General features: G+C 41.6%; 1 protein-coding gene across 3 annotated transcripts; it reads right to left on the reverse strand.

The window, feature by feature from the left end:
• Positions 1-27,694: 27,694 nt before the first annotated feature.
• Positions 27,695-119,619, reverse strand: TET2 (tet methylcytosine dioxygenase 2). 3 transcript variants are annotated; one of them, XM_090036768.1, is made up of 10 exons: positions 119,188-119,616; positions 54,649-58,078; positions 51,882-51,972; positions 48,572-48,665; positions 46,827-47,035; positions 42,992-43,142; positions 40,237-40,326; positions 37,455-37,592; positions 35,381-35,741; positions 27,695-32,398 (listed from the first exon to the last, which is right to left on the reverse strand). In XM_090036768.1, the coding sequence occupies exons 2-10, from the start codon at positions 58,031-58,033 to the stop codon at positions 30,993-30,995; spliced, it is 5,925 nt and encodes a 1,974-aa protein (XP_089892894.1). In that variant the 5' UTR covers positions 58,034-58,078; positions 119,188-119,616; the 3' UTR covers positions 27,695-30,992. The 3 variants fall into 3 exon arrangements, with proteins under 3 accessions (XP_089892894.1, XP_089892895.1, XP_089892897.1); XM_090036769.1 differs by lacking the exon at positions 119,188-119,616 and adding an exon at positions 81,256-82,232; XM_090036771.1 differs by lacking the exon at positions 37,455-37,592 and having other exon boundaries at positions 119,188-119,619.
• Between the last annotated feature and the right edge of the window lie 24,560 nt (positions 119,620-144,179).

Raw genomic sequence — 144,179 nt, forward strand, 5'->3', positions numbered from 1 at the left:
GGGACTGCAAAACAATTTACTTAAATAATCAGCTTTTAACAGAAATCGCATAATGAAGAATAAAAACTTCTAAAAATAGTCTGGGAGCCTTTTTTCATTTGAAGTTTTTCAGCAGGCTTTCCCTGATACACTAATCAGGACAATGTGGCTAGGAAAGGGGAAGTTTATAAACGCATTAGGAGCTTTCATAGACCTCCGCATTGGCCTGTTCCCTCATGTATAGGAAACTGCAATCAAGATTGGCTAATTAACTATTGAAGTTGTTGGGGATGGGGAGAAAGCAATTATTCCCTGAAGCGGAGAGGGAGCATTTCCATTATTACATATGTAGATTATAGAAGTATCTGGGGACCCCAAACTGGGATGATGGTGACAGTGATGATGATGATAATGATGTTTTGTATTTTGGTAGTGTCTAAATGGATTATGAGTCTATTTTCGTATGGCCATTTTAGTACTCATGACACAGCACACTGATATATCCCCTGATTACTTTATCCACACCTTCTCCCCATCATTGTCACCCATTTCTTAGGTTCTAGTGGCTCCTGATGTATAGGCAGTAGTGATTGTCTTGTTCTAGTGCCACCTTCTTTAAGGTGGCTTTCTACCACCAAGGATTCTCACTTCAGAAGCCAGTGCAAAGCACAAGTGAATGTCACTGCATTAGGCTGACATGGCCATTAGGAGTCATGTAGCAGTTCAGCTACATGAAAAATTATATTCTACCTATCTAAATGAATCCCCCTCCTGTTTCAATTAGCAAATACACTTTCCATGCTAAACTATTTTGTTTCATCCCAAAAGTGGCTGCATTTTGTCAGTAAGGTATTGATATCTATTAATAATTTGGGATAGTTTATTTGCTTGAGAAGGCTGTACAGTAAAAGATGTTATAATTTAAATGAATAATTTATCATTCAGTAAAGTAGATTATCTTTTAATTATCATGAAGAAAAAATAGTTTTATAAATAAGCCACCTACTTTCACTTCAGCTTGGCTTCAGACAGCTGCTTGCTACAGATAACTTTGAAATCATATCTGTGGCAGGAAAGTGGTACAACCTCCCTCCTCAAACTCTCTCCTTCCCATCATTCTTATGGCAGAATCTTGCTAATATTTTTTAAGAAGAAAATTCATACCATAATGAACAGTAAGTCCCTGTTCCATTCTTTACTTCTGTGGTGGACTTAGAAACGCAGGACAGCTCAAATGGGCACGGAAAATCTTTTTGATTGGTGGAGCCCACCCACCAATTGGGTAAGGGCTGGGTGGGGCTGGCCCGCCCCTCACACAGCGGTGGGGCAAAGAGCATCCCGGACCTGATCGAAGCCTGCATTTTCTGGGCCCGGCAAGCCTTCAGAGGCAAAGACTCCAGAGTGAATAAAAGGAGCTGCATGCCTAGCAGGCAGCAGATGCATCAAGGGACAAAGAAGCAGGCAGGGCTAAGAAGAGCTAGGAAGCGCTGCCTAGCAGGCGGAAGTGGTAGCTCAGAAGAGCCCTGGAAGACCCACTTGGCAGGACCAGAGCAGCAACCTCTTTGACTACAGCCTCAGCAGTACACAAAGTAGTGCACAGGGCAGACCCTGGGAGCTGTGGGTTCCTGGACACCCGGTGCACATGGCAGTGCATGGAGCCACCAGACCCTGGGAGCTGCACATGGTGGCTCGGGTCTGCTACCCTCAGTGTGCAGCCGAGGACTCAGTGCATGTGACACTACACAGCGTCCCAAACCCTGGAACAGCACCAGGCCACTCAGGTTTGCAATTCCTCCCTGGCATGAGGCCAGGCACCCAGGAGGCACTAGCAGGGTGTGATGGAGATCTGGCAGTCTGGGTTTCAGGGCCCGCATGAGGCAGCCCAAGCCCCAACAGAAGGCAGAAGGTAAGGCCTGGGTGTTGGGACCTGCAAGAGGTGGCCCAAGCCCCAAAGGTGGACAGAAGGCAGGGTCCTGGGCAGCCCTGACAAGGCCCCCATGGCTCCAGAAGCCCTCCCAGCCTGCTCCCTGGATCCGTGAGTAGCCAGGGAATGGGTCCCCACAGGGGAGGAAGCCTTGAAAGGGGGTCCCAAGGGATCAGGGACCAGGTGGGTCCATCTGGGGCTAAGGAGGCACTGGGACCCTCCTCCCCCTTGGCGGGTGCCAGGGTTTGGCACCCAAGGGGAACGCCCAATAATCTTGGCCACATGGGTACCTGGAGAGGGGGAAAGACTTGCGCCTCCCATTTTGTAAATTGTTGTATGTACACATACACATACTGTTATCCTCCAATCTGGCCTGGGTTATGTCAGCAATTTGAGGTTTATTATTCTTGCCTGAATTTACCTGTTGATACCTGTGTTTATCTGCCTACGTATATTTACCTGTCTGTTGTTTCACATATTTACCAATACTTTCTTTTCAATTGGTAAATATCTATATCAGTTGTATATTAATAGCCATCCCCTGTAAACATTAATAAATTTGTATATAGGTAAGCTATTCCTGGTCCTGGCCTGACTCTATAGGGAGTAGGGAATTGGCCAGTATTTTACAGATCCCTCTCATAGCACTTCTGCCTACCTACCTATCTCTTTTATTTGGATGGGAGAGCACATAGTTGGGTGCACCCGGGTTACAGTTCTAACCTTCCACTCTTTCTTCTTCCACGCATCCTGGGCTCCAGAGAGATCCTACTACTTCTCTCTCTCAGAACATCTACGTGAAATTGCTTGCACCATGGATATGTATAATTCAGATTACAAGCACCTTAGGACTGGAAGTGGCCTTTCTTTTGTGTGGATCTGAATCCAGGCAAATAAAAAGGCAGGTAGATCTGTATTTTATAGACTAACTAACTTTGAGATAACAGAAGCTTTAGTGAGCATGAGCTCACTTTATCAGATGCTGTAAAAGGACATACACAAAGTACTGTATGGAGTAGAGAGAGTAATTTGAATACAAAAGGCAGAAAGGAAGGGGAAGAAGAGAGAGGAGGGCAGTGCTGGGCAAAGAACAGACAAAACACCCATAGGAACAAAGGGATCACACAAAAGGTAATCCAGATAATGGGATAGGAATCTGGAGTCCCTGTTTAAACCATACTTAACACAATGCAGTCTGTTGATGATTTCTTGTTCCATAATTTCCAGTTCAAGTTGATTCTTAAAGATTTGCTGCCTAAAGACAGCTATCCTCAGGTCAGCAATGAAATGTCCAGGGAGGTTAAAGTGTTATGCCACAGACCTTTGTGTCTTGTTGGAGCTGATGTAATAATAGAGTGTTCATTGTCTTGCTTTCTGCCTGCCTGCAGTATTGTCTCATACAATTTCCTAAACATTTCTAGTTACTTCATCTTGTTAGGTAGAATGGAAGATATGCCAGAATCCCATGTACTCTATGGACCAAAGCAAATGAGTTCTTAATGATCCTGAGTGTTAAGAATGGTCCTTTAGGTATAGTTTTATATCTGGAAGAACTGCTGTTGCCTCTTGCTGTGAAGGCTCACTGCATCTTGAGAAGTTGGTAAGTGACTATAATGCTATTTCACAATGGCAAGAAAACATTTTTACAAAATATTTACATGTTAGAGTCCAGCCTTACCTTTTTATAATAATCTACAAACTATGTTACCTCCCAGAATTTATCTTTTAGCTTTGACAGAGTTGGGGTTTTACTGTAGCCGTGATGGTCAAGTAAAAGTGTGAGGAGCAAGGATTTTTGTGGGTGATACCTTTTATTGGACCAACCCTAGTTGGTAGAAATACAGAAAAGTTTTCAAGTGTGAAGTACCCTTCCTCAGGTGTCTGAGAAAAAAAAGAAGACACCTCATGAACTATGTAGCAGATAGAACAAAGGCCTGTGGGAAACTCTAAGGTAAATAAAAACAGGATATAAGAGGCATTCTCAGGTTGCTAACAGACATGAAAAATACAGTGGAAAGGATAACCTGAAAAGTTGTGTTACAAGGGGCAAACTCAGGGCCTCAGCCTGCCCACCTGTCTATATGAGGCAGTCCATCCAGTCTTTCCTGCCATGACTTGCTGGTTTAAGAAACTGGTGTTCTAAATGGGAGGCTGCCCATTATAATGCCCTGATGCCAGGGGGTGCTCTCCATAGCTCTGTATCACCCCTACACCATGGCCCATGCCTTGCAGATGGCATCTGAACAAGTTCGTACACTTTGGCCCTAACTCTGCCTCTCAGCTCCTGAAGTCTTACTGGGGTCTCCCTCTCACCCAATCATGCAGCCTCAACATGTGTGAGGACTTATTGAGATCATGACTTGCCCTGGATCCTAGGCTGAGCGACACATTCAGCCTCCGGCCCAGCTGTGGCCTCAGGCATCTGTAGATTAACCTTGGCCTGTCCACCCCCTACCTGGGGCTTTAACTTGTGCCCTACAACTGGGGCTTTTCAACTATGTCTTCTCACTAGGGCCTTCACGGTACCACTGATGTTATTACTCAGGTGGGTTGGCCCGTGTGCTGCCCTTCAGGCCGTCCTTCAGACCTACTCAACACCCCCCTTGGTGCAGCCCTTCAGACTGGCCTTTAGTTCTACTCTACACTGTGTTTATGCACAGTCCTTCATGTCATAACGATGCCCCCTACTCTGTGTGGGCCCAACATGCCTTCCTGCCCCCAGTCTGGGGCCACTTTCCTGCCCTCTTACTCCAGGCCTTACTACTGCCCCCTCACACTGGGGCCTCCAGGGTCTTACACCCCTGTGGGGGCTCAGGTGTCCAAAGAGATGCCTGGCCCTGAGTCCAGGTAATCCATCAGGGGGCTGAGGTTTTAAGGGGCCCCTCCTTGCCTTTCACTGGGGATGTAACTGGCCTGGCATTTCTGGGGGACTGTCCCACCACAGACAGTCTCACCAGGCCACCCACCCCCAGCAGGGTGCAGTTTCAAGTCATACCCAGGACCAGGAGCATTCTGCCATCTCCATAGCTCCTGCGCTTGCCTCCAAGATGGTCTCTGAGCGGCAGTGTAGCCAGGTGTTGTTACTCCCTTGGCTGCTGACAGCAAACTGCTGCTTCTGCCCTGTGAGCCTAGACTTGAAAATGGCCACCTGATCTGGGCTGGCCTGCACATGCAGGCTGCCTGCTCCCAGCCTTAAAGTGGTAGGCGCTCAAAAGTGCCCCACCACAAGTTGAAAAAGCAAGCCCATTCAAGAGGGTCCTTAGCAGAGATCAAGAAGATTAGAATGGGCCATGTAGTTAATGTCTGTGTTAAGTTCCTGGTTCTTACTGTCCAGGAGGCTAATGCTTTATTCCCCCCAGGCCTGTCTTCTGAAGATATTTTGTAAATTTCCCTTGAACACAAGGACTCAAGAGCTTTAGCACTTTATTATAATACTGAATCATGCACTATTTTAGGAATGATCAAAAACCCTACAGCAAGTTTACTTCTCAGGTTCAACAAGATAAGAATAAAGATGAGGATTTAAAACCAGTGTTAAAATGAATTTTTTTACTCTGACCTTTTTTAGGCCATTGCATAAATACTTCTGATATTATATTTCTTTGAAAAAGGTGTTTAGTGACTTCCTAACACTATTTTTAACATACCTTACAGGGGCCTGAAATGGACTAAGTACCTATATTCTAAAAATTTGGTGCCTTTAGCATTTGTCAGGTTGATTATTCAGAGAAAATAAAACCAAATCACTTTGCTTTTGTTATGACCAGGCTCACTCGCTCTTTCTCAAATTCTAGACGTTATACAAAATTGCTTGACACTTTCCTCTGTTCCGAGAAAAATGATGGCTGCCTTCTGAATATTCAGTGTTATGTGACAGTGAAGAAAGTTTAATTCTTCAGTTTAAGATAGAGGCAAAAGCACTTTTAAGTCTACTATAAGAATGGAAAACATTTTTTCCGTTGACTACAGCATCCCCATCTAAAAAAAGCGTTCAAATAGTTCATAGATTCATAGATTCATAGATGCTAGGGTCAGAAGGGACCTCAATAGATCATCGAGTCCGACCCCCTGCATAAGCAGGAAAGAGTGCTGGGCCTACATTACCCCAGCTAGATACACATCCAACCTTCTCTTGAATACCCCCAGGGTAGGGGAGAGCACCACCTCCCTTGGGAGCCCGTTCCAGAGCTTGGCCACTCGAACTGTGAAGAAGTTCCTCCTAATATCTAATCTAAATCTGCTCTCCTCCAGCTTGTGGCCATTATTTCTTGTAACCCCCGGGGGCGCCTTGGTGAATAAATACTCACCAATTCCCTTCTGTGCCCCCCTGACGAACTTATAGGCAGCCACCAGGTCGCCTCTCAACCTTCTCTTGCGGAGGCTGAAAAGGTCCAGTTTCTCTAATCTCTCCTCATAGGGCTTGGCCTGCAGGCCCTTAACCATACGAGTGGCCCTTCTCTGGACCCTCTCCAGGTTATCCGCATCTTTCTTGAAGTGCGGCGCCCAGAATTGCACGCAGTACTCCAGCTGCGGTCTGACCAGCGCCCGATAGAGGGGAAGTATCACCTCCTTGGACTTATTTGTCATGCATCTGCTGATGCACGATAAAGTGCCATTGGCTTTTCTGATGGTTTCATCACACTGCCGACTCATGTTCATCTTGGAGTCTACTAGGACTCCAAGATCCCTTTCCACTTCCGTGCCACCCAGCAGGTCATTTCCTAGGCTGTAGGTGTGCTGGACATTTTTCCTCCCTAGATGCAGCACTTTGCATTTCTCCTTGTTGAACTGCATTCTGTTGTTTTCTGCCCACTTGTCTAACCTGTCCAGGTCTGCTTGCAGCTGTTCCCTGCCCTCCGGCGTGTCCACTTCGCCCCATAGCTTAGTGTCATCTGCAAACTTGGACAGAGTACATTTCACCCCCTCGTCCAAGTCGCTGATGAAGACATTAAAGAGTATCGGTCCAAGCACCGAGCCCTGCGGGACCCCACTGCCCACACTCTTCCAGGTCGAAACCGACCCATCCACCACAACTCTCTGGGTGCGACCCTCCAGCCAATTCTCCACCCACCGGACTGTGCAGTCATCCAAGTCACAGCCCCTTAACTTGTTCACCAGTATGGGGTGGGATACCGTGTCAAAGGCCTTCCTGAAGTCCAAGTATACGACATCCACCCCTCCTCCTGCGTCGAGGCGTTTTGTGACCTGGTCATAAAAAGAGACTAGATTGGTCAGGCACGATCTACCTGCCACGAACCCGTGCTGGTTTCCCCTCAGCATAATTTGTCCTGCCAGGCTCTCACAAATGTGAGCCTTGATGATTTTCTCAAAGATTTTGCCAAGGATGGAGGTGAGACTGACTGGCCTATAGTTACCCGGGTCCTCCTTCCTCCCCTTCTTGAAAATGGGAACCACATTGGCCCTTTTCCAGTCCTCCGGGACTTGACCCGTGCGCCACGAGCGTTCAAATATTCCCGCCAGTGGCTCTGCAATGATGTCGGCCAGTGCCTTCAGTACCCTCGGATGGAGCTCATCCGGGCCTGCCGACTTAAAGGCATCCAGTTCCTCCAAGTGACCCTGCACCACCTCAGGGTCCACGCATGGAAGTCTGGTGCCTTGCTGCTGCCTCCCTACACTCCCAGTGAGAGACTTGTCATGCCTCTCGCTTAGGAACACTGAGGCGAAGAACTCGTTGAGGAGTTCAGCCTTGTCCCCTCTGTCCATCACCAATTGTTTCTGCCCATTTAGCAGGGGTCCTATTCCTCCCTGGGCCTTCCTTTTACTCCCTATATATCTAAAAAACAATTTCTTATTGTCTTTTACTTGGGTTGCCATCCTCAGCTCCATGGTAGCTTTGGCCTGTCTAACTGCCTCCCTACAAGCACGAGCAGAAGAGGTATATTCCTCTTTGGTGATCTCTCCCTGTTTCCACTTTTTATGTGCTCCCCTTTTGGCCCTTAGTCTCCCCAGGATTTCTCTGGTCAGCCAGGGAAGCCTCCTGGCCCCTTTCCCTCTTTGTAGTTCAGCACCACTGGTTTGTAATGGTGATGCCTTAATGCATGTTGGGTTGGCAAAGAGATCTTAGATGCACCTCTGAGCTTTATAATCAAGAAAATGAGCTCATAAAGGAGGTTTGGAAGAGTTTAGCACAATTAGATATTTTGTTCAATATAATTTTACAACTCACTTCAAAAGAGACATACTTGTGCGCAATGCAAGTGTCTATTATTTTGCATTAAACTTTACTATCTCAGATAACAAACAAAACTGTTGTAGTACAGTGTGGCACTTTTCCAGTGAGAAGTTAATTCTGGTCAGTGCTTCTTTCAAGCTGTCCAGGAAGGGACTAGATATGGTATCATTAGAAGCCAGGAAAGAAATAATTTGCAATAGATTTTTATTGGCAACAAGTCAGCAGATCTACATTTATTCTTTTGCAGACAGATGACAGCATCTTTCCTTTTTCTCAGTGATGCACACTGGATTTTATGGACCATAATGAAATATTTTATTGATCACATTATGAGAAATCAATTCAAAAGTTGCCCAGGCCGTCAGTTCCATGCTACCTTCAGTATATGCAATGACAGGTTTGACTGCTCACCATTGTGGCTGAGAACAGAATACCTTGGGGTGCCCAATTATAGCTGCAGTGAGAGGAAATTCAGGAGAGTAATTTTGGCTTCCTTCATTGCCTTTATGTTGGCCTCCAAATGAGCAGCGGCTCCACTCCTTTCAGATTTCACAGCAGCAAGAGCACTAATGGCAACTCTGTGCAATTTTGACTTCTCATGTCCATGAGATTGAATCAATGCTTTTCCCTCCACATTTAGTAAAACAATTTTCCACACATGCTGAGCAGCTATTCTTGTCTGTACGTGCTTTGAGATAGGCTAGATGAACTGGAAGATTTTACAGACAGCTTTCTCCCTCTCTTTCTTTTCATAAGCTACAGATTGTCAACAGAATGGTTCTTTGAGAAGTTTGGAGCATCATGAGAAAGCAGCAGTGACTGAAAAAGCAGATCACTTTATCTTGAAGGAAAAGACATGGCTGACGATACCCATATTTTTTTCCAGCATATAAAACTCTGTTATAGTGATTTGCATTTTCCAAGTGTCCAGTGCTTTCAAACAAGAAAAAGAAAACAGTTAATATAAATGGTAAAGAAAATCAAACTCTTCCAAGACTAAGATAAATACTGTGGTAATTTGGATCCATAGATCTGAGAACCTTGCTCTTTTTAATCCATTTAACCTCACAACAATCCTCTCAGATCGGGAAATGCACTTATTGGCACTTTACAGGTGGATGATTGAGGCTTATAGATAAAGAGCTAGATGCAATGAATAACTTCATTGCCTAGAGCAGAATTTAGGTGGAAGGTAGATCTCCAACACTAACATTTTAACTTCCCCTACTTCTGCTGCCTGATTTCACTAAAGGCCGCTCTACACTTGCATGTAAAGGTGTAATGGGATCTAATGTATGATCCATACAATCATACCTCCTGCCACGCAACATATGCATGGCAAGAGGCATGACTGTGGGATCACATTAGATCCTACTGCACCTTATTGCTGGTGCAGACTCCCAACTGCTGTGATCTTCCAGCCCTGGGGGGTGCACGATACCCCCTTAGTTGCGGGACTCCAGCCTTGGGTGGGAATGGTGCACCCCGTCAGCTGGGAGTCCTCCCGGGAGTAGGGAGACCCCTACTACACATGCAAATTTAAGCTTAATAGCAACTAGCAATAAAGTTAGTACACATTTTCAGGGTCTAGCCTGATAGCTGGTTGGAGCTTTTTATGGCATAATAGCTACTTTGCACGTTTAGCTGGTCTCAAGATAATTGCTCAATTAACCAGTTAACTCTGTGATACCTGTAACCTAGAGAGGGCCGAAGGGCCTTGTTTCTTGACTTCAGAGCTCTTGATGTGCATGAAATCCTGTGCCTGCACACACCTAGTGTAGTAGTAAGGGTTATCTTCCTTCCTAAGGGCTGACAGGATGACATTAACAGGAAGTTGTCATCGATCTTTCTGCGTTTACTGTTGCAGTAAAGCCCTTCTGAGACCAGGAAGTCTGCCTGCCTTTTCCTGAGCTGAAATAGCACACCGTGTCAGAAGTAGATGCATCCTGCCACCAACAGGAACACAAATGCCAGTCAGCAATTAGGTAATGCCCAAATGACAGACCAAGTTCCTGCAGCAGCTGAGTCTTGCTCGGGGCAGAGGCTGGCTACAGAGACAATGCAGACAGTTAACATTATACCACCAGAAGAGTTTGATTTCCAGTCCCCTGGAATGTGGCCTAGATGGATCAGATGTTTTAACTATTTCAGGGAAGCATCAGGTCTGGACAAAATGTCTGAAGTCACAAAACCTGACTCAGGGGATTGCAAGACTGGACTATTATTAGAGGAACTTACAGAGGTCTTCATCAGACCCAGGAATCTAGATGACAGAAATAGAGCTCAATGAACACTCAATTGTATTTAAAATTGACACAGGAGCAACAGTTTCAGCTATACCTGATACTTACTACAGCCTACATAGGGTTAGGATCCTCCTTCCTCCTAATAAAAGGTTACAAGAACCAGGTGACATTACCCTCAAAGTACTGGGATCCAACACAAAAATGACATTGAAGCTGAGAACTATAGACCAGGAAGTCCATGTTATCTGTAATCTTGCTGTGCCTTTGCATGGTTTACTGGCCATACAGTCACTACAACTTGTCCATTGACTGGATGAAACAGCGGACCAAAAATTCTTGGAGCAGTACTGCAGAACCAAATACACATCCATCTTTTCAGGTTGTGGAAAAATGTCAGGTGACTATAAGACATGCCTAAAAGCTGATGCAGTTCCATATGCATTTAACTACACCAAGACAAGTACCCTTGCTGCTAATGGACAAAGTCAAAGAAGAACTAGCATGAATGGAAGAAATGGGAGTAATTGCAAAGACTGAGAACCTGCTTCTTATTTTCTGAGATGGTGGTTGTGCCAAAACCCAGTGATAAGATTAAGATATTGAATTCGCACAGTTGAAAAGAAAGACATATTCTTCCATGTGTTAAGAAAGACATAGTCTTCCTTCAGTGGAACACACCTTGGCTCAACTTGCAGGAGCCAAGATTGTCACAAAATTTGATGCTAGGGCTGTTGAATCATTCAAGCTAACAGCTTTTATTACTCCATGTGATTGATACAAATTTAAACAGTTACCTTCTGGGATCCCATCAGCTCCTGAATTCTTTCACCTTTGCTGTTACAGATACTGGATGGCATAGAAGGTGTTCTTTGTCATGCTGATGACATTTTGGCTTTTTGCCACCAAGGCACAACATGATACAAGATTTGATGCAACACTCAGAAAACTCCAAGAAGCTGGAGTTACACTTAATGAAAAGTGCACTTTTGCTACCTCTTAACTCATGTTTGTGGGACATTCGATCATACCATAAAGGATCCAACCAGATCCAGCAAAAGTTATAGCTATTAAGGAGTCACCAGAACCCAAAGATTTCTCAGAATTATATAGACTTTTAGGAATGGCTGCATATTTGGGCCATTTTATGCCAAACCTGGCAACAATAACAAAACCTCTAAGAGACCTGTTAAGTGACAAGAGCATATGTCTCTTGGATCTGCTGCAACAACTGGCCTTCAGTGAGATCAAGTTAAGACTCACCCTGATACTAGCCCAATACAATCTGGCATAAGAAACACGTATTGCAACAGACACTTCATCCTATTGACTTGGAGGAATGTTACAACAATGTTAAGAAGCTGGCCATTGGGCCCCTATTGCCTTTGTGTCAAGATCACTTGCTCTACCTGAAACTTGATGTGTATAATTAGAAAAAGAAGCACAAGCAGTTACATGGACATGTGAGCAACTTGTAAGGTAAAAGTCAGGTCAATGAGGAAAGTTCTAAGTGGATCATAAGCGACTCATGTCCCTGTTAGGAGACAAACCTCTCTATGGACTCCCACCAAGAATCCAGAGATTTTGCTTCAGGATGCTGAAGTTCACCTACAATATTGTACACATTCATGGAAAAGAGTTACAAACAGCCAATACTCTTTCTAGGGTATTGCTACAAGCACCACTATCTGTGGAAGAACTCTGCCAAGAGTGAGATGTCTGTTTTTGTGAACCTTATTGTGGAAGGGATACCCATATCTGCTTCATTACAGATGAGGATCCAGGAAGCTCAAGAAGCCAGTCCTTTCTGTTAAAAGATAAGATGTATTGCCTCGAAGGATGGCCTCAATTAAGATTCAAAGACTATGAGCTGGTGACATCCCAACAAGAGAATCTCAATCTCCATGTTGTCAGGGATTTAGCCACATTCCACAATGGAGTACTGATGCCTTCTGCTCTTCACCAGGGGACGTCAGAGAAGATTCATGAAGTTCATCAGGGTGCTACAAGATATCAAGCCAGGGCTGGCCAGGCAGCTTGTGTGACCCTCTGTCAGTGATGAAATACAGAACTAGGTGACTAGTTGTAAGGCTTGTACTCAACACCAACCAGTCCCTTTAGAGTCATGTCTTTTGATTGAATTATTGGATTATCCATGGCAGATGCTGGGAGCTGACTTACTGGAAGGCTTCTGTTTACATCATTTTTATAAACTATTGCTCCTGTTCCTTGGAGATGGCACAGCTACAGAACACCACAACTGAGAGAGTTATAATGGTGTTGAAAAGTATACACGTGTGCCGTGGCATACCTTCAGTTTTAAGAATAAATAATGGTCCACAGTTTTCTGGAGCTGCATTTAAATAGTTTTCAGCCCTGTATGACTTTCAGCATATCACCACCAGGCCACATTTCCCATGTAGTAACAGGGAAGCAGAACATGCAGTGCGGACTGTGAAGAATTTGTGTCAGAAGAACAAAGATCTCTGATATATGAAGGCTCTCCTGATATACCATTCAACACCATTAGAATGTGGACGGAGTCCAGCTGAGCTGCTTGTGAGGCACGGACTCCGTACAATGCTACCAACTATGATAGATGACTTGGTTCCAAAAACTTGTCAATGCACAGGAATTTCATGAGAAAGATAAACTGATAAAGGACCATCAGAGACAGAATTATAACACCAGGCATGCCTCCAGAAATGTGCCTGCTCTTTCCCCACAGCAGAAAGTTTGGATTCCAGAATCTAGGAGTACAAGGCACTGTCCAGGCAAAGGTGGATACCCCTTGTTCATAATTGCATGAAGACATCTAGAGATCGTCTCCATAGGAATCAAGAGACTCTCCGTCATATTCCACCTGCTTACTACACTAGGTTAGGACAGGTGTCAGTTCCACCAAATAGACCAGACTTGTGAATCTATCTGCTTTAAATGAAAAGGCTTACTGACATTTCTTTTTTTATTATTATTCTCTTTTTGTAGGGAAGTGAGTGGGAAGGACTCATAAGAGAATGGTGTGTTTGTAACCTCTCCACTAAGGATGATTTTGCAGTTCTTTGGAAATCTTTCAAATTTCTGCTGACAAAAGGGGATGTAGTAGTAAGGATTAACTCCGTTCCTGAGGGCTGACAGGAGGAGATCAACAGGAATTTGTCAACCATTTTTGTGTGTTAGCAGTTGCAATAAAGCCCTTCTGAGAGCAAGAAATCTCCTTGCCTTTTCCTGAGCTATGAGATAGCACACCTAGAATTGCCCTGTTGGAGCAACTCAGCATCTAGATCAGCGGTCTCCAACCTTTTTAAGTAGGAGATCACCTTTGGCATTTAAAAGCAACCCAAGATCTACCATGCACTGCCACCAGCTTCCCCCCAGTCCCCACCCAGCAGGTAAGTCTTTGGGGAGGGAAGGCAGGGGGAGGGGCCAGATCGAGGCAGAGGGAGAAAAAATTATTTGGTGGTGCACCTCCCCAGCAGGTAAGTCCCACCCAGCTGGGGCCCCACTCAACTTACCCCTGCTCCTGCCTGTGCAGCACTGTCCCTCAATCTAGCCCCCTTTCTTTCCCTCTCCCACAGACTGACCTGCTGGGCTGGGGTGCGTGCATGCATGTGGCACTCAGCCCCCCACCCCAGCCTTGGATCGACTCCAGGGGGCTCTGAGATCTACTGGTGGATTGAGATCCACTGGTTGGTGACCACTGATCTAGATCGTGCTTGTGCCTGATTGGGATCTAGAAACTAGATGTTCCCCCTCTTAAATGCTAACATAACAACAGGATCAGGCTTCTTACAAAATATAGGTATGGCAAATTGAGGAGGTAACCTAATGGCTGGGGTGGGAAAAGACCTAGGTTTTGGTCCCAACTCTGAGGAATGCATTTGACCGCATAAGCCCAAGAGAATCAGGATTTTAGAAACACCTAGGTGCCTGCCTATGGTTCTGGATTCAAGATGATAGAACTCAGCAGTGCAGAAGAATGGGAAGATCTTTGAGAAGTCACTGTTTCATGTCCAGGGCCTCTACAGCTTTTGCTTGAGCAAGTTGTCACTTCTGCGTCAAGAAAAGAGTGTATGTTAATTTTCTGATATTTATACCTTATAAAAGAAACTGATCACATTCAGCTGATCCAGCAAGGCTTTTACTATTTCTGGGGAGCTAAAATCAATACAGTCCTTGCAGCAGATATAACATCTACTGGCTTTGTTGAGTCATACATTCCAGAAGCACATGAGCAGATGTGATCATATAGACAGCAATTATACCTTTAGGGATCGTTGGTTTGTATTATTTTCAGTCATTTGTATTGATAAAAAATCTAAATGTGTTCAATGTTCTCTCTAGAGACAAAACCAATAGATTATACAGCGGGATTTATGTAAAAAGGCAATTAGTGCCACCCAGAAAGCACATGTATCAACTGTTCCAGTTGTTGGTCAAAGAGTTAGCAGGAGATTTCTTCAGGAAAAAAACCCAGCTAACATTCATATTTCAGATATCAGATAGTGATCATTTACTCTGATGTTTATCCTTATTCATGTGAGTAGTTCCCAGTAAAGCCAGTAGAGCTCTTCATGTGTATGAAGTTAAGCACACATGGTGTTAGACATTTATGCCCCCCGCCAGAGCGTACGTAAAAGTGCCCTAAAAGCCCATTGTTTAACAAGCTTCCTTCAGTTTTCTCTGCTTCCTCAGATTTCTTTGTGCAAAGTTTCTTAGCAGGCATTGTCACCAGAATTAATAGACTGTGTAATCTTTACATGAAAAGTATAAGGGACGTTCGGGGCACTGGCAAATGATGGATGTGCAGTGGGAACTGTGGAATTTTGTCATGGGATAAAAGCACTGAGCATTGTGCCAGCTGATCAGGGGCCTGCTTCCCCAGATGTATGAAAAGCAGTGTGGGAGCTTGTGTAGCTGGTGCCTGCCAGCTGGGGAAGCTAATGTCTCAATATGCCCTGTGATGCCCCTTGCCCCTGGGAGTTCCTGAGGACAGATGAGCACAAAGCACAGTACCAATTGGCTATTCAGCCAGAAACTCCCCCTCGCTGCTCCCCCCATCATGCTGGGACTGCAAACCCGCAACCTGCCTCCAGACCTGGAATGGATCTAGATTGGTCCCACACCCCACAACCCTCATTCCAGCAGAGGCTTTTATCCTCTAGGATGAGAGCTATGATGTACCACTGCCTCTATGGACTGCTCTTGGGGGAAGGAGAGCAGGACCTGGCCATGCCCTGTCATTCTCTCTGCTACTGGCCAAACTTTAAAATTATCATGGGATGCTTCATGCCACGAAGAAATTGCTGTTTCATCCAGAAACTTCCTTGTGGCAGAATTGCTATTTTTTTCTGATGGATTTACTGTTTTCATCTCAGGATAAATTCCTATAGCATCGAGCATGTTACTGTTTGTTGCACAAAACTCACATATAGCCCATGACAAATTAACATCTACCAGGGTCCTCTGGCGACTCCAAACCCTCCTCACTTTCATTAACAATGCAGCTAATTAAAAGTCTGACTTTTTTAAGAAAAGGAAGTGCACTCGAATTCCTAAAAAATGTATGTCAGACATTTCCACTCATTTACTGAGATGTGCAAAGACTGTTTATCTAGGACAGGACTGTTCAACTGGTGGCCGGTAGGTTGCACGTGGCCCATGATTCCCCAGATTCCCACCTTGCCTCTGCTTCTGCCATCATTTCAACTTCAGGAGAAGCCAGGGTCTCTGGGCTCCACCTCCCTGCTTCTACTTCCTATGCCTTCCCCAGAGGACCATGTGGTGCAGTGCAGCACGGCCCACCTTGCCAGAGGAGTCCACATCCCAGGGCACTTGCACAGCGTGGTGCAATGGGGAACACATGGCCAGATAGCTGAGGGTGAGGCTGGGACACCCAGCCCCTATCATGTGTACTGTAGCAGAGAGATGCCTTCATGGCATGTGGCTGGGGATGCCCAGGACTCATGCTGGGGCAGCTCATGAGGTGCATAACCCCTAAAGAGAAATCAAGCAATTCTTCCATTACAAAGAAGTCAGAAAGCCCACAATGAAAGTCAGAAAGTCACACTGATTTGTTTTTTTATCACTATGGATTCCTATTTGAAGTCCTTGGGTTTATTTTGTGAATCATGTTTAGAACACCTAACAGTGCTTCCATTGTATAGCACTAAGTAGCACCCTTGAAAGGATCTTGAGGCACCCCAGGGTGACAAGGTACCCTGTTTGAGTGATAGTGTCAGTATAGTGGCATTTTGTAAAGAGCAAAGATAAAGTGGCAGTGAATGCAGTCCATTTGCATGCACTGTAGGAAATTGCAGCTGACAGAGAAGAAGAGTACTAACCACTTTTGGCCAGTTTTGAAGAACTTCCCTTTCTTAAGCACGTTCAAATTTTCAGGCTTTGATTTGAATTTTATTTAGAATAGGAAATCGGCAACCATGACTGCTCTACCTGTAAATCATTTAGAAAGGCAGAACCTGGGGTGGATGCAGAAGGAGGGGTTCAGTGGTGTGGTTGTATCTCCCTCCCACAGTGTAAGTCTTATGCTAGTGGCTTAGTTTTCTGCACCCCAGATGCCTAGGTTGCCTGCAGAGTTCAAGACATCACTGGAGCCTTGGGCTGGTAGTGGGGAATACCTTGAGGGACCTAACAGGGAATAGCAGAGGAAGGGAGGACCTGGATCCCCTCTGACCCAGGGGCAGAGGGAACCCCAGAGCCGCTGCTGTCCCATTGCAGCTGGGGACTGTGGGAGTGGCTGCACAGGGTGACAGGCTCAGCAGGCAGGTCCCTGCTCTCTGCCCCTCCATTGCATTTCCCCTGCTGGGCCAGAGGCTGCATCTGCGAGGAGTGGTTATGTAGGTTGCCAAATTCAAAGCAAATGAGTCAAACAGGATTGAGGCAGGCCTAAATCCAAAATTGCAATCCAAAAACACCCTGCTCAGCAGTCAGCTGGAGGCACCTAAACTTTGTAGCCACTTCCTTTTCTGACTTGAAAGCTAAGTGCCTGGAGTTCTGCATTTTGCACATGGCAGACCTTTCCTGGTCTAAACAGCCATCAAACATAACTCCAGTTAGGATCCAGCATCTAGGCAGAGCAGCACCTGAGTCCCGTGAGTGGCCTGAACCTATAGATGTACTCTGAGCACATTTAATGCATACCTCAAGCACTGAGTTCAACACAAATCACAGCCACTTTCATTCAAAAGCAGAGCAACTGGAGGAAGTGGTGATGGTAGCAGTACCCAATATCTGTATGGTAGGTTGTATCCACAGCTTTCCTTTCTTCACTGTCTGCCCTTTTCAATTAATTTGCCATCAGACTGAAGCCACACAATAGAATTAAAGGTATTTATGCTCATCTTAAACAGTTTCACTGCTCTTTTCCCCTTTTACTAGTGAAACTGAAGCCTCAGTGAAATGGGGTCCCTCTCTCTAAGGGCTTTTGGCCAGGTCAGTTTTAGTTGCCTAAGGACCAGATCTCATTAAAGACTTAGGCACCTGAAGCAGGCTACTGGCTGATTTAGGAGGTGGAGGTGGTTCTGCTACCATGGTGTCTCCTGTCATACACTAGCCTACTGGCTGGAGCACTCTTCCCCTAGAAGTGGGGGGTTTGAGTTACAGGTCCTGCTTAACCTGAAGGGATTTAATCTCACATGTCCCAGGACATTGCCCAGTTACCGAAACATAGCAAGGCTGTTGGGGGCCACTCTTCAGCCTTTCTTTTGAAGTTCAGCTATTAAAATACTCTCCACTCAGTGGAGAGTCCTAACCACTTGGCTGTAGCATCAGACTCCATCTTGTTTGCTCTACTTTGGCCCCACAAATCTTGCACTTGAATCTGCACAGCAGCCCAGGTTCTGCATGGTTTTGGAAGAAAAATACTATTTAGCATCCTTTTCAGCACTCAGCAGTTCATGGTTATTGCCATAACAGCTGAGGAAACTGAGGCAGAGAAATTAAATGACTTCAGCTCTAGTCACCACTGTGTGGCAGCATAGGTAAAGACTAGAACTCAGAAACATCCCAAATCCCCACTAGTGCCTGCATCTGCTGATGGGGGTCTGTCTCTCAACGCAATTTCTTCATTACTGCAAACGGGAAAATTAACGGGAGAATAACAATACAGCTCTTTCAATTACTACAAAGTATACACATAAACGCACCACTAAAATTGACTCTCTCCTGGCATGGAGGGTGGTGATCAATCAGGATGCAGCACAACAGTGGGGAGATAACATCTGGCAGCAGATATAAGGACAAATCCTGGCTAATTACAAGGACTACACAATCATTAATTTCCAGAGCAGCTAGGACTTGAGCTCTGAAGCTCACGTGGGTTAGCCTCCCCGTGCCCCCTGTGAAATCAGTTCTCGTACCTGAGAAGGGAGTAAGGTTGACCTACCAGAGTAGGATTTGAAGTCACACTTGCAAGGAGTCTGAGTACTTTAAACCTGGGACACATTTAAAAATTCCAAGCTGAAAAAAATGCATATGGAAAAAAAGTAATGTCACCTCACCTAATGGGTACAATCCCTATGTGTGGCTACCAGTCACTTTTGTTGCCAGTAAGGAGCAAAACTAAGTTTCTACGTTGATAGGACTGAAGAGATACTAGAACTGAAAGGGATCAGCTGCTCGGTTTCATCCTTTGCAGCAACAGCACTGGTTAGTAAGTTGTAACCAGTTACACCTGAGCAAACCCACTGGGGGCCCTACGGGCTGCCTAGGTGCCCCAAAGGCCTAATTTAGCCAATGGACTCTATATATTAGAAGCCATGGGAGACTAGAGGGAAGGCACCTAGCCTGATTCAGGTAAGGAAGGAAAAATGGTTTCATTTGTAAATTAGAAATCTGTACAGTAGATACAGAAATCATTGAGAGGCAAGCTGGGAACTCTATGTTGCCAATTTTATAGCCATTTTTCAGAGTGGAGCTGCACTTTATATAATCCCCTCCAGCTAAATCTCTTTATTGAAACGAGTTGTACTGAAGCTTACAGAGAAGAAGATAGCAGTGTTGTCATTTTTACAAATAATCACAACAGGAGTACAAAAACAAAGGAGGGCAATTATTCAACTAGTGAGGGTTGAGTTACTGATAAGATGGCAACTTAAAGACTGCTATAATAAAATGCAAAACAGCTGTCAAACACTGGATCTGCCTGTCAAACACTGGATAACATTTTTAGAAGCTTTTAAGTGATTTAGAAGCTTAAGGCTATGGGAGCATGTTCACTGAGTGTTGCTTGGCTGTAAAGTTCTAGTATGAGCAAGACAGGTACTTTTTACCTTTTTGTCACGGTCAACCCTGAATAAGTAGTATTGGATTGACCTTGACTAGTTAGGCTGAGGTAAAAACTATTTGCACTTTGTCTGCACTAGGATGGCATACCATGGGTGCTCTCTTGAAGTATGAATATGCCTGGCCTGTTTTTGCTGTGAAGGTATGGCCTCAATCTCATTTTCAAAAAAGATTTAGGGTCAGATTTTCAGAAGTGTTTGGGGGCTTTGGTCTCATTAAAATTAATGGGTATGAGGTGCCTAAATATCTTTTTAAAATCTAGTGCTTGCAGCTTCACCTGCAAGTGCTACAGTGCTTTCTAAACTGTCCTTTGGGCACCTATAGGTGAAGAAGGAAGTCAGTGTGAGCAAAGCAAGGGTAGGAATTGGTAGCTTTGTGCAGGCACTCTTAGTGAATCTTCAAAGGGCAAGGTGGCTTATGCACTTCGAAAATGCTACCTTGTGCTCAGGGCACATAAAGTGTCTGTTTGAACAGGTAGTGTGGGTAGGTAATTTATTGAAAGCTTGCTTACCCTTCACTAATTTTCCCCATGTAGACAAGCCCGAAGTCCAAAATCTAGATGCTCAGAATTCTTGCCCTTGGCCAGCAAACGTGACTCCCCACTTATTTTGCTGGCACTTGTGAATTGGGATTTGCCATTCACACTTCACTTCACCCTGCCTGTGCATTGTACAGAGCCTAAGTACCTAACTCGGGGAGTGAATTCCACCAGGGGCAGGTACCAGGTGCCTCAAAATGTGGTATTTCAGTGCTCAGCAATATGGCACCAAAGTGTTTTGTTTTGTTTTTTTCTTCTAGATTTAGCCCTTTGCACCTAAGTTTCACTGACTTCTAAGAAGCCTTAGATTCCTAAATGCCTCAGCTACTTTTGGAAGAGCTAAGTTACTTGGGCATTTTTTTAGATGTTTACCCCATCTCCCTAGAAAGAAACTTATGCCCCATTGGTTAACGATCCGTGTCTGTTTTCATCATGCACAGAGCTGATATCTCCCAGTCTTTGCACAAAAGGCTGTTAACCTCTTGGACCTGCAGGTTACTATAGGAATCACAGAAGTTCTATGGGTATTTTTAAGTGGAGTTTATTGTTTTTGCATTAAGTGTAGGCACAAGGCATTTTTAATAGCATCTATTGCATCCCTTGGTGGGAGACTGAGTCTATTAGAAACTGGAGCCTTAAGGAAAACACTCTTGGTATTTTAAATTTAAAAGTTATAAAAGTGACAAAAAAAATAAACTCAAGCACTTTTGGTTTGCCTCTGATTCTGCTTAAATAGAAAAGAGGCATATTTTTCAAAGAAAGGTGTAAGGAGTTCAAGAAGTTTGTAAACCTTCCCCCCGCGCACGCACACACTTTGGTTCACTATGAGATATAAACAAGGCCTGAAGTGGTATTTTTTTCATGTACATATATTTCCTGCTTGCTTGTTACACTTTAATAGCAGCAGTGTCATGCCTGACGCTCCCTGGTTTTGCTGGAGGACTCTCATAATATGATCTGAGGACCAGATCCACAAAAGGGACTTAAACTGAAGTCCAAATCTGGATTTACAAAGCCTGCTCAGCTATCACTTAGCTCAGGATGTGCTGAAGGGCATGGACATGACCGGTCCCCCGGGGCCTACGAGTCCATCTATGGCCATGTGCAGAAGCACCTCCGTCCTGACAGCGCTGAGCAGCACAGCCCATTTTTCACATTTAAGCCTCCTTGGGATTCAATACATAAGTGTTCTTCCTCCCATCTTGTCTAAGTTGTTTGCTTCAGTAGGCTTTTTCAGAGCCTACCTAACAGATCAGACTCCACCTAAAACATGAACAAGTCTAAGTCTCTTCTAGAGGGCATGGGAAGAGTTTGGCATCTAAGAATGGGATCTGCAAAAGCCAGCTCCCTGAGTTGGCTCTACCCAACTGAACGTGGAGAGCTGAGGTTAGGGGCGGTCTGTAAATGTTGTGGTGCTAGGAAACGCAGGCATTTAACCTCCTTGCACTCAGGGCTGTGAATTCCATCACGGACCTAGGTCCCAAAGCCTTTTCTTTCAAAAATTGAGGAGCAGCTGGCTCTTTGCTTCAAAGTCAAGGACTCCACTAGGCTGCCAGGAACCTGAACAAAACACCCCAGTTCAGCATTAGAAAGCCTAGGTTCCTTTGCAGAGCTAATCCTGGGGTCTTCACCCTTCATAGATAGGTAATGTAAAATGGCAATGGTGAATCTTTAACAAAGCCACCTTTACCTCAAATATTTTTATAACAGGTATTTTTTAAAAAGGAAAGCCTAATCAAAAAAAAGGGGGGGGGAATTATCCTCAGAAGCAAAAACTTCCCAGGCTGCCTTCATAAAAAAACATTTCTATTTGGCTTTATTAGCCTACAAAGATAAACATACTATTTAATTAATTCTGTTGACATGGTCATAAAAAAAACTATTGCTTTTACAGTATTTACCTACCAACACATAGCTGGAGAAAAGACCAAAGCTGAAGGGCTTGTTCAATATATAGCAGTACAATATATTGTTCAGTGTGTAGGGCTTGTTCAATATATACTGTATAGTCCCAGACCAATATATAATATGTAGTCACAGAGCAAAGCTGAAGGGCCCGTTCAATATATAGTATCAGCTCAGCCAGAAAATAAAATATCTTCTGGCAAGCGATGGGGAAAACTCTCAGTTGTATTTCTTGGTAAAAAGATTGTCAGTCCCCTGCCTCTGAGACAAACTGTCAACTACAGCATGTCTCAAACAACAAACTTAGTAGTTGCATCTGTGGAAGATGAACATCACTGTGGGGCAGGCAAAAGTCGGCAAAAGTTCCATACCAAGTTGTTAGCCATGTCAGTTAAATAGCAGAGTATTAACTCCCCACCAGACTATGAAATTTGCCATTTTTATCTTCCTCACTGATTGAATTAAAGTGAACTTCAGCGTGATGTCAGAGCTGGCCTTGGGGAAAATGGTGCCCTGGGCAAACTTGTATTTTGGTTGCTTCCCTTTCCAGCTCCCCCTCTAAGTCAGCAGCACTGCTGAAAGCAGAGGCAGGTGGGCAGAGGTGTGGGGTGCAGTCTGGCAGGGACGTGGAGCTGCCCGTGCTGCCCAGCCTGTCTCCTCCTGAGCAGCAGCTAGATGTGGGAGTGCAGGCTGGGCAGTGCAGGGGCTCCACCTCCCTGCCAGACTGTGCCCTGCACCTCTGCCCACCTCCCTCTACCTTCAACAGTGCCGCTGACATGGAGGGGAATGTCTTTTACGGTAATAGTGCATGACTCTTTCTCTTAAGAAGACAAGGCTCCAGCTTCCACTTCTGAGTTCGTTTTCACTAGTCACAACTTTGATTGAAATTTGGGCCTCATCTTGGAGGTGTTTTTTCAAAAGTTGAGCAAAATCATGTTTGAATTCCATTTGTGTGCACGAAAATGCTCCAACCCCCAATTTTGTTCACTTTCTTAAGCCATCACCTCAGGCTTCCTGGCCTTCTCCAGAAGAACCAGTCCCAGTGTCTTTGCCAGAAACCATTTATGTTATGCCTATACAATGGCAAAGCTGTAGAAAATGAACCAATGCTCAGGAGATGGAGGAGATTTCACTTGTAATCTGGATTTTTTTGCTGGCTATATCAAGGTTAGGTAAACAGTGCAAGTGTGTACACACGTGTGCACGTGCATGATTCTACTGGAACACAAAGACCAGTTTGCCTCTTTGCACCACTTCTTCCACATGAGGATAGGACTCTCAGTGGTTATCATTTGACTTTCTGATGTGAGCTACTTTATACAGCTCTAGCAAAATCCAAGGGAAGGTTATCCTTGGTCACAGGGTCATCAAAGTATTTGAAGCAAAATCTACAGTGAGGAATAAGAGGTTTATGTGAAAAGAGAAGGTTGCTGGAGACATTAATTATTGGCAGTTTCCCTTGGAAGGCTAAGGGGGTGATAAACCTTTGTTAATGCTAGTGCAGCTGTCAGTTCCAGCTGTCTAATGCATTAAAGTGTGCCTAAAATCTTGAATGTTGCACAGCTTCACTACTTCAGCCTGTAAGCCTGTCTCATGTTGTTCTCATGCGGGAATGTGCTGAGGGCCAGCAGCAAATACTACAGATATTTTAGTGTTTTAAATCACTGATCCTTGAGCTGCTTAGCCGTATAAAACTGAAGAGTGAGAAAGTTTTCCCAAGGTGCACAGAACTGATGGGTGGAGTAACCAGCATTGAGAACAAACTTGTGATCTTAAAAAAAGCAAAAAACCTGCGAAGTAATGATTGTAGCAGCAGGGCTGGAATTTTATTGCAACTGTGATGGTCCAGGAAGTGTATGAGATATCTTTTATTGGATCAACTGTGTAACTGAGAAACCTGAAAATTTGTCCAACAGCTATCAAATGCCTTTCTTCAGGTCTAAGAAAGAGGCAGACAGGGTAAGTTAAATAGCAGGGAGAAAACCTGTTATTTAAATCAGCCTGTGTCTGCCTCTATATAGTTGGTTGCATTATAACAGCAACATTTTTTAATCATTGAAAGAAAAATATTGTACTGTACTACCCTGCTAGAGATACTATTTTGGGTCTCTGTCCTCCTTTGGGAAACGCTGAAAGTAAAAGGAGAGCTTTCCTTGTTTAATGGACTGGATTGTAAATTTTAGCCTTTGGCAGGTGTCTACAATTGCAAGGCTGTGCACTGATATGGTTAACTAGATTCAGTAAAGGACTTTGGTGTCTCCAAGAGTGAGGCTGCAGTCTAATGGGACTGAAAGCCCAGAAGGGCAATCCTACAGACTCACTTACTGAACAGGCAGCTGGCTAGAGCTAGTCAATATGAACTATCACCATAGGAGCGTATCCGCAGTTTGCCCCCTCCAGAGAAAATATGCACCTGAGTCTGAGGTACAGGCAGGTGCCTTTGTCCAGAGCCTGGAATCCTCTGTTGGTATCTACATGTACTATTCCAAGTAATTCAGCTTTTAAAGGTTATTTCTGGCTTTATTCAATAGCTAGTTAATGTAACATACATAAACAGTCCGAGCAGTGGGCAGCAGAAACCAGGGCTTCTTTCTGAGTCTGCCGAGTGCCCTAACCACTAGTTTATAGACTCAGGCCTCATCTTGTTCTCTCTCCTTGATGTAACATGTTCTTTTCTGTGCAGTGGAAGAAGGGGTGGTTGGTGGGGGGGTATCCCCTCCATCTTTGGCTATAATTTGGTGGGTATGGCACTCTTCTGAGAGGTGGGAAGATAAGGGTTTGAATCCTCTTAGCTAAAAAGGTCCTACAGCCCAGGTTTTCCACTTCCTGCATGCTCTAACCACTGTACATGAAAGATGCATACTACCACTGAATATGTGTGGCAGGACAGCAGGGAGCTTTCTAAGCCCCATGATGTGCCCTGCCGTGGTGGGTTCCAATGCTGCTTTGCAGAAGCGGTGAAAGCAGCACAGCGGGGAGCATTGTCAGTCTGTGCTGCCTCCCCAGAGCCTAGACCCAGGTCTGGGGCTGGGAGACAGCTGGGGCCGGGGATGGGGGGGAGAGGCAGCGGATGGTTGCAGCTGGCCTGAGTTCTGGGTAGTGGCTGATGGCCACGGAGTCTGGGCTGCTTGCAACAGGGCTTCCATGGGAGCAGCCCAGGCTCCACGGCTATCAGCAGCTACTCAGAGCTGGACTCAACTCCAGCTGGGAGGCTACAAACAGCTGCTGCCTCCCAGCCCTGGCCCTGGTCCCAGCCCCCGGCTCTGGGAAGGCAGCAGGTGCCAGCACTGTGCCTGTGGGGCAGGGAGGCAGCAGCTGTTTGCAGCCTCCTGGCTGCAGCCAGCCCCAGCTCTTGGTGCCTGCTGCCATCTGGGAGCCCAGGCTTTTCCCAGCAGGGCTTGCAGCATCCCAGCTGCCTGGTGGGAGCAGCCTGGGCTCCTGGCTGGCAGCAGCTCCCCAGAGCCAGGAGGCTGCAAACAGCTGCTGCCTCCCCAGCCCCAACACGTGCTGAGGAAAATGTCCTCACATGCCATGATACACGTGCCAGGGGTTAGGGTACTCCTAAGAAATGGGAGTTGTGGTTTCTGGTCCCTGTTTCCTAGCGTGGTTTATTAATTTTACATTAGAACTTGAGATGCTTCTGCCCTGGGGAATGCCTTAACCATTAGGGCACACGGTCACTCTCCCTTGTTTGTTGTCCTTTGGTTTTATGATTCTTGTATTCCTGTCTGTCTAGTAGCCCAGGGTCAAAGGAAGGGGTTGAGGGTGCCCTTGCCCAGCTCATTCAATAGTCTGGTGGTTAAAGCATTGTCCTAAGTGAGTGCTTGGCTCATAACCCCTCATTGTGAGAGAGAGAAGCCTATACATCAGGTCTGCCACGTCCTGGGTGAATGCTCAAATCACTGGGTAATAAACAGGCATCACCACCTCCCCAACCTCCCTGTTTTAATTTGCTTATCTTCAGAAATTCTGTGGGTCACAATCTGAAAATGTGACTAGGTATTATGAATCTGAAAGGAACTGAGATGCATAATGGATAGCTGGAACCCTTAGTGTTTCCCATCAACCACCTTGAAGTGCCTCTGGGTTTCCCCCTCCTTGTTTTCTGCAGAAGACCTCAACTCATACACCTAAATTGCTCTTGTTTCTCAAGTTTCTCCATTGCTTCTATAGGGATTTCCCTCCTAGGGCAGGGGCTCAAAAGATAGGTCCTGCTCTGTCTAGGATTAGATGCATACCAAGATAATGTGACTCCTACCTTTTGTGAGGGTTTTTTTTTAATTTAGACCCTCTTGTTTTTGGAATATTCTGAGCTCAACTAGTAAATATATATGATTGCACAAGGGTGATCTAATGAATGTCCATCTCCTTCCAGTTTTAACAGTTGTGAAGTTATATACTCTTATATACTCTTTTGAAGCCAATGATGGGCTTGCTTCTGCTACATTGAATTCTGTGGAAATTTGGACAGACGTTGCTCAGGGATGATCTAGGAGTAGCTATGCCTATACTCTCCCATGGCTATTTCCCAGGTTTTTGGACTTTGCTGGTTGCCATGAGGGGCTCGGAAGAAATGTATTCCACTCCTGCTTCTGTATGTATTGAGAGGGGTGGGGAGGCTGCCCTCCTCACAAGCATTGGGGGTTGGCTGCACCTGGGGCTGAGACTTGGCTGAGGTATGGCAATTCTCCTGACTTAAACCTGGAGCTTCCTGGCTAGAAGGTCTTCCCCTTCCACTCAGGGTCAGAATTATCTCCATATTTGGGGTCAGGAGGAATTTTACCCCATGGTCAGATTGATGTAGACTGTGAAGGTTTTTGTCTTCCTCTGCAAAGAGGGGCATGGCCTTCTTCCTTGGTTCTTCAGTGTATTTTAACCATCACAGCAGGACATATGGGTGCTGCAGTCCTCCCGCTTTACTGGTGGCAGGTTATGGTGCTATGTCTTGTGCTTATGTCAGGATTCACAGTCTAGTTTTACTATTAGGTTGGACAATGGATTTGTATAGGATCTTTGAATAGGGATGATCTTGCCTTTAGCCAAGTGTTGGATTAGATTTCTGGAGGTCCCTTCCCAAACTAATTTTCTAAGATGCTGCAATTCCTACTTGAAATCTCAGGGTTTACCTTGTAAAATATGTGTAGGTGTTTGCACACCCCATGGTGTTGTTTTTGCATAGCACCCAAAGGGTCCTAGTTGAGGATTACTGGTTCTATTAGCAGATGCTGTCACAGTGCAATGGAAACTTATTAAATTTTATTTGTATTGCCTGAGCTGATGTTTCTTGTACTGACTTGTAGCATGCTTTTTATATCACCCTTTTCAAGCTACACTTCAAGTAATCCTTCTTTTCCTTTGGTGGTTAGAAACTTTAAGTACTTGCCCACAGTCCTGCTTCCCATGTAGCCCTCTAATGAAGCAATATATATTTAACTCTCAATTCCTTCATGTTAGACACTCCTCCAGCCTTTTAATGTTTTCTGTTTTTTATTACCCCTGATCTCCAGTTTTACTTTTGCTTGTCTCAAGGAGACCACAACTGTATGCTGTATGAGTTGTATGAAGGCAATAAATATTTATCATAAAAGACAAGTTTCTCCAAGACAGACTTAGAGTGCATTAAATAAATATAAATTTTATTAAAAACACCCACATCTCAGCATTATCAGGAATGATATCATAATAAACAGCTTTCAAATAACCTGCATTACATTACAATACTTACAGTATTTATAACCATCCTCAGATTTTATAGACATACCAAACATTTCATGAAAATGAGTGAAACTAAAGTAAAAAAAAAAAAAGGTAGAACATAAGCATAGAAAATGCACACAGAAGTTCATTACCTTAGTGTCAAACTGCTAAAGTTTCCTACACAAGTTAACCACTAGCTTTAGAAGTGAACTTTACACCACTGTGCGTCAATCAAGATGAAAAATTCATTCAAGTAAAGTTGACACCACTCAGAAGCATCTTCAAGTATGGCTATAGTCAACCTGATAATCCTATACAAGCGATTTTAGGTCTGCTTTATTCATTCACTCAAACTGAGGCAGGGTCTGTACACCAGAATTACAGTTCAGATATTTACAATACACAACAGAATTGCCAACTTAACTTCCTGCTATTGTTTGCCAGCAGTTTGGCAAATGACAGTGTATGGTATATTAACCAAACATCTACAATGGATGGCATGATGCATGTATGACTCAAAAAAATTAGAGGATTACATTTTAAAATTATTTAATTAACCTAATATGTAAGGTAACTATAATTAAGGTTTTAAAAACTTGAAACTTTTGTTTCAAGGCAAACAAACATTTTTTAAAAGAATGTTTGTCTTTACAGTGGGTAAAGTCACAGACTAAGAATTTCTGAAATTGCCATAATAAATATTTAACCAATAAAACCAAAAGGCCTCCTTTGATTTAATAGAATTATGTTTTAATTCTGCTAAACAAAATTTCTTTAGCTCAAACTTAATATCTTACAGTATATTGCACAACATATGTCTAAGTGATGGAGGTTTATGTGTTTAGGGAAGCCCTCATACAGACTGTACCTTTTTCATTTTATTAATTACATAATCTGAGAAGCCTTGTTTAGAGAGTGACTTGAAAAACTCTAGCAAATGGTCACTTGCCAAACCCCTGCCTTACAATTTTCCCTTTAATCAGCTCAGTGCATTCTACTTTCTTTTTTTTGTTTGTTTGAAACAGGCAAAACATTCTAAAACTTTTAAACACTTTCATTACAATAAAAAGAGCTAACAAATTTACAAAATTAGTTTTAGTTACACCAATACATATACAAGTAAAATTAGAGGAGGGATTCATAAGAGAAGAGTTAAATCCCTGAAAAAAACATAAAAACCCCAAGAATAATATATTTATTAACCTACAACAGCTTTACATACACACAGGTGACATGTTGGCATAAGGAGAACATGAGCTGAAATATCCCTGAATTTTTAGAACAAAAAAAATTGAAGTTCAAGTTATACTTGCTAAAATATCAAGTACTGAGAAAAAAAGTTTTTTTTTCAAAGGCTATTGGGGGGAAAAGATGGTATACAATATTATAAACTTTCACTCTCAGTTCAATATCCTATTGCCAAACTAGTGTTGAGGTATATGACAAGTAGGAACATCACTCAAACCTTTTAATGTACTTTTAGCTCACATTATGATATATTTGTAGCAGGCTGAGTAGCACCATGATGTGAATTCAGCTCCAAACCCAAATATATATATTTATATATATATATATATATATATATATTTAATATTTTACAGTACTAAAATACTAAAGCATTGCATTAAAAAAGTTTTGTTTACAATTTAATTTACTATACAATTTTTACTTTTTCTTATACAAATTAATGATTTAAAACCACCACAGCAAGCCAGCTGCCTATTGTTTTTCTATTTAATCAACGGAATCACACAGAACTAACCCTGTTTCATTCATCTTGTGTAGGCATCAGCCTGCTCAATCTTCCTGGAAAAGAGGACATTTACATCGAGAAATGACATACGCCACAATGTACATAATTACCAACACAAAAGCAATCTGCCATTCAATATTTGAAGAACACACAGATCTTTAAAAACAGCAGAAGCCTAAGCTAACTAGTTGTAGATTCTGTCACATGCTGCTAATTATTACCTGTGGTTAATATAAAATTCTCGTCTTAAAACTGTACACATTTGAGCAATGAACTTGTCATAATAATTGTAGAAAACAGTTTACAGTATAGCTGTGTGAGATGAGCACCAGAAAAACATGTGTTTTGTGTACTAAATTATTCCCTTGTTGCCAGTAAGCCACATTTCTACTGTAACTGACTGTATTAAAAATGAATATGTAGCTCACCAGCAGATGTATGGCTGAAACCAAAAGTATTTAAACGCTTTATTTTCTTTTTTAAAAAATCTCTTTGTATTTTAAAATCAAAGTAAACTCTTTTTTTTAATGTCTCAGTACCTTAGCATTGTTCAAGTTGCCAAGCTTAGGTAGACAAAGTGCTTTTGAAACACTAGTTAAAAAAAATATCTCTCTTTATACTTTATTGTCCTTTACCAAGGACTTGACTGGATGAGCAAAATCCAGAGGTCTTTACAATTCCCATATGTTAAAAAGTAAGCTTGTTGTAACAACAGGTAAATCTGATACGCACACAAATGAAAAGGTCCACCCTATTGTTGAAGAACATTTCAGTACACCATTGACATTTTAACTATTATAAAGGCATCAACTGTTCAACTGTTATAATAAAGACACCATTCTCATAGATAGCACCATGTTTTAGAATATCCAAACAAATTCAGTGTTTTGCTGTCTATTCATTATGTTCTATATGTATCTACTTTGTTAAATAAAATCAAGAGAATATTAAGATTACAGTAAAAACTGCATGTTAAAAAGCCATAATTCCAGTATTTCAGTACATCATAGATTCAGCACCAGATGGTATTTTAAGATTCCTGCTGTTGTAATACTACAGTATTATTTTTTTTTGCTCCTGTTCCATGACTATGCAAACTTTATTATTATTAAAAGTGGTCACAGATGTGCAAAAATGTAAGGAAAAATTAGGTCAGCTGATTATCCCTTCCAATAATGAAGCCAGTGTTTTCAAATGTAAATCATGAAACACTTTTTTTTTTGCATAGGATGCTTTGGTCTTATTTCCCTCATGCCATCTGTGACCACTTAAAAGTCAGTGGAAAATAAGTGCGGTGGTAAGACTACCTCTTTTTGCTGGTGTGCTGAGGTTTCTCCACTGACAACTTTAACAAAAATACTGCTTCTTTCCCCCCCCCACCCACCCCACAACCTAAACAAGAACTACCCTACTGACAAGCTGCTTTTTAAAATGAGGTAACCAACATAGGTGTGAAGTTATATATATCTGTTGTAAGGCCCTGTAACCCGTGTAAAGGCATATGGAGATGTAGTTACTGTGGAGTCTGTGGTGACTGACATAGTCCTTTGTGCGAGAGACTGGATAAAACGCACGTATGTTGGTTCTGAGGGTTCATGTGATTCAGTAGGCTCCCGCTTTGCTTTTTTGCCGTAAGATTTCTGAGGCACATAGTCTGGACCATATTTCTCACACTCCTCTTCTTTTTCTCTTGCCTTCTCGGCCATCTTTGCCTCCCACAGAGCCAGACCGTGTTTTGGCTCATTCATGCTCTTATGCTGGTAGAAGACAAGTGATATCCTAGTAGGATGGTTCCTGTTGGGATTTTTCAAGGGGGTCGTTGCATGGAGCTCACGTTTTGCGCATTCAATGAGAATTGAACCATGAGATGGAGCAACTGCCACTCCTCCAATATCTGGGTCCAGAAAGCTCTGCTCATTATCTGACCAGATGTCATCAGGGTCCTCTGCTTTTTCTGGAATCAGCACATCAGTTTTATCTAAAGCACCTTGGGGAGTAGTCCTATCATGATTTTGACCTGGAAGCATGTTAGACATGCCATTAGCTGTGTGTGAAGTCATTTCACTATCCTTATTTTGGAGATGCAGTGAATTAGGAGGACCATTAAACATATTTGAAGCAGAATGGTAGTCATGTGCTAAATGTGAAGGTGGCTGTACTTGATGTTCACCATTTTTATTCATGGAAGCATAATCCACGCTTGGATTACTGAGATTAGATTTTAATCTTGAGGCAACATCCATAAAATGGCTATCAGCCTCATGGGTGGGATAAGGGGAAAAAGACCCTACATGATGCACCTTTGGTCTAATGGTGCAATTATTGAAAGAGTCTACCTGCATATTTTGGTTTCCATAATTCAAGTATTTGGGACCAAAATTCTGGTTATTCCCAAACCTATGCTGGTATAGTGTATGAATAGGTGGTAGACTTAGTTTAGATAGAGGATCTTGGCTCTGATACCTATACAAGTCCATGTGCTGAGGTTGTGGTGGATAGGAACCCAAGTAAGAGGGGCAATTGTCCACAGGCATGTTTCCATTGCATTGGTAAGATGGATATTGGTTATTTTGATTTAGTGATCCTGAATAAGGGTTCATGGGGTTGGAAGAATTCAAATAAGACCCTGCAGGCTGTGATGAGGTTGTATAAAGGTTCATGGGGTTAGACCCTCCGTAAGGATCTGACATATATGTTGAACTTGGATAAACATTAGCTGGGTTAGGCAGCCTCATATAAAGATTTGCCGGACCTGAACCCGAGTAAGAGTTAATAGGATTTGACTGGGGGTTGTTAGAGACAGTATGTTGTAGATGCTGCTGCTGCTGTTGTTGCATGGCTGGTCCTGAAAGACGTAAAAGATCTGCAGACATAAAAAGAAAGAGAAAAATAAAAGCATTTTATTTTTAAACCAAACATTAGACTTAGGCTCTTGAAGTAAACGCTGAGAAGTCATAATGGAATCTGTTCAAGGGAAGAGTTAAATTTGCATAAGCATTTTCCAAAATGAACCCCCAAACTGTCTCCAAATAGAATGCTATGTGGATTGGACAACTGGTTTTTCAGTAATGGTCAAAGGTCCATGCATATCCATGTTGGCAGACCTGTCTGAAAACTTGCCTATAACTGTAATCCTGACTATGTAAAAGTCTAGAGAAAAAAACCCCCTGTTGCTTGAAATAAGAATTCAGGAATGATTAAGACTAGTACAATTACAGTAAAAGGAATAAGGCAGAATGACTAATAGTTAAAGTCCTGCACTGTGTCTCAGCTGTGGCCTTCTGGATAGCCCTATACTGGATGATCATTGGCAAGTCACTTTACTGCTTTCTGCCTCAGTTTTCCTAACAGTAAAATGGAGTTAATGATTTCCTTTATATACAGCTTTGAGCTGTTAATGGAAGATCTACATAATTGGACTTTTAGACATTTCTGACTACAGAGAAGTCGTATCTATTCTTGGTCCTGAAGCAGCAAATTTAGGTAATAATGCAAAGGTATTCTAAAGCTTTACTGGACTGGGTTCCTCTGAAATTTGGGGCTTCTCCAAAAAATCTTCAGCCTTCCATCTCTTCTAACTTGGACAGTAATGGGCAATGTGTGGTGTGCAGGCTGGTCCAGGGTGATAGTGGTTTACATCAAGCTCACTGTGCACTCTCAGAACCAATATTTATTTGATTTATATGCTGCCCTTCCCAACAAAGGCTCAGGGTGCCTTACAACAGGAGAACAGAATACCTTAAAAACAGGAAAGTAACAAATGACTATTTAATTCTTGGCTTCCCTGAGGCTGCCAGCAAGAATCAATTAAGGCTATTTTTGCTGATGTTTTTTTGTGTTGTTGTTTTGGCAATGGTGATGGGACCAAAAAACTTAATTAATGTAGGTCCAAAAATCTACTGAATGGTGGTAGTTTGTGGTCATAACCAACGTAGACCAAGCTGGAAATAATGACTGCATAAACTAAGGAAATAAGGCTAGGTGAAAATATGGTAACATGGATATATAACTGGTTGGATCACTGTGCTCAAAAGTAGTCATTAAATACCTCTACATCTATTTGCAAGGAGGTATCAAGTGGGGTTCAGTAGGAGTATGTCCCGGGTCTGATACTTAATCCCATCATCTGTGTCATTAATGAAGTGCATGTTTAGTAATTTGCAAATGACACCAAATTGGGTTGTGTGGCAGACACTAAGGCTAGGATCCAGAATGACCTGGATAGATCAGGAAAATGGCCTGCAGTCAATCAGATGAAATTACATGGGGACAAGTACAAAAGTCCTGCACGTGGGACAGAAAAGTCACATGCACAAACACAGACTAGGGAATGACTGGCTAGGCTGCAGTACCGCAGGGAGAGAGACCTGTGAGTTACATTGGACTATAAGCTAAAAATGAGTCAACGTTATGCTATTATTGCAACCAAAAAAAAAATAGCCAACACTGGGTTGTATTAACAGAAGTGTCACTTGCAAATCAAGGGAAGCGATTCTTTTACTGTAGTCAGCACTGGTGAGGCCTTACCTGGAGTACTGTGTCCAGTTTTGGGCCCTATACTTCAAGAAGGACGTGGACAGACTGGAAACAGTCCATCGCAGAGCAACGGCAATGATTAAGGGGTTGGGAGGCAAGATATGAGGAAAGGCTGAAGGAGGTAGGGTTATTTAGTCTGAAGAAGAGAAGACTATGGTGGGATTTGATAAAAGTCTTCAAACAACTGAAGGGTGATTATAGAGAGGATGGGGGATGGGCTTTTTCTTTGTGGCTGTAGGGGGCAGTAGTGGGAGCAATGGTGTTAAGACAAATAAAATATCAAAGGAAAATAAGGTTGGAGATTAGGAGGAACTTTCTGACTACAAGGGTGCTCAAGCATTGGAATAGGTTACCTAGAGAAACTGTGGAATCTCCGTCCCTGGAAGATTTCAACAGGGACAGACACTTGGCTGAGACCGTCTAGTCAGGGACAATCCTGCCTTGAGTAGAGAGCTGGACTGAGGTTCCTTCTGGCCCTGCTCTCCTATGATCCTATAATACTATGGTTCTTATTCAAAACAAAATAAAACAAACAAAACCCCATCAACAACAACAACCTTCTCAGTATTTATTTTCATGCAATGCTGTCTGATATGCCACACTCCTGTAATCTTAGAACGCAAAATATAATATCTCAGATGTTTCTTGGGTAACAAAGGATGTCTAATACTAATTACTAATTACTATTAAATAAAAAATGCTATTAATTACTATTAATTTAACTGACAATGACTGTAGATGTGAAAGGTGGCTACTATAGCTGGTTAAGCATTTTTGCACAGAAAATGCTTATTTTTTGGGAGGGGGTAAGATAATTTTAAAAAATTTTTTTGGAAAACAATCTGGTTTTCATGACATAATGGCTGCTTGTCTGGGAGGCTGAAATTGATAAAAGCCAACCACCCCCCCCCCAACCCTTAGTTAGTTCATTTGAAGGTAATCTTTTTAGACTTATGAAAAATTTCAAGCCTTTTTTTAAATACTCTTTGCCCCAATTTGGGTGACCCACTTTCTAAAACCTTAAAATTTTCTGCAGGATGAAAGCTAGATTTTTTGAATCAGCTCCAGTTTTCTCTGTATTTACAAATAGTTTCTTTGTGATTCAAGCACCATAACTTGGCTTTCTAATACACTAAAATAGACAGTAATCATTTAAAATTCAATAACTATGTTTGTTTTTCCCATGAAAATGCTCCATGTACTAAGACTTCCAGGTTTTTTCAAGGTTTATTCATAAATACTTTTCATTTCTATAGACGATGACAAATATTAATAATTGGTATACTAATATACGATTTATTTAATTTACCTGCTAGCTGTTTTGCTTGACTAGCAGCCTCCAAATTGGCTTGTTTGTGGCGTGCAGCAGAAGACTTGTCTCTTTCAGTTTTGTTAGAGCCATTTTCCAACGAGGAAAGCTTTTCTGCTGCTGCTTTCTTGGCTTCTAGCTTCTTCTGCCGGCATGTCTTAACAGGCTCTGCCAGCATCCTCACTTTCCTCCGAAAGGAGTTGAGGACTTGGATGCTGCCATTCCTCTTTTTTTCCTCCTGGCCCTCGGTGCTTCCAAACTCGTCTATATCAGAGACTTTGTATAATGGGAGTACATGCAGCTGCTCATCTTCTGGAGTTTGGCCAATTACACGATTGTCTTCTCTAGTTAGTGTGCATACCTGTCAGGAAGGTAGGACAGAAAAACTATTAGAAGCAGCATCAAAGTAAGGAAAGAGAACATGAACTCTGTACTTCATGTTTCACTTCATACTGTCTGCACAGATAGCTGTATAATGGCATGTGCTGGCTGGTAAGATCTAATGCTCGCAATGTAACAGATGTAATGCCAAATGGAGCATCCAGTGTATGTTTAAATGGAATTTTAGTTCTCTTTTTCCAAGTTGGTTGTAAACTTTAAACTTCTTTTCAACTTCAAGTCTGCAACTTCTGTTTTTCCTATTCCATATTTGGTAACATTAATACACAATATAAGTATAAAACGTGTATTTTCCTCACATTCCATTCTCTTCCAAGAAAGCTGGATAGCCAAGTGTTTCCAGAAGTAAATTAAATCATATGACCAACAGATCCACTGATAGGGACCTGAAACGCTAGAATCCCTGGAACCCTTCAGCTGGCAGAAGGTTCTTAGGGCAACTTCACAGTGGAAGTGTACGATAAAAAGCATTTCCATGATATTCCATATCCTTTCCCAAAGAATCAAAAAATTCTAAGAGGAGAATAACAGTATAGCAAATTGTAGGATCTTGTTCAGGAATGAATCATTCTTCTGTGAGATGCTAAAACAGTGTAAAGATTCAAGGAAATGACCACTGGCCATCATAATACACCCACCTTGTTATCTTTATCTAAACTATAAGAGGTGTTGGCATTATCTTTTTTGGGGGGAAGATACGAAGGCCTAATAAAAACCAAGTACTATAGGAATATGACTTAATTAGCAAATCTTTGGTTTGGAGGTACAATGGAAAGGAGATAAGTCAGACTACTGGTATTCGTTCTATTATCCATAAAAATATTACATTTGGACAATATAAATTAGCTGGATATTCTATTTGGATAACAGTGAGTACTGTGTTTACTGGCAGTTGCTAGTGTAGTCACTTTAAATTACAGAAAAGCAGAGCTTTTTTTTCTTTTCAATTATATTTAGACTGACAGTCTGCAGCAGAGAGAACCCACGAAACCCCCTCTTCATTAGCCAAAATGAAGTTTTCTGACCAGTTCTTATAAAACCTTTCATGAAAGTCTCATGAATAATCGAGCAGGGCAGGGCTGTCCAACTTCTGAGTGGCTAGGGACTGAGAGCTGGGTGGGCTGCACCAGAGGGTTGCAGGCCATGGAGGCTACAGGCCCCAGCTGCTGCATGAGTATAACCATGGGCTCCTGGGGCTGCACTCCCCACATGCACTGTTGAACTGCATGGGCAGCACTGCACTGTGCATGCTGGCAGTGCCCCTCTCTACACCATGCACACAGGCAGCCCCCATCAGCTTCCCTGCACTACACAGCAGCACACCACAGGCTCCCCTGGCTCCATGGGCTTTGCCAGCCTGCCACCTTAGGTAGAAGCAGAAAGGAAAAGCTGAGCGAGGAAGGAGAAGCCAAGAGATACCAGCTGTAATGGCAGCTGGAGCAATAATGGAGGCAGCAGGAAGATAGGAGCCTAGGGACTACCCATTAATACTTCACGGGTTGCCAGTTGGACAGTCCTAGTGCAGGGGGTTGCAAGTTCCAAATCCAGCTACTGCTAAATGGTTTTTCCTCTTAGCAGTCCTTATTATATGCAATCTTAAGATAAACAGATTTCATTCCACTTCTGTAAAAAATTACCACTGAAACGAAGGTGGCCATATGTGTTGCTGACTTACCAGTGTACTTCCATTCTGCATATTGTGCAAGTCTCTGTGAGCATGAGCACAAAAATCCAGGCAGGCAGTGACCCCTGAGAATGGACGACCTTCTTTTAAACCCAGACGGCACTCTGGTGCTCTGTGTTCATACTCAATCTGGAAACAGATGTCGAAACTTATCTGAATATCCCATTACACGGAATTAAGGCTGAATAGTTTATTGATAAGGAGCGTGTTAGTTTTCTAACACGTCTAGCCTTGGCAGAGTATAGATTTTAAAGTGAACAAAACTAAGCAATTACTGGTACTTTATGGCAATAGAAGTGTTGGCAAAATATCTGCTCTCATTGTGTTCCTTTTTACTCAGTTCCATATTGTCTTTCATTGTTACTATTCCATAATTCTGCACTGTGTATTTAGCTGATAATATTTCTCCTTAAAGATTCATTTTGCTTTTTTTTTTTACATTGGCCAGTGTCTTTTTTTTTTATAGTAAAATACAGTATCTGTCATGCTAAAAGTTCTAAAACTGAAACATTGGTTATTTAGGAAGATTGCAGTTCTTTGGAGAACTGATGTTAAAGGAGCTGCATGGAAAATGTTGGTGTTATCTGACTCTTTGAAAGCAGTTTCTGGGCTTACTCCTGGCTTTAAACATATTTGTATTAAAAAAAATAGGTAACTGACAATCAGCACAGTATTTTTCTGTCTACTCACCATGGAGCTTTATGATAGGTTTACTCTGCAACTATATGCCATTTTTGGTTTTATGTCTTATTAGAAAGTCAGAAATGGAACTGTATTTATACATTTTACCAAGCCCTCTAAACCTTTCAACTATAATGCGAGGAAACTAAGTTTACTCACAACTGGGTCCATTAAAATATTGTGAAATTAGAGGGTTTACAGGTTTTGTTTCAATGCCATGAAAACCTTGACTTCTTTTAAAATCTGAAGTATTTATTTCAATCAGACCTTAAAATCAATGCAAAATTTGAGAGATTTGAACTTGTACAAAATGAAATAAGAGACAGTGTTTAGATTCAAATCCTCATTACAGTTAGGTTAGGAGCAAGGGGCCAGAGTCATATACAACGATGCTGAAGTTCCAGAATATGTTCTTGCAGAATTTCTGCTGAATCCAAGCTGGAAAACAGGACTTCCTGGTATTGATTTAGTACCAAAAATGCAATGGAAGCTCTGTATTAGAGCAGAACTAGAAAACTGAATGTATTTTCAAAATTCAAAGGCATTTAGAATAGAGTTCCCTGTTTAGAAAACCTGTCTGGAGAAAACAAGGAGGAATGAGACTTAAATTTACATAAAATGCTTGAAAGTGAATGAGCTTGAACTTTTTATTAGTTATATAAAGAATTGAAATTTGTAAAATGCCAGTATCTTATATAAACAATGAATAATGGTCCTTATGAAATCATCCGTTAGAAAAGAAAAACAGCACAAAAATAATTATTTGTATTGTTCTGTCAAAATCATTCTTTCTTTTTCTTCTTTTGAAGAATGCCTTCAGCCTTCAGCTACTTGGAGAGAAGACCACCATTAGTGAGTCCAGAGTCACAAGTTCCTTTATAATAGCCCTTCAAATATTAGCTGATTAAAGCTATGAACAGATATTATATTTGTAGTGCTATGTAAACCACTGTAACACTACAAAAAGTGGGTGAGATCTTACTCCTCCCTGCTCAAGTCCCTGAAAACACTTAATACGTAAAGTAGGTGGTTTCTCCTCCTCCTCACTGCTCTTCTGTACCACAGTCTTAAGGATGGGATGACTGTATTACAAAAGTAGATGAACTAATGGATTTTCAGGGACTTAAACACGTTGGAATAAAATTTCATTTAGATGCCTCATTCCACATACATGCCTAATAGGTGGAATAAGATCTGGTCTTTAGTCTGAAGTGATGTTAATAGATTTGGGAGACCAGATACATTTAGAAGTGGTATTGCATGAAAACTTGATGCATATATCTGAAGAGATGTTGTAATGGAATAATAAAGTATTTGTAGGTCAAAAGATGCCTACTCACAGTCACATGGCAAAATTAGCTTTACATGTACTAGCAGTTGTGCAAATTAAATTAAAGATGATATAAAAACGTCAATGCACAATTTGTGCATAAAAGTGCTTAAACAACAGGCTCTCTCTTGAAAACTTCTCTGGAATGGTTACTTTCATGAATATTAAATTCACTTGTCATTTCAAGTATTAAGCAGAAACCTGGTGCTATTTTGGGATTCTACCACAAGAATACAGTTGTTGCTTTCTATTTCTCATTCTTCAGAGATGTGCCACTAATTTGGCCTCCCCTAGCAGTCACTGCAGCAATCATTAACATAAAGACCTACTGGTTTAACCAGTGAATAATGCTAAATTCAAGAGCTTTAAAGAAACTTTCAGTCATAGAGGCAAAGAAAATGTCCAGGCACTGGAGCATGCCTCTCCCCTGCACTCTCCAACCTGCTGGAGGCAGAGGTAACTGGAGAGTGTGATGTATAAACACAGTGCAGACCAGTTAGCACAGACTTTGTTCGTGTTAACTGCTCAGCCTTGTATTTAGACAGGTGCAACATTTAGCTTTCCTGGAAGGTTGAATTCCATTGGTGTTATTCATGGAAGCTTTTTCAATTAAATCCATAGTTCCAGGTTTTTTGAGTGAGCAAAATTTAATGCAATACCAGAGGATAAACTACATACAATTTCTGGAAATAAAGATAACACATTGGTAAAGTGAAGTGAAGACTGGATTATTCTAGTGACTATCAACTCTTTTCAACCTACCTGGTTGTTGTATGCATCAGGTGCGAGTTTCTTATAGGTAGGTGCCATCAGTGTTGACAGGTTTTGTAAATTGGACTCCAGTTTTTCTTCCTGTTATCAGATGAAATAATTTAAGTATTAACAACTAACTGTCTATATTAATATGCATGACATCTACAGTTTTTAAAGGCTAGTAAGATCTAAGATACCATAGAAATTATTTTAAATGTAAGTGTAAATGTTTAGATAGATGCAACTTTTGCTTGAGAACAACCATTGTGAATTTGCTCTCAAGCATATTGATCCCTCCATTTCCTTAAAAAGTACAACACAACTCCAGAAAAAATGCACTTCTGTAAGGCCCTGAACAAACGCATTCATTTGAAATGCTACAAGTACATCAACTGCAGAGCCACTGTAGTAAAGAGCTGTGCCACCTGTGGGAGGATCAACTGCTCAAGGATAGGCAAGAGAAAGAATGGAGTAATATGGCATGCTGGGGGTCCAAGAGGCCTCCTGTAGTGCCACATATAGACTATCCACAGGTTACATGCACTGCTACAAAATGTCACTACTTTTTTTTTTTGTGGTGGATCCATTATTACTGCACTACAAACAACCTGAACATACGGGTGCTAGTTTTCTGGTAGCGCTACAAGGGTGTATATAGTGCTATAAAAGTAATACGTGTCATAGGCCCATGATCCTTAGAAGAAGGCATCGTATACTATAACCATGATTCAATTAATATTTAGATAAATCATGTGTCCTAGTATGGGACAAGTTGAATCCAATCTTGATAAATCTAGCTATTACAACTATGGGGGTGGAAATGGGGGGGATACCCTTGAAAGTCTTCTTTGGGTGCATCTACACATAACATTTAATGTGCTTTTGCTACAGCGCATTACATTTAGTACTTCTAATGTGAGGTACTAACTAAATGCACAGTAGATTGCCCTAATGCGCAGTAGCAAAAGCGCACAGGAGCAAAATTAGGCTTAATGCACAGTAGCCTAATTTTACTGCACACCAGCATATTAGCATGGTTCTTGCCATGACACTCGAATGCACAGTAAAATAGGCTACTGCGCTTCAAAGCATATGTGTAGATGCACCCTTTGAAAACCTGTAGAAAAAAGAGGAAAATAATCTAATTTGAGAGTTTTACATGCTGAGATTATAACACTTCAACATATTTCAATTATCTCTCTATGCAGTAATTTTAAATTATTAGAATACTCAAGATTTTGAAAAGTCACCAGTTTTTAAGCAACTGAGATGTGTGGGTGTGTCTAATGCAAAGCAATTGGGGATTATGGATGACTACTTATGGTTCTTTTGGTTTTTTTAGGTAGAGGTACAATCTTTCAAAATTAAAGGCTCTTAAAAACATGAAGTGCTTTAGTCATTTTAAAGTTGCTCCACTATTTCTTCATGCTCAGAATCTTAATTTTAGAACCTTGTTTCTTAAATTAAAAATAAGGGCTTCATTTCAAATGTATCAAAAACTGCAGCATTGGTGATGTAACAAAAATATAATAATCTTTAGGAGTTCATATCCTCATGTCAAAATATGAAATATAATTAAAAACCCAATCTTGGTAGGCACAAGTTTTGTTAACATTTTTCATTTTCTAGTCACAAGTTCTAGGGGTTCACAGGAACCCAGGATTAAAGTGTGAAACTATGCCAAAAACATTTTACTGTGTCCCTTCTCTGGTTGCTGTCAGAACCCAGAACCATCCTATTGCTTTCATTTTCAGTCTGAATTGCAACTCATAAAATGCTGCTACTTTAAACCCTTGTTCATGAATATCTTGGCAGAGATGTGCATTGTGCTATGCCTATGTTGCAGTGTTATCAAGCACAGATATTTTATAATTGATAGGAAAAAAAGGGAAAAATATTATAATGTCTGATTTTTTAATATTAAATGTATTAGTATAACTCCAGTCCATATGAGGCATACTAGATATACTGTATGGTAAAATGGTTTATGCCTTTAAAGAGCTGGTATAAAAAAATCGGTTCCCCATCAAAAATGTTACCAAGATCTTTGCCTTTTTCACCAAATTATAAAAACTAAAAAATATTTAACCAGGTCTCCGATTGCATAATTCACTGACTACATGACATGCTAAATACATTCTCAACTTTTGGCATATTCTGACCCACTGCCAGTAGACATGCAGGAATCTAGGGTCCTGATCTGCTCTCCTGCATGCCAAAAATGACATCAGGCAAGCAGAACGTTCCATAAAAAGGCAGCGCATGAGTACTGGAGCACCAAAGTCAGAACCTCAAGAACAGCTTGTGCCTCACCTACAGGTGTGGCTGCTGTCCTTTCTAATATGATCTTTGCAGTTTGCGTGTAATTCTGGGGTCAAAAACATATTGCAGCTTGGAAGTCATGCTGGAAGCTGGCAGTGAGGCATCATTGTGAAGAAAATGATCCTACCAGTCCTCCTCTCCCTCTTACTGTACCTCAAAGCTTGGTCATAGTATTTTTGTGCAGTTTACTGAAGCTCTGAGCTGCAAGATATCTTATGTCTTTACTTGGTAAACCCCCTGAACTGCCCCTGGAGTACCTGCATGTAGAATGCTTGCCTGTGTGCTTAATATAACCACAGCTGTTCACACTACTCATTCCTTTTGGAAGCCTGCAAAAATGGTTTCATGCCTTATAGTTACCAGTGTTTTGGCAGTCAATAAATTTTAAGCCAAAGAATATTTCATAAAATGAGGCAAACTTCATTTTAAAACAAACACCAACCTCTTTTGGATCATCCCCTATAAGTTTAAACTTTCTTGGAATCTTGCTTCTGGCAAATTTACATCCATTGTAATACATACTCCAGGAGCAACCAAAGGAAAAAGAAGCACCACAAGATTCAGGGTCCAGCCCTTGACATGCACACGTCCGTCTAGGAAATAAGAGAACCGTTTATATAGCTATCAACAGCATGTGGGTTGTCTCTTGGTAGCAGTCAGTGCATATGAAAATATTGCAACACATATCAAACTTCTGCCCAAATTTTGTCAAGAGTCATCAAACCAAGACCTACTGTGTCAATAAAAATTGACACTCAAAGGAAAGCTATACATTTAAAAGCAGATACATTCATCAAAATGTATAATCCTGTATTTCATGAATACAAAATAAGAACTGTAGATTTTCTTACAAAAGTATAAAATCTTAGCTTTGCTCACACCTTCATATAAAAAACTACCAAAAAAGGTGTTATCTCAAGTATTTTATCAAGTGACAAGTTAGATACTGAAAAGCTATTTGCCAGGAAAAACAGAGCAGCCATATAAGCACTTGACAAGTGTTTATATGCAGACTTGATGCTGAAGCCTATTACTGAGAGAGAAATTGTTGGCCAGGACACTGGGATTAGTGTATAAGATACTGGATATTGTGACAACTTTGATCTGGTTGTGGAAATTACCTTAGTATTTTTTCTGAGCATCAGTATTGGGTATGAATCCAAACCCATTACTAGTGCAAAATGCATCAAAATTTGGTGTAGAGACAAAAATGCTACCAGAAGTTCTATTTAGTACTTGTAAAGTTTATGTTTATGCAGAATAGGAACTGTCCCAAATTCTGTAGTTTCCAGAAATATAATTAAATTCACTTACTGTAGCTCCACAAAATGGTTATTTCAAGTAAAATCAATGCTAGAAAAAAATTAAATTGAACAAACCATGCCTAAATATAGTTTTTATCTTTAGAATGTGCAGATGATAGTTTTTGGAAAATCAGTGGACTTTTTTCCCACTAGGAAAGATTCCAGCTCCAAAGTAAACAGGAACTTGGAGGATGTTTAAATGGGAAATGTAGCTTTTCTGAAAATATGGGCTTCAGTCCCATCCTCCCTCCCCAAATAAGTGGAGTAGTGACTTTCTGTCCACATATCAGGTCATGTCCTGAATAAGCTAGAAGGGCCAAAGTAGAAGGGCAGTTGTTGAGGGAAATGATTGTTACGAATAGCAGGTTTTGGGGAAAAAATATCAGGTACGTATTATCAGTCCGTCGTGCAAAAGAAGGGTAGTGCTGTCCATAAGCCAGGTCCGGCTAGTGGCGGGACCCAATCCAGTTGTTTAAGGAGTGTGGGGGTCAACCTGGCCCCAATTGCATTGGGGGAGGGGGTGTGACTTGGCCCTTATCCAGATCCATGGGAGAGAGGGGAGATGGCCCAGCCCTACAGGACTTGGCAGTGGGGAAGGGTGGCAGTACTAACTGCCACTGCTCCTCTGCCTTCAAATTTTCCAACCTGTGGGGGAGCCTAGAGGTTGAGGGCCAGAGACTGAGCACCTCTGTGGTAAATTAATGGAACTGAGTCACCACTTGACTCTTGTTGGCCGCGTTGTTGTGGAGTTGTGTAAGCTGTAAATGCACGTGCCATTCTGTTTCTATTTGACAAGTTAATTCATCAGTCTTCTATGGTCCCTATGGTTGTGTGTGGTGTGTATGTGCCTGTGAAAGGGGACAAAGAGTTCTCCTTAATAGACACTTCTTGTTTGCCCATCATCAGTGCATAAATTCTGCTACCTTTTGTCTTTGTGTCTGAATACCCTGGCCTAGGATATAACTCTGTAAGGATGAAGCTTTGTAGAGCAAATACCCTCTACATTTTCCTGGGAAAATAATATCAAAAAAAACAAAACAAGACACTGCTCTTTGCTCCCTGGGCTAGGGCTTCAGTGGTTATTTTATGAAACAAAGCCATCCCTGGGTTACTAGGAATAGATAACACACAATACAGTCCATTGTGTTTTGAATGGAGTTCTTATTTTGTCATCACAGAGGGAAGGATTGTGAGTGATGCAATTTCCTTAGATGTAAACTAGTTTTATTAAATAAAAAGTTCTAAAAATCATTACATATTTTAATAGTGAAGACTATCAAAAGTTCTGTTGGCTGCAAAGTGCTTTCCTGTTTAGAGGAGATGTTGAGAGACTTTGTGCTCAAGTTGCTAATGTTTTTCTTTATGTGGAGTGGGGAGAAGAATTTTTTTTTTAAATGAATGTTGATTAAGATGGAGCTGGCAGGGCAGTGCTAATATGCAAATGACCAATGGATATATAGAGCTGTAGTCACACAGTTTAATGTTACATAGGAATCACACTGCTAATTCTGTTTTCAGGGCAGTAGCATCCACTTCCATCAGCCTAGATCTGACAGCTTATATTTTAAATACCTTTTATTGTGGAATACTTCGTAATAATGAGTATAGGAAGATGGTGTGATTGACTTTACTGAAGCTTAATTTGCCTCCTTCCAAGCTCAGTGTGCTTCCAAGCTTTCAGAAATAGTGTGTTCTTGACAGAAGTTTTTCCCAGCCTTGACGCGTAACCTCAATTGGTTATTTTTATGAATGATGCACATTCACAACATTTTGCAGCTCCTGGACAAGAATTCTGCTTTCATGTCTATCTCCCCTAACAAACATTTGATCCAGTTCTTTTGGATACACAGGATGCGACTCAAACAGAATTTGACACACTATACATAGCTAGATGCTCACAAGTCAAATTCTGATCTCTTTTACACAGAGGCAGCTACAATCCCCTCTGAATTGTACACAATTGCAGACAATGCCAGGTTCTGAACTAGCTGTTATGATTTGGGACAGAAACCTTGGAGTCATTGTAGACAATTCTATAAAAATGTCAGCTCAATGTGCAGCAGTGACCAAAAAGTCAATAAAATGTTGGGTATCATTAAGAAGGGAAATGAAAATAAAACAGAGAACATCATCATGCCATTATACATGTCCATGGTATACCACGTGCAGTTCTGCTCCCCACATATCAAAAAGATGTAGTAGAATTAGAAAAGGTACAGAGAAAGGCAACCAAATTGATCAGTGGCCTGGAACAGTTGCCATACCAGAAGAGACTAAAAAGGCTAGGACTCTTCCATCTGAAAAGGAAAAGGTGGCCAGGAAGGTGGGGTGGGGTGGGGAATATGATAAAGGTCTATAAAACCATGAAGGGTGTGGACCAAGGGAATTGTTGTTCACCAAGTTCCAGAATACTAGAATTAGGGGGCACTGCTGAAATCAGTAGGTGACAATTATAAAACTAACACTTTCTTATGCAACATAGTTAATTTATGGGATCGTTACAACAGGAGGTGGTAGAGGCAGATAGCATAGCCAGGTTCAAAAAGGGATAGGATAAATTAACAGATGATAGATCTGTTAATGGCTGTTGAACAGAAGGTTGGGAGATATTTTCACTGACATCTCAAACAATAAACGGTGCATCCCACGGAGGGTACTGAATAGTGGACAGATCTAGTTCAATGCTCTCCCAGTATAGCATCTATTTCTGCCACTGTTGGAGGCAGAATACTGGGCTAGATTGACCATGGGTCTGATCCAGTGTGGCACTTACTATTTTCTTATGATTTTATGAGCACTGTTCTAATTTCATCAGTCTAAATCAAAAGCAAAACCACAGAGAGTTAAGATTGACACCAGTGTAAAACCAGTGAGTTCACAATCAGATCCAAGCTATAAGTGGGACTGGCATTTGTTTGGCTACAGCTCAATAATACCCCCAAAGGAAAAGATAATATGATTCGCTTTACTTACTCTTCGTTGAGAGCACACCGCCGATTTGTAAGTGTGCCATATTTCCGCAGAGTGTCGGTGAGTTCGGAATACAACTTATCTGCTAGGCTCACAGGAATCCCCTCCCATACCAGGATGAGGATCACTATCACTGCTGTTTCACAGGTATGGCCAGCTCGTTCCCGCACCAAACAAAGCAGCTTTTCTTCATCACTACTTCTACGAACTACCTGCATGCATAGCAATCCCCAGAAAGCAAACAAAGTATTTCTTAGTGAAGAGCAAGAGACTGTGAAATTTCAGCATTAATGGTAACAAGTTATGAATGCCCATTTGTCCTTTCCTCAACCATGCTTGATACTTCTGACACACAGGTTCTTGCTTCCATTGAGTAATACATTGATAGACAAAGATAATTCTGTCTGCTTCCTGAAAGCAGAGGGAACTCTGATTAGGCACACTACCTACACATGTGCTCAGGGATGGGGGTGGGGTGGGGCGTGTCAATTTAACTAGAGCAGTTCCCAGACAGCCACTTTAATTTAAATGGCTCACTGTCACACGTATTAAGCCCCCCACATTTCAAAATGGCCATGGGAGTGCTTTATTTATGAAATTCATTTAACAAGCTTTAGTGAAAGCGCCCCTGAAGCCGTTTTTAAACGTGGATGGTTTACTACAAGCGATGCTGAGGTGACGCTGGAGTATTCCAATTAGAACATTAACAAGCATGTCTATAGGCACCCATTTTGACTACAGGGCATGGAAAAACCAGGCCAGATGCAATGCTACATTTGCAGAATAATGTGATCATTTTGTGACCCAGCACAACTGTTTCCCTAAGGTTTTATTGCAGAACTAAGCATTGCTGGGGGAGGGGACTGGAGGAGAATGATGATGGACACACTATTTCTGTCCAGGCGGTAGATTTCTGTGCTTAAATAAAAGCCCCTTTTAGGATTTCTATGTATAACTTAAACCTTTTTCTTGTACAAGAGACTAGAAAAGTTTTACAGAGGAGCAAACCCTCTATTTCACTACTAATCCTGACTCTCACTGTGTCAGTGAGATGATAAAACCAGAAGCCTGAGGTCAGACTCTTAGTTTGCTGACAGTATTTGTCTCTATTATTTATTGTGTGTAAATTTTATGGCACCACCCACGATATCATAAGTGCTGCCCAAAGCAGTAAGAACCTGCTTCCCAGTGCCCGTAATACTACGGACATTTCTGCAAAACATAAGACCCTGGCACAAAAAAAGTTTCTCATTAACAACATATCCACTTATCCTTATCTTATCTTCTACCATCCAACTCACAGTTTTCAGTAATGGTCATACCAAAGGCAAATAACATTCACTAAGAGGATGCACTTTAGTGGTTGTTAATCAGACTGCATTTTCAAAACACTGCAGTGGTTCCATTGCACCTATTTATATACTTGTATGCTATATTTAAGCAGTATGGATATTGTCTGATATTACCAATCTTAAATATAAGAGAAAGTAGTTTCCTTCTCATGTTTTCAATACTGCTAGGCCAAATTTTACACCTTCTAATAGCCGTCTAACTGAGCTGAAGCAGGTGGAATTTCACAGAGATCAGCTGAAGCTGGGCAACTAGGCAGCTTGAAGTATTGTCAGTATTTTGCCATTTTAATTCTCCTAATTCAATTCAAATGAATACACATGCCATGTATAATCAAACTGAACTAGATCATTATTAAGGTTAAATGGTTATAATGGTTAAAAGGACATTATTCTTACCCATTTAGCAATAGGACATCCCTGAGAACTTTTGCCTTCTTTCCCAGTATAGATGACCCTCTCAATCCTTATAGCTTTACCTTTCTGTCCAAATCTTAAACAAATGAAAACACATGCAATAATCAGATTAATCTGAGTGGCCTTCTCCATGACCACTTAAACTTTGAACATACTTGTGATTTCTTAAGTAGTAAATCAATTAGTTCTAAGCAAGAAGGATGCATAGTACAGTGCTTTTATCTGAAACTGGTGCAATAAGGTGTCTATGAGATGAAAGGGGCAAATATATTTAATTGGTCAAAAAAGATCCATGTTGTGCTAAATTTCTCAGACCTTACAGATATCTCCTGTTATGAATTTGCTGCATTTTACATTTTGAAAAAATGCATTTGAACTATCTCAGAATCATCTTAAAACTTTTTTATTGTAGGGTAATAATTTTATAAATGTGAAGTTGTTATGGAATAGTTGGCCTGTAAAAATTGCTTTATATTCATTTTCTATACTTCTCTCTGGCTTAACCATAGTCCAAAAACATACTGATAACTGCAATTTTGGTCTAGAATATCATCTCTTCCTGAGCTGTTACCTATTGCATTTTGTAATTAAACATGAATCATGCCCAATTTCTCTACTAGAACAGAATAACAGAAACCACTGAAATGATGTCTTTGATGATATGTTTTTGGAGACTGAACACAGGCTGGTTTGATTTTCATTTATCTTGATGTAAATGAGCAGCAATCACACAGTCTACTATATGTGTAATAGTCCAACCAGTAAACAGAAATGTTCACATGGTCTGTATACCTAAGTTAACACTGCTGCCAGTACCTTGTTTTATCTCTTATTCATACATTCAAATCTTAGTCAATACAAATAGGTGCAAATGTCTGTATTCAATTTTTTTGATCTACAATGGAATGGGATGGGAGAGGGGAACAGAACAATTTCTAGATGTGGTACTTTGGAGCTGTGCAACCATATAACACTACAGGAAATTGTGCAACTAAAATCAAAATTGCACTGTACTACACATGTGCTAAAGGAAATGAAGTAACTTTTGCCTAGATAAAACCTGTTTAATAGCAAAGTACAAAGCGGTTTTTATTCTTAAAAAAAATAACAATTTTCCTATCAATTATTCAACTGAATTGCAATCAAATTTTTGTATACTTTTTACAGAAACACATTTCATCTTTACTATGCATATAGTATACAATAAGTTTTCAGTTCTTTCCTACAGTTACAAATAAGGGCTAGTATTTTTCATGCTTTCAGCCTAAAGGCAATTTTCTTTGCAAAGTGTCAACAAAATTCCTGGAGCATGGTATAGTAAGTAAGCAAATATAGAAGTAAAATATATACTTTCCCTATAAGAAATTCCACATAAGAAATTTGTTGTGGCTTACATATGACTGATGCTAGAAATGTAAATCTTGGCTTGCTTTGTAGATCTTAAAGCCTCAACTTAAATAAAAATAAAAAAGCAAGCCAAGTTTGTTGAAAGCCAGTTTAGCTATTTTAAAGTGGTGGATCTAAAGTCAGTAATCTCCTGCATGTCAGTGATTGTAATTTTAAGAGCTTGAAATCAAGTTCCCAAAAGCACACACAAACACACTTTATTTATAACTCTGTGTGTGTGTGTGTGGGGGGGAGGATGGGATGGGACGGGACAGGTGTATAAATAAACAATTAAAAGTTTTTCCTCAAATGCTGTGAGTCACATATGTATGACTTATTAACTCAATGGGTGCATCCAGATGAGCATGCACGTGTGGTTTGTGGCACCTCAAAGTTGTTTGAGACATCACAAACCATGTGTGGTGCACATGCACTTAATTTGTCAAAAAACCCTGCTGTTAAAAGCGGCGTGTGAACGCAGCAGTGTGCTGCCATAAATGGAGCCTGGGTCAATGTGCTGCATGCCAGAGCACATGTGCAGGGGCATGCCCTGGGACAAAAAGCAGTGGAACAAGTATGTACTGCTGCTATCTGTGCCATGGGAAATGCACGCCCTTGCACGTGCGTGCTTGCCTGGACATAGCTATTAAGTGTAAGTATCTAGGACTGAATTGTAGGATTAAAGCTCCGGAATGACGCAGTGAAGAGTGTGTGAAGGGGTTCAGCGTGTACTTCCTTGCACAGTGAAGAGTAAGCCTTGTGACCTATGCCTGTTAGGACTGCCCAGGGGTGCAAGGGACCAGCCCTATATAGGAAGAAGCGTCTTCTACTATGCCACTCTCTCATGCACCTGCCAGCCACAACCTGGCCCAACAGTTCAAGTTCAAATCAAGAAGTCTTTTACTCAAGCAAACTTCAAATTGCGCAAATAGGAGCTAACTAAAAGCTGAGAGAGAGGAGAATAAGGACCTCAGATGCGACATGGAGGCCCATGTTTTTAAAGATATTTAAGCAATCAATTTTTATTGCCTACTAACTTTTTGGGTGGTTCTTGATCTTAGTGGGAATTTGGTATAGAAATACCTTTAAAAGTTTCTGTTTTAGTATGTATGCATGCTATGTAATGTGTGCTATGGCAGTAGTCACATTAAAGGGGACACTTCTATGTGTTCGATGGAGTTCTTTAGCTTTAATATTGTACTGATGCAAACAGGTTTTTCCCATCATACGTTCATTATATACATGGCACAGATCTGTATAGAATTATTATATGCATCTTGTCAGCACTTAGCTGGTAATCTGGAAAATGCAAGTAACATGTAGTATTTTGTGATCAGTAATTTATTTTACCAAGTAGAATTACTCTGTCTTTGTTCAATGCTTTGTGGAAGGGAGATGTTTTGTTACAGAATTGTCTGTTGATTTTTTATTTTATTTTTTTCTTAGGTCCAAAGCTGCCTATTAATGTCACTACACTCCTCTCAGGATTCATTTTTTCATACATATGTATGAAAAACCCCAGTTTTGGTTTTGGTGCTCTTACCACTTCACTTTTTCCTATGTTGGCACACTTACACCTCTTGGGAACACCAGGTCTGTGCCTGGTTTGCAGCCATTGCCAATACTCTTGCTTGGCAGGCTGGTGAATACTTGTTTCTGCTTGGGTTTGCTGGCATCTGCCTCAAAGTGGGCAGCCTGTGCCAGCCAGCAGACTATTAGCCTTGTCAAATATTGTGACTCTCTGGTGAATAGCACAGCGCGTAATGTTGGCAACACTGGAGTAGCTAAGCCTACAAGTAATTACTTGATTTGCAATTGTTTACTTCTTTATGTGCAAAGGCTGGAAAAATTCTGACATACACAAAAGGATAAATGTTAATCTGCCCTGTGCCTTTGTGCTAATTACCTTTCTTCCATGATCTCTCTAATAGCTGCCACATTAGGACCGGCTCCTAGATGAGTATAGAAAGGACCTTCATCTTTTTCAATAATTTGTTCTGTTTAAAATAAAATGCAGGTTACAACCTCTAAATTTTAATTATTTCATTTAAGAAATGACATTGCAAAGCTTACTCATAACTAGACATTAGACATTTAGACTTTGTGAGGTCAAATTTCCCCACACAAATGTGTAAGGTATCCTGGCAAAATATGCACATGTATGCTAAAAAATGATGTATGTATTTGCATAAGTATATATGCCAAACTAGGTTACATTCTTGCAAACAATTGTTGCAAACAGTAGTACTTCCGCATACCCAAATGTTATATTTGCAGCTATACTGCAATTAATATCAGCATTATCTTAAAAGTTACTGAATAGTATTTACCACTCCTTGTTAATGTTTAGAGAAGAGGAGGACCTCCTTGACAACACTGGTCAATATTGGTACCAGTGGGCCGTACAGTATTTTTTTTTTTTTTTGCACAGACATGTAATTTAGGCACCTCAGGCTTGAAAATATGGCTCCTAGTTATACATAGCCTCCCAGTCTCCTCCCCCAACACACATTTTTTCCCAAGGCTTTTCATGATTGATTAGGAACAGGTAGCTGGGCAATATTCTGCAAAATAGCTGTTCTAAATACCTTTGTATCTTGAGAGTAGTTGCTTATACATTTGGGTGTAAGCAATTTAGCCTTTTAATCAGTAAAGCCAAACCTTAATTCACAACACACAATACATTTTACAAGAAGTTGACTCCATTAGTGACTAAAAAGAGTTGGGTTCAAGAAAAATGGGCAACATGAACTAGTTGGGCAGGGGCTGCAAGCTGATTCTGTGCATTCTATTACTGTAGCATCATGAACTGAGTAAGCAGATGGTGGTGTCTGTGTAGCTTTGGGAAATAGGACAAAGACATGCTTTGGACCTGCACAAATAAAGGCGCAGGAAATTAATATAAAAATGCCTTCAAACAATTATGGGTGTGGGGGAAAACAACAAATACTACCATGTTATGCTATAGCACTGGGTTTGCTCTGAAAAAAAGAAGATGGATACCATGCTCCATTACTTTTGCATGGGTGAATACTGAGGAATTGAAACAATAAGTGGAGAGCAGTCTCCACAGTTGCTGTATTGGCAACAAATCAGAGTGGGAAACATGACAGGAATGCCAGATGTTGAGGGAAAGCTTATCTGTGCCAAATGCATTGAAGAAATGGTTATAAAAATCCATGTGTGAATATGCAAGGTAAGCATATCTACTCTGCAAGTGCTAGTGATCCAAGTTAAAAATGAAGATACAAAGTTTTGCTTTTTCAATTCCATTTCTCTTGGTTTCTCAGCAAATAGGGAGGAGGATTAAGAAAGAAGCTTCCAGTTTTCTAATCTTCAAGAACTATTTGTAAAGCACCACCTCCTCTGTTTAGTCCTGGGGTGACTTAAAACATTTCAGAAAGACAAAAAGATTTATGGAGAACCACTTTAAGTAAGAAAACCAAGATTCTCATTGGGCTTTAATCAAGTAAAGTCATGAGTTTTCTGCAGACTTAAGAACTGAACATTGTGCCTCAACCCAATGTAGTAGGGAGTTGCTTCCCCAGAACTAAGAGATCAAAATGTGCCTGGTAACTAAGCCCAGTCCACGGTAAGAGCAACATGGGAAGTCACAGTTTCAATGGAAACAATGTACAGCAGACCACACAGAATAACACATGGGCACAACTCTTAGGGCCTTGTTATATGTTAATTTTGTGTGGCTCCTGGAGCTCTTAACTTCTGGATTGTCTGCACATTACCACCTTTAAGGCACTTACTGCACTAGTTATGTGTCTCAACATTATGCCACTCCAGGACAGAATTATTTTTTAATCCATATAACTGAGCTTCTGTTTTATTAAGGTGTGGCCACTCCCCACAGATGTGCTGCTCAAATTGCATGTGTGACTTGCAAGCTAGCACTAAGCCAATTAACATTTGTGTGGCTCACAGTGTAATGTGTAAAAGGCCCTTGCATTCCTCCATTCCACCCCTGCCTAATCCTGCTCTGAGTGAACCACTGGTCTGCCTCCAGTATATTCCTTTTGCAGCACTGTTTGGGTAGTAAAGAGCCAGCATCTGCACTTCCTGTAGCACAGGGACTGCAATTCTGCTGCCCCTGACCATAGCCATTACAGGCTAATAGAAGGTAGGAAAGGAAGAAAGTTCCAGTGCAAGTCAGGCAAAATCGGAATATCCATTCTTACCCAGCTTTTACTTAACCTCCTAGTAAATTTACTGGGTATCTGAGGAAAAAATGAAGTAAGGATATCCCGTTTTGGCCCACAGGCACATTTCATAACAACAGTATAGCCAACCTTGACTTAAATGCTATTTTATCAAATTAGATTATGAGGACATTGCCTGCTCTTTATCAGATGTTTTCATTTTATGTCTACAGCTCAAGGAGAATGGATAAAAAGGGATACACTGGATTCTCCAATATTATATTTATATGCTATCCACAGTGGCTGTAACATGTAAAACCAGATATATATCCACTTTATAAACAATGCAGAGAAGAGGGGGTCTATTTGTAATGCCAGGACTAGTTTAGCTGGAAAGAAAAACCCAGTTTTACACTCTTACTAACTCCTGGCATTTTCAAAAAAAAACAACAACAAACTTTAAAGGAAAACATAGTAAGCTTGATTTAACAATGTGCTTCTAGCACATTTTTTACCACTTACCAACACAACTGCATGATGGGAAATCATATTGGGTTTTGGCAGGTGTGTCCAATAAATTTTTTACAGGAGTATCCAATAACTTGGAAGGTGAGTCTAAAAAATTGTTGAGAACAGTACCAGCTGTTCTTTTGGTTGGGGTTCTTTCAGCAGAAGGATTTGCTTGATGATCAAAGGTTGGAGTCTGACTGTCAAATTCTGCAGCACTAGTAGTTCTTGATAGGATAGTGACAGGGCCTGCTGTTTCAACCTTCACATGCTTAGGTGATTTGATAGTAAGAGCTTTGTGATCGAACAGTGATTTGACCTGAAACTGTTTTACCTGCTGCTCCATTGTCTCAATGATACTCTTTTGTTGCACATTCTCACAACCAAAGTGCTGATTCTCTTGTTTAATTGTTTTCTTCCATGTTTTGTTTTCCAGCTGTCCAGTTAATGGACGCATGCCCATGTTAGACTTTGAGCCAGCCTCAACTTTTATAGGCTTGCGTACCACACTGAGACCTAATTCAGTTTTGGGTGGCTGTTGTCCTTGCTGTTCCTGCTTTTGTAAGAGAAGCCACCGAAGAGCAGCATGCTTTTGAAAATCTTTATGGGGTTGAGGCTGAAGGTGACAACCTTTCTGCTCTTGTGAGTGTGAGGGAGTTTGCTGACTATGTGGTAAGTACCTTTGCTGAATCTGTGTAGCTTGCTGGCTAGACATACCTTGATTCAGGCCAGCACCATATCCTGGTATGTGTTGGAGTGGTAGTTGTCTAACTGAAGCCTGCTGAGTCTGTTGCTCTTGTTCTTGAAAGCAATGATTCACATCTTGTTTTGGGGTCAGACTATTTGGAAAATACTGCATATGTTGCAAGTCCTGCATTTTGCTTATACCGAAGTGTTCAACATTTATGGTGTCTTCCTTTTTTGAGGTCAAGTGCACATTGTTTGGGCAAGGATGCTGCGGATTAACATTTGTTTTTAAAATCTGATCACAAAGGGAAGATTTACTGTTCACATTTTGTACCTGCTCTAATCCCAGCTGGGAGTTAGTATGTGGGAACTCAGTTGATTTCATATATTTATTCTCAGCATGAAAACATTCTTCCAGTTTAATCTGGCTAAAGGATGTTCCAACAATTTGCTGTTCACTGTTGCTTTGGGAATGGGAAATAGTTTGAGACAGTTCTTTATTCTTCATTTGCAAGGCTTGCTGCTGCTGCTGGTTTGGAGTTAGCTGTGGACTCCGTGACAGTTGTGTGCGCTGCGTCTGTTTTTGCAGCATCTGCTTTAAAATATGTGAATGTAAGAACTGCTCATTCTCCAATGTCTGGGGATTCAAGTGCTGCTGTTTTAAGTGAGACCCCAAAGGCTGCTCAGTTTCTTCTGGTCTTGGCTGAAAATGAAGCTGTTGTGACTGGTGGTGCTGCATGTGGGATTTTGGCAGAGGATCCATCTTTGTGAGCTGTGGTTGGGATGAGCGCTTTTGGAACTGAAGCCGCTGGTCAGCCATAGGGAGAAGTTGCAGTTGTGCTGTCTCGCTTTTGTATGGAAGAGGCATTTGTTCAGGTTGGATTATTTTCTGGCTGTGGGACTGTCTTGAAGGTACTTTTAATGCATCAGGACTCCCAGTATACTGCTTTGAGTGTGCTGATTCAGGTGGATTTGACCGTAACTGAAGAACTGACCTCAATAGTGCCTCACTGGGCTTCTGTAGAGACTCTCCATGGCGAAAATGGGTGGAAATCAATTCTATCCAACCTGGTTTGGGATAATGTTTTGTCTGTTGCACAAGATCTTTCACCTGGCCCTTTTCTTTCTGAGAAGAGGGTTCAAGTTCTCTTTGTCCCAGGAAACGCTGATAGTGTTGCTGCAACTCTCCATCACTTCCACGCACTTGCAAATCTTGGACACAAGATTCAGATGTTGGGTTCATGTCTTCTGGGCACTGTTGGAATGATACCATCATAGCAGTTGCCAGATTGCTTTCACTACTATCCTGCTGTGTCACCTGAGGCTTCTGAGGAAGCCTCTGTTGAGGGTTAGGTTGTTGCTGGGCAAGGCCAGGACTTTCTGACATCGGTCCTTCCTGCTGCCCTTCGCACTTCTCTTCCCTAGGAAGAGCTTCAGCCTTTCTATTGTCATAGGGATTATACCCTTCTGTAACCCCAGTGGGTAGTTCTCTCTTCATTTCTGGATCAGGAGGAGGAGGAACAGGAAGAGGAGGAATAGGAGCAGGAGGAGGAGTGAAAGAATCATTATTAAACATTGAGTTTTGTTTAAACAAAGCACCATTTTTTCCTGCTTGCTCTGGGAACCCCTCCAGGGTGTTGTCCTGAGCTTGCAGATTACTGCTGGAACTTGGAGAGAGATCCTGGCTGGGTACCTGCCCCATATTTCCATGAACAGTCCTGTTCCGTACAGGAACCTGGGCTGTATCACAGACTGGATTTTGTTGCTGTAGCTGTACTTCTAGTTTCTGAAATGAATAGCTACCTGGCAATACACGTGGTTTACTGGAGTCTTCTGTATTGTAGACCTCAGCAACCACTACAGCTGGCACTTGAGGCAGCTCAGAATTTGAGGTCTGTGGGGAGGTGATCTGCCCTGAGGTATGGGATGAACGTGTCGTCTCATAGGACAACTCATTAGTAGCCTGACTGGTAATGGCATTTATTTGAGATGTATTTTTCTGCATTGCAATGGAAACATGATCTGGATAATATTGTGACAGTGTTTTCTCCAGGAGTTCATCATGCATGCTTTCCATGGAAGAGGCAGAAACTGTAGCACCATTAGGCATTGGCACTGCCTTGTTCTTAAGTAGTAAGACAATGTCCCTGTTGTGGCAATTAATGTTTTCCCTCTCCTTTTCATTCTGCTGAAGATCATAAGGATTTTCTGAACCACCATAGCTGTATCTTGAAGACTGTATAAAATCTGAAGCTGCGTTTTCTTTTTCTGTAAAACTCAAAGATTCCTTCTCACTGCAGGATTCAGAGACACTTGGTTTTTCATTGTTTTCTCCTGGCTCATCTTTTTCTCCGTTTACTTCTTCATCCTGTTTAATTTTCTTGCTCTGATGAAGTCCATAAAGAGAAGGCTCACTAAAAGTGCGTTTTATCCCACCATTTTGCATATACTTGGAATATATTCTCTTTTCCTGTAGAAGGTCAGGGCTGACTCGATTATTTGGATTTCCCTTCACATGTGGTATTCCACAGCTGCTCTTAAAAAGTAGCCACTTATGGTCCCCATTTACTTCAAGATGTGGCTTTTCTGCTAATGGACTTCCATTCTGGAACTTCACTGACAAAGGCTCCACTTGGCAAACTTGAGAAGGATGTGGTATTAGATATGGACTCAATCTACTGCCATCAACATTGCTGGTTCTATCCTGTTCCATCTGGCCTGCTCCGGGGCCATCCACAAGGCTGCCCTCTGTGCGTATCTGAAAGAGGAAAAAGGATGGAAAAGAATCTAAGTTTACTTTTGTTTACTATTGTTAAATCACTGACAGTACATACAGTATTCCACCATCTGCTATCCTAACCTGTTTACATACAGCATGCGAGGTTCACAGGGGTCTCTGGCTGTTTAAAGAAAGCCAGGGATTTCTGAGTGTTCATTAGTGTTGGGCTGTATAGAACCAAAACATCTCTTTTCATGGATTGCTACGGCATATTTCAGAGAAACATGGGGTGAAAAGAGCATGCGAAAATAAACAGTATTTTCTCATTCCCAGTTTAGCAATCAAACAGAATGATGCTTATCTTAACAATAAATCTTTCGTAACATTAACAACCCTTTTTATCTATTAAAAGAGTATTTGCTGCTTGTGAGTGGTATGTCTAAATGCTTCTGTCATGATTGTTCTTCCAGGTAAGGTAGAAAATCATGCAGAAACTTTAGTTCCCAGACTTAGAGCTAATCCTGTTGTTTCATTATACTGTGCCAAGCCTCTCTTGTCTGACTTGAAGGATTATTGCCACCAAGCTTCCCAATTAGAGAAGAAAACCCCCTTCTTTTCTAAGTCTTCAGCTGTCCAACAAAAGTAATTCAAAGTTAGTGTTTCAAAGATTTTACTTTCAGCACAATACACATATGTAAAACAAAACAGTAGCTCACTATAAACCACTGAAATTGCCACTCTTTCATGTACTGAATTTGCCATAATATATTTATTTAAGGTAAAAAAATTAAAACCATGCTATATATTTGTAGGGCACCAATTGTTTTGAAACAATATTTTTTAAATATGCAGTCAATGTATTTGCCTTAGAACGATAATTTTTAATTGGGCAGAAAAGCCCCAAATTTCTGTACCCTTTATTTTCAATTCTAGCTAGATGCTTTGGAAATTCTTGTCACTTGTATAATCTTTATTTATAAAAAGGTTTCTTATTGCATAAACACATTGCACAGGTATGGTAAGCTAACTCCATTCAATAACTATCTGATCCTTTTCACAGAGATCTGTAGAAGATCTAGCCCCAGTATCTTTTCCATAACTTTCTCTTTCTTGCTTTTATGGTTCTTAACAAACAGTGAAAGTGACAGAAGAGAGACTGACTGAGAGAGTATCTCACAGGGAAATGAAGGTAAATAACTCAAATGATAATGAACCACATAAGTATGAGGTAAAAAGGTGCAGTTTCAATTCATGCAGACTTTTGCAATCTTTTCTTTTAATTTGCACAGAAAGAGAGCATGACGGGCTCTCCTTGTCAGCTCAGACCTGCTTGGACTACTAAGTTTCAGTATCACAAGTGGTTAAATTACCACTCTACAGAGGGCACTATTATACATGAACATTTCTTATATCACACTAGATTTGCCTCCAATAGCACAGAACAGGGTTATTTATCCTTCCCTATTTTTTATATGATACCAAGGAATACCTAATTTATTCTATGTGCACTCCATACCAGGATATTACTGTCTTACTAAGCTCAAGTAAGTAATGGAATTCAGAAACACTCTTTAAATAAGTCCCAGGGTCATGTAAAATTACTGTAGGCAGAAGTGCTAGTGCTATGCAAGATTACTTGGAATCCCTTTCTGTTCAGAACTCTGATTTAGAAGTCAGGATGCTACAGAATTACTTTTCTTTCTAAAAGGAGTCAAGAAACAGAATTTGACTCTAACCAGAAATCCCTCCCTTTCCATTCTGTTACCTCATACTTTTGATACCTTGGCTTCCCACCACTCACAGAGAGAAAAGGTGAATGTGTGACCTTCTAAATCAGTTTCCCAACCTCACATAAAATGAAACGAAACACAGCAATTAACATTGTGTTGTCAAACTACTTTTTAAAATTTTTATGTAAACAATGCATCTGTCTGATGGAGCCCACTCCATGGCCATGAAAGCTTATCAGCAATAGTTGTCTGAACTGTGGTTCATCACACAAAGTAAAGTGTTTTCCAAAAATCTAAGAATTTTCTAACAACTCTTGCTCATCTCGTTGATGTTTCAAGAGCCTTACTATTTGCAAAGCATGTCCGGTCTCCAAACTGTGCATGCAAACCTCTTCACAAAGCATGACTATGCATTGGGAGTGAATCTCATAATCGTGTGGCCTGAAAACCATTCAATTTCTTCGTTAGTAAAGACAAAAAAGACATGCCTTCTTCAGAGGCTTCCCAAAAGCCTTACAGTACAAGTCAACCAATCCTTTGGATTCTGATTAGCTTCAGCATAAAAGGAGATAGTGACAGACATTCCAAAACTGGATTTAATCATCCAGTACTTTGTAGTCTAGTGTTAGCTTACTGATTTAAAAAGTCCCACACTTCCTTTCTTTAAGATACATGTACGATTGGGAGTTACTTTGCGTAAGTCTTGATTCTCTGTGTCTAAACTCAGTTGTTCACAATATCCCTAAGTCTCATCTTATTACAAATCAAAAAAGATGCTTAACCATGCTAGAAATCATTATAAGTATTTGTAATATGAAGTCAGTAATAACCTTTATGATACTAGCTCAAATGTATATCATGTGCACAGTTTAGGTGCTTCTGCAAAACAGAATTGGTTGGCACCACAAGGTCTGTGCACTCTGTTGTCTTTTCGCTACTGTTGTGGGGTGAAGCATACTTCTTTAAAAGAAATCTGCCTCTTTTCTCAAACATAACCATTTGTTTTTTCTATCTTCTGGTAATAATCGTATTTTAGCCAAAGCACTTAGTAGCTCCCCATACTTTTTCCCAGCTATAATTTATTAGAAATTCAAGTCGCATCAGCAGCATCTGTGAAACAATTACTGCATCTAGGACTGACTCTGCAGTCTAATCCATCATAATTATGACTGGCCTCTTTGAAGATGCCATGATGCGTGACTTAAAAATAGCACATTACTGTGCAAATGGATCAGCATCTCATTCTACCAATATGCATTTAAGTTGTAATTCAGCCTACTGTCATTTGAGTTTTTGAAACACCAAGCAATGTATATGTATTTCTTGCTACATATGAGGCACAATTTGGAGAAAAGGAGTTAAAGTATGGTTTTGGATTTTTAAAGAAGCATGAATGCCTTTTTAGAATGCTCTTGCAATCTTTATAAATATAGAAAACATATAAATGCTTTTTTGGAACAAGTAATCTGAATTTTGTTCTTTTCTTCTCTTCCTCCTGTACTTCAAGCCATTCCTGGGGCTTATACTTTGATTAACTGTATAGTGTCAGTAGTTAAGTAAAAGCCCCTAGTCATATTTTATCTGGCCCCATACATGCATCTAGTGCAGTGCAGTGAGAAGAAAAAATAATGTAGGTTCACTCTGCCCTGTGTATTTCTGCAACAGTTAGCCAGGATCCCATTTAAAAAGTGAGATGTGTTCTCTGTTAGGGTGCTCATAGGCACTCTGAGTGAACTGAAGAATAATTATAATAGTCTCTACTCTGTCAACCAGTACAGCTGAGTAGAAACAGAATGGGACAAACCGTACCCTCTCTAAAGTTACTTGCTAATAGTATGACTGTTGATGGTTTATTTCTTCAGCTGTACCTCCTTGGGCTGTGATCTCAATGCAGTTGTTCTGGTTAGAAGTAAAATGGGTGATATCAGAAGAAAATTCAAGGTTCTATAGAAGATGACTTCATTGTTTTAGCAAATATTGTGGTCAATTCTTTATTACTGAACTGCTGCCCCAACCTGAGATTTAGGGGATGCTGGGATGCTACAAATCATCACTTGCAGTCATTAAATTCCCATGACACTTTCTCCAAGGAGAGTGTTCATCTAGATCAGTGGTCTCCAATCTTTTTGAGTAGGAGATCACCTTTGGCATTTAAAAGCAACCCAAGATCTACCATGCACCATCACCATCTCCCCCCATCCAGCAGATAAGTCTGTGGTGAGGGAAGGGTCAGCCAGATCAAGGCAAAGGGAGGAAAAATTATTTGGGGATATGCCTCCCCATCAGGTAAGTCCCACCTAGCTGGGGGCCCCACACAACTTACCCCTGCTCCTACCTTTGTGGCACTGTCCCTCACTGCAGGGGCTTCAATTTAGTCCCCACCTCTTCCCTCCCACATGGACTGATCTGCTGGGCTGGGGTGCGCGCATGTATGCATGTGGGCACTCAGCCCCCTACCCCAGCCTCAGAACGACTCTAAGAAGCTCCGAGATTTACCGGTGAATCGAGATCCACTGTTCGGTGACCACTGATCTAGATACCCTTGCTAAATTCTAGCATGGGTAATTTGCATTCTGCTAGTATCAGTTAAATACAACTGTGGGTTTCATTTCCTGACTTGACTTCTTTAGTGTTTAGATAGATGTAATTTTTGCTTAAGAGAACAACTGTTGTGAATTTGCTCTCAAGTATATTGATCCCTCCGTTTCCTTAAGAAGTACAACACAGGCCCATAAAAAATGCACTTTGTGCAACAGGCTGAGAGAGGGAACAACAGAGTGAACTGTTTGGGGCCCCATTTTGTGATGTTTGCCAGACATTTTACAGTTGGTAAAAAAATAAGAATCTTTGGAATTGGGAAAGAAAGGCACAGCTCAACTCTGGGAGCGAAGAAGTTGTCGAAATATATGCAACATAGTGGCTCACCGTCACTCAAATAGAGTTGGCACTGAGGGGGACTCTGCTCAATGGCCACTACTACCTATCTTTTTCAGATGGGCTACACTAATTCATTCTTGTGGTATACTCCCATCCTTATCTCAGCCTTTTTTCTTGGCACCAAGAGGAAGGGATCAGGGCTGGCTCTGGCTCTCCTGATGCTGGCCTGGTACTACAGTCCCATACCAGGCCTAGTGTAAGTTCCCTGTGGAAAGAACACCCGCCCATTTTTTTAAGGGCCAAAAAAAGTTCCTATCAGTATGGATGACCCACATGGGCCATGTGTCTTTTAGTCATGCTCAGTGTTAGCTGTGTTTAAACAACTTCATAGTTGGTTTCCTCTACTGAGCTCATGCTGCATTTCTTGGTTTCCTTTACTGAGCTCATGCTGCATTTGGCACCAGTTTAATGACAGACAATGTATCGAGTAAGAGTTCCTTGTATGTAAGTGTAAGATGGGGGATTCCCCCAATTTCATCTTGTATTCAACTAAATACGGTAGTGTTTTTATTGCATGCGCAAAATACTACAAGTATGAAAGTCATGACTCTTGGAGGCCTGATTATAGATCAGCTCCCACGTAGAAACCAGGTGTAGTTTTTTACGGCTCTTTTGTAAAGAGAAAAGAAAAGGTTGACAATATGAACAAGAGAGCAGTTTGCAAAGTGTCCCCCTCTTGGCTTTGCTGGTTTAAAAGGTTCTCACTGCAGGTGTTTTAAGGGTCTTCTGAATGAAAGATGAGTATATGTTTCATAGAAAAAAAATGAAAACTCTTAAACAGGCCCTAATTGTAGTAGGTATATGTCTGTCTCACATGACAGTAGAATTATTCTGAGTGAGACATCAGTTCTCTGAACATAATCCTTGCTTGAAAATAAAGTGAAGCTGGAGTGACCTCTCTATGGCGCAAAAACCTGGGCAGTGTATATGGAGAGACAGTGAGCTGTCCACACACCAGTGTCCCCCTCTCAGTCTTGCTGGGTTAAAAGGTTTTCTCCGTGCAGGTACAAAGACGTTGGGGTCATAATACTGGCAACCATATGGTATGTTTCCACAAACTTACTAAGACTGATGGCTGGTATTACTATGATGGAATTTTAGAATGAAAAAAGGTAAGATATGGAGATACACCAGCAACTGAAGAAGAGTTCTCCAAAGCTCGTAGGAAGGTAAGGATACCAAGCCACGTAGTTGCTTTTGAATGTCTCAGAAACAATAAGGCCTTACTTTACTTATCATAAAGGGTTACAATCCATGAGCTAAATCCTGAACTCTTTCCTCAGGCAAAAAAAATCCTGAAGTCAAAGGGAGGCCTTTACTCCCTTACAGAGGAGTGAGTGAAAATTTGACTAAAGGTTTGTCTACATATGGACTTTTTCCTGATTACTTCACATGTAGGCATTTATTTTTGGAATAAGAGTGTTTGCACAGAGTTAGCCAGTAATAACTCCATGTGCATGCAAGCCTTAAAGACTTTGGTTTTAAGCACTGAGGCTGCTGTAGTGGACTGTCTGCAGTTGGAAAATTCCACTTGACCTGCTGGAAATGAATTCGATATGATTCAGTAGACTGTGTCCTCCAGGACAGAGAGAATTTTCAGATTGTTTTTATGCAACTACAATCACATTATGTAGCTGCACATTTGCCATGGTATATAATTTTTCTCCTGCCTATTTTGAAGCAAATGCTGATTATAGTGCCTCTGGGATAACACCTATGAGCAAGCTGCAACTATCACCTCTTCAGTACCTCTAGATGTATATTTAACTTCAGCTCAATAATGGGCAATTCAGCATATCCAACCCTGTCATTAGTGAGCCATTTGTATTTCCAGTCTAGCCAAGTGCACCAATCCTCACCTGCCAAACTTGATTGCAAGAATTCTGTCCAGAGAAAAATTCTTTGAATGTTGCCTTCCGGTTAAATGTGAAGCACAGAAGAACTGAGTAATGCATTTATGCAGCCTGGGATGAATCAAATGCATTTATGCATCCTGGGATGAATCAAATTTTTATAAGAAACATAGTGAGGGGTGCAAAGGGTAGGAATCCATTTGCAGGCAGCCAGGCATGGAGACTGCAAAGCAATTTCTCAACAGACCGTAAGTTGAGTGGATCCAAAGAAATGCAATACGATTGCCCTCCTGTGATCTGCCTACAAAAGCACTTTCCTTCTAGGCATATCAGGACTGGCAGGAATTTACACTCTGAAGCATGTAGTCTTACCTGCTTCCACTGACAGTCACTATAATAAGAAAGGCAAACAACCCTGTCTGAGGGATCAGGAAATCCACATCCTAGAACTATCATTGGTAACTTCTGTGCTGCTTACATAAATATGGGTATGACAAGTTATCTTAAATCAGTGCACCTATGAGGTAGAATTTTAGGCCTACAATTCAAAATTGGTCTATCATACAAAACAAGTATTGGACTTGAGCCCTGAACTGATGAGGTCTCAAAACCTCTCTGACATAGCTGCAGCTTTCTCCTTATTGACTCCTCTGATGTCCTCCACCTTCCACACAGTTGCTGTGGCTGATGAAAATATTATGAGATATCCATACAGATTTGAAGCAGGTTCCAGAAGAACAAGGCCAGGCAGATGCTCTTTTTGCACGTGTAATTTAATTCAGGTGCCCTCAACTTATAGGTAGTATATTTATTCAGTGTGCCACAAATGGCATGGAAAACTTGGATTCTCTCTGACTTGAAGTCTTTAAGTTAAGATGAAATACACTTTTAAAATATATACTTTACCATAAACAGAAGTTACGTGGTTACTTAGAAATTACAGGGTGGAAGCTTTATGGCCTTTGTTATACATTATAATAGTTTCATCTGGTCTCTGGGTCTATGAATCTACAAGGAGAGGCTAAATATGTGTGATGGCTACAATTTGTTACTTCATTTCTAGAAGAGAAAATAGTGAACATATATAAATAAAGATGAAGCAATGAAGACAGAAAGAGGAGCATATAAACCGTGATTTTTGAGGATAAGTTATTAAATTTTATCCAAACTTGATAAATTATAAATCTCTGTAATTTAACCAACACTAAATGAAACTTGATTTATTGACAACCCTGTTACATTGCAAGTGATATTATTTTTATTAAATTATTTTAATTGTGAACACTTTAACTAGTTCCACTTTAGCTACCAAGACAGAGGTATAAGAAAGCAAAACAGGACTGTGGTCCATACAGTATGTAAGATGTTTCCATATTTCTTTCCTATGTTATCAAGACCACACAGCCCTGTGGTAGAGTGCATGCTTTACATGTATGATGTCCTAGGAAAAACTCTCTCACTAGAAGGGTAATAAAGCACCAGAACAGGTTACCCAGTGAGGTTGTGGAATCTCCATCCTTGGAGATTTTCAAGAACTAACTACAGCTACACAAAGCCTTGGCTGGGATGATCTAGTTGGGAATGGTCCTGTTTTGAGCAGGTGATTAGACTAGATGACCTCCTGATTATGTAAATTTAACTTTAGGCTTGTAGGAACACAGTAACGGCACTGACTGGCTTCCCTGTATCAGGTAAGACTTATGCAGGCATACGAGATGGAACTACGTATAAAGTTGTGTAATAAGGAACACCAAAATTAAAAGTGTGAAACACAGGCAAGTTAGGTAATGACACTATGAAAGGAATGAGTTTAGAAATAGGAGGTGAGGGCAAACAAGTGTTCAGCAAGAAAAGTAACACATAAAGCAGGTCTAATATGTACCCAGTTTTCAAACAAAAGAACACAAAGCAGAGTATTTTCTAATGGCATGGACTAACAGCCTGGAAATTGTATGAAAAACTAATATTCAGGATCAGACTAGATTTAGGACTTGCCCTTCTGCATATGATCAGATCATCTAAGATAAGGTTATGATCCTGATTTTGTAGTCTTATTGCAGGTAACCGGATCCAAGAAGGTTTTAGAAGTCTTAGGGTATGTCTATAACACAGAGCAATGTGGAGGTTCCCAAGTTCATATAGATCCTGTAGCCAATATAGTTATTTTTTTAGCTCAGGGAGGGTTATGGGCTAATGCAGGAGTAGGTGACCCTTGGCATGGATGCCATAGTGTGGCATGTGGAGGTATTTTCATTGGCACACACACCCGGGGCCAGATGGCAGGGAGGTAACAGGGCTGTGCTGCCTCAACAAGGATTGGGCACCTCACAGCTCTCCTGCCATTCACCCCTGGCACCCCAACACTTTACAAGTCAAAGTTGTGTGTGTTTTTGGCACACTGATCAAAAATGTTGCTGACCCCTTTGCTGATCTAATTCCTTTCCAGCAGGTTAAGTGGAATTTTCCAACTGCAGACAGTTCACTACAACAGCTTCAGTGCTTAAACCTGAAGTCTTTCAGGCTTGCATGCACATGGAGTTATTCCTGGCTAACTCTGTGTAAATACTCTTATTCCAAAAATAAATGCCCACGTGAAGTAAATCGGAAAAAGTCCATATGTAGACAACCCTTTAGTCAAACTTTCACTCACTCCTCTGTAAGGGAGCAAAGGCCTGCCTTTGACTAAAGGAGTTTTTTTGCCGAGGAAGGAGTTCAGGATTTAGCTCATGGATTGTAACTCTTTATAGTAAGTAAAGTAAAGGATTTAGTGCTTCTGAGGTATTTGACAACAACTCCATGGCTCAACAGCTCCATGCTCACCTTCCTAAGTCCTCTGGAGAAATCTTCTTCAGTTGCTGGTGTATCTCCACATCTTACCTTTTTTTCATTCTGAAACTCCATCATAGTAAACCCTTATTCTAAGCAGGGTTGGTTAGCCGAGAGGGAATACTGGGCTAATATGCTTCTTCTAGTATCCAGATCTCTCTGGATGTTACTGCACTGGGCTGTCTGGACCTGAGTGACAATATCCCTGCATTGAGGAGCTGGTAATTTCTAAAATCACAGACCAACTGACTTCAGATACTTTTAACTGGTATATTGTTGCCATTCTTGAACATCATCATGGTCTACAGGTAACTGTGACAGATGAAGCTGTGGGGACAGAGGTCTAGAGAAAGGCTGTCCAGCATTCAAGTAGCCCAGGGCTACACACCTCAGAGATGGCACCAGTGAGGGTTGAATGCCATTCAGGTCACAAGGGAGTCATGGGCCCACAGGCCATGGATATACTCTCACTGCTGCACTGTGCATGTGCCTGGACACTCCTCTCTCACTCCCCCACTTTACCATGCATCTGCATATCCCACCCCCTCCCCACCCTGCTGCTGCACCCCACATCCCATGCCGCATGCCACTGTCCTGAAGCAGAGGCAGGAAGCAGCAGCCAGAGGAGGGCTACTCTGGGCTTTTCTTTAGAAGGCAAATTTATACAGCTCTGATCCCTTTTTTAACTTTAAACTTTCCAAGTGCCTAAGCAAAATTGGATTTTAGATGAAAGAAGTGTACACAAAGATGGAGGTGAAGGTGGAAGGAGTGGGGAGACTGTGGAGCATATAGAGAATGTTACAGGAATTCTGACTACTCTCAACAGTCAGAGATGCATAGCAATGCTGAGATGCATGGGTGATGAAACTCTTCTCTGGATCATTGCTTTCATTCTTTTTACTTGTTTTGGGGCTGAATCAGTCAGTCCCCAATACATATATCACTTTAAGGCTGCAGGATTTTAATGAACTATATTTCTGTCTAATCTTGTGGATCAGTGATAAGGGACAGCTAGTACACAGTGATGTTGTTGAATATAAGCAATGAGCTGTTTTGCTTGAGGCGTTCCAAAGGGTAGGTAGTAAGGCAATCTTAATGGAAGAACTTTATTTTCTAAAAGGTGTTCAACACTGCAGCTTCAGCTTAGCATCTTGGTTCAACACAGGATTCACTGCCACTTACTTACACCTTATACAGACATTCAGTTTCTCATAAATGAGAGTCACTATTAAGGCTTCTTCTCCTAGAGTAAAAATGGTCACTGCTACTCCAGGAGAAAGCAGAACATGCCCCCTTCATAATCCCTGCAGTGTGCTTTAGGGACACACAGGCTATAACCATGGCAGGCTGAGTGAGCCAATCACAGCGATCCAGTGCACTGCTGCCATCTGTTGCCAGGAAGATTAAGGAAGCTTGGAGAGCACGCTGATGTGTACACAGTCCCTGCCCCACCTGCTGGCTGCAGTGTTGACACTGCAAGCTCTCCACTCTTCAGGGCCTCAGCTTTTGAATGTTTGTACTCATGGCTCTGAGTGTTTTCTAGCAGGAAAACAAACTGGGAGATGTCTTCCAGATTATTTGAATGTGTGTACACAGCCTTTGCAAGAATGGTGAGATTAAGGCAGGTGTTGGTGCAAGTCAAAGGGTACATGTTGGTGGTAAGAACTATACTATTTAACCAATGTAGAAATTAGATTTTTTCATTTCATCTAATCACAGATAGGCAGGTCCCTTATTACTTGCGTGATGAATGTTAAGACCGATTCACTCCTGCTACAATTACTGTACAATTATTTTGTCCCAAAGAAACTGAGGGCCTGATACATTTTATTCCAATATATACCCAGCCTTTTTTATGAATAAAAGGTACAAGTACAAATACTGCTCAGCAAAAAAAAAAAAAGTGGAGAAAATATATGATTTTATCTTATACTGTAAGGAGTCCTATAGACTCACTCACCAATAGGTAATCTATCCAAATACTTTGGAACAAGTAAAGCAAATGCAAACCAACACAACCATGGAAAATTATAGAACTGGCAAACATAAAATGTACACTGTTGTAGACTAGTTAGGGGGCTTCTGGAGGGGCTGGACGTGTTTAAGTCAACTGGCCCGGACGATGTCCATCCTAGAGTCTTTAAGAAATTGGCTGAGGTCATTGCAGGACCCCTGGCACGGCTCTCTGAGCACTCGTGGTGCTCTGGTGTGGTCCCAGAGGACTGGAAGAGGGCCAACATGGTTCCAATCTTCAAAAAGGGGAGGCAGGAGGACCCAGGAAACTATAGGCCAGTTAGTCTTACCTCGATCCTAGGCAAGCTGTTTGAGAAAATTATGCTGGCACACATCCATGGGGGGGCCATCTCAAGCAGGTCCAAAGAGGTGATCCTCCGCCTGTATGCAGCACTGGTCAGGCCCCAACTGGAGTACTGCATCCAGTTCTGGGCACCGCACTTCAAGAGGGATGTGGTCAGCATCAAGAGGGTCCAGAGGAGGGCCACTCACATGATCAGGGGACAGCAGGGCAGGCCCTATGAGGAGAGGCTACGGGACCTGAACCTGTTCAGCCTCCAAAAAAGAAGGCTGAGGGGGGATCTAGTGGCCTGTTATAAATTAGTCAGGGGGGATCAGCGGGCATTGGGGGAGCCACTGTTCCCCCGTGCACTGCCAGGAGTAACCAGGAATAACGGTCACAAGCTGGCAGAGGGAAGGTTTAGGCTAGATATCAGGAAGCGCTACTTCACAGTCAGGGTGGCTAGGGTCTGGAACCAACTTCCAAGAGAGGCGGTCCTGGCTCTTACCCTGGGGGTTTTTAAGAGGAGGTTAGATGAACATCTTGCTGGGGTTGTTTGACCTCAGTATTGTTTCCTGCCATGGCCGGGGCGGGGGCGGGGGGGGGGGGCGCACGGGGGTCGGACTAGATGATCTATTCAGGTCCCTTCCGACCCTAGAAACTATGAAACTTTACTGAGCTGAGATTATAAACAGGGAAACATCAGCATGGTGTGCTTGTGTAGATGTGAATTAATTTGATTAGCAGATAAATAGGTGCAAATCATTTTGACTGATGTAAAGTGTTCAATTTGCATCTCTACTACAAACTGACTTGATAACACTAGCCTCAACTTCTTCCATAAGAACACACTGTAAAGTTAACAGATGAGTTCATAGACTACAAGGCAGAATATTCCCTAGTACAGGGCATTCAGACTTGTGTGTGTTCAAAACTGCTGGCATGAACACCTGATCTAGCCTTTTAGACTTTAATGGGGTTCGGATCCAAAGCAATTAAAGATATCAGTATTTCTACCAGCAGGTAGAGACAGATGTAACAATTGTACAGATATCAATGGACGCTGATAAAAGGTATTACAATACAAGTTTTAAGTCTTCATGATATGGTAGCAATGAAAGTCAGGGCATTTTTGCTCACTTTTATCGCTATTGCCTCATGCAGACATTACAGCTGGACTGCAACAGCTGCAGCCTGCTCTCCTTCCCCTTTTAAAGAAGCTAAAATGAACATTTGTCCACATCCAGAGTATATATATGTAAACAAACACATTTACTGCTCATTGTAATTTATGGCTTTGGGACCTCTCAATAACTCATGAAATACTAGCTTTTACCCAATTTCCTCATGTTAAACTTTCCCCTACATCTTCACTACCTTTTGCTGAAAGGTAATACAGATACAAAGCTCCCTATTGACTACATATCCCAGGAAGCACTAAGGACTAATTTATTTCTTCCGGAGTGGACTGTAATTGATGCTTGTTAAAAACTGCCTCTACATCCTTAAAAAGGAAAAAAAAAATGTTTCCTCTTGGATATCTGCCATCTGACGCAAAGAGGAAGTGTGCAGCTAAGAAACTAGAGGATGTGGATCGGAGAAGAGACTCGGGGGATGGGGGGGCAGGAGAGAGAAAGAAAGAGAGAGAGAGACACACACACACACACACAGAATAGCTAGTGTCCTAGCCAGAGATCTCAGACATCAACTAATCTCAGAGAAAATGGACTAAGTCCCAAATTGTGCTCTAATTGTAAGTCAAAAGTAGTAATTTTCAAATCATGTCAATATTTAACAGGGAGCCACAGCAGGACTCCCTCAGGACTAAAGGAATAGGAAAAGCTTGCTTTCTGTGGTTAACATTCTGGCAGGAGCATTATTATGCAGAAGGCTGTGTCTATTCTGCCTCCCCACCCCCACCTCCCTCTGGAAGGCTGCTAACTAAGACATTGTATGAAGCCAAATCTCAGGATAAAGCCATTGACTCCTATTTCTGGCTAATGCTTCCAAGTTCTCTGAATTGCAATGCATTCAACTTGTTTTAGCTTCACTGCTTTTTAAAATTGTGACTATTAATAAGACACTATGAAAGCAAATGAATGTATAAAACTGCACAAAACATTTGCTTAGAATGCTGTTGGGGGAAAGAGGTAGAGGGAGACAGATGTCTGGCTGGCCTTCTTATGAAGGCTTCATCGCAGTGATAAACCACAGAAATAAGCTTAACGATTCTCAACAGGGGCGAGATCCATTGAAAGGTGTCCATGGTGTGAAGAGATAAGCAAGGTGTCAGGAGATAAGCATAGGCTTGTCCCTGCTTGGCCAATCCAACATCCTGTCAAGGCTTTCTGCAAGGAGGTAACATACATTTTTTAAATGAGATTCTACTCAAATCACGAACGTTATGGAGGGATGTCATGAGTCTAATGACAGGTGCCACAAGTTCAAAAAGGCTGAGAGCCACTGAATTAGCCTTTTGAGATAGGAAGTCTGTTTTTTAAAAAGTATTCTCTTAAAATTAAGCTTCACTAAAGCCACCAATTTACAGAACTACATAAAAAGTCAGTACTACTTCACTGAAAAAGGTCATGGGTTAGAGTCCCAGAAGGAGCTGGCATTCCAGCCTTCCTTCAGTTTTCTAAGATTCAAAGCACATTCTTTCCCACGTAAAATGTTCTCTTTATGGCAAAGATGCAGCATGGAGAGATGGAACTCACTGCAGCCAGACTAAAAGAGGAGAAAATTGGCAGATTGTATTTTAACTCTAGTTAAGGCTTTTAGACTCCAATGGCTGATGCTTGGAACAGTCATATTTTAAACAGTCCTAAAGGGAACTTCAGTACTCTCTTTTCTGTTATTCCTTTTAAATATTTTCAAAGCTTTGAAACTGGTTCTCCATTCTTCTCTCTGGCAGCCTGCCATCCACTGCCAACTCAACTCAATTTTTCTCAAAAATCTTCCAGGGCATGAGTAGCCCAAGTGGTTTTTAGAGAGTTTTAAATTGTTAAAGCACTTCAGATATTTTCATGGTGTTTAAAAAAGCCTAACACCAAGTGGCAAAATTAAAAGAGCTTCTATTGTTTTTCCCCCACAAAGTCTGCTTCATATTCTTCCAGTCACAAGATGCCATTTCACTAATTCATTATTTTCTGCACCTGATGTGGAGATACTTCTGGTGCACAAAAAAAAAAAGTGTGGACTAAAAAACCTCCCTATTTTAAAGACCAATTCTACTTGGATTAGGAATCTGAAATCAATTTTCCTGCATTTGGGCTACAGACTACCTTGAGGTACCTTCCAGCCCTGTGATTCTAATATATAAATCAGCAATTCTCAACCAGGGTGCAGTGGCATCATTGGGTGCTGTGGGGTGCTGCACAGTATTATCACAGTTAGGTGTACAAACACCACGATTCACAAGATAAACCAGGAGATTGCAAATAGGAATTCACAGAGTCAAAAACTTTCTAACCTATTATGGTCTTTCTGGGTTCCTTGTAACAGAATAATTTTCTATTTTTCCAGTCAAACAAGGACTGAAAGTTAAGAGCTGGCATTTCCTGAGGGATGCCTTGAGCTTAACAAGGTTGAGAACCAGTGATAGAAGTCTTTAGCATAAGTTTGGGTTTTGTATTTTAAACAAAATGTATGATTTGTGTAAATGAAAGTTCTTATCTTGAGAAAAATGTCTTGAGCTTATAGCAAGGCCGGGCAATTATTTTGGGTGGAGGGCTGCTTACCAAGTTTTGGCAAGCTTTCAAGGGCCACATGGGTAGCCCTGCCCCTTGACAGGTGCCCCACTCCCTGGTCAACATTTTGGGATTGGAAGTCCCACCCCCTAACCTTTGCCACCAGAAGTCCCTTCCCTTACCCCCAGAAGTACTTCTTCCACAAGGGGTTTTGGAACCAGAAAAATACCAAATTATATTCTAAAAAGCAAACATCTACAACATTAATTTGATTAAAAAATAGTTTTGCCCCGGTTTACATGTTTGTGTAGTGTACACTGAGGTGATTGCACAATAGTTTAAAATGACATCTTATGCTTGTATATTGTGGGGGGGTGGGTATAGGTTTGTGGGGGGGCTGTGCGTGTGTGTGTGTGTGTGTATGTGGGGTGAGGGAGCATGTGAATGTGGAGTGCAGGTGGGTATGTGGTTTGTGGGGGCTCTGTGTGAAGGAGGGTGACTGCGGGGTGTGAGGGTCTGCATGTCTGGCAATGTGAGGGGGGTGGGTGCACGTGTATGGCAGGGTGTGCATGTGGGACATGCCCTATGAACACCCCCACACACACTGCCTCTGCCTACATCCCCCCCCCCCCCCACACACACACACTGCCCCTGCCTACATACACACAGCCTCACACACTGCCCCTGCCCACACGTGCTCACAGGCACGCACACTTTGCCCCTGTCTCCGTGTGTGCAAGCCCCCCGTACCAGTGAGGCCCTGTGCTCCCCAGTTGGGCCATGCAGCCGGGAGCAGGAAGCAGGGAAATGGCTGGGGTAGGGTAGGGCTGGGCTCCTGCCTCCTGCTGCCAGCTCCCTCTGGGTCCTGCTGCCCCTGGGCCCTGTCATCTTTAACAGGCAGCCAGGAGCAGATATTTTCTAAATCTTTTAGGGGACCCGCGGGACATATAGAATGGCCTGGTGGGCCGGATGTGGCCTGTGGGCCGTATTTTGCCCACCTCTGGCCTACAGTCACAAGAAAAATAAAAATAGCTAAAAACTTAATGTACCCCTCTTCATTCTTCCATGAAAGGGCAAGGAGATTATTTAAGAAAGAAAAATATAAAAATCCAGCTTAAGAACCTGATGCTTCAAATCTTAGAGCTACTCAGAGTTTTAAGTGCTATCAGAAGTGTTTGTAGTACTGGGCCTTAATCCTGAAGCCTGATAAAAATGGTCTTCTTGAGCTACAATATGAAGTTAAAGGAATGTCTTGCATATATTGATCAAATTCCACAGAAGGGGAGAGAGTGTGTGTGCGTGCATGACTTTAAAGTTGTTGAGATCCAATCCCACAGCAAAGCTGCTCCTCAGAAATCTTGAGGGCTTTTACATTTTTTTTCAAAGTGTGGGGGGAAGGAGGAGCAGAATGAGGTAGAGGGCAGTCAAGCTTTAACCTCTGAGATATACAACTGGCTTTGCTCAAAAAACCCCCAAACAAAAAAACAAAAAAATCCCCGATCTGCACTTACAACTTCTATACGGCCTTTGGGGAAAATGAATAGCTGCTTTCTTGGAAAAAAAAGGTAAAAATAGAAAGAATGGGAAGAGATGAGACAGCTATCAGGATACTAAATGTTTTATGTAGTCATTTATACCCAAATGCATATTACTGTCAAATGCATATAGGGACATTTGATTTTGGGTTTGCTAACAATCTGAAGACCTGCCAGATTATAACAAAATGAGATAATTAATCTCACTGGGTGTGGGGGGGGGCAGGGGGGGCATGATTAACAACAAGAGCTAATCTACACCCCAGTAAATAACCCTCCATAAAAACCCCATCTAGGTCTCAAATGTTTGTACCTAATTGATGGGTAATAAATCAGAAACATGTTTCAGTTCCTCAAACCAACATGATCTTAAAGTTTCATGATAGGTACTGATGACTAAGCAAATGTTCTAGAAAGCTAGCTACACCTAAAATTGGCGCATGTGCACGTGTGTGCACCCACACACACATGAGAAGAGAGGGAGACTGAAAGATCTACCTTAGGTCACATACAATTAACATAAAATGAAGCTGTTTGCAGAGAAACAAAAACAAAGTCAGACCAATCTTGCTGTTAAAATTTACAAGTCTAAAAGCTATAACAAAATCTACAAATGGTAACAAATCCCCCAAACTTGTACAACTATGTGCTTTAAAGGGTTGTTGTCAGACACATATAGTTAAGTGACAGGGTGATTCCCAGACTGTGTGGAATACCGTCCACTCTCATTGAATTTAAGAGGGTAGGGCTAGGATTCAGAGAGACCTAGACAGACTGTAGGACTGAACCAAAAGAAATCTCATAAAGTTCAAGAAGGACAAGTGCAAAGATATGCACTTACGATGGATTTGATGGAACTATCCCATGTACCAGTATAGGCTTGGGGCTGATGGGTTAAGTGGCAGCTCTGCAGAGAAGGACCTAGGGGTTACAGTGGACAGTAATATGAGCCAACAGTGTGCTCTTGTGAAGAAAGCTAACAGCATACTGGGCTGCATTAGTAGGAGTGTTGCCAGCAGAAGGAAGTGATTATTTTCCTCTTTTTGGTACTGGTGAGGCTACATCTGGAATACTGTGTTCAGTTTTGAGCTCCTCACTACAGAAAGGATGTGGACAAACTGGAGAAAGTTCAGAACAGGACAGTGAAAGTGGTTAGGGGGCTGGGGCACATGACTTTTGAGGAGAGAGAGGCTGAAGGAACTCAGCTTGTTTAGTCTGGAGAAGAGAAGACCAAGGGGGAATTTAATAACAGCCTTCAACTACCTGAAGACTAGTTCTAATGAGGATGAAGCTAGACTGTTTTCAGTGGTGGCAGATAATATAAAAAGAGGAGTAAGGGTTTCAAGTTGCAGCCAGGGAAGTTAAGGTTAGATATTAGGAAAAACCTCTCATTAGGAGGATAGTAAACCCTGGAACAGGTTACCCAGAGAGGTTGTGGAACCTCCAGCTTTAGAGGTTTTTAAGACCTGGGTAGAAAAAGCCTTGGCTGGCATGATACAGTTGGGGATAGTCCTGCTTTGAGCAGGGGGTTGGACTAAGTGACCTTCTGAAGTCCCTTCCAATCCTAATTTTTTTTTTAAATGATTTCTATGATTCTGTAAGGTTATTACGCATTGAGAATTGTCAGCCCCTCCTATAAAGTATTTTGAAACTTTCAGCATCAAATTCCCTAATTTGAAAAGTCATAATAAGATTATGTTGTAGATCTCTGTTCTTTACCTTAAAATGGAGAACACGCCATAATGAAGGGACGTGTTGCAAAAGAAAAATGATAAAACACAGGGGGACAGAACAGGAAGGTAATATGATCAGCTAATTCTCTCTAGAACCATGGTACATCAGCCAGAGCTGCTCCTCAACATAAGACCCAAAATCAGCAAGTTACTTAAGCACACACTTTAGTTAGGGTCTTAATGAATATTTACATAGTTGCAGCCCAACATACATCTCCAAAGTTCAAAATATGATATCTACTTCCATGAAAACACTGCACGTATACAGGAAAGCTCTGAATTCTGGCATGGAGATCAAATGCCTGACAGAATCCTGCTTTTATATCAAAGTAGAACCCCTAAGTATTTTGTGCTGGTGTTCTCAATATAAAAAATACAGTTATGGTAAAAAAAACAAAACAACAACAACACTGAAGCAGCACAGTTGCAAGTTACCATGACTGCCAAGAGTCCACTGGTATTTTTTTTTTTATAGGGAAATGTACCTTAAATGTATAAACTATTGGCTTGCATGGCCCTTTACAGATGGACCAAAGAGAAAAATCACTGCCCAGATGGGCTAAGTTTTAGCTGAAGTGAGATCACATTATTGCTTTGTTTTGATTTGCCATGAATTAATCATAAGTGACAGACTTAACATGGGTACAACAACCATTACCAAGATGAGCCAATAATGTCCTATGGCCTTTTGGGATGAAGAACTACCATATTTTCTCACATACAACATACACACCACCAATCAGATGCTGGAAATCAGGGTGTGTGTTATAAGCAAGGAAATATGGTACTAGCAGTTTCTGCAGCTCCGCCTCTACTGGGGGGGGGCGGGGAAGTGAAGTGACAGTGCATGTACTTTACAGGGAACAGCACAGTAAGCATGCTGTGCTCCCTAGCTGCTACTACTCAGTTACTTACTGTTGCTTACCAGTATTTTTAAGGAAAGATCTTTTCTTCACTCTGCCTTTCAAAAACAAGCTGTGTACCTTATACAGGAATGAACTGTATGTGAAAACTATGGTGGAAGACCTTACTAAGGGAGTAAATGTCCAATTAGAAGTTTTTAAAAATTATTTCCTCGCTATTGAATAAAAGGATAAGATTAACACGGAAAAAAATCCCACCCTAAAAGGAATAAATTCAATTCTATGTATGTTCTAATTTTTGGTAAAAATACTTTGTGCCGGTCTTCATGAAACAAGGGAAAATTCATTTCGTCAGCCAACATGCGTACACAAGTAACCAAGTTTTGCTTGGATTAGGAAGGAGAAAATAAAAAGAGGACTACTACTCATTTTTCAGAAGAAACCAGGGCCGGTGGAGGGTGAGGAGAGGAGGCGCTTGCAACATCCTTTTAAGGGTGCCACAGAGTATTGAGGATGTTAGTACTTGCTCCTCTTCCCCTGCCTGGCCCCTGTGTGAGGTAGCAAGCACTGTAATAAAATCATTAATTTTCGAAGTAGGGTACAGCTGAATTCCAAAAAGTTATGGAGTGGTGCTTGCAGTCTAAAAGGTTGAGGACCACTGGAATAGAGAACGTAAAGGAGAGGCAAAATCTGAAATAAGCAAGTACTTTCCTTCCTCCACTTAAATGTTTTCAAAGTTGCTGCAGGTACAAAATCTGGGCCCTGGTCCCGTATCTTTATCTTCACAGTGTTCATATGGAGTCTGCCAATGGAAATTTGCACCGGCCACTCTGATTCATATTTTGGGACTTGGTTTCTGCCAGATCCAGTGTGATAAATTGTGTTTCTCACTTTTTAATTGTTAACATCTTGATGGCCAGGGCAAACAAAGCCATATTTTCCATTTAGTTATGCTCTTCTTCTCTCTTACAACCTAAAAAGGTAACTGGGCAATACAAAATCCTGTACTGGACTTCTGGCTTGCCTTTATTTAAAAAAAATGCATTAGAACAAAACTTCAAATATTCCTTAGATTAACTGCTAGCACTTAAAAATCATTTAGTAACTAAGGATTCCTCTCAGTATACATAGATCAAATCCTGCCCTACACTTTAATGCTTCAGTTCACGTAGTAAAACATGATCATGAAGTAAAATGGCAGGTGCCTGACATACCATAGTTAACTGTTGCTGTGCCAGCTACCATCTCGTGGGCAGGTAAAAAAAAAAAAAAAAAAAAAAAAAAAAAAAATCAACAAGAAAGGATTAAAATAAAGTAGACCAAGCTTCCCCACCACTATCATCAGTTGGGTTCAAGCAAAGAATGTTATCCTTTCCCGTATGCAAGGAATCTATCAGTTCCTTCCATGTGATGAACAGCTTTAGTGATGACTTTGCCTACTATGAGTAAAGACCATATGCACTTTTGTAAGGGAAGGGAGGTTCTCATGATAAAAAAAGATGTTCCCCGTGTTCCTTTACTGTTTTTTTTTTTTTTTAAGTCAGTGATGCATAAGGCTAGCAACCAGTAAGCTAGCTGCCCTATTCTGGATACTGCATACACAGAAGGGGAAAACAAACAAACAAACAAACAGGATTGGGGCCCCATTATAGTAGGTATTTCATATATAATATACAGTCCCTGTGTAGAAGAGCTTACACTCTAATGAATGGAAAGGGATCTTGGAGTCCTAGTGGACTCCAAGATGAACATGAGTCGGCAGTGTGACGAAACCATCAGAAAAGCCAATGGCACTTTATCGTGCATCAGCAGATGCATGACAAATAGGTCCAAGGAGGTGATACTTCCCCTCTATCGGGCGCTGGTCAGACCGCAGCTGGAGTACTGCGTGCAATTCTGGGCGCCGCACTTCACGAAGGATGCGGATAATCTGGAGAGGGTCCAGAGAAGGGCCACTCGTATGGTTAAGGGCCTGCAGGCCAAGCCCTACAAGGAGAGACTAGAGAAACTGGACCTTTTCAGCCTCCGCAAGAGAAGGTTGAGAGGCGACCTGGTGGCTGCCTATAAGTTCACTGGGGGGCACAGAAGGGAATTGGTGAGTATTTATTCACCAAGGCCCCCCCGGGGGTTACAAGAAATAATGGCCACAAGCTAGAAGAGAGCAGATTTAGATTGGATATTAGGAGGAACTTCTTCACAGTTCAAGTGGCCAAGGTCTGGAACAGGCTCCCAAGGGAGGTGGTGCTCTCCCCTACCCTGGGGGTCTTCAAGCGAAGGCTAGATGTGTATCTAGCTGGGGTAATGTAGGCCCAGCACTCTTTCCTGCTTATGCAGGGGGTCGGACTCGATGATCTATTGAGGTCCCTTCTGACCCTAGCATCTATGAATCTATGAATTCCAAAATGCTTTGTTAGGATTAAAAAGGAAAGTTACAAAAAATTAAAAGATCTGTTCAATAGTAACCCCACCAATTCAAAAGCAATATAGGACTACAAAGAAAATGAGAAGGAATATCATTGCATGTAGTGCCGCAGGAAGCACCAGGGAAGAAGAAAGCAGACCAGTTTTGAGATTTAAAATGACAAAGTAAATTAATGGAAAAAAGTGACATGGGTCAAGTATGCCAATTGTGTTCCATGTAGTTGGAGTTAAGCAAGGCAGAGTACAATAGCTAGAAACAACTAAGGATAATGAATTGTGATAAGAAGATGATAAATCCTGGCAATAAGCCTTCAGAGCTAAAACTGCTGAGGATCATCAAATAGCCTGGACTTCAGATTTCCCCTGAAGGGGATACTCTTATAGTATGCTCACAATTAGATGAGTAATCCTCAAGGAAAGACAAGCAGCTACACTCACCTTTTATAAACAGAAGATATCCCTTCATTCTCTCTCATAGCTAAGGCTATCATATTGCTGCTTATTTTGACATATCTATGACCTATATGGAAAATTCAATGGATAAGTTATGTGGTTTGCAATTAATAAAATTAAACACAAACAATTTAAAAATATACTATTTTTACTCATAGAGCAAAAACCCATAATTACAATGGTGTATATCAATGAGTCAAATATAGAGTGATTATGTTAAATTACAGAATATTATTATTATCATCATCTTCTAATCAGACTCTTGGTAAGAATGTTAATAAATTTTAAAATTAATTTAACAACATTTTCTGGCTCCTAAAAGGCTAGATGATGTTGTCCACAAGTAATCATCTTCAGGAAGAAGAACAAAATCAAATTGATACCTCTTCCTCCCTCAAGAAACCCCCCCACTATTTTTGTAAAGAAGCTTCTTACACAGCCCCGCTCTTGAGCATGGCTGAGATTTGCTTGGTACAGGACCCAAGGATGTGGCAAAGGTGCTTTTCCCATTACTTTTGTACTTCCCCTATTCTAAGGGCAGCTGAGATTGGTTCAGTCTTAATGTGGCTTGGCACAGCTTAGTGTGAGCAGTACTTAGCAGTCTAGTGCCCTGACACCATTGCAACAGCCATTAATAGCCAGAGCGCAACACTCCCTAAGTTATTAGAAGACTATGAAATGGGTGGCATATAATTTCTCTGGCAGTTCTAGGAAATGCCAGAGAATTCTTCAGCATCCAGACTGAAGTGGGCTGTAAAGGCAGCAATGAACTGGATTTCTAGTATGTCACGTTTTCAGTGCTATAAAACACAGACTTATATCTGAGCTCCTTATGGGATGATGACAGTGGAACTGCAGAGCTGAGAACTGAACCTAGTCATACCTCAGTTTTGGACTCCAGATGTTAAAAGAAGGCTCCTGCTGCATTATGGCAAACACTGTAGCTCGTTCTTTCATCCAAATTACCTCAGATAACCGGGAAAGACAGAAGGTCAGACTGAGGGAGAAAAAAGTACCAAGTCTGCAGGAACAATTGCACTTTGAGAAAGTACTGTAAATTTATGCTACATCATTTACAAGCAACGCCAAAAGTACACAGTTCAGGAATAAATCACTCTACATTAGCTATACCTGTTTGAATATTTCTTTCCCTTGCCAACCCCTTTCATATATCACCATGATATAAAGCAACACTCTCTTGAGCAAATAGTGTCCTGCATGCACAAGTCTTTTAGAAGAACAAAAACTCAAATTAAATATTCTGGAAAATGACACCTTGTGCCAAAGCTTCCTGCATTCGGAGGGGGGGGGAAATCACTCCTACAAGTGTTTCCACTTCTGCTTCCTTCGGTCTTCTCCCCTGCCAACATGTATGCAAGAATATGACCAACTTCAACCAACCACCATAGGATCTCTGCCAGCAGGAGTTCTTTTGTTGGAAAAACTCAACTCCCCCACTTCCCTGGCTTCACCTTTTTTCTAGCTAAAGCACCAAGCCAACCTCTCGTGACCCCAGGAATGAAGAGCTGGAACTGTTTTGTGTCACTGCAGCCTGCTTTCCCAGTGAAGGTATCCATGGAAGAAACCCTCTGTGAAACTGGGCCAGGATTTAAAAGGAGCATAGTGTTAACACTTAACATGATGATTTCACAAGTACTTGACAGGAAACCTTCACCTTAATGTGCGAGTCCCTTTATTTCAAAATTGAGGCTTATGTGAGGAACACTGCATTTTTTCGAATTAAGTTTTCTTAAACTGATCCTTAAATTAAAAAGCATTTTGATTTTTATATAAACTTAATTGTTTTTACATTTGAATAGAGTAACCCTCTATAATTTTGATAGCAAAGTACAGTCACACATTTCATTTTCAATAGCTTTTACTCTTTATACACCAAATATCAAGGTGTATCAGTTTTAACTACTCCTTTAGCTTTGGAGACAGTCTAACTTGACCTATTCCTTCCTGAAACACCAATTGCAGGATGTATAAAGACACTACAGTGACCCTAATTGCATCTGGAAAACCATCTTCCTACAGCCAGAAGGAATTACTGAATGGCTTTGTGTATTACTGCATGTATTGTCACTGGCCAGGATGTCACCTTTTACCTGAAGTAGGATGTATATCACAGTTATTAATACAAATGTATGTTGGTATCAAGGGCTAATGGAAGACTATGTATACAAAGGTCAGATACCTCTCATTTTGCAGGAATCTTCACTAATTATCTGCCCCTTTAGGGTTAGATTTTTTTTTAAGCAGACTTGGTTATGTTATTTGATAGTCTGCAAGAAGACATGCCAAGTTTACTCAATTCCTTCCATAACATTTTGCAGTTTACATGAGGAAACTAGGTGCACAAGTACTGCACAATTCATGCTTGTAAAAGTTTGTTTCAAGGATCCCTGCTCGTCATACAGAACCTAGATCCCAAACCTATTATGCAGGGAACCATATCACCTCCTCTATTCCTTGGTTACAAATTATTATACCCTACTTAAATTTTCAGTCAGACAACTCAAAGGTTAGGGTGCACAGATTGTGCATGTGCCAACATTTATATGCATAAGATCTGAATTCAAACATGCAAGTAGCAGCTTGTGCTAGTATTGCACATAGACACATGTACAACTCACTATACAACTAACACCATATATATATGCACACATGTGCATACTTAGGGCCCCATGTAGACCTGCGTATTTTTCCAGGGGAAAAATTAAAGAAAATGGCTCAACTGTGGCTATTAATGTCTAGGATTGCAAAGATAAAACAAAATTACAATAGGCCTGGTAAAAGGAATGGAAACTCATATTCAGGTACATCTTAAATGAAGCCTGTCAATTTATGATCTATTAGATTTCTCAAAGCACATTTAAAATAGCTTCAGGTTTTGTCCATGTGGCTTTCTACTGATTTGCAGTTTTATGATTGGATTTTTTCCCTTTCTTGTGTTAGTGTCTACAAGCAGTATGAAAATCATGTACAAAACAGGGAAACTGAAAATATACAGAGTACTGCCAAATGAATGAACCAGAAATGAAAAGCAAAATAATGAAGTCCTGGCCCCCGCTGAACTTGACAGCAAATACTCCCACTCATTGGAACAGAGCCAGGATTTCACCCAGGGACTTAGTCTTATATGTCACTTGTTACAATAGCAGGAAAACCACTCAGGCAGCAGTATGGAGGTTTTGTTTTGAGTTGGTGGCATCCCTTTAGTTGTCAGTGTTACAAATTTGAAACATTCAAGTCTTTTCCTTTCATTGACTATTTTCATTTGACTACTTTGGAAGGAAATGCTTGTGCAAAAAAAATATTAGGTTTTGTTTTGCTTTAATGTTACATTTTAGACACTATTTAGATCTGATATACTCTCGTTTTACTTTTCCAATTCAGAAAAATGAACAAAAAATGACAGGTAAATGCTAGCCTTTGGACCCTTTCAGATGGTTCTGTCTTTCATTATTCATTTCATTATGTTATAATTAAATTTCAATAGAAAATAATAATACCAAGATTTGACATATTAGAGACTTCATATTTTCTTTTACTTAAAAGAACCTTAGAAATTTAAAATACATGTGGTAGTCAAGCTAGTCACTCTACCCCAACATGGAGCTTCTGCCTACATGTTCAAAATCCCATTGGGAATTATTGCTATCTTATTGCATCATATGTTCTTACCCAATTTAAGATCTAAGGACCTGAATCAAACCCCAGTTAAGTCAGTGGAAAGGTCCAAAGTCTCTCCAAAGAAAAGATGAGGAGGAAGATAAATGTAATGCCCTTTCAGAAAACGGTCACAGGATATGTACTTGTAGTACACATGTGGCTTTATTTTTTGTTTGGCATCTTTGTTGCAAACTGAATTTCAAGACACTTAACAGCTGAAGGCTTTATATACCATAAGGGAAAAAAAAGATATATTTTCACTTAAATTTGTACATACAAATAAGGAGCTGCTTTGCTGGAAAGTCCCAGCCTGGACAGGGAGATGCACAGAAATAAAAAGAAGGCAAAAAAAGTTTGCACTCAGAAATAGTTAAATTATGAACAGTGACTGCAGAGCAGAAAGAAGGAAAGCTGAAAGAAGGTGAGCCACCTCTGGATGGCTTTTAAAAATAGGGTAGACAGTTTAACTTGTCAGTTAAGCATATGGGGAATAATTAGAGATAAATGATGCTGAGAAAGGGAGTTTTAGAAAAAATGCAGAGGAAGACTAACAAAAATATATTCTTATATTTTAAAAGTTGCTATGAAGGAGCGTTTGTAAAAGGGAAATATGCCTACTTATATGAAATGTTTGCCTCTATGGATGAGAGAGACCAGGCTCCTAGTTCAATTCAACTCTCAGGATGGAATTTGGCTGTAGGAAAGTGCTTGAAGGCTTTAAACATACTATAATGGAAAAGAAAAAAGACATTTTTTAGGCTTGTAGTTTAAACATTAAAGGTTATTTCAGAAATCCCAGAAATAGGGGCACCTTGCTTTGAAAGCAATAATAGTAACTAGAGTTCCAATGATGACTTCTATTGCTTTAGGTGAAAAAATATCCTGCATGAATGAGGAATCTTGAGCATAGCTGACATGGTTTCTCTTTGAGTTTTTTGTTGGTTGGGGGGGGGGGGGCGAGGGGGGAGGAAATATTTCCCAAAGAGTAGAGAATCTGCTTCAAAGAACAAACTGGCTTGGAAGATAATTTTCCCAAGGAAGGAAGAAAGGGCACAGTATTCAAATTAAGGACACTAATGCTGATAGAAGTCTAAGAAAAGTAGAGGGCAAGAAGGGAGGAACCAAAGATTTGATTTAATCCACGAAATGGATTGGAAAAATACACATCATCATTCATTGAGAGTATCTTTTTGAGCTTTCAGAGAAAGAAGGAAAAAAAGATGACATTTTATCATCATCGAATTAAAGTTATGTTTAAACAAACTAAAATAGAGAGAGGGATTGGGGTAAAAACAGGGAAGTTTCTTGTTGTTTACTTAAACAAATCTGGAAGAGGCACTACTCCACTGAATGAATTCTGCTTCTAGGCAGGCAGTGACTTGAAATTCCCCGATGAAAACAGAGGTGATTCACAATGAAGCGTGACAGATGCAATCGCAATGTGACTGTGAGATGATACAGTTTCTCCAATACCAGGAATGATGGGAGTTTATCTGAGGATAGAAGGGGAGGGATTCCCCATGCAAGGTCAATGTGGGAGAGACAATCAGAGTGAGAGCAGCTGTCTAACCTAAGAGGACTGCTTTGCTGCACTGGTTTCCTAAAGAACAGGTTAGACTGAACTGCTTGTGGGTATCGGCCATTTAGGAAGACATTTGCTGTTTCACTGGTTTTGTTTTCTCCCTTATTCATACGTAAAATAAAATCCAGGGAATCAAGGGCATTTTACTGCTTTTGTACTAGCAAAGCCACATGCAACTTTCCTGTTAGCTTACGGATTCTTTTATCATTTCCCCAAAGCTCTGATGATTAGTAAATCAATATAGATCTTTACTCAATAGGTAATTTGATGGTATAGATAACGACAGTATTTGTAAGCTTGTGATATTCATTTTTAAGAAGCCTTCTCAGGTTTTGTATGTTCCTGTTATATGTTCATTAACAAAGAAACATCCAGTTGCTTTGAATCCAGATCTTAACTCCAAATATTAGCAAGAAATGAAGCAAAAAGGGGCAGGTAATACAATGTACATGCTTTGATAGACAAGTATAAGAACCACCTCAAAATCTAGAAATTTTATTCAAGTTAAAAGATACATTCTACTTGAAAGCATGCTTTGCAGTTTTATTAATTTATAAGATGATATAATTCAATTTTCTGATCAACCTGTTTCTTAAAACTTCCTTATTTCCATAATAACATTTCTTTCTCTCCTCCTCTTCTTCTATAGGAAGAATTTTATTTTTAGTAATTATTATATGCCAGAAAATATCCAACTTCTCAGACAAAGTTACCTTCTTACAGTACTTGATCAACAGACTTTTTTCAATTTAACTGAGCTGTTCAAGTCCTTTGTTGTTCCATTTTTCTTAGAAATAAGGGCTTAAATTCAAATCTCGACTAATTCTGCAGATATTATAGTTGCACCAGAAGTTATTTTGCATACATTTTTTATTTATTACTATCCAAATATTACATGCATTTCAAAGTGCCCAGGGTACTCAGAGTTTATTTCTTTTTTCCCCTTGTGGGCAGCACAGCAATTAGTTTGTTTCTACTTTATTTTTTTACACCAGGAAAAGTACTTGTTGAAAACAGGTGTCTGCAACAGGGGCAACTGGAGCCAGTGCTGAACAAGGTTAGCTTGTTCAAACTTGCTAAATTAGCAATTAAACTGTATGCAACTTCTGTTGTCAATACCCAGGAATACGTGTAGTACAGACAACAAATTAATCCATTAATCTATACAATAGGGACACCAGTGTACAACTCCCCCCCCCCCCGGATATTAGGAAGCAATAATTACTTACTTTGTAAATGGTTTTGAAGCATCAGAGAAGAGGGGGTAGAGAAATGAAAATGAATACTATCACAGATTACCTGGACTGTTACTTAAAGAATTTCCAGGAACAAGGGATAGTACTGGTGCTAGCCTTTGCCATAACGTGTGATCAAGACAGAGCGATCCAGCAGAACCCAATTTCTGCCTTATTTTATAGTTACCATGCTTAAACTTACCTTGTGGTCTTTCGGGAGTTTCAGTGATGAAAAAGATCATTGCATGGTGGGGAACAAAGCTGAAACCTGTTAATATTAAAATAACTTGTGTTTTGAAGCCTACAAGCTAGATTGTTTTTACTAGAAGAAACAAACAAAAAAAATAGTCTGAGAGGGCAGGGGGAGAAAGAAATCCTTGGAGGCCTTGGTAGATGCACCAGGTTCTGCAAAGATGCATCAGTCACTGACAAAAAACTGCTGAGTGTGCTGGGTTGTATTTACATTATCTGCTGGCTTGACTCCTTCCTTCTTCCTCCTATTCTTATTTGTCCACCTCTCATCCTGCTTCAGTAATGCAGCACTAAAAGAAGCTTCTCGCTCAGTGCAGAGTGCTCTCAACTTGCTGGTCCACAGGTTACAACACAATCCCATTCCAGTCCTAAAGAGGCCATGCCAGAGTTTATTGAATGGCACACTGCTGCCCTCCGTTGGATACACTCACTGTACATATCCCCTCCTACCAAGGAGGGTGGGGAACAACCCTGGCAACCAGAGATCCAGACTGACCTAGGTCTGCCCACAGGGAAATGTTAATTGAGAATGCTGCTTTGGCAGCAGAGACTGTCTTTGCACAAATGTTCACAAAATGACCCAAACAGTATGTAATATTGAAAAAAAAACCCCCAACAAAACCTCTTTCAGCCCTTCTTCCCTTCCTTAGGAAAATTACGACTGCTGAATACAGAGTTTTTTCCTCCCTTTGGTTTATTTTGTGAATAAAATGGAACAGGGATTAAGAAGGAAACACATGAGTGTTTCATCTGAAAGAAGTAGTAGGTTTATCCCAGCTGCAGTCTTTTAAAGGGCGTAATGGCCCTTTTAAAACTGTAACAAGAAGCCAGCCAAGAGGGTGGTGGTGCAGATTGGTAGATACTAGACAAGAGGCTTTAACAGAAGGAGAAGGGTGTAGCTTAAAGCCTGGTCACTGTTCTGCTGCACTATATGAGTACGCTCTCTCATTCAGTGGTAAAAGAAAGTGACTTTGAGAGTCACATTAGAGCTGCCAAGCAAGCCTGAGTACTGTTTGGGTAGATTCTCTGAATTCCTTGGTTCAACTCGAGAGTCTGTGCCCTCAAATCATGGCTTAGGAATCAGAATGCACTATACAAGCCGAGTGGAAAGCATGCTGTGATGCTTCTCAAAGGACACTGCTCTGCCAAATGGGTAGACTTCTTAATTACATCAAAGATAATCATGTTGCAACCACAGAAACACGGAAGAAATGTGGGAACACTTTAAATTCAAAAAAAAGAATCAGACTGTGTAATGGGGAAAACCAAACACAGAAGCAAGCAACACTGAGATGGCTGCAGATATAATATCCTCATTAATCTGAGATCATGGGAGCAATAAAAAGGTTCTTCAATCTTTTTACCTATATATCTTTCTTTTATCTATATATTTACACAGGAGTGTGTACATATTTGTCCTATGCAGTAAGAGCTCCAGAACTGATTTTTTTTGCTCTGGTGTAAAATATGGAACCACTGATATAAAACTGTTGTGTGATCAGACTTTGTGCCTGCTCTGTAGCCCTATAACAGAAAGTGTTTAATAAGGATAGCTTACATAGTGTGCAAGATCATAAATATGCTCAATCTGAAAAGTGAGAGAGGACAAGACTTACTTTACTAGGGGAGGAGGCTTCTGCAGACTCTCACGCTAAGTAGCTTCTCATCCCAGCAACTCACCAAACAATAAGCCAAAGAAGGAACCACTGGATGCACACATGCAAGAACCCCTACATACAGGCCACTGAGGGGGGTAGCAGCCTTTACTTCAGGTTATGGGCTGGACTTGTAGTTGCAATAGGAAAGCAGCATTGTGTCATAGCTTATCCCTAGGCTCAACATGGATTTTTCTTTTCTAACACTCAAGAATGATACCCATTATAAGCCTACTGCAATGGTGAAGATTTGAGCTAGAAACTTAGGGCCAGACTTGCAAAGGTGTTTAAATGCAAGCAGGCATTTAGTGGGATTTACATAAATTCCTAAAGAGGTTAGCTGTCTAACTCCCATTAAAGTCAATGGGTTTTAAGCAGAAACTAAAAAAAAGGTACACAATGACCACCACTGCACATGCAAATCAGGCATATACCAACACAAATGCCTAGCCAATGTCTGGATATTGTACATTTTGTATCTAGCTCTGTATCCCCTTGTTTTTGGGGGAGGTTTTTTGCATTTCCCCATCTTTAGATTTTGATATGATCCACTCTTGCCGGTGAAGCCCCTATTCATCTCCATAAGATCCTGCAACTACTTGGTAACACCATCAGGAACACTGACTGTCTGGTCAAAACACTAAGTCAAACAGAAAGGACAGCAGCACTACTGTCTTGAGTGGCAATACGGTATCTTACAGGCTAACCAGAAATAGACTAATTTAGAAGACCTGTAAGACAGGCCAAGTGTTTCAGTTAGTAGGCCTGCTTGTGATGATCCTTCCTTCCATGTCTGAATAAGGGAAGGTAACTTTAAGCGCTTGTCTTTTCCCATGAGCCAAAGAACTATCATTTCCAAACAAGAGTTGACTCCATTTCTGTTCCAGGGTTGGGAAGAATGGCATTTAAGTTGTGTTTTTTATTTATTTAAAACTGTGTAAAATGCAGAATTTTTTTGGTATACATGGTGGTGCTATAGGAGTGTGAACAGTTTTATTAATGTACAATATTGTATGTTTAAAGCCAAGATAATTTCTTGGATTGTCATGAATGACTGATGTTTTTAGTTTAGCAGTTTTAATCACTATGATTTATCCAAGAGGAAATTCTATTGCCTTTTACGCTGGTGTATGTTCTACAGATAAGTAATTTTGAGACTTCCTCAATTTCCCAATTATTCTTGTAGTTCCCTCTGAGCAAATACTTTGTCAGGCTCTTTCTAGGTGGCAACTCTATTCCCTTGTCCAGGTAATTCTGCAATTAGTAGGTTGTTATAAAAAAAAAATAGCTTCTCAACAGAATGGAACCAGCGTGATATGTTTATATCGAGGTCCATTTAAAGGACTGAAGGATCAATAAACCAGTACACTGTATTCATTGGTTCAGAGCTGCTACAATTTTATTGCATTAAGGATGGCTTAGAGAATATCTTAGCTTCTGAATCACTGAACCAAGAGACACAATATCTCTCTCAAAGCCAATGCAATCTAACAAATAGCACAAGCAGTCTGAGTGCCAGAAATCCTTATGAACATCCTTATGAACACTGGATGCACAGGAGCTACATTGTATGTGATTTTTCACCTGTTGTTTTCAGAAATGCCAGATGAGTTAAAACATAAAACTGATAACGTTCAATAAATCAGCCACCAATTCACGCTCTTAAAACCAGTTTTCCAGTTAAAACAAGCATGTGTCAGTGGTAATGCTATGAATGATGAACCATTAGAATACAGTACTGGAATTAAATGGTAAAGAAGATATTGTACATGCCAAGAATAGAAAACAAATTTACAGACATCATCTCAAGTGAGAGAGGAAGAGACCAGAGAACACTATTTATGGGGGAAGGGTTAAGGGAGTGGAAGAAAAGAGTAGTACACAGAAGATCATAACTAAATGCAAATCCAGTAGGTACTTCCTTCCCAAGACCCCTTGACTTTGAGAGGCAGAGGTAGATTAAAGCTGTCAGGACTTCCTTTGTGGAAAATTTTCTGCAGTGTAATTTCACCATCATTTCTGCAAATGTTATAATAATAGCATGGCAAAGTAAGGCCCTAGTTTTCCGGTCCAATCGTGGTGGTGGGTCTGAGGTGAGAGGCGTGGGAGTCAGAAAAGACGCATCAAAATAAGTCAGGCTTTTTAAACCAGGAAGGTCTTATCCTTTGTTACTTACTGACGAGTCAAAAAAAAATTGGAGACAAGGAAGCTGTTTTGTGCAGTCTGGAATAATGCATTGAGTTGTTCAGATGTAAGGAGAGAAACTTGGCATCTTTAATGTTTTATGAAAATTATTTGGTTCTGTAACAGCAGCAGTACTGAAAGGAATAATGCAGGCATGGAGTGGTTGGTGCATTTTAGAAATACACTCTGGGTGGATGTGGTTTCATTTGCACAGAAATGTTTTAGTAAGAATTTTCTGACTGATAAGAAGGCATCCCAGGGAACCATTTAAAGAGCTATAGAACGAGACTTGAGGTGGCCAGAGCCAAAGGGGAAATGAAGCTGGGAGTATGTGAGAGCAAGTCCCATCATAATTTTTAAATTTAGCTTGGGGGGGGGGGGAGGAGGCAGGAGGGGGACAGGACATTGTGGGTGGTTGCAGAGTTTGGCAATATGACCTGAAGAGTTGGAAGGATGCAATGGGAAACAACTGAACAGATACTTGTAGCACAAAATGCGTGCTGTGCTAAGGAGCAAGCAGACTGTAAAGAATTAAGCAGGGAGGGACTTGGACAATTCCAGATATAAATGCACAGTTTAATTAGATTAGAGAAATCAGATGCAAGGCCTTCTTTGGGCATAGAAAAAGAGGAAAGATCAAACGAAGGGATCTGAAAGGGAGCAAGAATGGATGAATGAGAATGCGAAACTAGGAAGGTTAGATTTGAAAGAAAGAGGTTATGGATACAGCAGAGGCAAAAGCCTCTGTAGGCAAGTTTTGAAATAAAGCAGTGGTACTTTGCAGCCTGTGGGAAACAAGCAGAGCAAGCAGAAGGTGAAACCAAGTTTACTGTCAAGAAAGGAAACTATATTAAAAAAGTAACGGACTTCTCATCTCCACCCTTTAAGGCTGTTACACTTAAGAAAACTGTGAAGTATTGGCTTCCTACACATGATTATTCATTATAAACTTAGTATAGCGTGACCAGATGCTATGACGACAGCTATGCTACAAATGGCTGTAATAAAGAACAAAAAGTTTCCTAACCAAATAGGCTGAGGTATGGAGCATTTATATACCTAGCCTGTTTATGATAGTGATGTGACTTTCCCATTCAAAATAAGCAAATGTAAACCCCTCCTACCCCAATGGAATTGAATCTATGCCACTGTATAAGGTCACTGCACTGTCAGCTGAGTGACAAACCTTGTCAAGAGTTGACTCAGGATTACAGATTTGGGCCTACCGCCAACAGATGCTGAGCATGGCAGAGATGATGCATAAATTCGCGACAGAAAAATCCAACCAATCAATTTTATACAGTGCCTACATAATGCTAACTAACTCAGAGAGAAGCAATTGTACTGCCTCTAAAGAGAGCTATTTGTCTGACCATCCAGATGGATGAAGAGCTGTCCTGGCAGTGATTAAAATAACTGAGGGGAGGAGGGAAAAACACCCAACCTAGCACTAATTGATAGTCATGTGCTGCTTATATCTAGCTTTCTAAGATGACAGAGATTGCTCGCAGTAAATATCCTGTTTGCGTTAGCCCAAAATTTCTTGTAATTTTGGTTGGAAATGAGTAACACTGGTATAGATCTTCAGCTGGTATGAATAAAGACCTCAAATGATTTTCACAGAGCTATACTGCTTTATTTCAGTTGAAATCTAGCCCACTGTTGCTGCAAAATTCCACCAGAATCTGAACTCTTCTTATAACACTAAGCAGTGTGGAGCAACTCATGGTTGTCTATGATTTTATTCCAAGTTAAGCAATTATATATTAAGATCTGACCCCTCCTGCCTTTGTTAGTGACAAAGCACTGGGTGCTCAGTTTTTTGGTTTGTTTTTTTAGTAGGTTACAATACATAAAAACATCCTTGCCGCTGTTTAATTCTTCAGACAACACCATGAGGACAGTAAAAGATTGTGCCCGGCAGGTTCAAGCAAGGACAGAGGGGAGTGCACGTCAGCACTAGAACTGCAAATGAGGTAAACTTGTTATCAGCAGGCAGGTCAGAAGCTGCATTTATCAACTCTTAGAGAGTACTGTGGCTAAAAATAACTTTCTAGTATAAGCACCCATTTCCTGACGAAGGAAATGCCCTCATTTTAACACCTTCCACACCATACGCAAATCAGGAAGGGCTTATCACAATTCCTATATCCTTCCACAGTTGGTCTACTTGGATTACTAGATAAAGTGCTTTAAAATCTTAAAAGAAACACCTTTGGGGATACTAGCTTTGTTCCCAACACCACACACACTACAACCGCATACAGTTTTGTGGTCTGACACCCGTGTCCATTTCTACCGAGATGATGATCATGAATGAGTTAGTGTCAGACTGAACTACTCCCTCCTATGGAGAAAGGTATCATTTGGTCAGTACCTACGCCACAGCAGAAACAAACATGTATATTGGCTGTCTATTTGTATGTAAATCATGGGTGGAAGGGATTCCCATTTCTAATATTCACTCCTCTTTTATACATGTAAATGAAGGATACCCTGAAAAAACACATTTTTATCAAGCATGCTCTAAAAATCCCCAGCTACATGAGGGTAACCTAGATTAATTTTAGTCTGTACCCTACCACAGTGGGTAGACTGTAGTTGACATAAGGGGTTTCACCATATTTATAAAGGTGCATTGTACAATGTGTAAAGATGGTGAGCATGATTCTGATTTCACTGATTCCAGAGTTAGTCAAGACTAATAGGACATCACATGAGCACAAAATGGTCATAGGCTGTCAGCAACAGGTTTTTATTTTCTGTACATTTCTGAATAGTTGTGCATCTGCATATTAAAGCCTATAATTAAGTCTGTACCTTTCCCTTCCATTTTTTTCTTTCAAAATGTTGTACAATAATTTACTGAGCATTCTAAAATCCAATTTAAAAAAGAGCAGAGGGGTTATGATGGCAGGGCACCATTTCAAGAGGTAGTTAATTACTGTAACTTCTGTTGGAGGCTAAGTCAGGACTGGAGGTGTTCCATTACTACAATCAATGCACTGAGTGAAGAGGAAAATTAAAAACACAGCAATGGAACAAGTCCCTCCCCCATGTGCTGTGCACAACAGCAGCAAATTTATCTTCAGCAAAAAGAAAGCTTCCTCTCCCTTTCCTATAGCCCTATTCAGGCAAGTTTCTCTAATTTTCCTTTAAAAGGTTCATTCTGCTAGTTCCCTCTTTACTTAAAGGTGCATAGCAAGTGATTATTATATATTTTTTAATTCCTTCTGAAGGTTAAACATAGGTGAACATTTAATCTTTATAACAAAAAATTGACATGAATAAGCCAACTTTCCATTCAGGACAAGATTTGTATTCGTAGGAGAACTGCAAGTATTCTTGTTCATATTGCTTGTTCCCTGAAGGGATTTGGGAAGGGGAGGAGATGAAGAAGCTTTTAAAGTTTGGCTCACAAAAGCTATACGGAAACAGCTAGGCTTTCAGCTGTCAGATAAATGCTAATATTACTGCGAAATATATAGTACAGTAGCTCACACTGCTAAAACAAAACAGGAGCAAAATAAGGGGAGCATTAAAAAAAAGGATCAAAATCAGTCCATCTGCCAAAATACATATCCTCAGAAGCTCATCCATACAGTAACATGGCTGGCAGGTTGACTTTCCTTATAAGGCCCCAGTTCAGTCTGGCACTTAAACATGTGCCCAACTTTAAAAATGTGAGTAGTGTAACTAAAATCATCAGGACTGTTCATATGCTTAAAGTGAGGCATATATCTGCTGAACTGATTCTTCATCCAAGGAGTTTTTCCATTCACTTCAGTGGGTTTAGGTTCAAGCTCTAAATGCTCCAGCTTTTTGTCTCTTTGAGTCTTCAGGATTATTTTTAAGTCTTTCATGTGGTTAAATAAGTCTGATGTTATAAAATTTAAAAAAATATATCACATATGAGAAAGAGTGTGCGAATACGTCAAGCTATAATTTCAAGCATTGCTCAGAGAAGATACATTCTCAAACGTGTCTAGGATGAATCAAGGTACAGCTACATGGTCTTCCTATGATGCCATGAATTCTCAACTATCCCTTCAAGTCTTTGTTTCTATCCTGGAAAAAAGAGCTTTGTAACTTCTGTGATACCATTCCCCTCACAAAAATATTTTTCTGTATTTGCAAGATCATGCAAATAGCACACCAAGTAGCTAACAATTTTAGCAAACATATCAAGTATTGCACACAATATGACAATTCATATTTGCAGACATGGTAGTCAGTTTCTGCAACCCTACAGACAAGGCTAAATCCTGCCTGCCTTGCTCTTATAAGTAGTCCAATTAGCTTTTAATGTGCAACTATTCACTTTCAATGAGACTACTCCCTATTCCAAAATCTATTTTAAGAATACGGTTTACTTTCACACAGAAACTGTGCAAAAAAGCTGAATCATAGTCCATAAAGAACTGAAACAAAATGAAGCACCAGTTAACTGGACTTCACCAGTGGATAAGGTTTGTGCTAGGCTTCCAAGCAAAGATTAATACTTTACCCTGTGTTAATCTGTATCAGAAACTATACTGGATTTATACCAGGGGGTTGCAACTTTTTGCTGTCATGGGCTGCTGTTGCTGCACACCCCTGCTCCAGGCCACGTATCTCTGCATGCCCCATCTATCAGCACTTGCTGCAGAGGACGTACAGAAAAAAGGCAAGGAATAGGACCCTGGAAATGCATGCTTTGCTGCTCTGGTCTGAGCATGCTGCTGATTCCCTGAACTGCCACAGGCTGAATCCAGTCTCTTTATGGGCCAGGATCCAGCCTGTGGGCTGTAGCCTGCTACCAACCCCTGTGTTATATCACTTATTGTCATAGAATACCAGTAACAGTATCATGGCAGTTTTGTGGTTAATCCATTAGCCATACTTACATTGACTGGTATGCTGAGAACTATTTTTTGTATTAAGTTAATAATAGGAATAACAGTCACAAGCTGGCAGAGGGTAGATTCAGGATAGATATCAGGAGGTGCTACTTCACAGTCAGGGCGGCTAAGATCTGGAACCAACTTCCAAGAGAAGTGCTGCTGGCTCCTACCCTGGGGGTCTTTAAGAGGAGGCTAGATGAACACCCTGCTGGGGTCGTTTGACCCCAGTACTCTTTCCTGCCATGGCAGGGGGTTGGACTTGATGATCTGCTCAGGTCCCTTCCGATCCTAAAAACTACGAAACTATAATTCCACTTGTATTGAATCCATGTTGGATATATCTGGTACACAGCAGTTGCTTCTTCTATTTTACTGTATCCATCAATAATAATTCTAGATGCTACCTTCTAGTTTAGTAAAATGTTACCCTAAAAATTCTGTATGCATGCATGCATGCACGCACACCCCCCCCCCACCATCGCACCTTATGCAGTATTCACTGGCATACTTAAAAAAGAGGAGGGAGAAGGGTTACTCTTCCTGCTTTATTTCAATGAGGTGCGCTAAAGGGATCTCTCAAATGGAAGCATTTCCATCTGCAACTTGGCCTCATTAAAGCCATTCATAAATTCCTCAGCTTTCAAGGGATCTGTTTGGAGAAGTCTTCATATACGGTTTGTCAGAATTGCCAGGAAATACTGGAGGCAAAGAGCACTTGTTCCACCAGGTTCCTGAGTTAGGGGGTCGCCATTTAATCAGTGTCTGTTGTGCAGCTATTTTCCATTTCACCCACAAAGGTACTGGAAATACCACAGTTATTTCCCATAGTAACTAGAAACCAGGTTTTAAGCCCCTTACTCACACTGGTGATCACATAATCCCACAAATAATTCCACTGGGTACGATGGGAACACCTCATAACTGCCTCACTGTGAGGCATTAATACTGTAGCCCTTCAGGAAGAATTTTGGTGTCTCAGACAGCAATGCAATATCATCTAAAAGTCAACATTTGCCAGTTATGATCACTGTATGGTCACTCTATCATTCACAGTAACATAACCAGCGATCTGTAATATAAAGAAAAGGTGGCAATGTGTGAGGACTTCTTACCATGCCAACCTTGCTTCTTGTTCCCTCATTCTCTTGTCATCTTGTTGTTTTCTCTACCTGTCGTCTCTTCCCACAAAATCAGTGTTTTAAACTTGCTGGAGCAGGGACTGTCTTTTTTTACTAAATTGCATAATGCCTGATTCTGTTTAAGCCTCCTAGATGCCATCTGTAATACAAATATTAACAGAACTACTATTTTTTATGTTTATTACAGTAGTACTTATGAGGCCCTATTTCAGTTGGTGCCTAATGCATTAGAAATTGTAAAAATGTATAATGATGTTTTGATTCTCTGGCACTGCTATCTGAGAAGCCAGTGTTTCTCCCAAAGAGAGCCTGTGATAGCACTGGACAGTTATAAGCGCACGTGATCTGACTGTAGTCAATGGAACTTTTTGTGAGACTAGTTGATCAGTAGCATGCATACAGGCTCACAAGCAGGCTCCTAATTAATGCAGGAAATGAGAGAACTCCTTCAAGGGAGGAACTACCATTCTAAGCAGACAAGACAGGCAAAGGACAGGAAAAAAAGCATGGAGAGATCAAGCAACCTGCCCAAGGTCACAAAGAGGTTCTGGGACAGAGCTTCTAATACAATGCAGTGCCTTATACCAGAGACCTCACCATCCCTTGCTACACATGTTGGGATACCAGGAACAGATTTCTTCTGATGAGCTTTGCCCTTTCTGAAACTTTCTTTCTTGAGAGTTGACATGTAATTACCTAAAATAGCCTCACCATCTATGGGGAGCACAGCTGGGAAAAGTTCCTTCATCCTATCAGTCATGGATAAAAATATTCGTGTTATGAAAATAGAGACCCAGTGCTACTTTTTTTTTTTTTTTGCAGTGATCCCAGTCTCATGGCAAGTTAACTAGTCCACAGAAGTGCATGTTATACTGGACAACTGACCGCTGCAATCAGCAGGATAAGGATTTGAAGTTTGTTTCAGTGATGATTTCATAATATCAGCTGTATGGCTATAGGATAAATAAATTAAAGAAAAGCAAATTGGTAGTTTTACAGAGGTATAGAATATAAAATGGGAATAGGAATAACATTATTTTATATGGCATTTTTAAAACTTCATCTGGAAAAGCTATACAATACATTGCCTACTGTATCGCACAAGGATTCTTACTGCACTGATGAGGAATATTAAAAAAAAAAAGTTAGAAGTTAAGGTCTGAAATTCAGCGTAACTAGACAGTAAAATCAAGCACTTTCAGAACTGCATATATAAAAATTAGCATAGAAAGCAATTAAAAGCAAGAATGTAGCCAAAAAGACATTTTGTGGAATACAATGATTACAAAGGAAAAAAGGCGGCATTTGGAGCCATGTGAGAGAGAGAGAGAGAGAGAGAATTTGGATTATGTTTTTTCCTCTTAAAGTTTAGGTTACAAATGAATCAAATATGGTGATACAGGAATAATAACTTATGAAACAAGACTGAATTTGAAGTCAGTCAGATATCACTCAGTTTCCTTTTAAATAATAGCCTGCCCAACTTTCTAAAAAGACACTGAACTCCATATGGGAAGCAAAGAGTGTGTTATATGGTGGGAAGTGGAACATGGAAAGGAAAGATGGAAGAGGACAACTGGTTCAACCCTCACAAGAGGTGGAACAAAAAGTTTGCTATCTGGTCACCAGTCTGGTTGAGTCCAGGTCAGGATTTATTACTTACCCTGTTACAGTTACAGGTTTCAGAAACATGTCCAGATTTTAAGAAAGGATGTCTATTTCTTATACTTGTTGCTGCTTGAACTTTTTAAGTCAGATGGATGTAGTTTTAGAGGAATCCTGAAACTAGAATAATTTATAATAGTTCCAATGGACTCCCAACTTCTGTTTCTCCTTTCTTCACCATTTCAGCAATCTTACAAACCTTAATTCCCACGCTACAACTTTAGTGAGACAGCAAACACAGTTTTCAATTCAGTAAAGAGCCAGAGCAGTTGGATGCAGTCCAGATGCAGTCATACCTTTTCTGTGTAGCTGTGCACAAGAGTAGCATCCTCCCCACCAAAATACTTTGTTTCTATCATTAATAAACTGATAAGAAGCTAATCTGTATCCCTCTTCAGTTTTGTAATTTAAAGCAACACTTGCACATCTCAGCTACCGGGGTTTTTTTTGTTTTCTACACAGAAGTCAAACCAGTCTGCATAAAACATTACCAAAAATGGGAGAAAGCACCATTATTGGTGTGCTAGTATAGTTCTTCACAAATATAGCTGATTTCTAACATTACTTTTTTCTATATTAAAGAGAAGTAGGAATACCAACACCAAAATCTTGAAGAGAGAGTACAGTCTGTGCTTCACTGTACACAACAGGCTGCAAAAACTCTGAAAACACTAACTGCAGTCTCTCATGATAGGGAAGGTTCTTAGATATGCAGGCATACAAAAAACAAAAATATTTGGCATTACAGTTTGAAAGCTATATACAGATGCAAACATATATACATTCTGTACTGATACAAACATGCATGCTAAAAGTTAATGGGTGCTGTAATATCTTTGCTTAAGTTCTATTATGCGCTTTTTTTGAAAAATCCAGACTAGGCATGGACAGCTTAAGACTATCTTAATAAGAAAGAGACTGGAACAATGACAACAAAGCACCCCAAAAACAAACCCTTCCCCCCACTCCACACCATCCCTTCAGATTTGCTGTCATTTCAAGCCACTCCTCAATGAACCACAAAAATGCTAACCAGCCAGTTCAGCATAAGTGGGTCCCAGTTTAAATAAACATTTGATTTGGTCATGCTACCTTTCTGTTCCCTTCTGGTTTTGTCCTCTGTGTGTGCTCAGTAAATGTAGATCAAGAGCATTTAAATTGTTTGGTGAGGAAACCATGCATTGCAGAAACTACTGCTTTCACAGTGCTGTGTTTCTATAGTAACCATCTTATTAAAGCACTGCAGCCATCTGCTTTAAATATTAACTTCACAAGACCATCAGGACTAGCTTTAAAACAATATCACATGTTCATTAAATATTAAAACTAGAAACAAAGGGCTACAGGAGAGAGCTTTTTTCCCTTTCCCTTGAATAAATAAGCTATGTTAGCTTTAAATGTTAGATAATGTTAGTTTGTTCTACTCATTTAGAAATAGGTGTTTAGATGACCATATCCCTGTCTCTAATGCTGAAGTATAATTTTTAGGCACTCCCAAACCAAATGAAAAGAGTTTTGAGGGTGAGGTGGTCACCCATTTATTCAGCTGAATAAACTGAATTCAGTTATTCAATTCAATAATTGGTTTTCTCTACAATGCATTGAAAGCAGTAGACCTCCTGCACACTGAAGTGAAGAGCTTTTCAGTGGTGAAACAAAACTAGTTATAAAAGTTAATTCATTCTGAAAAATAACAACTGTCCATTTACATTTTGGTCAACCACCAGGTAGTTGAGGGATGCTTCAGAGTAAGGGATAAAGCTTGAGTAATGTGTGCAACGAACAGAGTACTACAGTAATCAGAAATAAAGTATTCAGTGACCAGATTATATCCCAGAGCATGCGAACTGAAGGCTACTGTAAATTTTATCCAAATGAAATTAACTACAGATGCTGTTCTTATTTACATAATCTGTCTACTAGATTAAAAGAAAAATCTTATTTGGCAATATTCTGTGACAGCTAGATTATTCGATTAATTACACTAGTTTGTATATATTTCTTTTTAACATTTGAAATTTGTTGCCTTTTAATTTCATCAGATGCCCTTTTCCCCTTCATTTTGCATTATGGGAATGAGTAAATGCAGGTTCCTGACCTACCATATATAGCTCTAGCATAGTAGATGTACTCTTACAGAGATGGCATACATTATCATTTACTTCTATTTTGTTGTGTTTGGGTGGTTTGTTTTGGGAGTTTTTTTGAAAGCAAGAGAGAGATTGTGCAACACAAAATCCAAGTCCAGTATCTAAGGTACTGTATCTAAGGTACACAGCCTTTTCAGACTTCCTGATGATCACTCGGAATGCAGGGCAATATGAGGGACAGAATTCAGATCCTCCGATTTCAGAAGGATAGGCATCTGCTATTTGAGTTAAGGTAAATCTCCTTTAGGTGTTTTGTGTTCTAATTCCATTAGCAGAGGTCAACAATACAAAGACAGCTCAATGGATTGATATCGAATTCTGCATTGTATTCTAAATTCCAGTTATTTCAGTCTCATGTCTGCTTTTTGAGGAAGGGTTATGGTTTTTTTTCACTGTGCTCAGACATTTAACAGATGCCTTCATTAAGCTGTCTTTAATATTGTCTACACTTTTTTCTTGAGAAGTGTTTTTGTATTATGGATGAAGTACCAAGTATGCTCAGCTACATACAGACCTAAGTACACAATCCTTGCTCCAAGAAAGTCAATCTACTTTAGTCAGGCAGAGCAGTTTACAATTAATTCAGAACTCAGCATGGTCACTTTAAGCTTTAAAACAAAAAACTTCAGAAGAATTTAATTCAAATGCTGTGTCTCATAAACAGATATTGCCACCTCACTCAATACTCGCAGCTTCTTCTGCGTTATCACTTGTCAAAGTTTGGAGCACCAAACATCATCATTTTCCTGCATGAACTAATCAAATCTGTGGTTGCTTGGGTCACAGGTCCTGAAGTTTGTTTAAATGAAAAATGTAATTTTGAACTCCATTTTCCCATGGCCAAATTGTAATATAAATATATGTAGGGAAGATTCTAACTAAGTGGCGTTGTATACTTTTTATATGGGTTCTTGTAGGATTTGGCAGGATCAGGGTATCCTTCTCTATGAAACTAGAGAAACTAGTTTATGAAAAATTAAGAAAATAAATGTTGTCTAGTATGATTTTAAAGCCTTCTAAATTCCCTAAGACCCTTTCCACATATTTTAGCAGGCTTTCAATTAGGCTAGATTCTATATTTTTCTCCTTGGGTTTGTACACTGAGAGAAGTATCTGAAGACATGTACAAAGCCAAATTCTGCTAAGGAAATAGGCAGAGATGACAGAAGACCAATATGAGCAGGAAGGGCTTCTCCAGGAGACAAACAGAAAGGATCTTCCTTTTGTGAAGCATCAAACTCAACAGGAGAATTTAGTAGAAGCTCCATAAAGTAAATAGCATACTTTCTTGCATGGTCTTCATCTTCCTGCAAGTTTTTTTTTTTTTTTTTGGGCAAGTGGCTGATTTCCCTTTGGTCAGTGGTATCTTACGTTCTGACATACTGCAAAGGGAATATGTCCATATCTTTCTGGATATGACTCACCAACATGTTAGCTGTTTCTCCATATCAGATTCTTTTGCAACTTTGATTGTGCATGTTTTCTGAGTGCAACAGAAATTAGAGCTGGGCCCCAAATCTTCTCTCAGATGCTGGAGTGAAACTTGCCAATGGGAATTGTGCCAAAGTATCAGAGAACATAATTGGACTTTAGGTGTGGCTTTGCTGAACTTGTTAAACAAGATTTCCTTTACCTTTCTATCTAGATGGGAAACACTTGGATAGAGTCTGTATTTATTTTGAGATATTCATCTAAACTGACACAATAGCAGTATTTGCTTTTGAACATGCAATACTAATCTCTTATTACTCTTCCCCTTACTTCCCACCTCACCTCCTATGCATTCAATAAAGTAGCTAATTGTTACCCACAATAACAGCTCTTTGATTATACTTTCTTCATGGGGCAACTGAAAGAAGTTTTTTCACAATAATTTCTAGGAGAAAAAATGTCAATGGAAAATTTTCCTCAAATCTGTTTTTTTAAAAAAAAAGATTAAAAGTTGTGTTCTGCAGTTTACACTCTACATAGTTTTTACTTTACCTGTGCCTATGCAGACCTTACAATTAAGTTTGCAAGTCCACGTATGCCCATGTGCACACAGATGCAGATTTCCTACAAGTCGAGCAAGTCTTTAAACTTCAGAACACTTTATAAATTCTTTCAGCTTTTCTGTAGAAAGGGTCCATTACTCCTCTTCACAAGAAAATGCCTGGTGAGAAAAGCTATGTGCATTTTAGAGAGGTTTCAGAGCTCTCACCATGTTTGCCTATCACTGTAGTGATTCCCAATGAAGTGCATTGTGATTTGATCCACTTGCAACAATGTTATGAGGTGCCCATAAAAAAAAATCTTTGAATAAAAAGAAAGGAGGTATCCATGGTCAATTACACTGCTTTTAAGAAGGCTACTTGTATTTCTTGGTCTGCTATTTCCAGTTTAGTGAACACTTTCAATTTGAGGAATGCTAACAAACATCATCAGTGAAAAGGTATGAGTAACCAGTCTATGTATTGTATGTTGAATACAATATTAAAAATTAGCTACTTTGGAAGACTAGTGTTGGATGAAGCCTTTGGTGACAAAGCATGTCATGTTCTGCTGTGGTTACAGCTATTTGGTGGCTCTAAGAAATGAATTAGTGAATAGATCTGAGTGAGCAAATATCAACATAAAAAGTCATAATGGCTGGCACAGAGATTAGCAAAAATGGCCAGAAACAAATACGGATGGGAAAGATGCAGAAAATGAACTCCCCTCATGCTTACTGGCAGTTCTTCCAGAAGCAGAAAGGTATACTGCAAGGGTGGCAGTGGGAATCTTGCACTATATCCACTGAGGATTGTAACTTAAGTCCTTTTTTAAGTTCTAAGGTTAAAAGACAACACATTGAAAAATATCAGCATCCGGGCACATTAAACATTCTAGACATTATGTTAAACACAACCAAATATTTATTTGAAACAGAATATGGGCATTTGGGAGATTACATCTAATTTCTGATTTGCTTGTGATGCCGGTCAACAATGCAATACACTTCTAAGGCTTTTGGCAAAGACAACTGACACTCCCTGACTAGTATTCATATTTTGCAGGTCTCACAGGATATTTTCAGAACACTAAGGCATTTCATGTTTTTTAAATAATTTTGGTAGACAAACTGATGTTAAAACATTCATTATTGTCCAAGGAAGTAGTCTAATAAAGGAATGAAAAAGGAACCATGACACTGGATTTACCAGAACACATAGTATTAATTTCTCTTACCCAATGAAACTGTAGTCATAGCTTAGTATTTCTTTGTCCCTTTAAATACATATTTTCTGAGTCAGCTCACTGAAGAACCACAGTTACACTGCTGAAGAACATCATCGCTTTTATCCTAGCGAGTTGTTAAAACACTTACTCACTCTTGCTAGTTAATAGCTGCTATTTTAAGTCAATGATAGAAAAATTCTCATCTGATGGCAATAATATTTCAAAACAAGCTAGTAACAAAATTATCTCCTTTACTGTCTAACATACTCTCCAAGTTTGCGTTTCGTACAAGTGGCTTATTATTCTCTACAAACATTCACAATCCAGGTCAAAGCTCACGATACGGTACTCGCTAGCTATTTCGTAACTACCCATTGGCATTCTGGGATTATGTTTGTAAACACTACAATCATGTGCATGCAACCACGTGGCAAGACATCAGAATGACCTGGAACTCTGACTTGAGCAGTAAACCCTGGTGCCAACATTAATGAAACTACGCCAACTTACTCTCTCTTTCGCATACTCTGGTGCAGCCGTGCAAAGCAGAGTGACAGGGTATTTGAAAGGCAAAGCAAATCTTTTGCTTGTTCACATCTATTATATACATTATATATGTATTTGTGTCGACACTTCCCATTTTTATTATGAAAATAATAAAATATCTAGCAATGTTTCTTTAAATGATTTATTTCTGCTAAAAAAAAAAAGTTGCTGAAATTTGTACTGTGGGGGACCTACTAGGAGTTTTTTTTAAAAAAATATCCAACCTGGTATTGAAAGGGCTCACTGCCAGTTTCTGAGTTGACCTTAAAAACAGATAACATGGACATCACATCTGTAGTATTTTGCTGGCTTTACACTACTGAAATTAAGACCACGTTTCAGGCATTTGAGGAAGTGGCTCCTACAATTATTTCTGTTTATCAGTAGAAGTTGCAAGAAGCTAGATATGGCCAGCAAACAGAAGTCACAAGTCTTTCATTTCCTCTTAATGCAAAGTTAGCTATTACAGCTACTAAAAGCTTCATGGAAAGTTTCTTCTGGACCTGACCATGTGGTTTATCTGTTTTAGTAAGTAATGCAGGAATGGAGAGGAGGGAATATAGTAAGTGGTGTCCCTATCAGTCTATATTTATTCTGTTTCAAGTGCAGCTGTGAATCTCATTGCTTTTGACCTTTGCTGTGAGAGATGAGAATAGGACAAAGAGTTAAACTGTTACCAATCCCTGCTGAGTTTGCACTTATTAAGCCATTTAAGCCAGAACAGGAGGGGGACTGAAGGAAGAAAGATAAATATATCACACCCCAAATCAAAACAAGGGGAAAAAAAGTACAAAAATGTTAAGTCTTTTGAAGAACACAATCTTTTTTGTTTGTTTTCTTCTTCAGTAATTATATCTTGTTATCTTAGCACAAAGTACAGTAGATGAATGCGTCCTGGAACTGTGAACTTCTAAAGGAGAGCTGAGAAAGTCAATACAATTTTAGCTGAGAATAAATGTACTTTGTCTTTTTTGCCTAGGCTATCAGGGGCAATTTAATATGGCAACACACAGCTGTTCATACCTTGTGTGCTGTATTCCAAGGGCCAACTAAAACAAACAAAAAATATGGCAATTCTCTCGTGGTGATAATGGCACTGGGACTTTAAATATTAGTGACTCCAACCTGTTCTGATGACACTGGTCACTTGAATTCAAATGGAAAATTTCCCCCAAGTTCCTAGTGGAAATAAATGGGGAAAACATGGGGAAAAAAATGTTCACTGGTTTTAGCATGTTTTGAGATATTGCCCAATGTTACATATTATCAGAGTTCCTAGTCAGCTTTATGGCAAGCGGAAAAGAACCTTCCTTACTATCACACACAAGTCTAGCTAGCGCTATCCAGCACTAGTTTGTCAAGCAATAAAGTTTCTATTTTTGGCTCTCCACAGATGACCTCGCTCTAAATCCCAGTGCTGAATATCGCTTAAATGTAAAACAAAAGAGATTAAATCTGAATTTACTCATAGAATATGCTGACTGGTCAATCCTACGACTTGCAGTGGTGCCTATCAATAATCATAAACCTGTCCAAAATATGGACTTTCGGAATCTCGGTTAACACAGCTGATTCCTGAAATACGGCACTCTCCCAACTCTTACGTAACAGCCCTGGAGAACTCTGGGACAGTGTTTGTAAACAGTGCAGCCATGTGCGCAACACCCACGTGGTGGTTCAACTCTGGCTGGATCTGAGAACTCTTGAATAAGAAAGATATGCTGTGCCAATAAGGAAGAGAAAAAGCTTCATGCATCTCTCTCAATTTTTTCTGAAGAGGTAGACACAGAAATGGATCCCTAAATAATGGAAGAAAAACTCTTTAGACTGAATTTCATTATTTTGCTAGAGTTTAGAACACCATTTAAAAATGGACCATGCAATGAATGACTGCATACATCATAATTACCAGATATATCATCTCTGCAAACACACTGCAAACTAAAGTTTAGAGATTACCTAAGATTGCCCAAAAAAAGACTAAAGAAAAAGCCAAGCGTCAGTGTAAAGGAGTGGTGGAAGGAAGAGAGAGATAAATTTACTTTCTATGATTCAGGTTTCAGGAGATAACAGATGACATTTAAAGGCTATTAGCTCTATTTGGATTCTGTTACAGACCCCTCCTGCCAGCACCAATCCCAGTTTGTATGTTCCCTGATGTAGGTGGTGGAACAGTTTATGCAACAAAAGAAACTTGTTCTTTTGATGAGCTCCACTACTAGCTATGATACTGGCATGAGAGTTCATGAACTCTGACTAGCCTTAAAATGATAATCCAAGTCATAATATAATTCACATGCCAAATGAGAGGTAACATATGGGAACAGTTCGCAGACTGTGGGAGAACTCATCAGGATGCATGAAAGGATTTAGGGTAGTAAAGGTTAATGGGAGCTATCTGAGTACCTTGCTCGTTGAGATGATACTCAAGAAGCAGCACCCCTAACCCACACACTGTAATTAGCTGATACAACATACTATTTTTAACCCAAATTAGCTGTGCATGCATTAGAGGGGCACAGAGGCATATGTTTCTCCAGTAAAATGGGAGATATTTACTTTTCCATATCTATTTCACTCAGTGGGGGAGAGGGAAGGGGGAATGATTCATGGTGAATGATTTGCTGTATCATTTTGTTTCAGAGTGGTGCCAGATTAAAAAAAAAAAAAAAAGGAAAAAAACACCAAAAAAACAACCCACAGGATATGTTGAGCAAGGGGAGGCATACTCATTCATGGACAGAAATGCTAATGAAAATTTGCCTCTGAAATAAGGGGAAAAGCTATTTGTTCCTTCTTCTGGTTTCCATTTCTTAAAACTGATACTTCTGTTATCTCAGTAAGCAGAGAGCATTATCTAAAAGAGTCTGCCTGGGCAGGAAGAAGGGTAACATAGTTAGCATGCTGGGACTCACAAGATCTGGGTTCAGTTCCCACCCTTACCACAAGCTTCCTGTGTGTTCTTGGCAAAGCCATGTAGGGTTTGACAAGCACTAAAGTGAATCAAAAGATTCCTCATGGCTTCAAAGGGCTCTGCATCAGTTCCTTAATCTTCCTGTGCCTTAGCTCCTAGCTATTGTTTCTTCATTGCTTTCTTTTTCTTTCCTGTCTTTTCTAATATTATGGTCTTTAAGTCCTGATCTACATGAGTTTGTGCCTAAAAGGCATTTTTGTAAAGCATGCATCACATAACAGCAATAATTTTTATTTCCTAAAAACATTTAGTTCTACAAAGGGCATTGGTCTTTGTCCCCCCCATAGACCGTCTCCACTTAAATGTGAGCTATTAACATTCTTACCCACTGTCACCACAACTCTCTCACTTTCCAATTTCATACTGCAAAAGAAAGTGTCAGAGTGAAACAAAACGACTTATTTTATGTTTGTAAAGTCCCAACAGAGTGGAACTCTGGTCTCTCATTTGGCATGAAGTGTCCCACAAATTCACTGCTTATATTTAAGAACTTCAGGAATGCTTAATCAGAACTGTGGTCCATTTAATCCAATAAACTGGTCTCCAACCAGCACTATCTGGCACTTGCTGTCTCAAAAGGAAAAACAAAAAACCCCCCCACACACTACAGTGAGCAGTGATAGATCCACTTGTTCATAGACAAAATGTTTTGTGCAATCCATTTGTTACAGGGCTTGTATTTCAAATGGAAATCATTAACCAAATACTACCTGGAACATTTTTTAAAAATAACAACTAGATTTAAGGTTCTACCCCGAGTCCTTTTGCTCTCCTGTATGATCTCTAAGCACATTTTTTCCCTTTTTTTCTTTTAAAAAAGCAACAACGATGTTCTTTCTCCCCCACACCACCGCCCTCCCTGCTAGAGAATGGAACACCAGCCAGTTCATACCTCATTCCTACAAGCTGCTCTGTGTAAGTAGACCCTTACTTCCTTACAGAGCACCATTGAAATCAATGTTGCTCTGGGCAAATACCAGGGCATGGCAGCACGGAGCAGTTTGCAAGATCACAGTCTATCTAACTGACAATATGGAAGACACTGGAGAACTGCCTTTACATTTAAGGTGCTGACAGAGGCACAAAGTAAATACATTAGAAAAAACACACTTTTAAATTTCTCTGATCTTTCAGTTTTCTCAAGTGTTACTCAAAAATAATGCGGGAAAAATTCACACAGAAGTGGAATTAAACTATTTCACAATTTATGGATGTCTTCATTTCTAATGCTTATTTGCCCTTCTTTCCCACTCTCCCAGAATTGTTATCAGTACATTAAAGACGACATGTACATAAAAAGGCACAAGTGAGTACAGTTTTTCACTTTATGATGTATAGAAGCCTGAAAGGACTTCTTCCCCCCACATAAAAAAGTCTTATATTCCTTACTGGGAAACTGTCCTGTGTGCTTTCACACATGAACTATGTGCTGAATCTTTAGCAGAGACTTACTTTCTTCAAAAAGTTATGCAAGTTAAGTAAGTGTGAAAAACCAAATAAGTTTATAAGCTCTTCCCCATATCTTTCACTTGCTTGATTTTTTTCATATGCTACCATTTCAGTAACTCTGCCATGTTTCTAAGAAAACATGTTTGGAATTTCAGATGTTAAAAAACCAGGGCAAGAAATATCTTGTTTAAAGAAAACAAAACCAAACAACTATTGAGTCTTTTTAACATACCACAAAGGACAAACTCTTATGTATTTTAAACTCTTGCAGGTTCCTTTACAAGAGTACAGTGCCTTCCCTCTATAAATTCTGTGTGTATTTTAAACCTCTGAGTAGTTTCATGGTTTCATAAGCCTCAACAACTTCTGTGGGGGAGCAACTTTTGTTTTACTGAGACAATTCCTTTTCTTCAGAACAGTAGGTCATAGGGGTGCCCCCCCATCCAAGAAGAAATATGCAATCAACTGCTTATGTAACATCTAGTTTTGTTTAAAACCTAAGACTTCAAACAAAAGTAAAATAGGAAGGGCAAACACCAAATAAACAATGAAGTGAAAAATAGGAGCAGGAACAAAAGAAGTGTGGTAATTTAGGACCTTTAAAGTCCAGGATGAAATTCCTTCTCATATCATACCTCTATCCCAGGGAAGGTCTTAGAAAAGATTGTCAAATAGGCCATTCTTAACAGACTGGCCAAGGGATAGCCAGCACGGGTTTGTTGCAGGTAGGTCTTGCTTGACCAATCTTATTTCCTTTTATGACCAGGTGACTTATCACCTGGACAAGGGAGCAGATATTGATGTTGTATATCTTGACTTTAAAAAAGCCTTCAATCTGGTATCCCATGATCACCTCTTGGCAAAACTGGCCAATGGCAGCTTCGGCTTCACCACGATCCGCTGGCTGGGGAATTGGCTCTGTGGTAAGTCCCAGAGGGTGGGGGTTCACGGAAGTCAATTGTTGTGGTGCCCTGTGACCAGTGGGGTGCCTCAAGGCTCTGTCCTTGGACCTATATTATTCAACATCCCCATTAATGACGTGAACATTCGAGTCAGAAGTGGACTGGCCAAGTTTGCCAATGACACCAAACTTTGGGGTATAGCATTCACACTTGATGACAGGAAGGTGATCCAGGCTGACCTTGACCGGCTCAGGAAATGGGTAGACAAGAACCCGATGGTGTTTAACACTGAAAAATGCAAGGTTCTCCACCTTGGGAAGAAAAACCCACACCATGCTTATAGGCTCGGCAGTGCTACACTGGCTAACACTACGGATGAAAGGGCCTTGGGGGTCACGATTGACTACAAGATGAACGTGAGCCTGCAATGTGATGCTGCTGCTAGTAAAGCAAGCAAAATGCTGCCTTGCATCCATAGATGCTTTTCAAGCAAATCCCAGGATGTCATTCTCCCACTGTACTCAGCCTTGGTGAGGCCACAGCTGGAGTACTGTGTCCAGTTTTGGGCTCCACAATTCAAAAAGGATACGGAGAAGCTTGAGAGAGTCCAGAAGAGAGCCACACACATGATCAGAGGTCAGGAAAACACACCTTATGATGAGAGGCTGAGAGCTATGGGATTCTTCAGCATGGAAAAGCGCAAGCTGCCTATAAGTTTATCACGGGTGCTCAGCAGGATCTGGGGGAACGTTTCTTCACCGGAGCGCCCCAAAGGATGACAAGGTCAAACAGTCATAAGCTCCTCCAAGACTGTTTCAAGCTGGACATAAGGAAGAACTTCTTTACTGTCTGAGCCTCCAAAGTCTGGAATAGCCTACCACTGGAGATGGTTCACACACCTACTTTGAATGCTTTCAAGAGAAATTTGGATGTTTATCTTGCTGGGACTCTGCTGACTTCCTGCCCCTGGGGCAGAGGGCTGGACTCAATCTTCTGAGGTTCCTTCCAGCCCTAATGTCTATGAAATCAGGATGAGGCCTAATATTATAGCTAATCAGTACTTTTGCCTGTCTTTCTGAAGTGAAGGCCCAAAAGCAAGAATGAAAAGGTAACACAAGCCCAGACATCCCATTTTATCTTACCCATCCTCTCCCATGGTCTTTATTTTGCCTGCCTTCTTTTTCTATTCAACTCCTATGAGCCTAATAAGAACCTGAGCTCAAGAAATACTCAAAAAGAAAACAAGACAACCCATTTAAGGGCCAGGTGAAGAGTTTTAATGGAACAGGATCTGAATACTAAACAAGTGCCTCAAGGAAATGAAATGTCAAAAAGAACCCATCCAGAATGCAGAATATAAAATAGTAAAGTATTAAATTAATGCAAGATGGAAGCAACATGAAACAAATGAGGACATACAACTAAACAGCAGCAGAAATGCATACAACAGACTAGGTAAGATGGTCCTTATGCTGATTTATGACAGTGATACCCACACTCATCTTGATAAAAATCAAAATATACTTAGGATTCCATATCTGTAGATTCAAACACCAACCGTTCTCCTGTCCATTGGAAAAAACAAAAACCAAGTTCTCTGGATTCAGTTGTCTGAAGCATGCAATATGCAATACATACCTTCCCGAGTACTTGTCTGCAAAAAAATAGCTGCAGAGCCTTTAGAACCGTCTGAGAAAGTAACGACTGAAAACCTACTTGGAGCTGGAACTAATGTTTGCAGGACGAATAATGCTTTAGGAACTTCTGCCAGTAAGGTCTAACAATATGCCTGGTAAAGACTTAAAGCCTCCTTCTAGTTTTCCTTACACCAAAATCTGTTTGGCAACTTTTTGCCAAATCCATAGTGAGGTATGAACTATACTGGTCTGTTGGGATACTTCCAACCAACCGATTTATTTCCATCTGTGCTTCCTGAAACCATCCTGACAAGCCAACAAAATAATTACCACCTCTTTCTACAACAGATTGACAGCATTGTTCTTTTTGTTGAGCAAATCCAGAAGTTGCTATAGAGTTGCTGCTTCTTAAAGGAGAGAAACTCGCTTCACAATCTTTCGCAATAAAAACTCCTGTGTGCGTGTTGACATGTCTCATTAAATAAGTACTTTCAAATACTTGAATCAGGTGGACTTTTTTTTTTTTTTAAATATAAAAATCAACATTTCTTTTTTTGGGGGGAGGAGGGTTGTTTTTTAAAGTTACAATCGCTCTACTATTCAGAGGCAATAAGTCATTCCCAATTAAGTGAGAAAAATTACAGTGGAATCCTTGTATTGTAGGCTCTTTGTATGGAAAGCTTCTGATTATGGAATTTTTATGAATTTTCAGAGACAAACCCTCCCCCACAACCCTCAACTGAGCACCTTTTCTGAAACCTGACTCATGTTTTAGGTCAGACAATTCCAAACCAGGCTTTCACTGTTCTGGTTGTATTCAAGGAAAGGAAAACAACATTATCTGACAAACGACTCCATAGTCTAATATGTAATACAGATGCAGAAAGTTCAGCCAAATCTAAATTATAGTAGGTTTTTCTCTGCAGATCCCAACATTTACAATCCTTATTCTCCTGCAAGGAGCGAGGACATTCCTTCGACTCTGCATTCATTGACTGTATCAGGGCAGCCACTAGGAATTCTGGGATACTGTTTGTAAACATTATAACCACGTGCATGCAGCCACGTGGTGAACCATCACCCAAACCTAAAACATTTACCCACTTGGTAAGCCTGGGTGTTATTGCAATCATGCCAAAGCCATTTCTGGCATTATTTTACTTGTGGCATCACATGCCAGAATATTTGGAGAACAGAACTCCAATTGTTTATGCATTATCAGAAAATAGATCATTCTAACCTTAACGAATGAGATATAAAATACTGGTTTTAAATGAAAAACTTGTGCTTAAATATGAACTATATACTCTAGATTCTCCCTCTAGTAAAACAAGAGGTCAGACACCTGCATTGGTTTGTATAATCTGTGCAAGGTAGTAGTGGGCAAATAAGGAGGTAGACGCTTTTCACGTTACACTTGTAGATATCATCATCCTAATTAGAAAAAACTAAGATTGTTCACCCACATGTGTTGTAAGCTTTCTTGTGGTGCTTTTTAAGGTCCACTTTGTAAGCTTATCTAACTACTCACTTCTTCATCTTGTCATGTAGAAAGAGTGCAAATGATTTTTCTTTGTACTGCAGGCTTTCTGTGAATTCAGCCTCCTTTTTCACCATTCACATACAACTTGGTTTACTCTTTTAAGTTAGGTGACTCTTACTTCAGTATTGGATGATTTCCTCAGAGCCAGGGTGCTAAGAATGCTTTTAATAGTAAAATCCAGACATTTTTCAATAACTTGAGGAGTATGGGAAGTATTCTCATGCATTTCATCATGGATATGTACTTATCTCTTCAAGAGTTCCTATGAAGCAATGCACCTTTCATGTAACACTTCTTTTGGTAAAGATATATAGAGGCATTCTCTTAAAGGAAGCACTGAAATATAGATGTGAAATCTCAGAAGTGCTGATTTTTCATTTCCTGATAAACTTGAGTGTATGACAGGTCTATTACATGGCTCATACCACTTGAAACAAAAACTTTTAAGAAAAAGAATTAAGACCCAACATAAGCCCCACTCACTCTTCCAATTTCTTACTCACTGTACTGAGACTATTTTAATAGGATCGTAGGAAAGTAGGGCTAGATGGGACCTCACAAGGTCATCTAGTTCAGCCCCCTTGCTCTAGGCAGAATCATCCATGACTAAAGCATCTCAGCCAAGTGTCTGTGTAACCAGCTTCTGAAAGTTTCCCAGGGTGGAGATTCTACAATTTCTCTAGGCAGCCTGTTCCAATGCCCCACAACCCTCAAAGTGAGAAAGTTCCTCCTAATCTCCAGCCTAAATTTCCCCTGCTGCACGTTGAGTCTGTCACTCCTAGTTCTGTTTCCTGTAGCCACAGAGAAATGCCCATTTCCATCCTCTCTTTAGTAACCCTTCAAGGTACTTGAAGACTTACCTAATTTCCCCCTAGCCGTCTCTTCTCCAGGCTATATAACCCTAGTTATTTCATCTTAGGCCCGAGGAAAGGTACTATGATACCCAAAAGCTTGCCTAGATCTATACCAACCGTATAATCAGTCCAATAAAATACATCACCCACAAGACTTCTTGCCTTTAGCATCTCTCTTAAATCACCATGGCAACAATATCACTTCAACATTACCACAATTTGCTTTGGTGCTTCTACTCCTGAAGGTTTGGAAACATCACTTGAAATGTTAATTAACATTAACTTCTTCCACTCTCTTTCACCTTGCCCACCCCTATACATCAGGATACATACTTTCACAATTTTATAACAAACAGCCCTTTTCTATACATCATCAACTAGGATTAGTCCAATTTATATCACAGGTTCTGTTTCATTACTTAACCTCAGATGTCTGTATGTATTAAACTGTCCTAGGGACTACAGTAATTAACAAAAGGCATTCAGGGTGTCTGGAAGCCCAAATGCAGCAGAAATTACTCTCTCTCTCGCTCTCATTTTTCAATGGGCCACCGAGGGAACCATTACTTACAGAGATACTTTCCATTTCTTCTACTGTTTTGTCTGGAACATACTACATAAGTTACAAATGCACTCAATGATAATTTGAGAGACACACCAAACCAAACCATGATAGTTGGTCCCACTGTCCCCAAACCCACTGTGTGTGTAAAAACAGATATCTTTCAAACTGGAATTAAGTGGGTAGGTGGATGTTTACTGCAACATACAGCATAGGATCAGAGAAACACTAGAAATATGATTGATTCACATAATTCCTTTTTTGGCTTCCAGCCATGATGCAGTCATATGCTTTCACTCTGGTTCAGACTACAGTCTTCTTTTTTCTTTCTGAATCACAGTACATCCCACTCCATTTCAGAACCAGCACATAGCTTTCCTAAGTGATGTCACAACACTCACTGGTGGCAGAATGCCTTAACAGCAATCAGAGAGTTGGACTAAGTAAATACTGTATATTATTTGATGAAATCATGTGTGGTTGTGTTCTCTAGCACAGTTTCCAAGATAACCACTGACTCTATCTGAAACTTGGCACTTTTATTCTAACACTTTAAGACTTCAGTTGTAAAGCTGGCTTGCAAGAAGTTTCACTACTGCTACCTCACTTAACAGCCAAATGGCAGAGGGTGGGGGAAGGAAAGGGTTACTTTGGAAGAGCTGTCAATTTCCACTCAAAGTTTTAGCTTGAAAAATAGATGTCTTAAAAAGGCCCTCATTTCTCTTGTAAAAACAAAAAGTATACTACTTAACAGTTTAATGGAGCAAATGATTTAAAGTGCCTATTTACACACCCTATACAGAAACCACTCCACTCCCATTTAAACAGAAGTGATTTAGAAGAAATCAAATATGAAACACTCCCAACAGCTCCCAAAATGTGCTGGTACACCATCTGCAATCCATGCACTGAAAATCTGAGCATATTCTATTCTAAAACAGTTTTTAAGGTTATCTGAATTCCATTAATATGATAGGGGACAAGTCTCAAAAGTTCAAAAAGGGGATGCAGTGCCTTCTGACTATGACAGCTCAGAGTAACCGAGAAATGCAGCCTCTCTAGTTCCGGCTGCTAAAATACCAGTTCTGGGGATAACTCTGAAGTTCCCTGGTTATGCATGCTGAAATCAAAACATTTACAACCAACTGTTTCTATTACCCAGCACAGCACTGGTGCCAATGAGAGACCTTGGAAATCTGTCCGTCAAAACAACTCTTCAATGGGTACATGCTTCTTGTTCTTTAAACAATGTTGATATGCCAAAAGTCTAGGACCATGCACACTATTATCAAAACAATACCAGTTCTCCTGGCTCTTTGCCAAGAACCAACACAATACCTAAGTTCTAGTTAAATAGCCTTATAATTAACAACAGTCATTTGGCAAATTTATGAATCCATCTCCTTTCTCCCCACCTTCTTCTGAATATTTATTAAAAATATGATCTGAAGTGGTAACATATGCACACATGGATTGCTCACTGGTGTCACTCCTCAAGACCAGTCATTTCAATTGAGCGGATGTTCATGTGCAATAAATAGAGGAGAGAAATCAGTTTGCACCACCTAACAACCACTGACTTTTACTTTTTGTATTCTCCCCCAAGCCTACTTTTTTTTTTTTTTTAGATGTAACCCTCTATAATTTCCCTACAAAGGTTTCTTCTATGTAGCACTACATTTGCTAAGCAGCAAAAGGAAAGAGGCTATGTGCTACCCATCAATGAACTAATTATGTTATTGTTTCTATACAGGAAATAAAAAGGTATGTGTATCTTCATTAAAAAACAAACAAACAACAATGACAACAAACAATCTGATGCACAGAAAATAGTATGTGTACATAAAGTTATCTTCAAAATATAATGGACTGCATAAAATAATGGTAAAATTTACACTTGTTCGGGGGATAAAGTAAATCCATCTGCCTTAAAGCAAATGCGTGAAGACTCTGAGGATATTAAGTGTTTAGATTTGTTCTTAGGAAGGTAATCCACAATGATGGAAAGTTTTCAAAGACAGGAGCCACTACATTAAAAGGCTACAGGCCTAAGATGAACAGCTGAAAGAAGGAGCATTTCTTTTTATAATTAGATGATGTGTTAAACTATTAAGTGCTCATTATTAGCCACAACAATTTACAGACACAGTAAGTTAACAATAAGAATAATGGGGGGGGGGAAACACAGAGAAGCACATGATCTCTTTAAGTGTTGAGAGGCAAGAAAGTAGTATCTTTTATTAGGCCAACTAAATAGTTGGAAGAAATGTTCTCTGCAAGCTTGCTAAGGTTGTTATTCCAAGCTAATAAGACATACTACTACATTTACCCAAAGAACCTCATCTGCCTATGTCCTTAGACCAACAGGGCTATAACCAACAGCCAAGAGGACAGATGTTTATCCTAAACATTATATTCTTAAGTTTTATTTTAAAAAGCAAGGAAAAAAAGCATAACCAGCCATAAGGATTAGTGAAGGAACTGTGCTCTTCTGGAGATACAAAAGATACATTTACTCTTCAAAAGAAACTCATGTGTCATTGTTTAAACAAATTTACTTAACTTCTCAGAGATAAGTAGAAGAATGATTTACAAGTGAAATACTCAACAAATAGCTTTGGGAGTGTAATTTAAGGGGGTTAGGTATGCATTACAGTGTGGTTTTCTTCACCTTTGATCATCTTCAACACCTTCTAACTGAAGTTTATTCATGGCTCTTCACCATTAACACCTCTTTGTTGAATTTCTTTTACAAACATGTCCTATTTTGCAATTCACATCCTCCAAGGAAAGTGTCATCATGGAATACACATGCAAATACACAAATCAATATACAAGCTACCACCACCCCCTGCAGTAAGTCAACCTACCATTAAAATGCAAATGTAATTGCCTCATTAGCTAGTTAACAACACCCACTGACCTGCTTGTTCTGAGGACATCATCTCCTCAGCTTTGAATTTGTAAATTTCTAGTTTTAAGAAGTGTGTATGTGCACGTACACACACACACACACACACACACACACACAGGTATACACTGCTCCTTTTCTCTCCTCCTCATCACATTGTGTAATCAGTATGTGCATTTGCATACTTTTCATCACGGAAAAGAAAAATCTCATAATGAGACTTTTGGTTGAAACATGTCAATGGAAGCCTACTAGACCACACCAGCTTTCTTCCCCCCACCTCACACTCTGAAGAGGAAAAATACTTAGCATAAAAAAAGTCTTGCAACATTTCCAAGAATCAAGCAGCAAGCAGAAAATCCTCCTTTCACCCAAGGGTATGAAAAAAAAAAAAAATGACTGCTAGTGGCTAGGAGAATAACTTGGTGCCAACAGAACCCAAGAACTACTTTAACTCCCATTCCAAAATCCAGGAAAGGCTGAGGGTTGTTTTGTGGCAGGTTATGGGGAATTTACCTTACCTGGTCAAAAGCCTCCCCCCCATACATAAGAAAAGTGTTTTTTCCCCTCCCTTGAGCCCTTTGTGCAAGTGGCCCAGATCACCAGATTTAGCAACAATGACAAAAAGCATGTTGCAGATGGCAATGAGAAAAGATTTTAAAAAAAGGAATGTCTTGCTACAAATTGCCTTGCCACTTCTCTCTTGCTCCCTTAGGATTGGGTTTCATTTCCTTCAGTGCCCCTGAACTTGTAGTCCTCCAACTCCACAATCCTCTTCCCCACCTACCCCCCCAACCCCTCTCTCTCTCTCTCTGTGTCTTCCCCCCCTTTGACTGCGCCTGCCTTTGTGTCTGCCTGTCACTCACCGGTAAACCAAATGAAAGCTGATTCATGAGAAGCACAAAGCCAGCACACAGACTTTCACACACGCATTCTCTCCCAGATACTCTCCAAAACTAGCCCCAAAGCCCAGCCTGTATGTTTGGGAGCTGGCTTTATGGGGGGGGGGGGGAGTTCTCTCTCTCTCTTTTTTTTTGGGGGGGGTCCAAAGAAACTCTCTTTTCCTTTATTTCTCTGCCCAACCCTCCTGAGGGCAATAAGCACCAATGCAGCAGCAGCAGCCTGCCACCAGCCTGCACAGAGAATAGCCACCTTGAGGGTGTAAAGAGGGGAAGGGTGGCGGGGGGGGGAGAAAAAAGGAAAAGCCACTTGGAGGGTATTAAGAGGGAAAAGGGGGGAGAAAAAAAAAAGCTACTGTGATGGTGTAAGGGGGGGAGAAAAGCCAAACAGAAATTCAAATTAGGCCCCCCCCTTCCTAAACCTGGAGGGAACCTGAGGAAGGAGAAAGTAAACCCCAGCTCAAAGCTCAGACTCGTATTGTATATAAAAATCAAGACGGGGGGAGGGGGGGGGGCCGGAGGCAGCCCAAAGCCCAGGCGCGCACACATATATATCTATATCTATAAAACAAGCAGAACCAGAAGGGAGTTGAGCTGGGTGAGGGGAAAGGGACAGCCCAAAGCCAAGGCACATTTCCAGCAGGGCGCTGCGGGGGCAGCTGAGGGGAGCAGTGCGAGAGCACAACAACAAAAGGAGCAGGACAAGTGGAGGGAGACGTCTCTTTGCTGGGGGGGGGGGGGAACACCAGGCAAAGTTGCAAGGGGAGGGGGTCGCAAAGCTCACGAGCCCCCCAAAGGGGGGGGGTATTGGGGGTCCGAATAAAAAGCGTGCCGAAGTGTCAGCCATGTTGGGGAGAAGCTCGCGGGCCGCCCCAGCCCCAGCCCCCCGCGCCCCCGGCCGGCCAGCCGGCTCTGACCTGCGCGCCTGCCCCGGCCCCTGGCAGCGCTGGCGGCCGCGCGCCCCGCCGGGCCCCGGTGGCAGTGTGGGTGGCGGTGGTGGCGGCGCCGCGGCTCGGCTGGAGGGTGGCGGCGTGCCTGCGGGCGCCTCGCTCGCTCCCCCGGTCCTACAGGGCAGCCATCTTGCTTCCTTCTGCTCCTTCACGAAAGCGGCGGCGGCGGCGGCGGCGGCCGCATCAATATTCATGAGGCCCCTTTGACGTCCACCCGCGGAGCCCCCCCGGCTCCCCCGCGCCCGACGTGACTCGCATGGGGACGGGCGGCGGCGGCGGGAAGGAGGGAGCCGGTCGCCCCGGGAGCGCGGCGAAGCTCCGGCCTCGCGGAGGCTGCTGCACACACACACACACACACACACACACACACACACACGCATGCACACAAAGGCTGGCTGGGAGCGGCCGCCCTCAAGCTGTGGAGCGGAGTGGGGTGCGGGATGGCTCCTTGCGGGGGTGCTGCCCCTCACGGCCGGGCAGCCCGGCTCGCCTCCCCCGCGCGTCGGGGCTGTCTAGTCCGGCCCCCCCGTCCCCCTCCGCAGGGCCCAGGCTGCTGCCTGTGCGGCCAGCCCGCCTCGCATTATTTGCCCCCCACCTCCCCTCCACCGAGAGCAGTGTTTCCCAACCCGTGGGGGGCAAGAGTATGTGCAAGGGTGGCAGCCGGCTTTAAACATGGATTCTCCTCTCAAGGAGAAAAGCATGGGCAACCACTGGCAGAGTTACACCCTGCAAGGGGCCTCCCCTGCCCCACACACCCAGCCCCTGTGCTCCACACACTGGGGGCTGTGGGTCGGGGGGAGACAGGCGCTGGTTGGGGCCTGGCCACCCATGTTTACAAATGGGTCCTGATACAAAAAAAGAGTGAAACCCGCTGCCCCTGAGTGGCGCTTCTCAAGCTTTTGCTCCCCATTTGTGGCCTCTTGCTCCCAACCCACACCCCATCTGCCGATGTCGCGACCCTGTGTGGGGTAGCGACCTACCGTTGGGGAACACTGCCCTAGAGGCAGGGCTGTCAGCTCTGAGCCTGCCCACAGTTTTCAGGAGCCAGGCTTTGTCCCCCTTTCTCCCTCCCCATCACCTGCCTGCCATGGGGCCTGTATGACACAGGCATGGTCCACACCACCCTTATTCATGGGTGGGTAACTCCATGTGCACCACTAGGTCCTTCCTCCAAGGTTCTCCCAGACAGGGAGCCCAAGGCACTAAGGCCTAACAAAGCCCAGCCTTTTTCTCTGTGCAGCAGGCATGGACTTTTCTACTGTCCATGTTAGCCCAAGTAGACAGGACTTTTAGCATATCGGGGAAAAACACGGGGCTAGGCTAGCTAAGGAAACTATAAGTCCCCTTGAGTACTGGGGGCCACTACCTACATGCTACAGATTACATAGGACAAATAATAAAAAAACAAGGATGGGAGAGTTGGTCAAAGGTTCATAACAAGGGTGCCAAGTGGTGGGGGGGATAATGAGCAGAGCACACTGGACAGCAGCCACTGGCCCTTGAGCGAGTCCAAGGAGCCAGCAGACACTGCCCAGTGATACTCTTCCTGGAGATGGGAATGACATAGGGCAAGGAAAGCACCCCTGCCATCCCTGGGGATTCTCTCAGCCAGAGCCTCCTTCTTGGTCAGGTATATAGCCAGCTTAGGCAGGCCCAGGAGAAGGTTGATCAATAGGTCCCAGGACTTGGTGAAGCCACAGACAGGGAGTGCAGAAAAGAAGAGGCGAGGGAAATAGTGCAGCCAGAACCTCAGCAAGGGGTTCTGGAGGAGATGGTGTGGGAGCTGCAGCCTGGCACCCAAGTGGGCAGGTAGCATTGTGTGCTGCCCAAGCAGTCACCTCCCTGTGCATCTCTAGCTGGGTTTCTCAAAGACATGTCTTCTGTTGCTTCCCCAGTGCTGAAGTGCTGACTTTGCTGCTGCCAGATTGGCTCATGTCCAATGGTATTGCAGCCTAACAGTGTTTTAGTGACACTTCTGCCACTCTGCATCCCCAGGCAGAACCAGCAGGAGAACACAGCCTTTATTGAGGGTGGATGTGTGGGTAACTGGGCTTTCTTCGGGGCCTGTGTTTGCTACTATCCACATGCATCAGCAGTGTTACTCACATGAGGTCATTCATCAGTAGAACTTGGGGGGTCCATCCCATGGGACTGTTCTGGGAAAAAATAGCAAAGGAGCTCAATGTTGTGTCTGTGGTGTCCTTGCTTTTTAAAGCAATTTTCCAATGAATGCCACATCCCTCTGTCCAACCAGCCTCCAGTGCAAGACCAAAGAGGGCCAAAGATGGCTCTCATAGGCACTCTTTGCCCTCTCCATTCTGAGGTAGCTAGAGGCTGATTTGATCCCAGTGCAAAAGAAACCTGAGATTTACGCTAACTTAGGCATGTTCAGTAACGATCCCTTGCAGCTCTTGGAGACTGAGGCTTAACAGCATTCTCCCTATGCCCCCTCACTTCCAGAGGTGTTGCTTATGTCTGTGAGGAGAGAAGGTTGGTATAGACCTGGCTATGTTTGGCCTTGCAATCCCAGCTATTTTGTTAGAGTAAGGACATGGAACTGGATGTCTCAGGGCAGGGAATCTGGCCCGGTAATTTCACAAAAGACCTTTTTTAGGGAGTTATTTTGATGATGAAATGTTACCTCACCAGCTAGTTTATTGTTCACCTTACTTGCTTACACTTTGGGCATTTTTTTTTTTTACATTTCTGCAAATGAAGCATGTCCTTTAGAAAGAGAGAGAGAAAATTTCCTTTTAAAATAACAAGCTTGCTCTAATAATGTATCACCAGTCACTAAAAAAGAGTTTTTTAAAGCAATGTCAGAATGGTGTGTCAGTTCTATTTTAATAGTTTGGTGCAGTGAATCAGCAAAGGTAAGCTGTGTGGTGTGAAAAGAGCCATTTTCTAGACAGACAGATCTTTCTCTTTTTTTCCTCTCTCAGAGTGGTTTTATACAAGTGTAATAGAATTGCCTTCTCTGGAGTTCATACCATTTAAACCAGTAGTGTTAGTAAAATCAGAAAGATTTTTGCTTTCTCTGAAGGCTAGTTAATACAAAGATCATTCAGGATCTGTTTCTACTTTGTTTGTCATCAGTTTTAACTGCAATTGTCCAGCCTTAACCAGGCCTTCCCTAGGATTTCAAGCTGTTGAAACTGACTTCTTAATAAAACATTTGAGTTTGTCACTCTTGTTACTTTTATGATGCAAATTCATTGGGTAAAAGCTGTAGAAGAACTGTCCACAAAGGCCTATGGGATAGATCTTCTGCTAGTGTAAATCTGTGTCACTTCATTAGATTCAGTGGAGACAAATCTCACCCTGGCTGAGGATGTAGGCCTGCAACTCTTGTAACGCCTTCATTCACCTAATGAGGATGCGGTTATTTACTTATTTAACTGGGGCAGTTCTTCCTGCATTTTTCTTTGGCATTTCCATTATGCTGGGTAAAGTGATCCTTAAGGTCACCTCTTTTTCAAATCATCTTTTCAATGTGTCCCCACCCCCTTCTATGTCCTTTTCTGTTGTAACAGGTGGTTCTTGTCGGCCTGGAATCTTCTCTGGCTTATGCCCAGCTTGGAAACAGGCCTGGCCCCTTCCTTGCCAACACTCCCCCCCTGCACCATGACATTAGTTGATTTTAAAAAGTAACACAGCCCCTTTTGCCCCCCCCCCACATTTGTAAGCAACTGCAAACTTGGATAACTTGGTGTTTAAAATGAAAACAGTAGTTTTTATAATGAATGTGGATTTATTTTTCTGTCTATGTATTAATGGCCTAAGAGAAGCAAAAGACATATCTTACTCCCAACTGAAAGCAGTAAATATGTGCATTCTTGAAATGCTTCCTCTTAGAGGTGTGGTAAGCCTTTTTTAGGGGGGGAGAAAAAACAGATAATTTACCACCCTAACAACTGTCTGTTGTAATCAAGTTCCTCATAGACCTGATAAAACCAGAAACAGCACTTCTGATGAAACAGAAGCACATTCTTTCGCCACCAAATATAACCCACATTTACAACAGTCTCCCCTTCTCATTTTTGCTACTCTTTTCTTTCTTGACTTGCACAGGCTTCCTGACTGACCCATTGCCTAGCTGTTGATAACTAGCAGGTATCTTTTGGTTTGCAAATCTACTGTCATCTATTACACATGTATCTTTTATGTGCATCTTAGCAATGAAAATGTCAGGAGTTCTGCGAGCAGCCAAAGAGGAGACACAAGGTAATGTGCTGTAGAGGGGCTGCCTGGAACACAAGGATGCTATAGTATGGGGCTAGCCAGCACACTGAAGCACCCTCGTGCTCCAGCCAGCCCCATCAGCATCTACACATGCCTTGCTGGTTACCAAAGAATACTGCCATAGGGTAGTATTCTGTTTACAAGTACTAACCTGTGTCAGTGTTAATTAGCTTCCTGAGGCCTAATAGGCCACATGTGTAGATGTTGAGACTTTACTGTGTAGTTAATTAGGCAGCTTCACAGTAAACATCTTGTGTAGACGTGCCCACAGAGAGCCAAATTGTTTCATGGCTCTATGCACCATGACATTAGTTGATTTAAAAAAGTGAACACAGCCTCTCTTGCCTTTCCCATTAGTGAGCAACTGCAAACTTGGATAACTTGAAGTTTAAAATGAAAACAGTAGAGTTTGTTTCTACTGACTTCTGTGGATTTATCCATTCATCTCATTATGTCCGCACCTTTCAAACTGGAAAATGCTTGAATTAAAATGCTCAGATATCACAGTGATGAGTGGCTCTAAAAAACTTAAATCAATAGGAGGGGGGAATATAAACTAATTCCTAGCCAGCAGCTAGACTTGAAAATGAAAATCTAAACCATGGTGCTATATAGATTAATGTATTTCTAGCTCTCAGAATGCTGATTTCTGAATAAAACATCTCCCACATGCTTGTGTTTATAGGCTGAGTGACCTTCGTACAGTACATCAGCAGTTGCTGTGAAGGATGCCAGACCTGCTTGTTTCTTTTGTCTGACGACAGCAGTGCTTACTGAGTTAGAGAGCATGTTAAATGCAGCAGGAATGCTGGAAGTCTCGGGTAAGTTATTTAAAATAAAAACACCCTTCATTAAAGTTTTACATCTTGGACATAACATTCCTACCCTGAAGTTACAGAAAAAAAAATCTTGAATACTTTTGAAACCATGCATATTTTTCTTAAAGTATATGCAACTTTATTAGGCCTTGACATTCATGTAGCTCAAAATTACTTGCTGTAGCTCTTCCTTATGCCTGTCTTGCCCCAACCTATTCTTCTAATAAATTCAGTCTTGAAGATATGAGAGAAAAACAACCCCTGTAACAGATGAAACCTCTGGCTTCTTGTGAATCCTGTAAGAAAAAGTGTTATAAGCAGGGATCCTGTTTTTCTCTGATTTAAAAAAAAGCCCACTTATTTAAATGAAACACCACTCATCTATCTATCTAGAATAGATCTCTCTCTCTCTCTCTCTCTCTCTCTATATATATATATATATATAGAGAGAGAGAGAGAGAGAGATAAGTGGTGTTTCATTTAAATCATGGAAAAATGTGGATTTGGAGTGACTTTTTTTAAACCAAAAATTGAGCATTTTTTTAAAATCAGAGAAAACCAGGATCTCTGGTTATAAGGGACAGCAATTGCTTTTGCTCATTTGGGCATTAATGAAGCAGTGTTTTAGTACAGAGCAATTATGTACTGGCATGAGCAAAGAGCCAGGTGCTAGAAAGGCCAGAGCTTTAATACAGTACTGGCTTATTCTGTGACCTTTGGCAAGAAATTTGAGATCAATATTTTAAAACTATGTTCAGAAATGTGAATGTTTCTACTCTGCTCAAACTACTGCAATGTTATACATGTAAATTATAAAACTACATGGACAAAAGTTAATTAAAAGCATTACTCGATATTTGCATGTGTGATTATAACATTTGCGTTCACACCCAGTTTATCTGCATGTACAAATTAAACAAATAATTTTAAAATTCTGGGCCTTATAATTTCTCCCTTATATTTCTGCCCAAGCTCTAGCTTCCCTTCTCTTTTTTTCTTTTCTTTTTTTTTTTAATTACCTGAATGATAATGCTTGTGATGAGAGTCAGGACCATTTGACAGAGATCTGAAGAGAGAGTCATAACCCAAAGTTCCCAAGTACTCAGTGAGAAAGTCTGGCTCCAACTCAGTGAAAGAATGTGATGCACTTGGCCCTTTTGGATCTGTTTGTTAATTATTCAGAAAAAAGATAACAAGATATATAAAATAAACACTATGTCACAACTTGTCCCATACTAAAGTGTAGCTAAATCAGCCAACTCTAAGGAAGCAATATAACATCCCAGACATAATCCTGTATACTCCACCTACAGCCATCAGCAACTGTGAAATTAATTTTGGGGCTAATTAGTTTTGGGATTTGTGAAAATGCATTGTTTGTTCATTCAGGCCCTGATCGCTATGTTTTTAAATGTGAAATGAAACTCCCATTTCAGAGAGTACTTGGTGACCTCAAGACAGCCCTGAAACTCAAGAATGTTGCAGAAAATCTAGAACAATTGGTCACTTCATGAACAGCACAGTTTATGTTAGCTGTATACTGTGTACAGCATGTTTGATCAAATTCTGTCCTATGGAAATCCATCAACTTGAATGAAGTTGCATATGGTTTATGTCAAAGCTGAATTGAGTTCTTTGGATTTATACCCTTACTGAGCCTGCAGCCATTCATATTGCTATATGCATGTTTCTAGTCCTTTGTGTGACTGAGAATAATAAAACATTTGGGTTTGGGAAAATAACAAAAAAATTCACCAGACATAGCTAGCTCAGCATATGAATTTAACCCCAGGAATCAACATAATTAGCAAATACAAAATTATATGCTTTAAAATCTCAAACTTCCCTTGCCACACATTTACCAAAGTCTCTCTTCCACCCTTAAGGCTTCCTCCAGATTGCAGCAATGTCATGAAGGATAAGGGCACTGGTAGAACAGAGTGAAGAGGTGCATCTAAACGTGATGTTTACTGTGGAGTTGCCTAAATAGCTCCACAGCAAGATGTCAGTGTCTACACATGCGGCCCTATTATGCTGTAATAAACTAATAAATGCAGCTGTACATTAATACTGCTAGATACAAGTACTAACCTACAGTAGTGTTATCTAGTGCACTGCAATGTTTGAATGATGCATGCCCCCTGCAGGTGGGGGGGCACAGCTGCACTGGCAGTGGCAGTAAGTGAAGGAGCTCCCACAGATGATGCTGGATGTCAGCAGTGGGGGTGGGGGGGATGGGAGGGAGGTGGCAAGCACTGACTAGGGGTCAGCAACCACCCACAGATGCCACCAGCAGTGTCGGTGGTGGGGTGGCAAGCAGCGAGTGTTGGTGGTGCCTTTTTGTAGGGGGTGCACAGCAATGCTCAGGGGGTGCATGTGTACCCACATGCACCCCCTACACATTGCCCCTGCTGCAATACACATGTAGATACTGACAGAACAGGCTGTGGCACAAGGGTATCTTACTTTGGGGGCTGCCTGCCAGCACCAATGTGCCCCAACCAGCCCCTCCGCAGTACTTTGAGCTGGGTCAGAGCAGCTCTGGCTAGTAGGCTGACCCTCCAGGAGCCCTAGCCAGCCAGGGCTGCACTACCCTGGCTCAATGTGCTGCAGTCCTGGCTGGCAGGGGCCCCCGGGGGGGAGGCAGGCATGATCAATCCCAGGGCTCCTAAAGGACTTGTTTCAAAACCCATGCTATCAGCACCCCATAAAATTACTAATACAAGTTTCACATGGATAGATTAATGTTAGATAAGATCTGTCTTCTCCCTAATGTATATTGTATGTAAATAGCCTTTCTATATCTTTGGGGGTCATTGATAGAAAGAAACTTAGACAGTGAATATTACTGAAAGGTAGTGCTAGTCTTTCATTCCATGGTTTTTAAATTATTTAAAAGTCTACCAAAGTCTTTCAATATCTGGCAGTTTTTACTGGTGGGTGAATAGGTAACAAGATCAGTGGAGGAAGAAGTGAACAGAAAAGTCATAGTACAATTTTGTTCAGCATTTAAATATAAACTGAAAAGAACCTGAACGCTACTGCCAAGATCACCTTCTTTTAGTGACTCCTTCCTGAATGTATACACTGGTTCCCTCTTTACCTGCATTAATATTCAGGCTCCTTTTCATCATTTTCTAAGCACTTCACAATAGGGCTGTGCGAAATTTTGCCAGCTGTTTCCTTTTGATGCTGTTTCAACTCATTTCAAGCTCAAAACAGCAACATCGAAATGAAATGAAGGGCTTTGAAACAGCCTCAGAACAAAACAAGGCAGTGAAAACATTTTGAAAGTTTTGAAATGTTTTGAGTTTCAAAGCTGAAGCTGGGCTTACCTGCAGGGAAACAGAGAGTGAGGAGGGGGAGAGGGAACAGTGGGGAAGGACTGCTTTTATATTGACTGTGTAGCTGGCCAGTGACTGTGATTCTTCCCTGAGGTCCCTTCCAATCCCAGTGCTCTGAGGGAGGGATGGAAAAACAGTATAAAAAGCAGCATTGTTTGAACTGAGCTGCTTTTTGCCTTAGGGTCAGTTACTGAGCTGTCTTCCAGCAGCTCAGCAGCATCAGACAACAAAGGCTACCATTCATTTCCTACTTGCTAGCCTAGCAAGTGGGATTCATCAATACCTTTTACTTTCTATACACTTTTATTATTATATTCATTGATTCCTTTCAATTTATTGCTGTCCCAAAATCCTCTTTTTGTTTTTGTTAATCTATTTTGATTCTTTTTAAATCTATGCTTTCTCTCACAGTGTGCATTCAATTCACTGTGCAGGCAAGCACAGCATAATTATATTGTGTATTGTAATATAGAATGTATATAGGAACACATACAGACTTTTATATATTTTATTTTATTTATTACATAAATACATACACACATACACATATTAGATAAATATACATACAATGATCTTGTCTACATATATTACGTAAATCAGATAACATTACAAAAGAAGACACAGATTTTCCAATGCACCAAGGCAAAGACAAGACACTATTAAACACATTACAAAGCATGCTGGAAAGGCAGCTGGCAAGCCTTCAGGGAGGGGCAGAAGAGGGGGTAGAGGGAGAGCTGTAAGTCCCGCCCCCCCGCAAACTGAGATGCAGCCTCTTTGCTACAACAAGCAGACATGAGGCTTTCACTAGTTCTGCAGGCAGTAAGGAGAGGGGAGAAGTGCCAGTGCCACTGCCTGTGCCTGAGTCTGCATCTGCTCCAAGAGCACCAGCTATAACCCCTGCCCACCACCATGACAAGCAGCAGCACCAGTATGATAGTCTCCTCCACCCCATTTCACTTCCCATGCTGAGCCTTCCAGTGCCAGAGGAAGAGCTGGAGCTGAATCTGGATCTGGATCTGAGTTCCATAGCAAGGGAAATTCCAGGGAAGGAGAGGGAATCATCTGAGTTTGTGTTCCATACTTCTCAAGTTTCCCCTAGAGCCAGGTCTCCTTCCCCAGAGGGCACTTTGGAGGAGGTTGAGGTAGAGAGTGCAGAGGCAAGTGGCTCAGCTGAGTCTGCTCCTCCTGTTGCTGTGCCTCTGCCTGCTGAGGAGGGGGAAAAGGCAGCATCTGCATATGCACCCACACCCCAGAAGCCAGTGTGTGGTCTGGAAACATTTTGAGCTGGCAGACGATCCCACATATGCTATTTGCCCACACCACCAAGCCAAAACCAGCCAGGGCAAGGGAACAAAACACATGAGAACCACGAGGATTCTGATGCATCTCCACAGGCACTACCCCTTTGCCCTTGCTCCTCAGCCTGGCACCAGTGGGAGTGTGTCCAAAAAGAAGGCCTCCTCTCACTCCAAAGCCCCCGTCTGAAGCAGAGGCAGACCACCCTGGAACAGTGGGGGAACGGTAGACAGAAAGCGGGGCACGTTGCAAAGGCAAGCAGGATCACCCAGACCACTGGGGAGATACTTGCTGTTGATGGCCAGCCCTTCTCCTTAGTTGAGCAGCCAGGGTTCAGGTGGCTCATGGCATTTGTGGCCCCATCCTACCAAGTGCCCCCACGCAGCACCTTCAGGAGGACGGTGGTGCCCTCCCTGTATGAGGCATCCAGGGAGTACTTGCGGAAGGAGCTGCACAAGGCAGGTCTGCAGGTGACCGTACACCTCACCTCAAACATCTAGAGCAGCCGGGGTGGAGATCATGCCTACCTCTTTCTCACAGGGCACTTCAAGCTGAGGTGATGGATGAGTCCCACATAACAATGGAGATCATGGGGGCCATGAACCACTTGGTGCAGGGGTGGCTCACTGGGCACGGTGAGCTAGCCCATGGGTTCGTGGTCACCAACAATGGAGCCAATGTGGTCAAGCCAGTCCATGATGCCAACTTTGTTGGCATCCGCTGTGAGGCAAGTTGTGAGGCAAATTCCACTTCATTGTCAGGGACACCTTGGAGGGGGACAGGGCTGCCAGTGACAGTACCAGCACCACCAGCAAGCTCATTTCCACATGCAGGAAGGTGGCAGGCTACTTCCACTGGAGCATCAAGGGGGGAAAGATGCTGCAGGACAAACAGACAGAGCTGAACATCCTGCAGCACAAAATCATGCAGGATGTGGAGACTCAGTAGAACTCCACATACCTGATGCTTTAGAGGCTGGTGGAGCAACAAAAGGCCATCCATTAGATGGTCTTGCTCGGGGAAATTGGGATCTGTGGCCTCCTGAGCTGAGTAGGATACCACCTCCTAAATTTTGGTGGTCATCAAGCCCTTCCTCGAAGCCACTGAGACCCTCAGTGCTGGTGATGCACTCCTTAGCCAGGTGATCCCCGTAGTGAGGGAACTTCAGAGCCAAATAGAGAGCTTCCAGGGGATCAGTGTTCCTGGCTGGGGCAAGCCACTGTGACTAGACATCCAAGCAATGGTGAGATGGCTGAAGAAGGGCATCAGGAAACAGCTAGATCCCTTATGACCCTGTATGGTTCACGTGCTGGCCGCCATGTGTGACCTGAGGGTGAAAGGGACGGTACACAGCAGCCAAAGTCTGAATCAGTGGATAGAGGTGCTGGTCAAGAGAGTCAGGGAGGCAGAACGGCAGAGGTGGGGGGACATGGAAAAGGGGGATTCACTGTCCCATGCCAGCATGCCATGCACCAGCCACAGGTGCTGCCAATGTGGGCCAAAGGCCTGGCTTCCATGGTGGGGTCCACAAGCACCAGACCCCACCATCAGGCAGGTAGCGCTCAGGCCTTGGTGGCTGTCTATCTTGCCGAGGACATGGAACTGTTACAGTGTGATCCTTTGACCTACTGGGCAAGCCACAGCCAGATGTGGCTGGATCTGGCCATGGTTGCCCGGGAACACCTGTTCTGTCCACCAACCAGTATTCCAAGCGAGAGTGTGTTCGGCATTGCTGGTGATGTAGTGACATCCCACGCCACCTCCTTGGATCCTGGTTTGGTGGAGCAGCTGCTGTTCCTGCAGGTGAACCTCCCACTGCTGGGGTTCCCCAAGCTCCAAGTACAGACCCTTCTCACTCGGTCTGCACCTATTTCCTTTTTTCATTTTTAAAAGCCATTTGATACTCTGCTCTCAGAGCTGGAGGGGGCACTCATTGCATCACCAGCCAGCAGGGGAAGAGCATGTCCCTGCTGAGCTCCTGTGCCAGGATGAACTTGGAAGTATGAGCTGGGGCTATGGGGAAGGAGGAGGCCCCAGGTCCTGGGCATGATCACTAAAACTGCACTCTGCCAGGGTCAGGAGGCCTGATGGGACTGCTGGCAGTGTGGCAGTTCTGCAAAGATAATTTGGTTATTACAAAAAAATGGCTGCTTTTTTTCAGAATTTTTTCCATTATTTCTATGAAGTGTGGTATTGTCACTATGATTTCTAGTCATTAACAGGTCTAAACATAGCTGAAACCCATGTTCTCTTGGAATCAACATTATCTGTCAGTGGAACTGCTGGTACCACTCAACTGATGAATGTATGCTTTTGGATTACAGGAAGAGAAAGTGGCTATATTTTAGGATAAAGTTTTTCCATTTCCCACATGACTCAGCAACATTTTCCAGGGGTGCCTTTATTGTTTTCCATGAGTGCCTTTATTGCCACTGATTGCCATTTGGTTTTCAATGATGACCAAATGGGTGTCTTCTTTTCTTGAATGCACTGATGAAGAGGGCTGTATGTCCTTTGATTCAGGATGCTCTCTTTGATTTTTATATCTACTCCCCAAATTATACAAATACATCATCATCATCACCATCACCCCCTGCATATTTGTTCTATGGAACTATATAACAGATTCAGTGAGAAACAGATGGAAATATACAAGAGAAGCAGGGAGAATTCAAGTGGGAGGTTTCTGGCACGTGGGTTTTGAATAGAAACGCCAATAATATATTTATGTTCTTTGCCCCTAAATATCCTTTAGCTAGCACAATGTTATTTTGAATCCTGCCCCTTTCCTGCTTTTCTGTGCTCTGTCCAATTAACTAATACATATACAGTAAAAGCTTTGTTATCTGGCATCCCCGGGAATGGGGGACTCCAGATAACAAAATATGCCGGTTATTTGAGCGGCCTGGGCTGCTGCTTCTCCAGCCACCACTTCTCTGGCTATGTCTGGGGCATCCCTCAGCCCTCTGGTCACATTGTTACCCCTCCCACGGGCCCTGTGGGACAGGCAGACGAGCCCCACACAGCCACGGTGGGCACTTACTGTTTCATTTTTCTTTACAAACCAGCATGCCGGTTAACAGAGCATGCCAGCTTGTAAGGTTCTGGCTACCAGAGAGTTTACTGTATATATTTTACTGGGATTCTCTTACCCTTCCAAGTTTTTCTAAGCATTTGGAAACTTCTTCAGATTACCACTGAAAATGTGAATAGAAAAGCAAAGGTGTGATTAAGCGCTAATCTTAAATGGCCGTATTTTCAAACTTAAATGGTTAAAATTTAACTCTGAAATCTATATTTATAAGCTCAATGAAAACAGTTTTGTTTTCAGATATGCTCACTACAAGCAAATCTCATCTACATCAGTAGGAAATACAGAGGACTAGCATTTTTGAAAAATAAGTCACTTTTATTTTGTTGCCAAAATATAGATTTAATAGCCTAATTTTAGGCACCTATGTTTGAAAAATTTGTATGTAATAGACAATTTTCCACACTTGTAGTATGGTCAGAGATGAAAGGACTTGCCGTTACTTGGAAATACCAAGGAACTATGCCACTGATGACAACAAAATATGTGGCTTCTTGGCAGATTTGAAGACAACGAGTTCCCCTTGCAGTCTCAGGGAAAAGTCTAGCAAAGGAAAAAACACATAGGAAAAACAGGAAAGGATAGATAAGACTGAGAGCAGATGGATGATACGTACAGACCTATACCTAGGTGTATCTGTAAACCTGTAATAGTGTACAGTAAATACAGGCATTTGAACAAGTTTCAGCCATAAATCTGTAAGGGCTTTGTAAGTCTACCCATTTGTTGTTTTCTAAGGTTACTTGGGAGCAGAGCTCAGGAGAGATAGGAGCTCTGAAAAATGGAGAAATGGAATGGCTCTAGGGATTGGTAAAAGTACTTTACTTCTCTTTCCTAGATTATTGATTCCAGCTGAACTATAGTTTCTTTAACACACTTCTGGGGTTCTGTTGGTTTCTTTTTTTCCCAATGGAATCCAGATTCAAAACCTGAAAGGAGTTGGCAGCCACCTCCCTGTGTCTCTGTTTCTCTTTTGGATCTGCCTTTATTAGAGAAGTTGCACATTGTAATCAAAATGACTCTTGCTACACCAGTCCATAATCCAGGCATTGTTCAGCTCATTTCTGCTTAAACCAGTTTTACTTCATGCAGTGAACAGCTACAAAAAGTGAATTGTTTTTCATCTTCATTTGAAATTGTTGCTTTTAAAGTAGTTTAGATGTATCCATGTTAGTGGGTCCCTGAACATTTCCTAATACCGACAAGGCCTCCATGTGTTTGTGGAAGATAGATGTAGCTGCCTCCCTTTGCCTCTTTGATTTTACTTCACTGGCCAACCAACTCATTTTTGTCTTTTTGGCTTTTTTGGGTTGTGTTGCCATCGTTCTGTGATTTTACTTTGTAACCTAGAGTATAGAAGACTGCCCTAGCACGAGGACAGGCTCTAGTCATGTTGTCTCCCAGGTTCAATGTCTAACCCGGTGGTACGTGGAGAGGTACCCCCTCTTCAAATGGAAGGGATGTTAGTGGGAGTGTGTATGCTGTGCGGAGCATGGCTGCCTAGCTATAGGCCAGCTCACCCCTTCCCTACAGAGCAGAGCAGGGCAGAGCAGACTGGGAGTCACAATGATTCTTAACTATATATAAGTTTAATGTTATACATTAATAATTAACCTACAGTCATAAACTTACATACATACATATATATATACAGGTAAATGCTATTTATAGATATAAATTCACCCAAACAAAAGCTCTAATTAACCCTGAACTCAAGCACAGGCTTTCTCATTAGCCTGCACCCTCTGCCCCTCTAGGCAGCAGGTGAATGAGTGCTTAATGATAAAATATCAAGTAAATCAATAGACCAATGGTAAAAATAACAAGCAGTGATGGGTCAATAGTTAGGCATATACAATAAGGTTACATCCCATGGAAACCTGTATACCTAAAGATAGTCAATAAAACCCAATGACAATAATAGAACAATATATAAATATACACAATAAGGTTACATCAAACAGAACATGTATACATAAAATACCCAATATACTAACTACAAAGATAGAACAGCTAATAATCCTTTTCTAATACAACAGACGCAAGATAACAAGAATCCTAGCAACTTCTTTATACCCCAGGGAAAATGTCCCTTCCTATCAGGGGCTTCCCCCTCAGCTGCCCCTAGCATGGAGGGGCCCTCCTCCCCTGTGGGAATCCCCTTCCCAGGTGATTCATGACTCCTGTGGGCTTGAAGGGGTTGGACTTGTCTCCAGCAATGTGTGTTGGAGGGGTGAAGCATCCCCGCTCCCTGCGGGAAGACCTGAGCTGCCTCATGCAGCTCTCCTGGCCTGTCAGCCTGCTCTCCGCCCCATGCACTGCCCTGTGCTCGGAAAGGGCGCCTGCCCTGTGCAGGTGAGGGCAGAAGCCTGAGCTGCCTAGGGCAGCCCTTGGCATCCCATCTGCTCTATGGCCCTGTGCACCGCTTCGTGCACTGATGGCCCTGCTCCTGCCTCATGCAGGGATGGAGACCCACACTGCATCCTGCAGCTGCTGCAGTCTCCTCAGCTCTATGGCCCTGTGTGCTGCCCTGTGCACCTATGGCCCTGCTCCTGCCTTGTGCAGAGCTGGAGACCTGTGCTCCCTTGCGCAGCGGCCATGGTCCTGTCTGCTCCTGGACCCTCTGTGCACTGTTGCCTCTGCCTTGTACAGGGGTTGGGGACCTGTGCCACCTCATGCAGTGGCTGTGGTCCCATCTGCTTCTGGCCCCTCCGTGGACTGTCACCCTTGCCTCGTACAGGAGGTTGGGGACCCGCACTGCCTTGTGCAGCTGCTGCGGTCCCATCTGCTCCTGGATCCTTCATGCACCAGCCTGTGCACCACTGCCCCTGCCTCGTGCAGGGGGTTTCATAGTTTCTAGGGTCGGAAGGGACCTGAGTAGATCATCTAGTCCGACCCCCTGCTATGGCAGGAAATAATACTGGGGTCAAACGACCCCAGAAAGATGGTCATCCAACCTCCTCTTAAAAACCCCCAGGGTAGGAGCCAGCACCACTTCTCTTGGAAGTTGGTTCCAGATCCTAGCCGCCCTGACCGTGAAGTAGTGTTTCCTGATATCTAGCCTAAACCTGCTGTCTGCTAGCTTGTGACCATTATTCCTGGTCACTCCTGGCAGTGCACGGGGGAATAGTGACTCCCCCCAATGCCTGCTGATCCCCCCTGACTAGTTTATAACATGCCACTAGATCCCCCCTCAGCCTTCTCTTTTGGCAGCTGAACAGATTCAGGTCCCGTAGCCTCTCCTCATAGGGCCTGCCCTGCTGTCCCCTGATCATGTGAGTGGCCCTCCTCTCCATGTTGTCCACTTCCCTCTTGAAGTGTGGTGCCCAGAACTGGATGCAGTACTCCAACTGTGGCCTGACCAGTGCCGCATATAGGGGGAGGATCACCTCTCTGGACCTGCTCGAGATGCATCTGTGGATACATGACAAGGTGCGGTTGGCCTTCCTGACTGCCTCCCCACACTGCCGGCTCATGTTCATCTTGGAGTCAGTTATGACTCCAAGATCCTTTTCTGCCTCTGTGCTGGCAAGAGGGGAGTTCCCCAACCTGTAGGTATGGTGCTGGTTTTTTCTCCTGAGGTGCATCACCTTGCACTTGTCTGTGTTGAATCCCATCCTATTCACATCCACCCACCCTTGTAACCTGTCTAGGTCTGATTGTAGCCTGATGCTTCCTTCTAGTGTGCCCACATTCCCCCACATCTTAGTGTCATCAGCAAATTTGAACAGGGTGCTTTTAACCCCCTCATCCAAATCACTGATGAAGATGTTGAACAGTGCGGGCCTGAGGACCAAGCCCTGCGGAACCCAACTGCCCACGTCCTTCCAAGTTGAGAAGGACCCATCCACTACCACCCTCTGGGTATGGCCCTCCAGCCAGTTGGCGACCCAATTGACTGTGTGGGCATTGACACCACAGTCCCCCAGTTTCTTAATGAGAACGGGGTGAGAGACAGTGTCGAAAGCCTTCCTGAAGTCCAGGAAGACTATGTTCACTGCTACCCCTGCATCTAATGATCTGGTAATCTGATCGTAGAAGGCCACCAGGTTGGTCTGACACGATCTGCCAGTGATGAGCCCATGTTGGTTGCCCCTAAGCATGCAGTCCCCTGCTGGCCCCCCATGGATGTGTGCCAGCATAATTTTCTCAAACAGCTTGCCTAGGATCGAGGTAAGACTAACTGGCCTATAGTTTCCTGGGTTCTCCTTCCTCCCCTTTTTGAAGATGGGAACCACGTTGGCCCTCTTCCAGTCCTCCGGCACCACACCAGAGCACCACAAGTGCTCCTAAAGCCGTGCCAGGAGTCCTGCAATGACCTCGGCCAATTCGTTTAGAACTCTAGGGTGGAGATCGTCTGGGCCGGCTGACTTGAATACATCCAGCCCCTCCAGAAGCTCCCTAACTAGTTCCTCACTAACCTTTGGCCCAGGTGTGCCTCCCCTGGGGCCCGAGGGGGGCCCAGGAGGGAGGTGGCTGTTCTGGTCCCTACTTAGGAAGACAGAGGCAAAGAAATCATTAAACATATTAGCTTTGTCGTCAGGTGTGACGACCAAATTTCCCAACGCATCCTGCAAGGGCCCCACGTTACCCGGGACCTTCTTTTTGCCCCTTATGTATTTAAAAAAGGACTTCTTATTGTCCTTAATCTGAGAAGCTAGTCCTAATTCCATCTCTGCCTTGGCCTTCCTAACTGCCCCCCTACATCCCCGAGCGACTGCAGAATAGTCATCCCTGGTGATGACCCCTTCTTTCCATTGGGTATATGCCTCCTTTTTAGCAAGGAGACATTCCCAGATGCGTTTGGTGAGCCACGGAGGCTTGTGTGCTCTCCTGCTCCCTTTGATTCTCGTTGGGATTACCTTCCTTTGGGCTTGGAGGATCGCCTCCTTAAGGAGCGACTACTGTCCTTGGACATCTGGCTCCCCTCCCCTCTGGGACCTCAGCGCATCCCCAATTATCCTCCTTAGCTCGTTGAAGTTTGCCCTCCTGAAGTCTAGGGCTGCTGCCTTACTGCATGTCTTTGCCACCTTGCGCTGGATGGTAAATTCCAGCAGGCAATGATCGCTGTCACCCAGGTGGTCGAGCACCCGCAGCCCCCTCACCAGGTCATCACCCGTGGCCAGCACTAGGTCCAACAAGGCGTCCCCCCAGTGGGGTGTCCCCCCGGTGGGGTTGGAGACCTGCGCTGCCTTGTGCAGCGGCCAAGGTCCTGTCCACTTCTAGGCCCTCTGTGCACCAGCCTATGCACCGTTGCCATGGCTCCCTCCATGGTGGGGCAGGGGATCTGCCTGCTTGCCACTCCCTGTTCAGTGATGGAGTCTTCAGGGCACTTCTGGGGCAACTGTTCTGCCCTGCTGGTCAGCTTACCCATCTCTTCACAGCCTTCTTCATTATCCCTCATCGAAGCTGCCTGTGTGCTGGGCACACTGCCCTTTTATTCCTTCAGAAGGCTCCGCCCCCAGATTGGCAGCAGATCCATCAGGGAGCTCAAGGGGTTAGTTCCCTTGCAGGTCCTCTTCTTCACCCTGCCTCTGGGTCAGGGTGGGGCAAGCTTGCCTCCTGCCTCCTCCTGATGGGTGGAAATGTTCCACTAATTGGCCTGAGACATTTCAAGCTCAAGTTAACAATCCAGGCTGCTGGTGAGCCCACCAGCCAGCCTGGCACAAGTGTTTTGAATTGGCTACAGTCCAGGGATTTTATGGCTTGGGGAGGAGCTATATTTGCATGTCTTTTTTGAATGCAGGGATTTTATACATGGCTTTTCCCTTTAAAAAGGATTGGAAAATCTCTATTAAAAGCTTCTATTAAGAGGGTTACAGAAAGCTGTATGCTACACAGGAATACAACAGTCAAGCAGCCAAGTTATAAAAAAGCTATGCTTTCATCTGAGGATTTTGGAGAAAAAATTGCATGACAGACTTTCTCAGGGTGAGCCAGTTTCTAATATTCTTAATCACATATGGAGCGATGCCTCATTCATTATGATGTCCCATTGAAATCAAATGCACATGGATATCAGAACATGATATAGTATAACTATTCCATTTTACAGTATTCAGTTCCAGACCAGAGCACTTCTATTTTACATTCCTTTTTTGTGTTTACTTCAGATCCAGGTCTGGAACTAAACGTTATATATGACTGACGTTTAATCATTGGTTGAACCAGCCCCAGACACACCAGATCTTGGGAAGGTTCTGTTTGTATCCAAACTTTGGACATGAGTATTTATTCACCAAGGCGCCCCCGGGGGTTACAAGAAATAATGGCCACAAGCTAGAGGAGAGCAGATTTAGATTGGATATTAGGAGGAACTTCTTCACAGTTCGAGTGGCCAAGGTCTGGAACGGGCTCCCAAGGGAGGTGGTGCTCTCCCCTACCCTGGGGGTATTCAAGAGAAGGTTGGATGTGTATCTAGCTGGGGTAATGTAGGCCCAGCACTCTTTCCTGCTTATGCAGGGGGTCGGACTCGATGATCTATTGAGGTCCCTTCCGACCCTAGCATCTATGAATCTATGACTTTTAACTCCTTCACACAATGTCTATTCAGGTGTTACAACTCTGTTGTAATCAATGTAAGGAGAGGTAAGTTTGCCTTATTAGGAGTAAGAAAAATTAAGTTTTTCTGAAATAAGCATTTGTGGTACTGTATTCATAAACCCGCCTAATCAGCCACAGGGACTGTTGATTTCCTCTTGCATTAATGGGTATTCTAAATTGGTAAATGTCTCACAGATTCATAATCCAGTATAGAAAAGCACATTTAGCAGAAGTTGTCAATACAGTAGAGTAACAAAGTGGCTGGACACCTGGGGATGCTGCCACATACAGGGGTAGCAGTGACTTCTGGTTGCTATTGCTGCCACAATTGCAATAATGCGGCTGTAGCAAAAGATAGATTTTTTTTGCCCCCACACCCCCATTGGTGCCTGGAGCAGTTGCCCTTGATGCCTGCCCTAGTTATGCCACTGTGTTGATACATGTGAAAATACTTAGCAAAAAATTAGATGCTTGTGAGAGCATGCAGATACCAATGCACTTGTTATTATTTTATGATTTTTGTAGAAAAGTATAGACTTTGAGCCCAAGCTTAATCCCAGTAAATCAAGTGGAAGCTTTTCTATTAGCTTCAATGGGAGCAGAACCTGACCTTTTATTTTGTAATTTAACATAGCTGATTATTTAGAAACAATGAAACTGTTCAAAAGTAGTGCCCACTTTTGAACAGCACTTATATCAAAGGCTTCCTTAGAAAAAGCGCTCAAACACCTTCTAGAGAAACATAAAATGGGCATGTAAGAGCATTGAATTCATGACTTTCAAGACTGTGTGAAAACACTGGGTGTCTTTACATGTGCTCTGGGGTGGGGCGCTTTAATTAGAGTGGGAGCCACTCTAATTAAGGCGCCTGCAGTGTCTTGTGTATTCAGTATCTGACACATTAAAATGGCAGTAGGGGTGCTTTTATTAAAGCTCATTCGATTAATAGAGACTGCTTTTTTGTGTGCTAATTAGAACACGTCAGAGCAGGTGTTAGGCACATATGTACATGCCCATTAAGACTAATAGAAGACTAATTTAAGTGACAAGATAACTGAGAGGTCATGGTAGGTGTAAAATTTTAGTTTAGTGTATGGATGGAAGTAAAATTAACCAAAAAATGATTCTAATACTAAGAGAGAATGTTGAAAGTGCAGAGAGTTGAGATGCGCGATTTCAGCTGACACAAGAGAAACAACTTGAACAGAAGCACAAAGAAATGAAGGTAGTCAGGTGATCCTTGGGTGTGCCATATCCCTCCAGGGCAGCTACAGCATAGATAAGAAACATAAGGAAAACAGAATGTTGTTATTTTCCCTCCCTCAAAAGCAGCTTAAAGTGCAAAAGTCATTTTAGGTTAATGTAATAGAAAACAACAGTCTTACCTAAGTCTAAAACATCCTGTCTACTTTGGTGATTCCTCCCCTCTACTTCCGCAAACCCCTTTGAGACTTTCAGTTTGTTGTAATTGAAAATGGGACGCAGCAAAAACATTCTGATCTGAACATGAATCCGAACTTTCTTAAAGCTAGAGATGCAGGAATCTGGAATAGGGGGTTGGTACAGTTAGCACAAGAGTCCAAACTTCTCCAAAGTAAAAGGGAATTGGATCGAGAACTTTGTGTTAATAGATCTGACTCCAGTCAAAATAAAGAAAGAACATTTTATAATTCAAGTCTTCTATCTAACGAAAAACTGAAAATTACAATAGAGACAATATACTACAGCCTCTAAAATAGATGTTATACCCACAGATACTGGGATAACAACCATGTCAGAATTGGTTAGACAGCTTACCAGAATTGTACCAGAGTTGCACAGAAATGTCATATTTTTTCCTGACATGGTAACAATTGAACAGCACTATAGGAATAAGAAGACAAGATTAACTGAGATTTATTGATAGTTATAAACACTTACTCATGAGCAGTATCTACATCAGACATCTACTGCACAGTTGACAAATCAGCTGTGCAGTAAATGTCTTGGCATCTACACTCTGGCCCCTATTATGCTAATTTTCTCTGCAGCAGGATAGTACTTGTATTAAAAGTACTATCCTATGGAGTAAAAAACTGCACACAGAACATGTATAGATGTTGTCTGGCTGGCTGGGGCACGTGGGGGCTTCAGTGAGAGGGCTGCCTGAGGGCTAGCCCCATGCTGAAGCTCCCTTGTGCCCTAGCCAGCCTCTCCACTGAGCTAGGAAGAGCATCCCTGGGCTAGCAGGCTGACACCAGGGCTCCCCATCAGGGCTCCCTGCTGGGATTGCTCTACGCTGGCTCCACGTGGTCTGCCTGAATGAACTATTGCTCTGGAGTTAATTGCTCCTGGGTGCACATTCAAATGGTGAGCCTGGGACCTATTAACTCCAGAGCAATAAGCTCCACAGTTTATTCAGGCATTGTAATTACATGTGTAGACACACACATGTAGAAGTAAAGTTGAGTACCTATTAATATATACTTCTCTAAGAAGTCAGGAATGAATTTGTGACTAAAACCCTCCCATTTTTTAGTTCTTTCAAATAAAAATTACATTCAATCTAAAGTACATTCTGTGGCATTTTAGGGCGTGTGTAGACAAAACAGAATTTCCCATTCACCCCGACGCAGCTGCTTTTGTGTTTGCATGACCTGTGATTTCCTGCCACTCTAAAGTCCATTTAGTGCCGTAGGCTAACACTACTTTAGAAACTTCCATACTAGAGTAGACCAGTGGCCTGTGTAGGTTACTATCCTGTTTCCAACAGTGGCCAGAACAATATATTTTAGAGGCAAGTGCAAGAATCTTGCAGTAAGATGTGGGACAAACTTCCCTACACATATGCCCCATTCTTGTTTCCAAAAACTAGCAGGTTGGTTTGAGTCTTGAAACATAAGCTGTCATTACCTCTGATAACTAGGTATTCTTTCTATCCATATAAACTTCCTAGCCCATTCCGAATTCTATGAAATTCTTGGCCTGAATAATTGAGTTCCACAGCTTGATTATATGTTATGTGATGTACTCCCTTACAGAAGCTTTGAATTTCTTACCATATCATTTCATTGAATATACCTTAATGGGGATATTAGAAGTTCCTGATCTACATTTCTTTGGATGAATCTGATATCTTTTATTAAACCAACTTAAAATCTGATAAAAGATATCAGATTCACCCAAAGAACCTTGTCTGCCTATGTCCTTAGACCAACATGGCTACAACCTACATACACCCCAATCTACATTTCCTGTTCTGTTTTAGACCTTTTGTGGGTTTTTTATTATGTCTTCTCTTTTCCATTTGCTTTCTAAGGAAAACAACCCCATTTTTTTCATTCTCTCTTAATGCAGTGTCACATCAGCCCTGGGCCTGACAGCCAGTAAATTCTGTAGCAGAATAAAGTAAATAAAATAATAGAAGTTTGGATGACTGGGCAGGTTGGCAATGGAGTTTGTTCTTTTTACATCTAGGTCTCTGGGTCAGGATAGCTTGGAAATTTTTAAGATGGGAATGATGTTTGATGGTCTCTATGAAAGGCCCAGTTCCACCTATAGAAGGGTTCATATCACAACTGGAACAAAAATTTCATGTTACAGTACTGAGCTATGAACTGAGCTATGTTTTCATCTCTTGAAGCACAAGAGGGGGCTGGACTCGATGATCCTCCGAGGTCCCTTCCAGCCCTAATGTCTAATGTCTATGAAATCCTGTAAATAGTGTTGTTAATCTCATACCTAAATTTCTGAATTACAGAAGCATTCGTATAGGTAGCCAGGAGGACACAGTTCCTGACCTGATGAGCATACAGTCTAAACAGAAATATAAAGGGATGGGAATGCAAGATGCAGTGTGCAAGCAAAAGCCGTCAGGCTGTTATCTATTTTGTTAATTCAGTATTTCATATTCATAATATCACTCTTTACTGGTATCCAATTCCTTTCATCAGTCTTTGTATTAGAGTTGCTTAGCTCAATGCTATTTGCATTTTGAATGCTGTTTCGTTTGTGGTCTTCATCCACAATTCAATTTCAGTGCCCTTTTTCCCCTCTCCTCATTACTGTCTGACTCCTATTTTTAGTTTTTTGGGGTGTATTGTGTATATGTAGCCAGACAAGGTTCTTTGGGTAAATGTGATATATTTTATTAAACCAACTAAATAGTTGGAAAAAAATGTTCTTTGCAAGCTTCTGGGCACAAACACACTTCTACAGGCATATAGAGAGTCTGCTGTGTGGTCTCCTGGGTGGAATAGAAGTCAAAATGCAGGTCTGTGAAAATGCAAGTGCTTGGCAGTGAGGATCAGAGGGGTGGAAGACAACAGGTATGAAATAGGAAGGGCAGGGAAGGGGGAATGTTGAACTAGCGATAGAAGAATGTAGCTGGTAAAATGCAGACAGGTTACCTGGGGTTATCAGATGTTAGGTGGGTTATAATGTGCCATAAATCCAATGTCTACATTTAGTCCATGATTTTTTGTATCCAGTAGATTTATGAAGTGAAGTTTGTAGGCTCATCTATGAAAGGTGTTTTGTAAATTCCCTTTGAGGGTTAGAACTTGGAGATTGGAGAGATAGTGGTTATCTTGTGAGAAGTGTGCACCCACAGGTAATTGCGTATTCTTGTCTTTGATAGATTTTTGGTATGCATTCATTCTGGTATGCAGTTGTTTTTTGGTTTCTCCTACATATTTTCCATCTGGGCATTTAGTGCACTGGATGTGACATATTACATTTCTGGAGATGCAGGTGTAAGATCCAGGAATACTGATGATTCTGTTTTGGAGTGTAGTCATAGACAACATATAGGGGAGGCATGGGGGAGGGTACATGCCCCCACCAAGATTGGCCCTTGCTGGCCAGGGAGTGGGGGGCCATGACTGGAGCCCCCCACCCCGTGATTGTGGGGGTGCCGAGAGAAGTGCCAGCGGCACTTGTGAGTTTAGTGCCAGGATTTCTGTTTTTGCCGCTGGCACTTCCGCCAGCAGCAGTGATTGGCTGCTGGGAGACCTGCCCTCCTCTTCCCCCAGTCAGCAATCAGGCACTAGAGGAGCCCCCCACCGTCGGTGATCAGCTGCTGGTGCCCCCCCAGTATCAGGAGGCACCAGTTACCCATGGATGTAGTAATTGTGGGGGTAGTGGAGATGTATTGACAGGTTTTATGTTTCTTGTCCTGGCATGGTCTGGTTCTATTCAGTGTTCTTTGAGCTATAGGAAGTTTGCTCCTAGTGATGAGGTTGGTGAGGTTCAATGCTTGTTTAAAGGCTAGGATGGGTGGTTCGGAAAGATCTCTTTAAGAATTGGGTCTTCTTCTAGTATGGATTGCAATTGTTTGAGGATTTTCTGTATAGGTTCCAGGGAAGGATGGTATATCATAACTAATGGTGTGTAATTTGAGGAGTAATTTTAGTATTTACAAAATACTAACAAGGTGAACAGAAAATAAATAGGGATTTATTATTTACTCTCTCTCTCACAAAACAATGAAACTAACAGGTAATAAGTTTATTTTGTCCCCCATCCCCCTGTCCCCCCTGCCCGACCCTTATCATGTCCCCCCTCAAAAACATCTCTCTTCTAAACTGAATGGGCCTAGCCTCTGTAGTTTCTCCTCTTATAAAAGCCCTTCCATACCATGAA

This window comes from Crocodylus siamensis, chromosome 2 (assembly GCF_052110815.1).
Source record: "Crocodylus siamensis isolate JL-2025a chromosome 2, ASM5211081v1, whole genome shotgun sequence".
NCBI lineage: Eukaryota > Metazoa > Chordata > Crocodylia > Crocodylidae > Crocodylus > Crocodylus siamensis.

What these genes read in the sequence shown, in the direction of transcription:
- TET2 (XM_090036768.1), bottom strand. Translation starts at nt 58,033, where the DNA reads ATGGAACAGGATAGAACCAGCAATGTTGATGGCAGTAGATTGAGTCCA. An exon ending in TAGGGGATGATCCAAAAGAG is followed by an intron (nt 40,327 to 42,991) that starts GTTGGTGTTTGT and finishes ATCTGATAACAG; the next exon opens with GAAGAAAAACTGGAGTCCAA. An exon ending in CTGATGCATACAACAACCAG is followed by an intron (nt 37,593 to 40,236) that starts GTAGGTTGAAAA and finishes ATCTGTTTCCAG; the next exon opens with ATTGAGTATGAACACAGAGC.